Source organism: Falco peregrinus, chromosome 6, assembly GCF_023634155.1.
Source record: "Falco peregrinus isolate bFalPer1 chromosome 6, bFalPer1.pri, whole genome shotgun sequence".
Lineage (NCBI taxonomy): Eukaryota > Metazoa > Chordata > Aves > Falconiformes > Falconidae > Falco > Falco peregrinus.
The window spans coordinates 23,767,651-23,909,226 of NC_073726.1; the positions used below are offsets into that span (position 1 = coordinate 23,767,651).

Consider the following 141,576-nt stretch of genomic DNA (forward strand, 5'->3'; position numbering starts at 1 on the left):
TCTAGAGTAAGAGCAGAACTGCGCTTTGCTGCAGCCCCTTCCACAGAAATTCCCTGACAAGAGCCATGCAGGGAGGCCCCTGTTCACCCCAGTATCTCAAAGCTGTAGCATTCTCTGGGCAAACTGAGCAACCCAAACCCTTATGTGCAAGATGCAGTTACCTAACCATAGTCATCCAGCCCCATCTGAGATATGCCAGACCAGGCAGGGCATCTGTCCTGCCTTGCCTCCCTCCAGTCACTGCTTCAGAAGCAAAGGGAGCTCCACTGGCCACATTGACCAGTCCCCTGCAGGCATCTTTTTATGCTTTTTTTTTTTTGGGGGGTGGGGGGGGTGTTAAGGTATTAAAGGGCACCAGATGTTTAGGACAACTGCATGCTGCCTGATGAGCAGATTCCACAAACCTCTCCCGAGGCTTTGGGATCCCTGCAGCCTGTGAGCGTGGTTTGCAGGAAAGCTCTTCACAAGGGACAAGGCACATCTTAAAGCTCCCAAGGTTTGGGGGCAGGCACAGCTAGAGGTCCAGCACGTAAGGGAAGCAGCCAAAAACTGGCTTTGTGGTAGAAGCCTAAGGAGGTTTTCACACATAAAATCGCAGGCAGGGGATGCCACTCGCCCCCTCCCTCTTTATCTACCCGGTTTGTCAGTGAAAAGGCTCAGCCGGTGGCTTTTTATTGTCAAGGCGCTTTCGAGCACCTAGCCCGTGAGGCAGCACGCACCACAATGCTCAGCCCGCTAGGCGCTTGTTTACTCTCGGTTTGTAAGGCTCGCTTTTTATAATACACCGTATTATTTTTTTTTTCAGGTCGTCAGGCAGCAGAGAAACGAAGATCAAGCCATGAAGGAAGCACGGACGGAGAAAAGGGTTTCTCCTCAGGGCCGGCCGCAGGGGGCCTTTCCCGCCTCCCCAGCACGGAGCAAAGGAATGCGCCGTGCGCCTTGTGGCGCCGCTGCCTCTGCGGCCCCCGCACCGTGCGCTTTGTGGCGCCGCGTCCGGGCGGAAGCGACGGGGGGGACGGGCGGCGGGCCCTTCCGGCGGGCTCGCGGGCTGGCTGCGCCTTGCCCCGCCGCCGCCTCCGCCTCCCCCACTCGCCGCTCGCTGCCGCTCGGCGCCTCCATCCTGGTACTTGGGAGTCTCCATCCTGGTTTCTCAAGTGCCCGGACCCAAAACAGGAAGTAAGTGCGCGGGGGCCTGCGGGCGGACAGGGCCGGGAGCGGCCCGGCAGGGGCGGTGGCGGCGGAGCGCGGCGGGCTGAGGGGATGGGGAGGGGGAGGCGGAGGCGGCCATGTCCGGCCCCACGCCTCAGTCGCGGCCGGACTGGGCCGGGCCGGGTTGGGCCGGCGGCGAAGCTGGCAGCGCTCTCGACCAGCACCGTCGCCCGCTGAGAGGACGGGAAAATGGCGGCGGCGGCGGCCCGGGGACCAAATGGCGGCGCTGGCGGCCGGGGGGCAGTGAGGGGCTGAGGCGGGCCCTGAGGCGCGGAGCCGCCGCCTGCGGGGCGCTGCCCCCGCCCCGGGGGCAGTGCTGGGGGCCGGGGCAGGGCGGGCAGGGCCGCTGCCTCCCGCCGCCTCTCCCCTGGGCCGCGGGCCTGGCCAGCGTGCTGCGTGCTGTCGGGAGCGCTGCGCAGGAAGAAATGTGGACGGGGGCTGGCGGGCGACAAAAGCGAGGAAGGCTGGAAATTAGCAAACCTTGGGTGCCTGGGGCGGGCGGCGTGCGGGATTTTTGGTGGGGTTTTTGTTTTTTTGGTCTTTCTTGATATTTGTGTTTTAAACTCCCTTCTCTGTAATAAAGGGCCATTTGCACTAACGATTTTAGATTCCCGATTTCCCCTTGCAAGGTCTGCGGTTGGGGTATCCTAAGCTTGTGGCTTTTATCTGTTTTGTTTCATAATCTTTTTTTTTTTTTTTTTCTTTTTCCAGCGAGAGTTGTGATTTGAGGTTGCTTGGGGCTCTGTTTTTAAGTGGAGTTTGCCAAGATCAGGGGTTTCATCTAAAAGCAGCAGCAGGCTTTTCTGCTCTAGAGTTATGCTGTCTGTTTTGCCAAAATAAAAGATACCGGTCGGACAAGCCCCTTTTCCCATCCTTTTGGAGTTTTTTCCTTCTATTTGAGGGGTCTTTTTTTCTTAGGTCAGCACTTGGGAACCCTGAAGTGTATTACGCTTATGCTAGCTATCTCTTCAGCTGACAGATAGTATTTGTATGTATTTATTCACAGAGAGTTACCATTGTTTGGCTCCATCTGGCCATTGTAAGTTATGAGTTGAAGTAATCTAGAAAATGCCTTTTGTTTGCCAGTGCTGCTCTGGCCATAGACTTAAGTTGGCTTCTTGACAGCATAGTTAAAATCCCTCTGCAAAACCAGGAGATGTAGACTTTGCAATGAGATGGACACATGTCATTTAGATTCTCATTTTCATCAGTCCACATTAATATAATAATGTCAACAGCTTCATGCTTGTTTTCCGGACGCTTACTGAAACTTTCTGGATGATGTTTTATGACTTTACTAAAAGATTAAACATCAATTAAAACTGTTTAAATAGAATGCCTAAAAATGCTGATTTTTGGCTTAACCACTCAAAATTATAAAGTGTATACCCGCATACAAGAGACAAAGACCTCCATGTGTCCATACTGTATTTTATATACTGAAATAGTCTCTTATTTGTAAGTGTAATTGTCTGGCCATCAGGAGGTTACAGAGCTGTGGCTTTGCTTATCAGTCTTATACCTTGTGCAGTTAGGATAACAAATCAGCTTTTCGTATTTTATTGCATGCTAAATTTCTGTCTGTTGTATATAAAGGTGAAGAAGTTAACTGTGTGCTTAGGATAAAACTGCATTTACATGAAGGAGAAAGAGTATTTATTTTAGTACATATCATACTTACCAAGATTTTTATCCATAGCCATAGAGTTGTGCCTGAGAGCCATTTTCTGTTATTGAAAATGTGCAACTTCCTGTATTTTTTCTTCTGAAAAAGCTAAGAATTAGCTTGTTTGTTTGTTTGTTTGTTTTCCCCTGTGTAACATTTAAAGCATGCTCAGTGCCTTTTATTAAAATATCGATGGATAGGCTGGAGCTCATGGAGTTCTGCCAGTTTTGGATCAATGCAAATAACAGTTTGTCCCATTGTGTCACCCATACATTCAGTTTCTGTGATGGCCCACTTCTCAAAATACCACTGACGAATAGAATGTAACTGTTCCTAAAGGACTGTAATCTCATGCTGGTACAGTTTAATAAATCTTTCTATGCCTTGAACTCAGGGTCCTTCTGTTTGATATCTGTTTGGTTTGGTCCCCTCTTAGGTTCTCTGTTGCAGCTGTTAAAGACAGTTTTTGTGTGGTGGAATTTTACATTTCAGCAGAACCCATTTCTTAAATAATAGCATCAGAGAATTGGTACTAGCTGAATAGTAGAAACTCCTGATTATATATTGGAAGTATGACTTGACCGGAGTATACTAAACATTCAGGCTTCCTTAAGTATGAGGTGTATGAGGTCCTGTAATGACTTTGTTTCCTTTGTGTAATTACTCTTAAATGAATGCCTTGACATCCCAGTGCCTTCCATGTGATTGTTCCAGTTAAATGCATCAGTAGCCTCCCTTAATAAACTTTGATGTTGCTTCTTTACAGCATTTAGTGAAATATACTTTTTAATTTTTGCCCAGTGCAGAGAAAACAGCTTTTAATACAATTCCATGCAGAAATTCAAAAAGTTACAACAGTCCACAGACGACTAGATGTAACATTCAGTTAATAACTAGGCATAATGACAAAATTCTGTCTGCAAGGGTAAAAATACTGGTTCTTAGAAGTGCTTAAGTTTTACAGCCCACAGAATAATTGAGCCCGTCTGCCTGATGAAGATGATTAGAATTACAGGAACTTTGTATAAAAAATGTTCATGTTTTTTGTAACTTGGTATAAAATCAGCTTTGTGGGGTTTTTTTTCCTGCCTAAATCTGCTGCATGTTTCCCAGAAAAATAAGAACGGCTGTAGTATGTGGGTTTCGTGGAAAATTTATATTGGAATTCTATATTAAATTACTCTTGTCGGGGAATTATTTTCCTCTGTCTGTTTGGTTGCATGTTGAAACCTATTTAGAATTGTAATGCAACTCTTAAAAATGTTGAGTTTGGTAAATAACTCTCAAAAGTCTTAACAGGGCAAAAAATGCTTATTAAATTTACACTGATTCTAAGGTGCTATCTTAGAAATTTAAGATTATTCTGTCTTCACTGCATTTCGTAATAAGCATCGACACTGTTAGTGTATGTGCTTCCAACAGTGTTCTCTTCCCCCACAAGCTAATGCCCTCCGTCAGAACATAAAATATTAGTGGTAGATTGGTATTTCTATGAAGAATGTGTTTGAATCAAGGATTAAAGAAAAGTCGTGGCTTATGCATTTAAAATTAATGCAAGCTTTTTGTTTTAAATAGAAATCAATGCATTTTGAAAAAGCATACTTAGTGAAGTTAGGAAAGGAAGGTGATATTTTGGAGGTGGCGAGACTACTCATGCTGTAGTTATCACTAATTAAGAAACCTTGGCTGTCATTAACTTTGTATTTAACTTTTTCAAGAGCAGATGTGTAGTGGATGTGCAGGTATCTGTATGGAACAGAATTCACATGGCACATCCTGAAAGACCCCTGTGGTGGTACAGCATTGTTTAGCATGGCTTCAGCTGTCATGCCATGATAAATGAAGGACATCGGGTGAGTACAGTGTCCCTACAGCCAGTATCAAAGAAGCCTGCATCAGAGGGCGTTGTCTCCTGCAGCAGTTGTCTCCTGTGCTTACTCCACTGAGCTTGCTGAAAACTCCCAAGTGGTCCCATTAATGTCATATTTGATGTATCTTCAGCATACATGGTAGTTCTGTCATCATTTAAGTGTAAAGCAGTGTTTTTTATTATAAGGTCTGGAGATTGTTTCCTATTCACCCAGAAGAATCACTGCAGTTACTTAAGATTTTTTTCTCACCTTTTGGTCACTAATTCAAGTCTTCATGGGTTAGCATTCCTGTCCTGGTGTAAATGTGTCTTACAAAACCAAGTTTGTTTCCGTCAGTTTTCTTGTATGTGTACTGTAATGAATAAAAAATAATGTCCAAAATACGCATTTGACTTTGAGTTGGCTCCTTCTGTTTTTTTCAGTCAGTTTTGAGCTGAGGTCCAAGGCTATATCCATTACAGTTGATGGGATTTTTTCAAGTCAAATGAAGGATTTGGCTCTAAAGTTTTTATCAAGGCTTGACTATAATTATTACCTTCACTCAGAAAATTTGAGATAGCTAAATCTCATGTATCTGACACAGAACATTACTGGTTTTTTTCTGGAGAGCCTGCAGTTACTGTTGGAATAAACCATTGTTGGGGGATAGGCAAACAGTTAGAAAACCTTGCGCAGCCCAGGAATTACGTTGAAGAGTCCTTCTTAGGTGATCACAGTTCCTTGAACAACTTGCCGTGCACAGTTCTTGATGCTTTGTTAGGAGTACCTGGGAGCTCAAGCTGACAACTGTAGACGTCTAACTTGATCAGAAGAATCAGTGCTGCTTTTAGATGTGGTGCCTCAGCTATTGTCTGTTTAGTTCTGTTACAACTCTTGTTTGTATGGAAGCGTCAGGGCAGCACCTATTGATGATGGTGTATCATCCTACCCACCTTTGAAAGAAGTGCCAGGTTTGGGTGTATGGACTCCTTTAATGCTGCATCCTTCTCTAACATGGCAAACCAGCAAGGGAGAGAATGCGAATGGGCAAACCTAATTAGTCGGTGGTTTTAATTTGGGAACCTAATCCTATAAACCTATTCTTTGATCCTCAGCAAATCCTGATGAAACAATGACCTAGCTTTGCTCTCTTTGTATTGAGTTTTCAGTGTTCTTTCAATAAAAAAGAAGAAATGGTCTTCTGTATCTTCTGCTGTGGATGGTGCTATAGTTTCTACTGCTTCTAGATCAGCTTTAGGTGAAGTATGTGATAGACACGTTTTATAAAAATAAATTTTATGTCTTTCAAGCCTTTATAGTGGTGAGAAGAAAGATAGGTGCTTTCAGCTGATCCTAGAAAAATAAATGTCATCACTTTCTGTTCACGTAAAATTAAAGGGACAATCCTCCATGGCATTTCAGGTAACTTTGGGAATTTTTACTCCAGCATTCTTTGTAGTAAAAGTTACTCAGAAAGTACATACAAACATGAAAAAGAGAATCTGTCTGTTTCTTTTGGTCCTCCAGAATGATACAATTTGTTCACTCCCCCAAAAAGCTAAATGAATAGCTCAAAACTGGGTTGAAGAGGTCTGCTAATTTAGCTATAACACTTTGGATTTCTTTCTTAATGTTTTAGAGTTAAGGGTGCATTTTTTGGTTCTTAAAAATCGGTTCTATAGCCATGCAGCAAACATCACTTCTAGTAAAGTATAGGGCAGAGGCTGTAGAACTCAGAAGCAGATGAATCCCAAGGAAGTTATTGCCTCCTATGCTTGTATGTGGCAAGGAGCTGCTGTTGATGGTAGATACGAAAGTAAATTTGAGAACCCTCTCATTTGAAATTTCAACAGTATCCGAAATTGACGTGTTCAGAAGGGTAATACCACTTCATTCTAGGAATCGGTCACTACCTGCGCTTAAAGATGGGCCAAATTTCATCAAGCCTGAGAAGTGAAAAGTAATTTTATTGGAAGACTGGCAGTAGTGTTATTCTTCCAAGGAAATGCTGTTCTTGGGAATCTTCAATACCAAAGAACATGTTTTCTGAATAAAAATTACATAATTTCCTGCCAAAGCCATATTGTTAACATTAGACGGGGGATTTAAAATCCAGGTTGTAAATTCCACCTGCGTATGGATACATGGATATTCCTGCTTGGTACATGGAAGCTTTGTAGTGTAATTGTGATTGATTGGGGTTTTTTTAAGCTATGGTCTATGGTTGGGGTTTTTTTAGTAATGTAAGTTAACATTGTTGATAACAGTATTTTGGCTTCAAAATAAAAGTTGCAATTAACTTTTTTCCTGTTGTTGACATGTGAGAAAACACATAAGAAGGACTGAGCTCTTCACGGAGAAATTGAAGATACTTACTTTTTACAAATCTCTGCCAAAGATAGTCACCAAACCCCGGTGTTCAAAACTGATGAAGTGATTGCAAAGCTGGGTATTTTAGATGTGATTTCATGTAGATTCTGCAGCAGAAAAGGCTACGTTTCTTTCTACTTGGTGGATAACACCTTTTTTGTTTTATTTCAAAATTAGTAATAGCACAAGTTTACACTGACGTTCTTACAAGTTTTGGGTTTTTTCATAGTATTTTTATAGTGGAAATGAGATTATCAGAAGCACTTTGTATTGGCCTAGTTCACTGACTAGTGTATACAGCTTACCCTGGATAACTTATTTTCTGCATGGTTTTTTATACTGGTGATTGCTTGCACCCAGTTTTTCTGTTGCTCATGTAGTTTCAATGCTAAAGTAAAAATACAAGCTTCACAATTATTTATGTGCATGGAAGGAGAATAAAACTTTGCAACTTTATGTATAAATAGTGCAGCTATGAGTAGTACAAGATTACAGAAATATTTCTCCATCTTGACTAGCTTAGGTTATGTAATAGTAAAATTATTAAATGAGCAGTGGAACAAATATTAGTGAGAAAAAAAGTAATAGCCTAGGTTTGTATTTAAAAAAAACCAACAACAAACAACAAAAAAATCCCAAACCAAACAGTAGTAGATTACAAATGTCCTGAATAGGGAATTTGGGTACTATTTTAAACTGGAAAAGTAACTGAAGCTATCTGATGTTTCCCTGTGCAACATATAAGTCTACAGGAAAAATAAAGGCAGGTGAATGTCTGAAACTGGAGTTTTTCATGTAAAAGAACATACATACATCCGTCATTCTCTGGGGGAGTTTATGCTGGTTGGTTGAGATAAAGGAAGCAACATTACGATCACAGTGGCAGTCTGACTGCAGAAATGTAACCTGTGTATTGCTCTTTCAGGTTTGAGTATGAGCACAGTCAAAGAAGAGTCTGACACAGTGACAATAGAAACCGTGAACTCTGTGACTTTGACTCAGGACACTGAAGGGAACCTTATACTTCATTGCCCTCAAAATGGTATAGAATTGTACTGCATAGTATTTTTTTTCTTTTTTCACTGGTCCAACCATCATACTTCCCTGTCCCCAAATCCTGTGAGTTACTTGGACTCAACTTACTGTGCTGCAGTTTGTTCTGTTTCAGTTTAAAGAAGGATGAAGTGTCAAATTAGGTGTAAATCACAAAATTCTGTGTGTATGTGCCCAACAGGGATATAACTATCCTGATTTATTTTAGTGGAAGTCAGTTCTTAGAACCGAGCATGTACCCAGAGTTCTCTAGATGTAGGGGACTGGTTTGTGTGTGATGGACTGCATATGGAATGTACAAAGAAAATCTCACAGATAATGTGTGTTGAAGAAAGCATGTGAACTGTTGTTTCCCATAACTCAGACCAGCTTCCTGGTCAGTAGTAAAGCACCGAAGCAACCTATCACATTTGCTTCCGCCTTTTGTTTTGGGCTGCTTTGGTAGCAGAACTTTCTCCGAAACTGTTTTGTTAACAGAAAGTAACCTGTGTATGTTTCTGTTGTTAGAAGCTGATGAAGTAGACTCTGAAGACAGCACTGAACCTCCACACAAGAGGCTTTGCTTATCAGAGGATGATCAAAGCCTTGATGATTCCACTCCATGCATTTCTGTTGTTGCAGTTCCAAGTAAGTTCTTTTATGTACTCTTCTAACAAATGTTTCTGTTGGTAAAGGTTAAAAGTGGACTTTTTGGATCGCGTTACAATATTTTGCATGGTTTATCAATATACTTGGGTATCATCCTTACCTCATAGAGCCTTGAATAGTTTTGCAGCAATTGTTGTCTACACAGTACTGTTAAAGTAAACCTGCCTTACAGATAAAGGCCTGCAGACACAGGTATATTGGATAAGTTGAAGGATAAGCGAATGAACAACAAACTAGATGCTGTCCATCTGCAATTAGGGATTTTTAGTGATCAAACAGCAGCTTTTGCATGTTTTATAATATTGAGACATATGATGTTTTTAAGGCAGAGATTGTTGTACAAAAGATAGGCTGAGGACTGAATTAGTCTTAAGGAAGTTGACTGAATATTGAATAGTTCAATATAATCTCCCAAAGGGAGGCAAAACCAGATCCAGCAAGTTAAAATACCAGTTTACAATACCTAGAGCAGTTGTTTCATGGAACTTAGTAGAAACTCCTTAGAAATAAAGGCATTATCATGTTGAAGTTGAAGGGAAAAAGAATGCAGCCAAAGGATTTGAACATTGGCCTTTAGTAACTGGAAAATACCGAAGATAGGGCTGGAAAGGGAGCATTAGTACAGTTCCAATGTTTGCACCAAATCAAACACTTTGTATTTATACGTTTCACATTGTCTTAATTGTAGTCAAGTATAAAACTGCAGGTTTCAAAACCCATATCTAAATTTTATGAAGAGAAGGAGTTGATAATCATTTTGATGATTATACTGTGTCAACAAATAATTACCAAATAAGGCCTCTTCAAAATTTCCATTGCAAAGGTAGCACTATATAAAACCTGTAGCATGCATAAAAAAATACAGGAGTAAGGTAGGCAATTAACTTATCCATTCTGAAGTTTCAGAAAATGATCAGAGCTTTGAGGTGACCATGACTGCTACCACTGAGGTAGCTGAAGATGAGATTAACGAAGGAACTGTCACTCAGATTCAGGTACAGTAAAACTTCAAAATTGACCTTTTGGTGTACATTTTTATTTAAATGGAAATGAAAAGGGAAACAAATAGCGGAAAGGGGTTATTAAAGTAATAAGGTTATTTTTAGTGTGACATTAATGTATTTGAGCGTAGATCTCGTTTGTAAAATATTGGTCTAGAAAACTGCAATTGAATCGTTTTATATATGACAGAGGTTATTTGTAGCGTAACTTACTGCCCAAAGAGCAATACAGAAAACAGCAATAGATATAACCCTCCACTGATAATTACTTGCTCTGTGGTGGTCCACATATAAAACAATTTTATCTGGTATTTCTGTCATTCTTTGATTATAAATTAAGCTTTATAACAGGCCTAAATACACTTTGTTTTGTCACCAATCCTAACAGTTTCATACGGTTCTCATTGTGGGTGTACCATGTTTACAAGTTCTAGATCAGAGATGGTGGACACAGTGCTCTTTCTGCCAAAGCCAGTGAGACTGTTCCTATTCACTGTACATTAAACAGGATGAAGAATGATATCTAATAAATTCTCACAACATCTGTGTGTTAAGATGCTAAATCTCACTCAGGTGTTTAAGAAAGGTGAATGTACTTTCAATGCAGTATCTAAAAAGTGGCACTTTCTGAGCAGTCAGCAACGTGACTAGGTGTGCTGGTTTAATTGTCCTTCAAGTTATGCCTCCATGTTAAATGCGAGGTGGTAGAAAGCACTGAAGATCTTACAGGATGATATCATATTGGTCTTTTCAAGATTCTTCAGGATGAACAACTGGATGAAATCTCCCCAATGGGCAATGAAGAAGTGTCAGCTGTTAGTCAAGCCTGGTTCACTACTAAAGAGGATAAGGATTCTCTAACAAATAAAGGTAGGACATTTCAAATGCAGTTCTCCCAAGCTGTAAAATGGTAAGCTATTCCAAATGTCTCAGAACATTTTACAGGTTGCGTAAAGTAATCTCTGGTCTGGCTTTTTCAGTGAAGGTAGTTGAGAAGACTGAGTCTAAAAATGCTGCGAGATCCCATGCATTTTCTTCACCATCTCTCTTACATTTTGTATGCAAGAAGGAAGCTGGAATACCAGATACACTTGGAGAGGAAGAGGGACCACGCTTTCAGTGGTGACAGTGGTTCTAGTGGCCGTGGTAGAAAACTGCTGTAGGTAATGTGTCGGCACATGCAGGGCAGACAGTTGTGCATGCTCCGTTTGCACTTCTACTTGGTTAGGAGATGGGAAGCTGCAGTCAGAGAAGGATGGACCAGGAAAAAAAATCAACCTGCACTCAGGTTAATCCATCTTTCCCCAAGCAGAGCTTATTAGTCTGGCTACCATGTTGTGGTTCATATTAAAGTTTCTGGAAGTGAGTTGTTTCAGGGGTGGAGGGGTCATGCAGACCAGATTCTACTGAAATAATCACCACTACTCCACTACTTCTAAAAATGTGCCCCACTGGCATTACTCTCTTTCAAAATGTATCTGCGCAATCATGTAGTAGTTGTTGAACTTCGGAGCTCCCCACCCCACAGCAAATGTCTTTTTAAACCTAGACAAAAAATTTAGTGTCAAATTAAGCCATGTCTCTCCAGTTTCATCTCTCTACTATTTTTCTTACTCTGACTTTACCTCTTTCTAGGGATGAAAAAAAATCCAATCTTTTTCAGTCAGTCCAAAGTAACTCCCTTTTTTATTGGAAAACTTCAGGAAAAAAAGTAATGGTTTTCTCTCCCAGAAGCAAATGATCTCTTACTCAGTGAGCTCTACTCCAGAGACCTGCGTGTACTGCTGAGTCAGTGAGAAAATACGGGGAGGCCTGCAGAACCTGGATGTCGGATATGGAAAATTCAGAAGAGGGGAACTGAGCAACTCTGTCAGTGACCACTTACTGATCCCAAGTGTGCACTGACAGTTGCTTCTAACAGCCAATAAATAATTTCTCCCCATTTTCTTTGTCCTTCTTATTTATTAGATTTATAGGGCTTCAAAAGTCGTTATTCAGTGTTCAGTCCAAGGACTGGGGAAGAGACAGGAAAGCAAAGAGGTTGCTCTGCATCACAGCACTGAGGCAGTTGGGTAGAAGTAGTGAGAAATCCTATTGCTACAGTTCCAGTGCTCTAGGGTGAGAAGCAGCACAGAGATCATGATCTTTACAGTAGTCAGTGGGAAAGGACCTTGGTTGGGAGCAGCTTATTTTCAGCTGTGACTGGAGGAGTATGTACTGGTGATTTGGCAAAGAAAGGAGTGACTGTTCTAATTTGACTTGGTGGCCTCATATTTGATGTGTGCCTTGTTAAATATATTAGAAACTTAATGCCTTCGTAGCTGTCTCACAGGCATATCAACTGACCGTATATCACAGGTAGCATTTATAATTGGGAATGAATGAAGGCATTAAATTTGGTAATTCTAATGAAGAGATTAATAACTCGAAGACATTTCCAATAAAATATGCCAAGAAAAATATTTGAGAATCCATACTAGCAGAACTTTTCTTGGGGTTTCCATGTTTAGTGACAGAGATCAGCTGTGGAGGAAGCCCAGTGCATCTCCTTTTACATTAGCGAGGAGTTTGACATGTGTTGCCTGAGCTAATAATTTTATAGCACTCCACCTAGTAATGCTTTCTTTCAAGACCTGTAGGCAGGTTATAATAATCTTGGCATTGAATATGCAGACACATGAAGTGCAAAATATATGTCATTTTCCTAAAATAGTTAGGTATTAACGGTTAGTCCATGTGAAGAGTATCAGTGTCCCTTCAAGTCAGTTCAGATGCTTGGATAGAGATGTGAATCACAGCTACAGTGGTAGATTATTGTTTTGTCTCTGTAGGTTTGGAAGAAGAGATTGAAGCCATCAGGCACAAGGGAAGAGTTTTCTCGCATCAGTTCCAACAGTATTAGTAATAATGCTTGTACTTTTCATTATAATTGGATTTGAGTAAACAATCTCTTTGGTGCGTTCTGCCTCTCAGCTGTGGTAATTAGCAGGCTGAGAAGGAAGTACCCTGATTTTTCTGACCAGAGATGGGCAGGTAGCCAGCACACACCAGTATGTAAACTGGGTCACCAGTATAATCTTAATTATAAGTGATCATTAATATTAAGTATGGTATGAGCATGAATGGAGAAAAAGAGGAATCTGTATGTAGATTTAGGGTAGGAATGTTTTGATCTTTTATTGATAGACTTGAGGTTTGAAATTTTCTCTGAATAAAATTGATTGGTTTTGCTTTTGAAGCTTAGCTGGCATTGTAGTTACTAAGGGCATAGACAAAGACAAAACATGATGTTTGTTTCTATTGGTTTCCCACTTTTTAATTGGGGAAAAAAAACCACTTGCCTTGAGTCTTCATCTTGACTGTGACCACTGGGCATTATTCCTAATGCATAAAAAGAAGAGAGATATGGACCAGCGTGTCACAATGGACTAGGTAGAGCATTTATCTCTATGAAAAGCACTCACAGTAGGTAGCACCACTCACATGTTGGGAAATGATAAGGCGTATAAGAGAACTCGGTGTTGTTGCCAGGTCCTCAGGTAATACTAGGAGTCACATTTTAAGTCCCAGCTTCTGGAATCACCTGCTTGGAAATTTCAGCTGTCAGTTTAAAGACAGAAATTTTCTGGATGTGGCTGAAGGGAAAGCCTGAAAATGTGACTTGACAGCAAATAGAGGAATGCATGTTCTGTTTTTAAAAAGTGGATGTTTTAGAAGAGGGGTCTGACTGACTCACATTATGTAAACATAAGTTGACAGTTACTAGGGGTTGTTTATCAATTCTGAAAGAACATTGTTTAATTGTAGTTAAAGTAGCTAAAATTACTTTTTTCTTCATTAATTGTAGTGAGGGTCATGTTTTCTGATATTTCTGTTCTTGTTTTGCTGACTTTCACTTCAGTAATTAGTTGGTCATTTCTATTTTCAGGCCATAAGTGGAAGCAAGGGATGTGGTCAAAGGAAGAAATTGACATTTTGATGAGTAACATTGAGCGTTATTTAAAGGTATGTGTTAGCATATGTTATCTGCTAGTTGGTGTGGTGATGCAGCTCCTGTTAGAAACCAGCTTCCCTTAGTACTTCCCAGAATATGCAATAAGCGATTCTGATCAGTTCCCAGTAGAAATGGTCATTGCTCATTTGAAATACATAAGAAAATTGTATCCATATACAGGATTTAAGACTACTTACTGAATATAACATTTTATATTTTTTATATATATATAAAAACATTTTAAAATTTTATATCAGGATGTTTGAGTGGCTTAATCTGTTTCTCTGAATATACATCACTCATGAAAACTTTGGTGAAGACAGAGGAAAAAAATTTAGTAGTAGAGATAATTTTCCTTACAAAGCATTGAATACAACTTCCAGACTTCTTTGATGCCTTATCTGTATTTGTTTACTACACTGCAAGGATGCCTGTATCTGCTGTCTTCCCCTTAATATATTGGTGTCAGAGTGCTGTGTAAAAATAGGCATGCAGTTAAGCTGACAGTGATAATTGCCCGTAAGTCATATTTGTGGTAGGCTTACCACTGAGGATATTTGAGCTGAGCCCTTACAGCTGAAAATTTATAGCTTGGATATTACAGGATCACCATCCTTCATTTGTGGATCAAAAAAAGCCCTGAATTTAGACTTCATTGGTGTAAAAATTCTCAGAATTTGTTGTGGAAAGTGTGCCTGCTTTTACGTGTATTAGAATTTCTGCCACAAAATCATTAAAATAGGTAATACTGTTTTTTAAATCCAGAGAAGCTTTTTTTAAGCTAGCTAAATATCTTTTTTTAGTTACTGGTATCTCACTTGATTAATTATTTTCCCATTTGTCTGCTTTCTTGTACTGCTTCAAATAATTGAAATATAAAGACTTTTAGTTTAAGCTGAAGTTAAACTAAAGCTTTTCTTTTATACTTAACTCCAGTGGTTTTGTATGTAATTTACTTTGAGTTTCCATTAGAACAAGAAGAGTAGTTTAACTGAAAAAAAAAATTGCTTTCAGATAAGGAATATCCAAAATTGTGTAATAAATTGATACAGTACTGTTTGACAACCTTCCCTTGTATGACCCCAGGCTAATTCCACCACAGTGTATTTTCCGTGATGTTCTAAATGATGGTTCAATTTTTGATCTTAAATACACATTGGAGAGATTTTTTTTTTAATGTGGATGAAGGTTAGAGCTTCCATGTCTACCTGGACTCCAGTGTAAAAAAAAAAAAAAAAACCCAAACAAAAACAAAACCAAACAAAAAACCAACCAACCACCAAAACCTAGTATTCAAGGGTTTGTATTTGAGGTAGCTAATTTATAAATACTCCATTTAACTTTTGGACAGTAGTATTTGTGATACATAGAAAGTTGCATAATAGCATACTAGGCTTCAATACTTCAATACTTCGTGTGCTGCTTTTTGATTTCTAGGAGACTTTAAGGTGTTTTGTTTGTGGTTTGTTGTTGTTTGTTGGTTTTTTTTAAATGCTTTCTTCTAGGCCCGTGGAATAAAAGATGCCACTGAAATTATATTTGAAATGTCAAAAGATGAAAGAAAAGACTTTTACAGGACAATAGCTTGGGGTCTGAATCGACCGCTCTTTGCTGTCTATAGAAGAGTTCTTCGCATGTATGATGACAGAAACCATGTTGGAAAGTATGAAAACCTCTAATGCTGCATGGTTTTATTGGTTTAAGTAGGGTCATGTATTTAATGTTTGACATGTTATTTGTGAGTCAGAAGATTCTAACCAAACAGACCTAGCTCTTACTAATCATAAATCACTTCTGCTGAATTCTGGTAGATCAACCATGACAATAGTTGTGTTAATTTGATGGTATCCATGAGTGAAAACCAAAAAAAACCACCAAAAAAACCCAAAATAAGGATGCAGAGAGGATTCTGATATGATTGGAAGACTGACACAAGCATGGATCTGCTGAGGTGTGGTTTCTTTCTAGAGCTGTGACCTTGAGCTAATTGATCTTCATCCCTGTGCCCTTAGTTTTGCCCACTGGTAAAGCAATGGGTAAGGTGCCATCCAGAAGTGCTGAAAAGGATGTTAGATTTTAGCTTTTAAAAGTAGTTGAAAATTACAAATACCATCTTATGCTGATTGTTGGGGGTTTTAATGTAAAATCAGCTTTATGGTGATTCTGAACAGAGACAGGACAGAAAAAATAGCTGTTTAGTTGAGAGACTAATACACAAAGTTCTAATTCTATTCTTAGTAGTCAGATCTCTGAGAATGAGGAATTTTGCTTGCAAATGAGAGGAACGTTAGACCAAATAACCCTAGGAATATGTACCAAGGTGGAACATGGCATTTGTTCTTCAAGTTCTTGAAGCATTTAGTCAGATGGTTTCTTACATCTCAAATTCCTCAATCTCTTGTTGCAACTAAATATGTACTGTGTGGTTAGTAAAACAAAAATATTTATGCCGTATGCTTTGTTTAAAATAATGTATTTTTATTTACCTGTTGCTTAGGTATACTCCTGAGGAAATTGAAAAACTTAAAGAGTAAGTCTTTTTATTAACAAGATCACACTACTTTGTTTATATCTAGTAGCTTGAGAGTTTTTACAGGTTTTGTTTCACGAAATCACTAAAAAGTTACAAGTAAATTTCCTGCTCCAACTGTCAGAAAACAGTGGTCATCAAATTAATCTGAAGAGAAAGGAAACAACATTTGGATTATTTTTTTGTATTTTCTAATGTGTATTCAGGACATAAGCAATATGCAATAAAGTTCTAAAGCAAGCCTTCTGTTTAAACTAGTAATGTTTTGGATTTTTGCAGGCAGTCAACATTTGTTTGTGAAAAACAGAAATTCCCTTTCTTTAGGAAATCTGAGTAAAGATTGTTTCTAAAGAAAGTGGAAGGTCAAGGATAGAATCTCTCTTGTGAAGGTATTAAAAAGGTACATGAATTGTCAGTAAGGCTTTTTGATTTTTGTCCATGAACTTGATAGATCAAAGAAGAGGGGCTGCAGACTTTTATCTTCCCTTGCACCTTTCCAGGTTGAGCAGTTTGAAGAAACCAAGTTGGGCTGAAGGAAAGAAGGGAGTATATTTCATTGTGTTGATGGATATGTTTGGATCAGTTTAGCTGGTTTGTGTCATTCACAAGCTGCCTGTGGTTCAGATGTGTCAGAAGTAGTCATGGCTGAACATGTTAAGCAACCTGTTGTCATGTGTGGGAGGAAAATAATAGTTAAAATTATGAACATGATTTTGCAGTGTTCTGCTTCATTTCAGTTGTAGGATGTCTGGGTTTTTATCAGGCCTTATTTAGATTTCTCAAATGATCTCTATACCACCTGAAAACCCTTGAGGAACATGTGTAGAACAGATGTTGGCTGTTTATCTAAACATTCATACTGTGTTTAACACAGTAATTATGCCTCACAACCTTCCTGCAAGACAGTTAGATATTAAGCATTTTATAAGTGAGTATCCTGTGGTTTAGCTGGCCCAAAAGCTAATAGCTTCTAGAAATACATAGAAAAACTGTCAGTGATGATAGAAAATATGAATATGGTAGTATCAAAGTCAGTCCCCATTCTGTTTTTAAGCCTGTAAACTGCACGTGTGTCCTGGTTTTATTAGAGCATATTTGATATTTTGGTAATCTCATAACTGGATATAGTGCTAATGAGCGTGTTTCTGTTTAGGCTGAGAACAAAGCATGGTAACGATTGGGCCACAATAGGAGCTGCACTGGGGAGAAGTGCTTCATCTGTAAAAGATAGATGTCGATTGATGAAGGATACCTGCAACACAGGTGAGGTAAATGCTGGTGTCGGTAATGGCTGTTCTACTTAAAACTTTGTCATCTTTGCCTTTGTCAGTGGTGTTTTCAGACATGTGTAACTCTGAACCCAGGAACTTAAAATGTGAAATCTGGGACCATTTTTAGAACATCTTTGGTACAGGTTTCTGCAGTTTCACTTCTGAAAGATCAGAACATATGTTTATGCCACAAGAGCATATTTTGTTAAGGTGGATTAAAAAGTACTTTTCCTTATGTTTAATGTTTATAAACATGCATTGTATATTTGGTATCAGTTAAGAGACAGATGTGCTTTAGGAATAAAGTATTGTTTACTTTGTAGTGCATATATTCAAATGGAAGGAAAATGTAGTCACACCTCATGTGATTACTGTATATTGAATTGTTGCATGGTTTATTTGCTTCAACTCATACAATTCAGGTAGCTTAGACCAGTTTGCTCAATATTTTGGTAAGTTCTGTGTGGCTTCATTCATCTGTGTGAAAGGAAGAGAAGAGAAACTTGGTAGCAAAACAATGGAATTACGCATTTGTTACTCAGGAATGGCTGTAATATATATTGTTAGTAAGTAAAAACAGTTAATATTTTCTTCACAGGTCAATATTTACATCTGGAATAAGGTGTTAGGCACTGAAGATAAATGTCTGGTGACATGTTATGGATCAGAACAGAGGGCATCTTCTTTTAGTTAAGTTGGAGGGCTTTTCTTTCTTTCAGGGAAGTGGACAGAGAAAGAAGAAAGAAGACTAGCAGAAGTAGTACATGAGCTAACTAGCACGGAACCGGGTGACATTGTCACACAAGGTGTATCGTGGGCTGCTGTGGCAGAACGGGTTGGGACGCGCTCTGAAAAGCAATGCCGCTCTAAATGGCTCAACTATCTCAACTGGAAACAAAGTGGGGGCACTGAGTGGACCAAGGAAGATGAAATAAATCTGATCTTGAGGTTTGTTATTTTAGTTACTTTTAAAGGTTTGTAATACATGACTCTAGCAGGATTCCATTGGGGTCCATTTTGCTGGTTTCTGAGACACTAAAAACTCTAGAACCCTCCAAAAATCACTACTGTGTTTATAGTTCCCAGAGATTTATTATTGAACATATTTTTTGTTTTTTGTTTTTTTAGTGAATATTAGTGTTCGTGAAAGGTGTCAGATTGAAAACCCTGGAGACTGAAGTCTTCTTTATTCCACAGAAAAGGTACAGCACAGGCAGCGACCGTGCAAGCTTCCCACACGTTGCCCCACCAATGCGCTTTAACCCTTCACTGGAGGGTAGTTCAGTCTCCCTGCCCGTTCAGTCCTTGGCCTCTCTGCAGAGATGACCAACAAGGGTCAAGTGTGGTGGTGGTTTCTGTGATGTGGACATCTTGTCTACAAAGAACTAAACTGAGACTGCAAATTAATTTCATGTAGGCCACCAAACACTGATTGGATATCAGCATCTTTGCATTTGAACTGGCAACCTGGTAGTAACTTTGGAAATGTTTTGCTCTCTCCAGTCCTCCTCCCATTTTGAATGCCTTTACCTCAGGCTTTTTAGCCAGTGGATTTTTATGGTTGATAGTTTTGGGTGAGAATAAAAAGCCTAGACATCTAGGGAATGTGAGCATTATTTACAAAGCAATATTCACTACTAATTTACTGAAGCTCTTTGACATGAACTCAAAATAAGTAACCTGATTCCAGATTGAAGAATGTGCTGGTTATAATTCTTCATATTTCTGTACAAATGGTATCTGTTTTGGTCTGTCCAGATATTCTTAACTCATCCTGCAGGGTTGGTTTTGGTAGGTTTTTTCTTTTTCCTTTTTTTCTTTTTCCCATTTATTTAGCTAGCAAGGATGTTTAGTGCTGTTGCTTGGTTTGTGAAGAGAAATGCTCTTAACTTCCACAAAAATCTTTTCCCCTCTCACTCCCCTCCTTTCTCATATACTCCATGTGTAGATGAGCTGGAGGCAAATCAAAGCTATTTATAGTTTTCAAAACAGATTTTGGTAGAATCCAGTGTGTGTATAACATCTGCAAAAATTATGTGAAGACTGTCCCTTACCTGGAGAGCCTTATGGGACTGATTTATGAGGAACTGCTTAATATTGTGGTTAACTTGATCTGCTTTGGCTAAGAAGCATCTGAGAGGAGGCAAAATTCTGTTAAGGACGGATGAGTGTTATTTAGGAGAAAACAAGTAAATATCATAACATGAAATTAATTAAGTGAAGGTTCAGAGTGAATCTTGGGAAGTATTTCCTGCCTTGGAGATATGTTTGGGGAATGGTTTTCCAAAGAGAAAAGATGCGAGTACCATCATTTGGAATGCTTCACAATAATCTGGTCAAAGTCCTAATGTGTATGTAAATAAGGAGAATAATCCTGCATGGCAAGGAGATGGACTGGATCATCTAACAAGTCTAGTCCATCTTCTGTTGTTTATGATTCTGCTTGACCTCTGGCAGCGTGGAGCCTTGGAAGCCTGTGTCAATTCATGAGCTCTGGTAGGCTATTCATTAGCATGCCGTTTTGCCGCTGTTAATGTGTGACAAGACCGGAGATGTGCAAGACCACTTCCAGTCTGGAGGGTAGTTTCTAACAGGTAAATATTTTCTGTATCCTGCCAGGATAGCGGAACTTGAAGTTTCTGATGAAAATGACATCAATTGGGATTTACTAGCTGAAGGATGGAGTAGTGTACGCTCACCACAGTGGCTCCGGAGTAAATGGTGGACCATTAAAAGACAGATTGCAAACCACAAAGATGTTTCATTCCCTGGTAATGTACTACTTGCACACTTGTCTTCTAACAGCTCCTTTCACAAATGTCAAAGGAATAAGGCTGCATTTTGTTCTCTACTTAAAGCGCTGGTTACCAAAGAGCACGTTGCTCCATTGCTGGAAGTTCCTGGCCCCTTGGATCTGCTGGCTGAATTGCTCCTACAAGCAATCCTTAAGTGTTTTGGTCAAAAAAAGCCAAGCTGATATATGCAACTAAACAGGAGCAGATTTTTCCAACTCCCCTCACTTTGGCTAAAGTGGGAGCATGTATGTAAGCAGCTCAGCTGGTAGATCTCAGATGATGCTGATCTTTGGTATGGAGGGCGGTGACCTCTTCAGGTGGAAGAGTATGTATCACTCTTGTATGCAGCCTAACTGTCACCTCAGGTTAGATCTGTTACCTTTACAATGTTAAAATGTAATCTGTGTTGAGGTGCTGAACCTTAGCTTTACTAGCTGCACAGTGAGGGGGAAGGGAGGAATCGGGGGCATAAAGCTCCCCAGATAAGTCTCTCATAGCACTTTCTCTTTCTTGGCTGGAGAAACTAGTGCCTGGGCCAAACAGTATTTCAGACTCCGTGACCTTCAGTCCTCCTTTTCTCTGTTTTGGGGAGAGGAAAAAAAATTGAGAGATTAGCCATGATGACTAATGAATGTCATAATGAAAGGTGTAATTTAATGGACACTTGCTGTGGTCATCAGTGTGGTTATATATTAGTCATGCCTGGAGGCTGCAGTTGAGAGGGTAGCCCTGTTACACTTACCATACATTAAGAGGCATTCGTTGCATCGAATAATTCATATAATAAATACACTGCTGAATCAACAGGCTCCACTGTCTTTCCCCGAGACAGAATGTCATGCTCTCAGGAGTGGGAAATGTTTAAGCAGTTTGCTGTACTGAATGCTAGAAAAGTAGAGGCCTCAGCTTTTGTCACCTTATTCATGTCAACCACTCCCTCAGTGGGACCAAAGTGATCATAGGGAAGAAAGGTGGGTGGGCTTATTGGTGCGATAGGCCACTTCGTGCACAGACTGAGAATTGTAGTGTAGCCACTGCGAGATTCTCTCTTGCTCCGTATTTCCAGTGACACTTCTGTCAACCTTTTGAACAAGTCCGCTTCCACGTTTTGTAAAATTAGAGCGTTTATTTCTGATAATGGCATTACACAACTAGTGATACTGGCACTTGGTTGTAGCGTGGGTATATACCATACCTGGTTGTAGAGAGGTCTATATTTTTATGAGCTTTTCTTTTTTTTTTTTTATTTTAATTTTTTTTATTCAAGCATTCTAAAATGTCTAGGTTCCTTGAGAAAATCAAGTTCACTCTGATAGTTGACTGTAAATGTATTTTATGTATGTGCTAAATTTCTAGTTGATAAATCTCTATAAATTGTTTAGGTTCCAAATTCAGAAGGATTTTGGTTACTTTTTTCATCTTGGATAAATCTCACATGCAGCGTTTCAGACATGCTTTAGCGTGAGCGTTCTTTCTCTCAGTGCTGATAAAAGGTCTTAAACAACTCCATGAGAACCAGAAAAACAATCCAGGGCACCTGCTTTCGGAGAACAAGTCTGGAAGTGGATTACCAAACACAAACTCCAGTTCGGGGGTTCAGCATGTGCAGATTCGAGTGGCTCGCTTAGAGGAGAACACAGGCAACACACCAAGCCCTATGGCAGCTTTGCAGATTCCAGTCCAGATTACACATGTCTGTAAGTAGCTGAAACAAATGACTCGCTGTCCTCTAATGAAACCTAAAGCTTTCTTATGTTAAGATGGTGAAGGAGGAGTGGGCATGTCTTACATGATCTTGTTAATTCTGCTTTGGTCTTGCCGTAACTTCAGATTAAGGATTTCTGGGTTCCATTTGCCTGTTTCTAACTTCGTTAAGCAAATGTAGGTGTTACTGTGACAACAGTAGCAAGAAGCTGCAACTGGAGCACCTGGACATAGGAGTTGTAGGTGCCTGTCTGTGTGCATGCACACAAGGGTGTGCCATATAACATGTTCTTTGGAAAGGTACACAAACCTCTTAATGAAGGTGCAGCGTGTATGTTCATTCCTTAAGTTTCTGCTAGTAGCTCTTGTCTAAACCAGTATCATGTACAAGATCTTTTGTGAAATATGTACACTGCTGTCCCTAAGTTTGATGAAGGACCCTGACAGGGAAGGTGAGTTTTTTTCTAGCCCTGCTTCTCATTGTGCAGTTATTTCTAGGCGCAAACACTCTAGAAAGTATTAGCTGTCAAGTCACGCTGATGTTAAGCTCATGATCTGCTCTAACCACTCTATTCTTTTTTTAAGTTGGTGCTTCTCATGCTCTTAAGGATCAACTTTGCTCATTTATTACCAGGTCTACTTTGACTGTAGTGCTTATTGCTTGGTTTTGTAACTCATTAAGTAATTCCAGTCACTCCAATCCAGTCACCCCATATGCAGCCAGTCATCTCTGTTGTGTAAGATTTTGCATTGTTTGCCATTTGTGAGTTTTATTAGGGAAGTTTAGTGCCTCAGTCATGCTTACTACAAAATTAATCAGGCTAAGAAATGATTCTTCAGAGTACGACTAGATAGGCATTTGCTAAACAATTTTCTGTTTATAGTTTCATTAGATTAGCCCATCTTAATCTACTTATTAAGTGCCATCTTCATTTTATCTGGTTTATTTTTAATTAGAATGACATGCAACACCAAGCCAAGAACATTTTGTCTGTTGTAATATGTCAGCAGTCTCAGACTTTTAGCCAGGCTTGGTCAAAGCTGTTGGGTTTTGATGAGCAGGCAAGATGCGCTGGTGTTCTGTAACCTTTAGTCCTTTCTGAAATGAATCCTGAAACAGTTATTTTGTGATGTCAGTTGCCCCTGTCTGCCTAACAGGCCTTTTTCCCCATTTTAGTCTTCTTTCCTGAAGAATTTCTGTTTATGTAATCAAAGTGAATTTTGTATTGTGTCTTTCCCAGTCCCATGAGGGCTGAACCTATTAGCCACTCTCAGCTGCATTTGATAGAAGGCTCAAGGTTTCAAAGGGATAATATCTGTAAGCTTTATGAACACAACTGGCTAGGTAACAGAGAGGCCACACTTTGCAGCTGTCTGCTGCTAGGTGCCAGGAAATCTGCAGCAGCAAACCTTGAACGTGCCACTACAACAGTAAAATCTTTAAAACTGGAGCTTCTATCTTCTTCAAAGACCAGAATTACTCTGTTTTGAAGACAGAGAGTCTTGAGATGGCCAGGTTTGGAGCTTGGAGCTCTGCTGTTGTCATGTAGGTCTTTTGGCCTTTCGGTATTTATGGAATTAGTGGGTAATCCCAGGCAGATTACTAATTTGCCTGCAGCTTCCTGGAACTTGTGAGGGTTGTTTTTTTAAGAGTAAGTAAAAATTACAATTATGGTTTTGAATAGGTTTTATGATACTTTACAAAGCTTTCAGTACGAGTTGTTTTGGACCTGGTGATCTTGAAATGTCTGATACGTAAACTTTTTGATGCTTCTCTTTGTGACTTGTGGAATTAATAGAGATAATTGCATAGATAATTACACACTTTGTGATAAGAATACTTACAGCTTTTATACACTGCAGTCATAACACACAAGTTAGGCAAATGTCTTGTGGAGCATCTGATATTTCATCAGTGGTGGACATGGTGGAAGGCAGAAAAGGTTAAAAATACAAAGAAATGGGAAAGACAGCAATATTAAACCTGACACCAGTTTAAAACAAGTAATATATGATCCAAAGGATATCATTACACCAGAACCTCTTAGAAATCTCATTACAAAAAGTAATTATATAATGTTAGATAACTTTATTTTTCTGCTTTTATCCCTGCGCACTAAAACCATACTTGCTTTTGCTTTTTTGGATTGTAGAATGCCCTCTTTAAATAGTATTGTATCTTGGGTAACAATTAGAGAAACTTGATATTAGTTTTCTATTTTTTTATTCAGCAAGTTTTCTTTTTCCTCTTACTGGAATTAACAGTACCCTGCTATATATTAATTGTAGTATGTTATGCTCTCTGCAAGGTTGAAACATTTTGGTTTATATACTTTCTTTCTTTTTTTCCTTCCTTTTGCAGCCTCAACCGATTCCCCTGCTGCTACTGTTGACTCTGAGACAATAACACTAAACAGTGGAACACTACAGACCTTTGAGATTCTTCCAGTAAGTAGCAGAAAACTGGTATTTGTTACTGTTCTTTCTTTTAATTACAGACACTTCTTAGACTATGGAACAGTGTATTTTCAAAAAAAAATAGTTCTCCAGTGGAAAGAGGAAGTTAAGAGATCTAAAACTTAAAAAGTTCAAAGCAAAATATGTTTCTAAAAGTGTAATTCATTAGGGCTGTGGAGTAAAATGTGAATTGCCGTTAAATGCTTTAAATCCGTCTTGATGCCTTACTGCTATGAAGTTTTCCTTTGTGCTTGTTTGGCTTTTTTTGGTTGAAATCTTACGTAACGGAGCCACAGGAAGCTCCCAGCAAGTACAGATTCTCTCAGTTCCATTGTACCGTAATTTATAGCACAGTTTCTCTTTCAACTCAGTGTTAAGAGTAAGTTGAATTTCTTCTTTTCTTAATTGCTGTTGCACAGCATAATACAGTCCTGCTTGACTCTTACTTAGCATTAATACTTGTCCTGGTAGCCTAAGGCAATGTATGAGTTCCTCTCTACTTTTTGAGTGCAGTACAGCAGTCAGCACAGTAGGGTTGGATTTGTTTGTTTGTTTTCCAGGGAAGTTACAGTTAGGGTAGCTGATGTAAATAAACACGCTCTGGGCACAGCCCAGGAAGACAGTGTGTTTGGGTATTAAACTTGGGTTGTCTTTTGTAGTCTTTCCATCTCCAGCCGACTGGAACACCAGGTACATACTTACTGCAGACAAGCTCAAGCCAAGGCCTTCCTTTAACACTGACGACTAGTCCTACCATGACCCTAACGGCTGCTACTGCTCCAGCCTCCCCAGAACAGATCATAGTTCATGCCTTATCGGTATGTATTGTGAGCAGTGAAACGACTGGAGTTTGGGCAGTGGGGGAGGGGAACATCATAATGCAGGCCTCTGTATGTGCATGTTAGATTTGCAAAGCAGTTCTTAAGTTATAACAGTGTTACTTTGCTTAAAACACTGAAGAGTGCAAATTTATTTTGTTTCTTTATTTTTTATTTTTTTTAGCAAGCAACTTCCAAGTTGCTTCAAAACTTAGCTTAGTAAGCAACTTAGTTCTCGCTGTGGCTGAGCATGCTGTCTCCATCTAGTGGCATGTTCCGCAGCACGACAAATACTGCAGTTTCCTGATGTTTTCAGTGACTGACAAATGAATATTGGTGTTCACAAAATTTGTATAGTAGTGACAGTATACTTTTTATTAGAGGGAGGGAAGAGGAAACAAACTGGGGATTGAATAACAAAAGTGATGCAAAACTCGGGGAAAAACTGATCTTTTGAATCTACAGTCACCCTCACGTGAACGGTTGCCTCTTTCACTTTAAGTATTTACTGTATTTGTGACTCAAAGAACAGTTGACACCAAATTCAGTGTACAAATTCATTGTTTAAGGCCAGGAAAGGTTGACAGATGATCTGGGCTGACATACTATATATATAAAACTCTAAATTACACACAGTAATGAGTTCTTTGAATCCTTTTGCTTTTATTTGCTGAAAGATTTGAAGATACTTTGTCTATGAGAATACAGAAGACTTGAAGATACTTTGAGAATACAGAAGTCTCTGACATTTTTTGGTTTTTGTTTGTGTCTCTTTTTGCAAATACTGCTTACAGCCAGAGCATTTGTTAAATACAAGTGACAATGTCACAGTGCAGTGCCACACACCAAGTGTCATAATCCGCACTGTTGCTGCTGAAGATATCTCCTCGTCTGTCACTCAGGCAGAACTTACTGTTGATTCAGACATTCAGTCGGCTGACCTGACAGATCCTGCCAATACCCTAGAAACAAATACTTTCCCAGATGATATCCATCAGTCCAAGTTGAGTGATGAAGAACAGTCAGCCTACAATGAAGATGATGCCTCCAAATTCAGCAGCAATAGCAGTGAACTGATGGATGGAATTATAGTAAGAACTGTGGAGGAGATTTCAGATGCCAGCCTGAAACAGGAGGAGGATTCTCACTCTGATTTACCCAGCACTTACGTTACTGAGGTAAGGGAGTGCATGATAGTCGATATATTCCCCATTTCTGCATGGAGAATAATTTCATTGCATCGTTGACTTTTATGTGAAGGTATTCATATGAAATATGTCAGTGATTTGACATATATTGTAGTTCAGGTTTTGTTCAGATCCTCTATCCTTGAGTTTCGTTAATATGTTACAGGTGTGAAAGTGTAGCGTTTAATTTGGTACTAAGCTTATATTTTACTTCAGCTGGAGCGCTGAATACCTCACTATGGAGTTGCTTCACTACTCAGGGTACTTTTGCATGATGACTATGGAAAGCGGGAATATTAGTGGCACTGAACCACTGAGTTCCCTTCATCTGATTACTATTTGATGCTCTTACTTTAAGATAGACTGTCAATTGTCCAACCCTGCATACTTTACAGGTAGATGACTGCTGAGCAAGGGAGGTGCAGTAGACTATTTAGGTTTTGCTCTATGAATCTAACAACATGCTTTGAGGTGCATCACAGTTTCCATTTTTGAGGACTTCTATTAAACATACTTACAGTTAAGTATCTGTAAAATTGGAATTTGAAGCATTTAAGCTATTTCTGGCCTCAGTTTTACTCAGCTACAACACTTTCGATGCAGAAGTGAGTTTATCCAAATGATTTCAGGCATTTGGATTGTTTATACTCAATTCTTCCATCGTTCAGTTGCTGGAGCCATGATATTGAGTAAGTCAAGGAAAACAGATGCTAAAAAGAAGGTAACTGTCTTCAGTGGGTAGAAAATACCTCTTTCCTTAGAAGCTTGATTAGGTTAGGCTGTGGGAAGAGATGAGTTAGATTCAAATATACCATCCTGTTCTCTGAAACCCTGTGCTGTACTGTAATTCTGCTTTATCAGTCTTGAAAATCCATTGTTGTTAGGCTTTGTCTTTGAAAAAGATCATAACAGACACTGCGTATCCATTATGCTTTCACAAAGAGGATCTTTGTACGTCTCAACAGTCTGCTACTACAGAAGTGTTTGAATACTGAATACATCCAAAGCTGGGGATTACGCTTCCGTTTTCCTCTCTGTTGTCTCATGGTTGACATAGTTGTGATAGGATTCTCACCAGTTCAGACATCTCATCAGCTTTCTACTCAGTTTAAAATTTCAGCTTTTCAAGGTAGAATTAGTAAACTTTCACTATAAACCTAGTTCCTAATTAAACTTCGTAGAAATCACTTATGGCTAGCAGGATATAAAGAGGAACTAAACTTTTTTTTCTATTCAGAAAATGAAACTGATTTTGTAGTTCTAATTTGCCTTACACTTCTAGTCAGACTCAAGTTTCATACGTGTATTTAAATTCTAGGAAATAGTAAACTGTGAGTGATTCTAAGTGAAAAGTTACTCTAGAAAGACATGCTTAAATTTTGCTTTCTTTAAGTCTGTGTTATTTTGATGCACTTGCCAGTATTGTATTGTCACTGTGGGTGTGGGTACTGGGAAGCAGGCAGTCATGCTGCAGGGTTTTATTATTTCTGACTGGGAAAGGTGCCCATTTGCTACAATGGCTGCTTTAATTTTTCACACCTCCCCTTCCTAGTTTCAAGCCTTGCAACATACTGCTTATCGTGGGCAGTTTCAGCTGTGCTCTCTGCGGAAAGCTGCTTTTGCAGGTCAAGCATACTGTGCTTTGCATGGATGGGTACACATTTGGACCAAGTCTTAATTCAGAGCTGCAGCACAGGTAGTCAACTCCTTTTCAGCAACACCAGGGAAGGGGTTTTAAGGCAGTTGCCTTTGCAAAAACACTGTGAAACTATGTAGGGAAACAAGTTTTCGTAAAAAAACTAGATGAAGGAACTTCAGGATTTGCTTGAACAAAGAGGGCTGTAACCTCTCCCACACATTTCATGCTCCCTTCAAAAACCGTGATAAATCCAGGTGCCTTCTGCTAGCAACATTTGCTAGCATTCTGCATCAGTGATTCCTGAAGCTTGAACAAACCTTACACATCACATGCAAAAACTGGAATGCAAGTATTTCTGCTTCTTCTGGCAGTACTATGTAGATGTCTTTTCACTGTGTTTGCAGAACCAGGAGTCCACCGGAGTGTGCTGTGACACTAAACCGGACGTATTACTGCCATTCTAGTACTACAAAAGCCAGGGAAGAGGCAGCAGCAGCAGTTATTACAGGACTGGAAGAGAGCAGGGATATTGATAACTTGTACCTGGAAAGAATCAGTGTGTTTCCAATTTTTTGATACAATGAGGGTCATATACAAAATTTGGATCCAATTTACGGTCAGCAAGTGACAAGGGCAAGCAAGGCACAGAAGTTAAAATAGGTCTTTTGAGCTCTCTGTTCAGTAGTTAAAACTTGACACAGAAGCTGTGAAACTATTAAGTTCAGCTAAAGCTGTTGCATTTGTGGAGCTGGTTAGTACTATAAAGGTATTGCTTCAATTTCTCAGAACATCTAGACAGCAAGTAGTGGAAAAGCTTAATTACTCCTCTTTATAGACAAAACAGTTGACTTAAAAGTGATAAAATGTTCTCATCATCACCAACATTTTATCACCACCGTGCAGCCTCTCCTTTCTTCTCCTCCTGCTCTCATACTGCTCACAGGGTAGAATTCTTCTCATCTTGGTTTTAGATACCTGCACTAGGATGAAACATGCCCTATAAATGCTGGAGTAAACTAGCTCTGATGCTGACATTTCAATTTAATGAGATAAAATTGAATTAAAAACTGCTGAGTCAAGCAGGTTTTGCTGTTTATGCTACCAAGAGTATACTCTCATGTCCTATTCCTTCTGTGTTGTGCAGGAGCTGGGTTCTCCAACAATAGAAGAACAAGTTGACCAGCCTACAATAGATGATGAGACTGTGCTTATTGTTCCTTCCTCCCATGGTTTTATCCAGTCAACAGATGATATAGACAGCGAATCAGTCTTGCCCCTGACAACTCTAACAGGTGTGACAGTCCCTTCATACGGTTGATGCTGGAGCCAGGATCATTAAAGCAGTGTGGCACTTAGGATTCCTGTAAACACCACTTTATAGATCTTTGCATTCTCTTAAATAATTTTCCATGTCATCGTTATGCAAAAGCAGGTTGGTTACCCAGCTGGTATCAGCAGAAGAAAGTCCCACTTAACTTTGTGGGAAAAGCATTAGAACAGCAGCTGCTTCATCACTTGCTGAGCTGTTTCCATCACCCTTGAGCCTTGAATTAGTATGCGTAGGCTAATAAGTAACTCCTCCTTTAGTGTGCATTTCTTCATCCCTGGTACTTGAATGAAATGTCTTTCTTTGAGAGAAGACCAGAGCCATCAGAAATGCACTTAAGGCCTCTCAGGGTGAGGGGCTGGGCTGCTCGGGGCTGTGTTTGCACAGCACTCACCTGGAAGGGCTTGCTAGCTAGTGCCATGCTTCCCCATGCCAAGTCACCTCAGACTTGGAAGCAGCGCAGATACATTCTCCCACTGCTGCACCTAACAAATACTGCTTTCCAGAGGAAGGATCTCCTCACAGAGCCATCAAAGGGTCAGTGCTAGGCCTGGTACAGTAGTACCTGATGAATCCAAACGTGAGTTACACTGGTTGAATCCATATTAGTTGTAGCTTACCTTGAAACTAGAAATTGAGAGCTGCCTAGTTTGAGCAATATTGCTTAAAATCGGTTAAAATTTCAGGCTGCATTTTCTGTCTTCTGTGTATTTTATATCTTGTTATAATGACACAGTAAATAATAGCTATAATGTACTATGCCTCTTGACAGATCCTATCCTACAGCATCATGGAGACGGGTCACACATTATCGGCTCGTCGCTGGGCAGTCCTGAATTGGAAGATTCAAAGGATGTTGAAGATTTAGTGAGCTGTCACTGAGAAGCAGTAATCGTGTCCATTTTCTATTGACCATGTTTGCATTGTGAAATTAGTTACAACCCTGTGCCACATTTCCAAAGAAAGCAGTCAGTCTGTATCTTTAAGCAGAAACTTCCAGTTTGAAATTACTACAGTGCACTTTCTCTGCTCAGGCTATTTACCTCATTTATAAAGGGTTACCGAGCAGCCAGCGAAGCCTGATGTACTGCGTCTCAGCCAGGGTGTTTCGGTGTTTTAAAGAACCTCCGTTGCAGTGCTCACTGCTAGGATCCACGTGGTCAGTTCTGACCTGACTTGTTACTGGTGTGCTGAACTGCACATCTGGAAAACTGGACAGAAGTCAAGGGTTGTGGACTGTAGCCTTTTAGTGCTGCAGCAAGAATTAGTTTGCACATGTTCCATGAAGAATGGGTGAAGATTTCTGCACTTACTGACTCTTGTAATACATGGAGTAAGAGACTGTTACATTTCAGGACGGAATGTATTCCATCAAAGACTTCAGGGAGCGTGGGCAGCATCATGAAGAAATGGTCTATATTCCCATCTCATCTGGCTTGTTAGTACAACTGCAGCATAGGAAGAAGACACAGATGCTTATGGGACTTGCCTGGGTCTGCTTGTTCCTGAGGAGCCCGTTGCTGGCAACGGACAGAGCTCAGAAAGATCACTTGTGGGAAATCTGGGGTTTTTTTACTCGTTTCTTTTCCTTCTTCACTACAGCAAGCTGAATAAAAAGGGAAAGGGCTATAAGAAAGGGAAGCTACTGGGACCCACCAGCCTCCTCCCCCCGCAAGCTTGTAACTTCTTTGAAGATTGTTGTGAGTAGGCTGGAACATTTGTCTCTCTCTCATTGTTTACATGACACTACCAGCCACCTCTCCAGAGGTGATTTATGCAGCAGGTTAGTAGGTGGGGAGTGGCATGGAGGTGGCAAAGCCTTGGAGAAGTAGCTCTGTGAGAATTTGGGCATAGGGCCCTGAGGCAAAGGAAGGCAATTTATTTCTACGCAAGGGTTTGAAACAGGACACTAGGCTGAGCAGCAGCCTGTTAGCTAGGGATAGAGAGAAAAAGCTATAGAAACTAAAGACTCATGTATAAATTATTTTATTTATTTCTGTAATTAGCTCTTCATAATCAAGAGTTGGTCTTTTTCAGTCTGTGGTTTTGTTAATGTGAAAAATAAGTTGTAGTTTCAAATGGTTGCCTAGGGAACAGAAATAATTGTATATTCAGTTTAAAGGAAATAAAGAGTATTTGTCTTACGGAACTGTAAGATGCCATTTATTTATACTGCTACCGATCCTTGCAATGCTGCAGTTTATTTGTACAGTAGTAAAAAAATGCATTTTTTTCCAAAATGAAAAAGCTTGTGCCATTCTGAAACATCAGTACAACTGGAATGTTTAAGTGCAACAGTAGCTCTTCAAAAAAAAGCAGAATGTCACGTCTTACGGCAATAATTCTCCCCAACAAGAGGGACATTACATATACATTTACATGAAAATCATGTACTGATTTATCCTTGCACAACCCACTTCATTCCTCTCAGTCTGACTGTCCTCAGATGTCTCAAGTAGAGCTGAGAGTTGAGCTGAAAGCAGTCTGACACAGTAGCATCACTGCTGTGTATTCCCAATGTCCATCATTTACCCACTTCATGGAAGTACAGGTTGGCACATATACATAACATGACAATAGAAAATAATATATAGTAAATTAGGTTCCTGAATTTAGGTTCCAGGTCTCCTTGTCGATACCAGTAGATCTAGAAGAGAGAAGGAGTTTGTATTACTTTAAAATGCCAGGTACTTCAGAAGAGACGCTGTGGTAACTGAAATGGCAACTTCTGGACCTTTTTATTTTTTCTGTAAAACAACCCAGCTTCATCTGACTAGAGAGGACTAGGTGCAGAGTTCGGATAATTTTCTTAACAATTAAGAAATATCACCTGTTTTCTTAACATGCTATGGTGGAACCCACAAACAAAAAATTTGGCAAGGTGTTTCTCCCCAAAACAAGGCTGTTGGTTTGTGAAGCTTGGGTGCCAGATCAGCTGCAAAGACATGGGTTGTCCTGTCAGCTCTGTTGAAGAGGGTGGGTGGGTTCAGTGGGGGTTTTTAACACTCAGAACTGGCTGTAGCCATCAAACCCTGGTTGATGAGGACAAATGTCCGGTTTCACACTACACAGTCTTTCTTGCGCGGAGTCACAGCTACCAGCTGTAGAACCACAAACTGGTACTGACCAGGCAAACTGGTACTGACCAGATTACCCAGTGGCAAGGGGCAGGGGCCGTGACCGTTCCAGGTCACAGCTGGAAGGAGAACGCTCTCGAATATGACAAGCTACAGCAGAGGCAGGAGCCACTGATGCCCATGGCAGGGGGGCTGGACCAGATGATCTTTGAAGGTCCCTTCCAACCCAAACCGTTACATGAACTCTGACCTGCCAGTTCCCTTTGCTGCTGCTGGAGACCAACTCTCCGGGGATGCCGCATCTGCTGAGTAGAGGAACCTCTGCTACAACCCTGAGGAAATGCCACCCGCTGTAGCTTCCTGCCACTGCAGCTCACCCCCTGTGCCTGAAAGGCCACTGACTTCTGCAGGTGCCTGGCTGGCCCCACCACTTCCAAGTGTTTTACTCCGCCCCTAGTCTTCTGTAGCACAATCCATCTCCAAATTCCCATCTCACTGCTCTGCTCCCAGGTTTCCTTTTTTATGTCTCCACTGGCAGCTACAGATGGCATTGTCACAGAGGTGACAAGTCGTGCATCACAGCTGGTCTGCAGAAGGTGGCTCAGTTCACACACTTGCTCTGCAGTAAATATGAAACTAGTTACCACTCCTTTGTTGTCAACTTGTTTTATGGAGGCTTTAGAAAAGCTTTTCTAGGAGAATGCAAAAAAGAAGGTAGCACCACATAGAGCTGATTTTAGTCAGATTTCATCCTCAGTCATATACTCAAAAGCTTGCACAGCAAATGTCACTGTACTTACAAGTATGCCAGCAGAAATGCAACACAAGGAGATGCAGAAAGCAAAAAATATATTCACAGGTTTTGGAGGTAGTTGCGGGAAGACAAACGCACTGATTAGAGTGACCTGTATGGAGGAAAACAAAGATTAAGTCTTTGCTCTCACCTGCCATCAGAGCTTCCATGAGAAGAGGCTTGCCCTGACAGCTGGCGTACCGCAGCTCGCATCCAGCTCTGCACATCCCTCCCTGCTCTTTAACTCCCACCCTGTGACGAGCTTGAGGGAAATGTAAAATTCTGGAGGAAAATCACTTTGACGCCAACTGCAGACTTAGAGGCGGAAGAAAAAACAACAAATCATGAAAGCTTCACTACTCTGGCTTGTTGCTAGAACCATCCTCCAAGTCCCCACAGAGCCAGCAGGCACAGGCGTGCATGCTGCCTGTGTCGGAGCATCCCCTCAGCCAGGCTTCCCACCAGCTGCCACCGCAGCTCCCCCTCTGCCTCCCTGCACCTGGGCTTTCTACAGTGCTGCCACCACGGACCGCAGAACTGCTGCTCTCCAGTCGCGATGGCGTTGTGTTTGTCTTCAAAGCTTGGGGAAAGCATAGCTGAAGACAAAGTGACACACTTGGGAAAAACTCCTATAAACCATAAATAGAGGGAAATAATAAATAGAAGGAAATAAAGAGAAGTGAACATGTTCTCCTGGGTCATAAGCACTTTGTCACCACACCCAGCCTCATGTTCAGCTGGGATGTACAGTCTGCCCATGGACTTGGGGCTTTTTATTGCGCAGCAAGATCTTAAAACATGGCTTTAAAAAAGGTATTCACCTTCTCCTGTTGTTAGAGTCTCAAAAGACAGAGGTACCCCAAAGTGACTACCTGGGCCCCAAACTACAGTGAAGTTTTGCCTCCCATTTTGGGGAGGAACTCTGGGGTTTCACCCCAGCACCTAACGGAGGCACGAAACATGAGATGGGATGGGAGATACTTACTACAAGCAGCAAGGATGTTAAGCCGCCAACAACTAGATTGATGACTCTGTCCTGAAAAAAAAAGAAGACAGTTACACACATGCCTTGCCAAAAAACCACCCAAACCCCCACGTAAAACAGACTGGTAACCAACAACGTTGAGAGCACCCCATCAGCCAGGACCCACGTTATCCCCAGCAGCACCATCAAGGCTCCCCTGGTCAGCTCTGTCCTGCAGGAGGGTTTCCCTTCCTCTGACTCCATGGACCTCCGGGAGGTTGTACTGGCCAAGTCCTTATGCAGCAGGTTTGCTCACTTGCAACCGGCTTCTTCGCTACATCTGAATCAATTATAGTTATCCAAATGAATTTTAAAAGAAATTTTAAAAGTGAGAATGCACAGACAGAGCTTGTCAGAAAACGTTGTTGAGGCTTGTTTTAGCCTCAGTGCCTGAGAGTAAACACCTTGACAGTGTCTTCGGTGGGAATTTGTGGGCTGCTGGCAGGAAGGCGAAGTGTTCCCTGCACCCCAAATGTTCCTCCCCTAACACCAGCAGACCTGAGGGTGCCTACTTGGAGAGACAGATTTCACACACACAGAGACTTCTTTCTGCTGCTCCCCATAGGTACCAAACACTTAGTGGGAAAAGACAACCTTTTTGCACCTGGGAAGAGGTATCCCTCGGTGTCAGCATTGCGGTCCCACCCCAGATGTCATCAGGGCAGGGACTGGCAGTGACACTGGGTGCTCAGAGGAGCACCCTGGGCAGGACCCCGTACTGACACACTCGCTGGAGCAAGAAATGGCTCGATGCAGAAGGAGAACATTCCCATCCCTGCTGGGAAACCTGCCTCCTACCTTTCTTCATGGTGCTACTCTGAGTACAAACACCTATTGCCGATGTCGGGTTGGGTTGCACACAGACAGGTGTAACGTCCCAGACAGCTGGCTCACCAAATACAACGCTAACACAACAGCTACAGCAGAAAAGACGTGCAGAGAGAAAAAAACGCAAAACTTCAGTTAATTATACTGAGAGTCATTAAATAGGTACAGTTAAAGGAAGGTGAGAAAAGAGATCAAGCAGTGAAAAAGCATCTTGCCTAAGACATCCCAGCTGGCAGGCAGGGCAACCCAGGTTTCCCTGCACCTGGTCTCACACCCTTCTTCCCTTCTAGCATTACATTTTGGAAGATGATTTGTAGAGAGAGAAGCTCCAGGTCATGAAGAAATAACTCATGGCAGCAGTGGGGCAGGAGGAGAAAGCAGAGAGCAAAGAGGTGGTGGCGGAGGGCAAAGCGCACTCTTGCAGAAGACCACCAGCCCTGACCCAAGGCTCAGTGGAGCTTGTGGTTCACTAACAGGCAGATGCTGTGCCCTGGTTGTGCTCATCCCCAAGGGCAAGGGCCACAGCAAGCAGACTCTTTAAAACCTCTTCAATTAGTTGCCAGCTCCTCTACGTAAAACCAGACCATTTATGCTCCTATAGCTCAGAGACCCCAAGCTGTGGGGGCATGGCAGTGGCTGCAGCAGAGGGGAATTACGCACCTCCATAGGCAACTGTCACCACATCCCCTGCACAAGGTCCTCGCCAGCCAGGCACAAACCCCTTCTCCTCACTGGCCTTTCCACATGTGGTGTCAGCGATACAACAGCAGCTTCTGGGAGCGACCTATGAAGTACCCACCACCAACCCCCAAAAATGAGCTAAGAGAAATATCTCCAGACAAGTAACAGCAGCGACAGGTTGAAATGCAACCATGCTGCCTCCGTAAGAACATATCACAACAGCTCAGCTGGGCTCCTTCACCTAAGCTAAAACAAATTCATTAAAGAACTCTAACTTTAACCTGGACGGTATGCGGAGGGTCTTTACCCCCAAAAGCAACTCTGATGCCAGGAGAGGATGGTAGTTTTGCTCTGCCCTTGCCCCGCAGACCCGGTGGAGCCCACCAAGGAGATTTTACGGAGTGGGATCAAAGTTTGTGTTCAGGCTCGGCTCCCCACGGACAAAAGGGGTGGCAGGAGGTGAGCAGCTGGATCCCTTCCCCCTTTGTGCCATGGGGAGATGGGTTTCGATCGGTGGAGGAAGGGGAGGGAAAGCCAAGGGGCCAGCTGCAGAGCAGCCCTCGGTTGCCACCCTTTACAGCTAACCTGGGGGGGAGCGCACAGCCGCAGCCCCCTCTCTGCAGAGGGGCTTGGAGGGCCGGACACATGGTCACATACCTACGGACAGAATACACCATCCAGAAACTCAGCCATTGTTAGGTTTCTCCCCATTAACTGGAGACTTGGAAGTTAGCAATTTTAAGACTGAGAGAATTCAGCTGTTTTGCCAGGACAGAGACTGGTCTGCCAGGAGAAGACCAGGGCGTCAGCCTCAGCAGTGGGACCCGGCACAGGGACCTCTCCTCTCATGCTGCTGAGCAATGGACATTGCGGCAACAGCCGGATCAGGTACGGATGCCATCGGCGGAGTGGCTTTGCCACGTGGCAGCCAGTCCCTGCGGGTCAGGGCATCCCCTTCCCCATGCTTAAACCCACGGTCACTAAAATCTTCCAGTGCACCACTGGCAAAGGAAGGTATTTCAGGATCTGGGGATTAAAGCCACTGATCCTGAAATCCCAGGCTTGGCAGAGCGGCAAGAGGCTGTATTCCCCAGTGCCCGCTGACACCTCAGCCCCAGGCAGCTTAGCACAGCAAAAAGGTTAAAAATACACAAGAGGCCAAGATGGCTAAAGGGATTGGGGATGACAGAGCCTTTCACCTCCGCACAGTGTCTTGAGTGCACAGCCCAGCCCGGGCAGCCACTCGTGGCTACCAGGCACACGGAAACGGGCTGTGACAAGCCATGCGTCCTACAAACCATGTCACCCAACTCTTGCAACCAGCACAGCTGATTCAGGGAGGATTTTTCTCCATGCATCATTATGTATTACGATAGCTGCTAGAGTGAAAATTAAATAAATAAATAAATAAATAAATAAATAAATAAAAGCAGCGTGCGCACCAAAACAGCGAGCGTGCAGGCTGCTGGAGGGCACCTGCACCGGCACAGGGTGCTCACACACGGACGCTGACTTCTGATACAGCCCAACAGTGTGCAGTGCACTCACGGGGATCCCTGTTCAGCCAGCTGGCAGCAGAGACATAGCCAGCTGTTGGCCACAGAGGCAATCAATTCTGTGTTTCAGCACTGTACAAGCTGCATTTCAAAACAGGAGAGTTTCTGCCCTCCTACTCCAGGGAGGGTTGCTGCAGGGGCTGGAGGCACCAGGCTTGTCCCAGGGAGCTGCTGTGGTGCAGAGGTCTCCCTCCAGCTGCCTCTGGGAAAGGGAGACAAGATCAGGAAGCAGGAGGGTGTGATCCAGGATCCTTCAGGACCTGGGTCAGGATTACTTTAAGTAACAGGGAAACTGAGGCAGGACTGAGGATGCACCCACACCACTGTGCCCACCGCACAGTCTTGGACAGAGCGACAGCTTTGCTCTTCACCCCAGTCCAGCTCAGCACTTGCAACCTTCAAGTTAGCAGCTTGCAGGCTAAGCCCACCGGGAACAAGCTCCCGGCAGAGGCCTGGCCAGGCCAAGGAACAGGCTGGTTCCCTGGAGGGTGGGTACATGGTGGCATCTCTGCAGGCGTGATGGAAAAGCCATTTTTATGCCTTACATCAGCAAGTCCAGATGGCCAGCAGCAATTGCAGCCTGTTGCAGCAATAGGGGATACCTTAATCTAGTGCCAGATTAACTATGTGGAAGAGCAGACAACACACGCTATATGTGAGAAAAGCTGTGCTGAGGACCACGCTGGCCACCCTCCCGCTGCAGGACAGGGGGACATGCTCTTGTGCCGTCGCAGGCTCCTCGCTCCCGCCCTGACCTGCTCAGTCTCTTCCTATTGTTTTCTGCTTCCAACCCACAGCAATTAATACCCACCCGCTTATATTTAAATGCTCCCATGACAGAGAAACCCAAGCAGCTTCTACTTTGAACTTCTTCCCCGAGAAGTCCTGCATCTGTAATGCTCGGTCTGCTCTTCACTTGTGCCTTTGCTTTTCATCATCTCGTACCCGCTCACTCCCAGTGCTGAATCCCCACCGAATCCAGCGCACCTGGCATTCATCAGCATCGTGCTGCTACGCTCCCTCGTCTCACCAGTGACTTCTGTGGTACCACCTTGCCCCTCCACTCCACTCGGCTTGGCCGGAGCAGCTGGACCGCAGCAAGGGGAAGGAGGCCAATGCTGCTGCCCAGCTCCCTCGTCCCCATGGAGCAACTTTAGCCCCAAAGCCACCAGGTTGGAGACTGGGAAAGCATAAGAAGAGGGCACCCCCATTTCTACATCCATCTCCAACTGCTGGCAGGGGTGCAAGACCTCTGATGTGGGTGCAGGGCTTCCCGGGGCACAGCACTGCCCCTGCCCCTCCCCATGGCCTCGTGCCCTGCCCAAGCAGGGGGCTCAGGTTTGCCAGCGCACCAGCCATCACTTGCAGAGACACATAAGCAGAGCCAGGACAGGGCAGATACGCTTCTCCCAGCAGACCTGCTCCCATTTTAAGGCAAAGTTTAGCTTCATTTCAGAGACACAACAGCTCCGGACCTCAGCAGCATCTGTCTCTAGGCAACCCCAGCGAACCAGCACGGCGGTCCCGTGTCCTCAGGCACAGGTACAGCAGAGAGAGGCCATCGGCCAGTGCTGGTCCCACGCGACTGGTGCCAAAAACAGCCCCAGAAGATGGGCAGGGGTGCTGTGCAGGGCACTGGATCCCTGTTTGAGCCCAGAAACTGGAATTAGCATCCCATGTTTATTATTTACTGCTCCTCTTTGAGAGCAGAGCCACAGCTGGAAAAAGATGGGGGTCAGGGATCAAAGGCTTGACCTAGGCTGGAAAGTTTGAGGTTTGCCTGCCAGGACCGCTGCCTGGCTTCAATAGCACATCCCAGTCCCCAGAAGTCCCCATCCCCAGAAGCTTCCCAAAAGCTTCCCCCGACCAAGGACCAGCCCACGTGACCCCATGTGTGCTCTGGCAAAGGTCCCCTCACCTCCAGTGCTCTCCATCAGGGCTGGCACCCGTCCCCCCTCACTCCATCCTCCCAGAGGTCCTGCCTGTCCTCCTTCTACCCCACATCATCCTGGTTCCCCCCCCACACACACAAATTTGGCTGGTATAATTTTATTTATATTTTTATGAAAAGTTATCATTTTAGCAGCATTTCCAGTTTCAGCCTGCACCCCTCCACGGACACACGCAGCGACGGGTGACCTCTCCTACCAGGGGACAAACCCCAAGCCACGACCCGCTGGCACCCCACAGGCAGCGGGGCGTGCACACCGCCGGGTACCGCGATTCCCATTGGATCTGGGTGCCGGGCAGCACCCCGGGCCCCCCCCGAAGCAGCGCAGCCCCCCCAAGCAGGCAGCCGAACGCTGCCCGGCTGAGCGGCTTACGGGGATCGGCACCTGAGGAGTCGGCACTGCCGCACGTCAGCCAGCGCCGCTGAAAAAACCGAGTAACGACAACCAGGGGGGGACCGAAACCAGCCCCCCATCCCCAGCAAAGCAAGGACCCCCAAAATTGGGTGAGCTGTAGCTCAGGGGGCTGCAGCCCTAAGCCCTGGTCTGGGGGGCTGCAGGGCCACACGCACCCCAATGAGGCACACAGCCTGGGGGTCCCCCAGCCCCGGGGCTCCTGCGCCCCGAGCCCCTGCTCCCCAGCAGGGCTCGGGGGGCGTTGGGAGGGGATTATCTGGAAGTTTTTTTCTTTATCGGGGGCGTTTGGGGAGTTTCTTTTTTATTTCAGGAGGAGCTCTTGCCTTGGGGGATTGTTTTGCGGACGGTTGGGTTTGTTTTTTTAAATTTGAGAGGGGGGTTGGTTGTTCCGGACATTTTTAACAGATTGGTTTTGCTCGGGGGCACCGATCAGAAGCAGTTTGGTTTGGGTTTATTTCTTTTTTTATTACCATTTTTTTAATTCTACCAATCCAAAGGGTTTCTTTCTTTTGGAATTTGGGGGTCTCCTTTTATGTTTTTCCATGGGGGTGCAGCTTTGTTGTCGCTTTACTGATTTTTGATGCGAGGGGTGGGGCTGAGATATTATTTCTTGTTTTATGTTGGTTTTTTATTTGTTTGCCGGCTCTGGGCAGGCTCCCGGCTCAGGGGCCGGCTGGCCCGGCTCGCTGCGCTGCTCTTCGCGTTTGCGGAGCCCGGGAGCGAGCGGCCGTTATCGGGGGGGGGGGGCAACTGGGGAGGGAGGGCGTTACGGGGGGAGGGGGGGCGCGCTGCTGCTGCATTTCCCTTGCTGGGGTGGGGGGGCTGCTGGGAGCGGGGGGATGGGGGGTGCCCGGGACGGTTTCGGGGTGTTTTTCCCTCCCCTCCCCCCCCCCCCTTACCCTGGCCGAGGTCTCCCCGAAGAGCGGCCGGTTGTCGGGCCCGCCGGTGCCGTAGCCGCGGGCGGCGAAGCCCTCCATGGCGGGGGGCGCGCCCTCATGCTGCGCCTCCGCGCCGCTCCGCGCCCCCCCGCGCCGCCCCGCGCCGCTCCGCGCCCCGCCCCCGCGCCCAGCCCCGCCCCCGCCGCGGGATGGGGAGGGGAGGGGGTGGGATAGGGATGGGGATGGGATAGGGATGGGATAGGGATGGGGGTGGGATAGGGATGGGGGTGGGGATGGGGATGGGGGGGCTGCGGCGGGGCCCCTCGCGGCCTGACACCTGCGGGGGTGGGGGGGATGGGGATGTGCGCGGGTGTACGCGCAGGCTGCGCGTATCTGCAGGCGCAAATGAGCATCGCTGTGCCCGGCATTGCGCGGGCGCGGCTCCGCGGGGCCGCCGCGGCTCTGGCCCGGGTGGGGGGGTAAGGCCACCGGCCTGTTACTCGTTGCCTTTATTATTCAACAAAGTTGCGTTATTTAAGTAAATCTCATTATCGATTACGATATTGTGATTTGGAGAAATTAAGATTTTTTATTATTGTTTAAATTTTATTTTAGTCCATTTTATTTTTATATATATATTCTTGTATCATTTTATAATTTTTTGTTCATTTTATTTTTATTTTATTTTATCTCATTTTCTCTCATTTCATCTCATTTTCTCCTAAACTTTTATTTCATTTTATTTCATTTTATCTCATTTTATTTTTATTTTTAAACATCTGATACTGGCAGAGCTGAAAAATGAACTTACGCAGTGATCCAGGCCACCTGCACACGTTGCCTGCACAAACCCTGCCAAAGGCAGTGATCATTCCTGCAGCTGGGATTGGTGGCAGGGAAATATTTGCGCTCTGTACATGAGCCAGAGTTTTCGCTCAGGTTCACCAGGCGAAACCCCATGCGCTGCCTCGGCTTGGACTGACGGCTGCTGCTGGTGCTTCAGAGCTGAAGACAGGTTTGTGTGTGAGAAAGCCAGGGTGGGGGGTGTAATTTTATTTTTTATATTTTTTGTGTGTGGGTTTTTTATTGTTATTTTTTTCTAACTACATCATTTGGTCATGCAAAGTATCTCCCCTCTTGAATATCCCCAGACCATCATGGCTACAACATTTCTCCAAGTGTATTTTCAGATGAGAAGAAACCCATTAAGATGTATTAGCAATTAAGATGCCATGGCTCCCGGGACAGATTGTTGATTTTTTGTTTAAATTGGCCCTGGCATTTACCCCCACCCCTCTTCTCCCCCACCACACACCTCTCTAGCACTTCCAGGAGGCTTCTTGCTGTGGATGACAAATTCCACTAAACATCAGTGGAATTCAGCAGAAATAACATGGGCATTTCCTTCTTGCTGGACAGAAGATTTAAAAAACAGATTGGTGGGTAAAAAGACCAGAGAGAAAGAAATCAGCTGCAAATATTGTCTGTGCAGCTGTCCTGTCCCCCCACCCCCATCATCCCAGATCCCCCCTCGGGCCCCTGCTCACGGCCCGCAGGAGCTCCCCAGCTCTTGAACAAGAGTCCTGCGAAACCTGTTGCTTTTCTTGCGAAACGTTTCAGACATTTTAGGTGAAAAGGGGCGCCTGGGCTGCCTGAGCAGGGGGGCGTGCTGTGTACACAGGGCTGCGAGTGCAGTCCAACTCCACCCAGCCTCCTGTGGGCAACGCGCTTGGAGACCAAAGCACTGCAACTTCAAAGGTGGAAGGTCTTAAACTCAAGCAAGCCTGGAAAATTATCAAGCTTTCGACAAGCTTGACTTCATCCTGAGCTGAAGTGCTGGGTGGAAAGTTGGAAAGCCCTCCTGTAACCCTCCAGCATTTGTTCCCACGCTCACTGCTTGGGGAAGAAGGGTCTCCAGGACTCAGCGAAAAGCCATGTCACCTCAAGCCACTTGGAAAAAAAAAATCCCATGGGGTGAAGGATGTGGCTTCCTGACACACAAGTGCTCTTAACCTCCCGAAACCTGATGGTTGGTTTTACGCTCGTTTTTCAGCACTTACATTCCTGAGCAGGCTCTGGCTTTGCCCAGATTCAATACTGAGGTTTGCCTGGGGTCTGACTGGGACAGGGGAGCACTGGGGTGCTGGAGGGGAGCGACTGCGGGAGTCCCCTTGCTGCTTGGAGTACTACAGGTTATGCTTGGAGTTACGGCTCAGTGGGACAAATGGACATAACCTTCTTCCCACGTCTATCAGAGTAATTACCAATAGTTAAAAACAAATGCAAAACGAGCAAAAATTGATGAAAAACACAAACTGCTACTTGAATGTAAATATTGTCAATAAATAGTTAATAGATGAGACAAAGATGTCAAACAATGGCACAATAAGTAGTTAATAGATGAGATGAAGATGTCAACCAGTGGCATTCAGAATAGTCTATGGTGGCTGGGCTTTGTAAGACAAATAACTGTTTAGCTGTTATTTCACCAGGGGATTCACTGGTGTAGTTGATTTCAAGACTCCCATTTCTGCCAAGGTGGGGAGGTTGTGCTTATCGCAACCTCTTCAGGATATAAACTGACCAAAACCCTTTCTATTGCTTCCTTCCTTACGCCTCCTCATCAGCACCTCCGACACTTGAAGCTCTAAGATTTTGGTATGAAAGGTACCTCTTAGACCGGTCAGGAGTAAGAAGACCAGACTTCATCCTTAGATACCTAGAACAATATTTTCTGTTATCAAATGTCAATAGGTAATAGCCTTTAGCCTGACCTCCAGCAACCTGTGGTCTTCAGAGGTGGGTCACAGCCCCAGTGAGCTGGTGCCAGGGCAGCACTGAAATCACAGCTGGGCCTCGGCAGTGGTGTGGGACAGCTGTGGCTCCTGGGGATTGTCCTGTGGCCCTGGGACAAGCCAAACACACCTTGAAGGGGACAAGCGCTCAGGTGTCCAAGCTGAGATCAGAACAGGAGGGTTACTCAGCCCACACTTTGCTGTAGTATCTCATTTTTAAATGCTATAGGTCTTCTCCACTTCACCAGTCTGCACCCTCCCACCTGGACCACTTGCTTGTGCATCAAAATGTGTCTCAGGGTGACACGTTCAGCTGGAAGGCAGCAGCTCTAATTTGATGAGGGAGAACCTGAGCCACTCACGTAACAGACCCGACAGGTAATGTAGTGGATTTAGCAGCTGACTCGGCCAAGTGTCTGTTTTTGTGATACACATCGTTTGCTATATTTGCATGGCCTTCCAGTAGATGACAACAGTTGCTCAGGGCAGAGCGTGTCTCACAGAGCTCAGTCATCTTTCTCAACAGGAGACACACTTGGATCATTAGCTGAGAAACATCCTGTGGGAGCCAGTCTGCTCCATCTGAGAGATGATGCTCCCCAGCAGCAAGCATCTCAGCGAGACCGCTGCTTGTGCACGTGGTCCCATCCCCAAGCTTCCTTCTCCCTGTCCATGCACAATGCTGCTGAGTTCCTTCAGAGGCTGGAATGAATAACTCACTGGAGAAGTTGTCCTCAGGGAAGGGAAGAAACAAGCTAAGATTGAAAAGTTTCTCTGAGAGATCATTAATTGGGGATTATACAGGAGTAAGAGCAGGAAGAGGGGTGCAGATGTATCAAGACTCATGGATTGCTTAGGGGCAAGCAGGAATTTCCAACCTGAGCTGGCATTTCCTCCATCAGAAATGGAATAGGAGGAGAAAGCTTTTAGTGTCGGTCGTTTGATATCCATGAACCAACGCAGTATAGCAGCGGTGGAGGCTGATGTGAACACGGGCAAGGAATTTCTACAGGAAAAAGGAGTAACTTCTGCCATGGTACAAGTAAGATCCCACCCGGAGTGTGTTTGTTGTTTTGGCCGCCGAAGCTCAGGAGAGACTGTTTTGTTCCAACATGGGCATGGGAGGAGCTCAGTGGTGGGATGAGCTGCACAAGGACCTGTCTTCCAAGGGAAGGCTGAAAAACTTGGCTTGGTTAGCCCTGCAAAAGGGAGGCCAAGAAAGGATACCGCGGGTTTTATACACAGCGTGGGGAGGAGTAAATGCCAGTGGGTGAGGTAGAATGTTTAAGTTAATGGATTATGTTGGCACAAGAGCAAGTGGCTATGAAGGATGCTCCTGCGGTATCGTGTTCAGGCTGTGGGATTCCAGTCAGCTGAAGGAGAGCAGCTCTACGACAACCTTTCAGGCAGAGTTGTGGGGAGCAGAAAATAACATTGCTTTAAAGATGGAGTTTCATTGATTTGTGAAAAATAGTACAAAGTGGGGGAAGGGGATTGGCATTGGAAACTAGACAACCTTTTCAACCTGAAGTCTTCTTTATACAAGCACAAACTCAGAAAAAAAAAATAATTTGGCAGCAGATCCTGCCCCATCCATGGAAGAGGATGCATTTAGTGTGATGTCTCCTGCAGCCAGAGCTCTGGGAGCACATCCTGCTGCCCTCGAGAGGCTGATACACCTGACTTAGGGTGCAGGATCCACTGAGGTCTCATTTCAAAGCTCATCAGACTTCTGAAATTTCTCTTGGAAAATAAGGCCATGCCTCTAGTCCTGCAAAAAAAAAGGTTAAAGACCTCTCTGCCTTAACATTTATCCTGGTATTCCAAATGCATGTCTCATCCTTAGTGAAAATGCTATCCATCTTCTTCAGGAATATTCCATATCTTACTTGGTCGGGCAGTGATGCAACGTGGGTGTGCAGGGTGTCCCCACTCTGTGTCTGCTGATGCTCACTGATGGGACAGATCACATCACAGAGCTGTTGGGTTTGTGCCATGTTTCAAAGCTCAGGGGATCCTCTTTACTACCCAGTGGAATTGAACAAACGATAAAATTATTTGCTCCATTTGCGTGGCGATTTTTTCTCTTTCTCATACAGACTGTGTTTGGTGGTTTTTTTGGCAAAAACTGAATCAATCTGTATTGTTTGAGAATAAAGACAAGCTGCTAATATCAAGCTCAAAGTAAGCACATCCATGACTGCCACAATTTTGATGCCCCATAACACTGACTCACTTCTTTCTACAATTTAAATAAGTGTATCAATCTTCAGTGAAAAGTACGTAAGCTTCTCAGGTCTGAAATAAAACCCAATCTGCTTTTTAATGGAGGAGAGAATGCAAAAGGAAATCTCAGGTGGTTTAACATTGCAGAGGTTTGCTCTGCTCAGGTTGGACACAATTTGCCTTCCCTTGTTCTTGTTTACTGTGCTTTACGTTTATCACAGCTGACTGCGTCTAAGTGTTAGAGGAATTCCAAGGTTTACATGCTGAGCTTTAGCTCTTCTTTCTCCAAAATAGTCCTGGCACTGCTTCCAAGAAACAGATTTGGCCCATAAATTTCAGAGAGCTTTGGAGTCACTTCAGAACATCAGCACCATAGACTCATAAAAAAATATATGCTCTCTCCTGTCTAATATTTTATGTATTCTAAAGGCCGTCATGTGGTTTTTCCTGTACTCTGGGTGAAGATTTAGTTCAGCACATACATGAAAATTTTAATATATCCCAAGTCTAATTATATATCATTGCCATTGATGCTTCTGCCTCTGTAACTCAGCAGCTGGCTGTTTGAGTCCCAAGGCGGAGGTCAGTAACTCAACTGTGCAGGCAATGCTGTCTTCAGCTCCTCACCGACCCAGCTCCCTGATGCTCTGTGTGTCCTTTCAAGTGATCTAATGTGCCAGGTTTTCTAATGCATCAATTTATTCCATAACTCTTTGTTGGCAGTGGCTTTCTGCTGCAATTTATCTTAGTCACAGCTCCAGCAACAGCAGCCACCGCTCTCCTGTCTCCTTCCCCATAGTGATTTCAGCTTCCCAACACAGCCATTAGTGATTACAGCTTGGTAATTTGGTTTTGCACCATTAAATCAGCCTTCACATCCCAGCACGATGGCCCTTTGACTATTCCATTTGGCATGCTTTATTTTGAAAGGATACGATTTTCTTTGGAGCTTTCCACAACCCAAAATTCCTGGAGAGCCCAGGAGCTGTTTTCACCTGTGTTTTGAAATCCAAAGGGAACCTGATTAACAAACTTGCTTTGTTACAATGGACTTTAAACTCATCTCTGTGAGCCCCCAAGCCCAGGAAGTGCTCTGGAAGAGGGAAAAATGGCCATGATGTTTAGGACACAGAGATCCCTCTCTGTCGTCCCAGAAGAGTTGTGTTTGCCTCCCTCTACAGAACGGGCCAACTGACCCTGGCAGGTCATCAAGGGGAAAACCAGCTCCAGGTCTTCCAGCATTGCTCCTGCACCCCAGATGTTTAAACTGATACCCAGTGGTGTTACAGATAAATTACAACTGAAAAAACCCAAAAGCAATATTCAGCCGAGATTTTTTCTAGCTGTAATCTAGTGATCTAGCCAAAGGTCCCTGCTTGCTCCTTTCATCTTACAGCAAATGTCTTTGAGTCTCTGCCTTACAGCCTTCAGAGATTTTCCTCTTAAACAAGGATACATGCATTATTTCAGTGTTCACGGAGAACTGCAGCGGCAGTGGGACCTAAGGGGCAGATACCCCGCGGGGGAACACGGTGCTGCTGGACTGAGGCACGCTGGCACCACCAGGCTGGGGCTGCTGTGAGCAACCAGCACTGGTACACTACGGTCATTGCTGGGGACACCGGGAGGAACATTAACCAACGGGAGGGGGAAAAACAATCATGGCCTTTTATTGTTTGCAGCCAAGGAGAGGTGCGGGGGAGGCAGTCAGCAGAGGGAAGCATGAGCTTATAGATGCGGTGCGAGCCGTAGCCCGTGGCATCCCTCCGAGCTGGGAAACACAGGCAGCGGGCTTTAAACGGTACTGCAAAACTATTCCATTTTACTTTTTCCGCATTTACATTTAGCTCTTGGAGATCAGGTGAGAGATTGAACAAACGAGGAAGCTGAAACATTCAGAGTCAGGGATGTGTTGTCTGAATTACTCATCATAATCTTCACACTCCTTTGGGTTCTCCAGCCGTTTGAGTTTTCTGAGGACTGTGGATGCTCCCTCTTTTACGTTATGCTATTTAATGTATTACAGACACTTTCCCATCTGCTCCTTCGAGCCCCAAAATCTCAACCGAAAGAACAACAGCATTTGATAGAAGATTTAGAGAAAAAGTATCTTCAAGATTTTTTATTTTTGAGAATAATTATCTTCAAAAAGGGATTTTTTTCTTTTTATATATATATATATGCATGTGGATATAATGAGAATTTCCCTTCTGAGCCTCTGATACACATATCATCAATTTACCAACATCCAGCTCTTTCAGGCTGGTGGCAGACTTTGAGTGAGGCAGCACGTGTGGGCCTGCTTCAAAACATCCCTTTGACAAGCGGAGGAAAGATGCTCAGACCTCGGACCGACACCGGTCATTGCCGTGTTTGGAGCTTATGCACCAGCTGAACGGCGAAACCAGCCCTCTCATCTGCTGCGTCTGCAAATTAGGCTACATCACTTGTCAGCCCAGGGAGAGTGGCAGCAACATCATGGGGAAATCTGGATTGTTACTGTATTTTCAAGAGGGAAAAAATGCTCCTTTTAATCACAAAAGGACATAGCACATCAGTACCACCTCCCAAGTTTGCAGGTTTTCTATCTTGCCTTTTAAGCTTTCTACGGTGGGATGAACAGGAAAGAAAAAGGTCCCCTGCCTTGTCCTTCCTCATTATGTGCATGTGGTCCCCTTGGAACCACCGCATCCTTGAATTAGGGGGTTTTGTGATGCTCTCTGCAGAGATGTGAGATGAAAGACCTTCCTTGCCTGCCGCAAACACACTTTCCTGTGCCAGGAGAGTCGTCCCACCAGCAGTGAGGGTCTGCAGGACTCCCGCATCTTCCCAAGTCACCTCAAAGCTACCTGACACTCACGTGCACCCAGGAGAAGGAGATTTTCTTCAGAAAACTCAATTTTTTGGGAAGGCACACGCTCCATTAAACAGTGGTTAGCCATGGGGTGACTAAAACACCTGCATGAAATCCAAGCTGCCGCCTCCTGTGCTGAAGTGTTTCCAGCTGGCACTGCCAGCAGCCGTGGACTTTCTCCTTTCTGTGGGCTGTGCAATTCAAAAACTGTGGCAGCTACAGCCTCTGAACTGAAAAGCAAGTGATTTAAATACTGTTTGCACAGGGGAACTGTTGGAAGAAGGGTTCGCCGGAATCAAGAAGACGCTCAATATGAGTTACGCATCTTGCTCAACTTTATTAGTTTCTAACACTACTTATATAGAACCGATACACATGCATATTCGTAAAGCAGAAATACAATTGGTTAGTAGTCTCTAAACGCGCGCGGTTCTCACACCCCTAATTATCATGACTAAAATAAGCATTCTATCCATGTAGCTAATTGTGTTGCTGTGCTTCAGCCTTGTAGTTTGTTAGTCCCTATTTTCCCATGCCGGTCCCTATCTTTCTTGGCCCTGCACCTGCTTTCCCAGCAGCTGTATCTTGTTACAGCCACAGCCTGTTGGCACAACATAATTACTTGGTCTCAGGATTCAAGAATAGCTCAAGGCTACCTTTCTTGTTAACTTCAGCACAGCAGCTTCAGTACAATTCTGATTACAGGCCTATTCTAATACCAGGCCTGGATTGTGCAGATCTTCAGAGATTCTAAGGCCACGCTTCTGCAGCCATTCTTCTACAGGGAACTGTCATCTTACTAAAGGTATATGGATTTCATGGAGTCCGAGGGCAGAGGGCTCCATCCCACGTGGGAGGCGTGAACCTCTTGTCTCGGGCTCTCACGCAGCACCAGTCACTGCTTATATTTGGGTAACTCTGGGCTGAGATTGATGATGGTACTTAGAAACTGTGTTAGTCCTCAGGCAGTAAAACAAGATGTTCCAGAAACAAAACCCCCAAAGCACCTATTTCTTCATCTTTTCTGTGCCTGATCACTGATACTTCAAAATCAGAGAAGACGTATCTGATCTGTTGAGCACAAAGGAAAATACTTTTTAACCTCTTTCTTTCTCTACAGAGTCCCAGTGTAACCACTTCATTAATTTAGCCCTGCATCCAGTCTAGTATTGTTCTCTTTTAAGTACCGGGTCACGCTGACCCTCTGTCAGTCCTCTGGCACCTCTCCAGTTTTCCTGAGTTTGCTAAGATATAAAATTCATGAATTAGAGAGTCCTGAACTGGTCTTTAGACTGGGACCGTACATGACCCCAAACTTCTGAACTGGAAGTGCTTATATTTAGCAGGCGTTGCTTACCACTCACCTTGGTTACAGATGGCAAATTATTTCTTCTAATGTAGATGGACCTGCAGCTTTGCTCCGATACAGTAAAGCAGGAATTATGAACATTTGATGTGGTTTTTTCTTCCTATCATCTGATGGATACAAACAGTAAAATTGTAAATAACAGAGAAGCAATTCCTAAACTAAGATTCCCAATGACATTTTAATGTCTTCTTACTGTCGGTAGCATACTTAAGGTTTTTTGTTTCTTCTGTTTCTTTTGCCTTGCATTCTCAATAATCTGCTTACAATATACATACTGCCAGTGAATATCTCTTCAAAGCATCTCTTCTGAACTCAACCTTCAGATACATAAATCTTTCTTCTCTGCTGAAATATTGCTCTGGTCTGGCAAAATATTAATCCAATGACAGTTTAAATAAATCTCTGTCTTTGTAGTTGCCAGTGTAATGATCTTTCTCACTTGTTGAGACTGAAGTTGTAAGCAATAGGCTATCAAAGAAGTATTAGAGGTTTTTAATGAGCATCACCTCAAAACAGTGATATTCCAGCCCTTGGTACACAGACCTCCTCCTATCTGAAGAGTCAATGGAGAGAAGCAGTGTCCCTCTGGGCTGTGGCTCAAGTTCCTTCTGAACAAGAAGAAGATGGATCCGTCAGGGAGGTTAGGATCAGAGTCGGCAGGCTCTACCCACCATGGCCACAGAACAGGGTTACAGAGCAAGAGCTCCGCTGTCTACAGCTTCAGGAGACCAGAGCCACGGGAAGAGGCAGATCTGCAGGGCCACCATGCTCTTTCCCCCAGAAACACTGCCCTGCGCATGCCTGTATCGAGCGTGCCTGGCTCCAGCCCATCTCTCCATGCACAGCATCCCAGCACCCATCTCCTAGCACCCACAGCCCACCTGCTGGCTCTTCCCTGCTCACATCCCAGCATTGGCTGTTCCTCAAGGCCATTATGCATTTGGCACAAGGATGCTGCCCAGGACAGCGCAGAGCGGCTGACATCCTCTAGACACTCTGGGCACATATGAAGAACCTGCCACGTGTCCGAGTCCCCTGCTTTTTGCTCCATCCCCTTTGCAAAACCAAGCAGCTGCCAGCATCTTACCCCCCCAGGCAGGACGCCTTCCCCTTGCCCGAGGCGTTCGGGTGTTCCTGCCAAGGCAGGACGAACATCTGCGCGAGGAGCTGGAACTGCGTCCTGCTCCCCCAGCCGGCAAGAGCCGAGCTTCTGCCAGCAAGGGAGGAGGCTTCTGTGGGTACAAGATTGCTGGCAAAACGCTGATGCATCTGTGTGGTTGAGTCCTTGCACACGCTCGTCCTTCTCTGAACTCGTGCAGTTTTTTTCCCTCCCTCCCCCATCCTCCTCTTGCTTTTAGGCATTCATTCCCTTCCCTTTGTCTCCAGGTCCTTAGAGCTGCCGCCTGCCTGGACATCTGCAGCAGAGGCACCACAGAGCTGCCTCTACACAGCATCATCCTGCCCACTGCAGCCAAGCTGCCTGCCTCGGGGAGGCTGGCGTGAGGACATGGGAAATACAAGAGCATCTGGTTCAGTAAGTTATTTGGTTAAGGACTATTCCATCTCATAGAAATAACAAATAACGAGGAAAATGCTAAATTAAACACGCAGACATGCAAACATCGATGAGCAGGTGATGAGAGAGAGAATAACGGAGGCCAGAGCTCATCAGATGCTGACCGATGGGCCATTAAAAGAGCTACTCTTGCCTTGGAGATAGTCAGCCTCAATTTTGTAACTGATAAGAAAGAGGAAACACAGTGTGAATATTAAGGGATATTTGAGGGGGCTTGGGGGACTGCACAAAACTTACTATGGGATGTGTAGGGGAAGGGCCGAAGCCATGGGAAAGGAAGGATCAGGGGACATGGGTGACAGGGACCACAGGTTGGGGTGTCAGCACCAGAGGGACAGGGATGTACATGCTCATCTGAGGGGTGTCAGTGCCAGCAGCCCTTTTCACAGACTGCAAAAATGACTGTAGCAAACATTCTCACTTACTCTGTCTGTGCCAACAGCAATAATTTGTCACTAAATTTGAGCTGGCTACACAACACATCTATTTTTGTTAATATTTTAAAGGCTTTTTTCATGTCCACTGGAAGACTTCTTTTTTAGGAATCTATGAAGTTAACCTGTCTGTGTTTACATTTCCTTTGTGAATTTAGTCCTGTGTGCTTGTAATTTGCTAGCAAACATCAAGCTGCACTAATTGGTGAGTAGAAGAAAAGACTCAAGGTCTGAGCCAGGGCTGGGAAAGGGAGCAGGGGTACAGGACGTTCGACAGGATTCTCGAGAGATCCATGAGCGTGGGGTGCCTGGGAAGGCAGAGAATATGGAGAAGTACTGAAGAAAAAGAGAGCCACAAAAGCACCAACCAGCAAAGATACGCTGTGCCAACACTGAGACACGTAAGTACACTGGCTGAACAGAGCATCCATAAGAATGGCGATGTTTGTTCAAAGTTACATTGCGGGGGGGGGTTTGTGCCAACCTAGAGCTCTCATGACAGTAGTCATTCACCAGTCACCCTCCCAAATGTTTGTGAGCATGCTGGGCTTCAAGTACATCCAAAGTCTCAACTGCAACAAGAAGGAAAATGTCTTTTATTAAGTAATTACAGCTTGCCAAGAGGTGCTCAGCACAGGCAGGCTACTAAGAAAGCAGCTCCTACAAATAATTATAAATCCAGTGGAACTGGGGTAATGGGAGACAAATTGCAAAGATCACAAGGCGACTCCAAGCTGCCTTCAGGCAGACTTTGCTGGTACCAGACAATGAGAGGAACAGTGGCATCAGCAGCTGTTGAGTTAGAAAGTTGTCTCTAATGAGCTGGAAGCCAGTCAATCATTTTCAACACCTTGAAACAAGGGGCCTGGTGTTTGAAGACCAAAAGGTTGAGGTTCAACTGTCTTCAGAGCTGGAAAGACAACTGTCCACTTGCGTACGAAGGTGGAAATTAAATCAGTTTTACCATCTTGCTGTGTGGTGTTTTCAGCTGCTGCAACTGCAAAGCAATCATAGTAGCACTTTCAGACAATGCCGTTCCACAATGAATTCAAAGGAAGGCTGGAAAGATAGAACACCCGCCTAGAGCACACAAATGCAGCCTTTATTTCCCCAGTGTAACGGGACAAATTCAGAGAGGTCGCACCCTTGCTGTTTCACTTGTAGCTGTCAAACACAAAGCCTGAAAAGTACGTCTTGGAAAAGTTTGCTTTACCTTCTTTTATGAGTTTCAACAGGCACAGAAAGCATTTATTCTTGTCTTGCACAAAGCCGTGAAGTGAATGAGAATTAGACCAAGTACATCAGACTTGGGCAGCTGGTGAGCACTTGCTAACAGGGAGCCCTGCTACCATCCGGTCGTTGGGCTGCTGCAAAATGGCCGCTGAAAGCACTATAGCATTCCCTGGTACGAACAGGGCCAACAGATAACAAAAGTACCTTGGAAAGCATTTTCCCAGAATTACTTTTTATTAAGACTCAGATCAGCAAAACAGCCCGTATTTTCATCTCTAGGCAATAAAATGGAGAGATGTGATTTTATCTGTCTTTAAAGTTAGTAAAGGTCAGAAAAAAAAAGTTTTCGGAATGGCGTTCAGAAATAAGTTATTTATCTTGATATGAACGGTTGCGTCACCCCTAAAATGAAGCACAGCTCCCCCAGATTGCTTACTCCTGATAGTTTTTCATAATTTAGCGACCTTAAATTAAGACACAAGTAAGCTAACAGTTCTCAGTATGCTTAAAACCGAGATGACAGACATTCCAGTTACAGATTTATCGAATAAAATACTGACACATTAAATTCTTCTGACAGCTTTTTTGACTGAAAGAGATACATCCAGCATAACACTAGCACAGGAACACCTGCTAGTACTCAAGCATCACCTTCATGCTCAGCAGGCACGGCCCCGCAGCAGAGTTACTTCAGGAAGACAGGCCGGAGGAGGGAGCCTCTGTGAGCCCCCTGAGGTCCAACAGGGACAAGTGCAGGGTCTGCACCCGGGTTGGGGCAATCCCCAGTACCAGCGTAGGCTGGGGGGTGAAGGGAGGGAGAGCAGTCCTGCAGGGAAGGACCTGCGGGTACTGATCATCTGGCAATTACATGCTCACAGCCCAGAAAGCCAACTGTGCCCTGGGCTGCATCACCAGCAGCATGGGCAGCAGGGCGAGGAGGGGGGCTCTGCCCCTCTGCTCCACTCTTCTGAGACCCCCCTGCAGCGCTGCGTCCAGCTCTGGGGTCCCCAACGTCAAAAGGACACGGACCTGTTGGGGTGAGCCCAGAGGAGGCCGTGGAGATGCTCAGAGGGCTGGAGCCCCTCTGCCGTGAGGCCAGGCTGGGAGAGCTGGGGTGGTTCAGCCTGGAGCAGAGAAGACTCCGGGGAGACCTTACTGCAGCCTTTCAGTACTTGAAGGGGGCTCATGAGAAATATGGAGAGTGACTTTTTACCAGGGCCTGTGATGAAAGATGAAACATTGCACAGGTGAAAGGATGAGGATAAGAAAACCTTAAAAAGGATATCTGTCAAAACAAAATAGGAATTAGTTTCCTTTGAAGAGGAACTTAAAAGAATAGGCCCAGAGATGCCTGAGACTGATGAACCTGTTAGCAGACCATGAAATCTGGCAAGAACTGTTAAAACACTTGGAACTTTAACTGAACCATCCTCATTATACGCTAATTTTAACAGAAAAACACTGCCTCTAGAAGCAGACCATAACCCAGAGAACATGCCTAGTAAAAATTCATTGACTATACCTTTAAACTAAAGCAAAGAAAGTTGTAAACAATATTGAAGGGGACTGGTTGTAACAGGAGTACCAATAGAAATCTAGATGTATAAGTATGGGAACACTGTAAAGACTGGTGTGCTAGCTTTGCCAGTTACCACCTCACACCCTTCTCTGCACAGACTGGTAAACAAACACCTTGGCTCTGGTTGTCATTTGGCTAATGCACACTGGGTAACATCCCCACTTTGGGGACACCACCTGTAGTGACAGGGCAAAGGGCAACGGTTTTAAACTGAAAAAGGGTAGGTTTAAATTTGATGTAGAGAAGAAATCCTTCACTGTGAGGGCAGTGAGGCACTGGCACAGGTTGCCCAGAGCAGCTGTGGGTGCCCCATCCCCGAAGCATTCAAGGTCAGCTGGGATGGGGCTTGGAGCAACCTGGTCTAGTGGAAAGTCTCCCTACTCATGGCAGAGGGTTTGGATGAGATGATCTTCAAAGGGCCCTTCCAACCCAAACCATTCTGTGAATCTTATTAACTCAAGCAAACATGCTTATACTAGATTAAGGCTGTCTTGTGATCACAGACAAACTTGAACTCAGGCAAGAACCCCTGTACCTGTTTCTTTTCAAAGAGAGCAACCCCTTCGGCTTCAGAGCTAAGGCCATTCACACAGCTATGGTCTGTAAATAGAGTGGTTTTAACTAACCTCAGGTTTAGCATGAACTAGAGTGAAATATGGATACGAACTCTTCTGTAACTGTTAAGGACATTATAACTGAAACTGCCGCTGCCAATACAAAACCTGCTGTTCTGCTAATGAAGTGAGTGCACTCCCAACACAGCATTCGTCCTGCCAAAGGCTGTGTCTGTAAACTGGTCTCCAGCACTAATCTCATCTTTTCTTTTCATCCATTAATCTTTGAAATATTACAGAGAGATTCACGGTGAGATTCAACCTTGAATCTCAATGCTGAAAAATGTAAGTAATAAGGTCTAATTAGTTCTCTCGAAGTGAGAAGAGTCTGGCAATTCATACAAAGTCAGCATTTCAGAAGTGGGACATGAATTCCCGTGCTACTTGTCTGAAATTAAAAGAAATCTCCATGGGCTGTATGAAACGCACTCTCATTGTTTTAAAACATAATACAAGAGTGAAAGCATCCAGCAGTATCACAAAAACATTGAGGTGCAGTCAGGTAAAATGAGGGAAGCCTAGAATAATCTTCTATATCTGTTTCAATTTTTAAAAGCCTTTCTTTAAAAAAAGTTAAGATCCAAAACCTTACCTGCAGTTTTACTTCCCACTCGTGAATGCACAACTATGTCCTTTTTACAGACTGAGAAAGCGACTGTAGAAAACTTTCTCACTTACTCTGTCCGTGCTGACAGCAATAATTTCTGTCACTAAATTTGGGCTGGCTACACAACACATCTATTTTTGTTAATATTTTAAAGGCTCTTTTCATATCCACTGGAAGACTTCTTTTTTAGGAATCTATGAAGTTAAAGTGAGATCCACAAGTGACAGAATAGATGGGTTATGCTGGTAACTGTCCTGTTCCCCCTATTTGATTGCAAAGCACGCAAAAAGCTCTCTCTTAAAAAGTACATTCAGAGCAACCCAAATAAAAAAAGAAATCAAAATGAAAATCTGAGTAGCAGTGTTTTATTTGTGTCATTGCAGTTTTACATGCCTTTAAAACCTTGCTGGAATAAAAACACTTCAATGTTGCTTCTGAGTAGTTTTCAGTCATTTCTCTAACAGAGCTCATACAAATTTAAGAAATTTCCATGTAGTCTAAATAAGGTGACTAGTAAGTAAGTTAGGTTACACGATCTCATTTACTTACATATTCTAACAAACAGGTTTGTAAGAAGATACAAACAAATTAGAACAATAAACAAACTAATACACATAAACTTTCACTTTATGGACTTCTCTGTCTTCACATTCTCTTTGCTTATCGTAATAATAGAACGTATTGTCCCTTCTCTGAAGTTTTTTAACAAATCCAGTTTCTGGCCAATGCTCTACCTATGAACAGAATAAAGAGGATATACTTTCACATGAACATGCTCACATCAAATGATGTTTGTGCATTATATTGCAAGGAATATAGGGTATATTTCCATGGGAAAACCTCATTTGCATCTCAACATTACTTTACTATTAATTTGCTTAACCTTAAAAAAAGAAAGATTAAGAACAAGATGTCAGAAAACAGTTTTCTGGTCTAGTATAAAAAAATTATCTGATCAGAAAAATCTAGAGAAAAGGATCTAAGAATATTTGATAGATTATAGAGTATTTTAAAAAGTGGATGAGTCAAAGCTTTTAAAATACTTCATTAAGGAATAAAACATCAATGCTATTCAGTTATTCAACAATCTTGAGAGGCTGAAAGATTCCACTTCTGTAAGAGTGACACATGTAAAGGTTTCTTCAGGATCCTCCTGACTATGAAAAATGTGCTTTTCATTAGCAGTTTCATAAAAATGTAGTGATCTGTATGTATCATAGTCTCAAAAACAGGCAGGAGCAGTCCTGCACGAAACCAGCACCATGCTCTTCAGTGTTCCACAATGTGAAGCTTTAAACTAAAGACTTAGAATCATAGAATTGTTTAGGTTGGGAAAGACCTTTAAGATTATCAAGTCCAAACATTACCCCAGCCCACCACTAAACCATGTCCCTGAGCACCATGTCCACACGTCTTTTAAATACCTCCAGGGATGGTGATTCAACCCTTTCCCTGGGCAGCCTGTTCCAGGGCTTGACAACCATTTTGGTAACAAAATTTTCCATAATAGCCAACCTAAGCCTCCCCTGGTGCAACCTGAAGCCATTTCTTCTCATCCTATTGCTCGTTACTTGGCTTGAGCACTTGTACATTCAACAGCTTTATGGCTTTAGTGGCTATCTGCACCTTGAACACCTACAATCAAACTGAACCTGAAAAATCAGGTAATAAGGATCTTATTTCTCTTCCAGGCAGAGCTGACAACAGGATGTCAAACTACAGCATTCTCTAATTGGAGAGTCCAAGAAGTGGTAGTTTCATCACTTACCTTACTAGTTCACGCATAGAGCTATTTGCATTCTCTGTCTAAACACAGCAGCCTTAATATTTGTTCCACCTACACTAAAATTGCATAATTAATAACAACATTATGGAATTATGCATTATGGAAACATAATATGGAGTAAAGGAGACATTTCAAAATGTGTTGAAAGAGAATCATTGCCAGATCCTAGTAAGTTTGAACAGAGAGCACGCCCATTTTACATTGACTAAGTGGTGTTCTTTAACTTTTACCAGGGTTTAATTGCCTATGGTTATGCCCTGCCATAAATCCCAAACAGACTGATCCTATGGCACTAATTAGAAGATTTCCTTTTGCACAGTTAAAGGAATTTACACCACAGCCTTTACAGTGGTATCCAAGCCCATGACAAAGCAATAAACTGCATCTTGTCATGCACATCAATGTTTTGCTATGTTTTGAGTTAACTGGATGAGGAGTGACTGTCTTAGGACCATTCTGCTCTTTCTTATGTGCGCACAAGATTAAGATCTTTTAAAAATGGATTTTTCATACTATATATGCTGCTTTGGAAGATAAAGTCAAGAAAGCAGATGAGAAGAAAGGTGATCAGCCCCCAGAAGCTGAAAAGCCCAAGATAAAAGTGAAGAAGGAACATGTGTATGAGTTCAGGGACAAGTTGCCTGGACCGTATGAGAAGTTTATTTGTAAAAAGGTTGTGATGATTGTTAAATACATAAGGCATGAAATGTTGAGAAGAAAAAGAAAAGAGTTCAGGGACAAGTTATCCGAACTGTATGAAAAGTTTATTTGTGAAAAGGTTGTGATGATTGTTAAATACATAAGGTATGAAATGTTAAGAAGGAAAAGAAAAAAGAAAAGACAAAAGGGGGGAATTGGAGAGGAATTGCAGAGGAATGAAGGCAGGTTAATTAACATTGATAATATACAGCTGTGGGGTGGCTTCAGGGGGCCCAGAGGTGGATGCAGCAGAGGCAAGAAGTGGGATGGACTGGCCTGAAGAGGATGAAGAAATGGCACAGACAGTAGATGAACTTTTGAAACCATGTGTGAGACTGATGGTATGGGGTGGTAAAAGCCTTGTTGCAGCTGGCTAGTTTTGTTAGTGCTGCCACATAAATTACAGAGCTCTAGTAAAGATAACATGTTGTTTGCTGTATTAACCTCTTGGTTATTTTGAATCTCAAGTAGCTACTGAATATCTAGCTGTTACTCATTAGCTCACTTGATGCACTGGGGAGCATTGCCACCAACTGCAGTGAGCAGAGGACTAAGTCTTTGATGTTCTCAGTAGATGCAAGCCTGTGTCACAACTCCCTTTACTACAGCTGGCATCAAATATTTCTGTTGTGGATAGTTTCAACAGAAGCCAAGTTTTGAGTGTGTGCAAAGTCTGATTATACCACTACAGAATTCAGCTGTAAAACTGAAGTTGGTAGCGATGACACAGGTCTGACTCCCTGGACAATGAATGAATTTCCTATCAGGTCCACTGGCAGAGTAATGGGGAAACATCATAGAGAACTCACTTTGATATATTCCTTTCTTCAAAACTGAATTATTCTTTGAGATAGCAGTTACATCTATTCGAAGAAGTCTATAATGCTGCTAAATGCGTAAGAGGGGCAACAAAAACACAGGCTGGGTAGTGGTTCTGTGAAGTGAATTATTCTGCAGTTAATATCTCCAGAATTCAACTCAGACCTGCAAGAAAAAACCTGTATCAGAAATGAGCTTAAATAAAAGGAAATAAGTAGCACCTCTAATTGTATCCAATCATTTAACATAAGACAAGTTTAAAGTAATAACCCTTGCAGAGCTCTAAATCTTACCATATCAACTTGTTTTACTTGTTTATATTCAACCTCATCTCTGTATCCAGCTTGCTGAAATCTGTGTAAGTTCTCTACATCATCTGACCATTTTTTGGCATAATGCATAGATTTTGGTTTGATGTCAGCTTTAGCCATGACTCCAGAAATTTCAGACTTTCTCCTGAAATTATGTTTTTGAAAATTAAATGGAGGAGATGAAAGCAAGTAGTTTTTAAGGACATATAGAATTGGGTAGAACAAAATTTAAAAATAAAGGAAATAAAGACTGCAATACTATCTTCTTGTCCAAGTCTGAGGTTAACAAAGAGAATTTTATAAGCAGCTGGAATCAAATTAAATGCACTACTTGATCTCAAACAAACCCAACACATCTATACTTTTATATACACCTCTACACCTTGACTTAACCTACATACAATGTATTTGTGCATATTGATGCATTAAAAAAACCCCACCCTAACAGTATTTTTTTTTTTCATTTCACATCTTTGCAGTTGCTATCCCTTGGGGGCAGGCAGCTTGTCAGGGTTTTTCTTTCTTCCTACTGAAGGGACACCAAACTGGGAACCACAAAATGAAGAGCTGGGCTGTTACTGAAAAACAGCCCACAGACAGGATAGAGAAGTGGAAAGGAGAAACGCACTGCCAGTCACACAGCCACGGTGGAGATGACAAAGAAGAGGCCTTAAGAAATACATTGGATAAGAAGGCAAGGCACACAACCTACTAAAATTCATCCTGTTCTACCCTTGCCCAACCAAAATCTGCACTGACTGCCACTGACTTCCTTCTCACACAAAACCCATTTGTTCAATCTGCTGAGAAATAGTATATAGGTTTATCAACTGCTAAACCTGCACAGAGCAGAACTGGGACAAGATGAAACTCAAATTGTAAAAAAAAAGAAAAAAAGAAAAAAGGGAACAAATAAAAGAATAACATAACCAATTAAAAAATAAATTGCAAAGTCAGTGGAAACTCATAGGGATGGATTTGAACTATATTTAAAAAAATGAATCATTTGACTTCTACCTTATATATGAATTTCACTGCATTTGTTTTCTTGAGTGTATCTTATTCTGCTACTAAAACAGAACTTCATGTTTCTTCTGCAAGCAAAACACATGGAACACACCATGCCCAGCAGACACAATCAGAAATGAGTCCCTTTCCCAGTTTTGTGATGTCACCAAGCTTCAGCTTCATAATTGGGAAGGTATCTTCAAAGGAGAAAAAGCTTCTGGATTTTGCAGCGAGAGGATGAACAGTCTCACCCCCTGTGGGCAGTATGCTGCCTCCAAATCCTGCACACACTCCTGCACACATTAATGAAATTAAAATTTCCTTACTTAGCAAGTTCCTATACCAACTGTGAACATGAAAAGTTCAATGCTGTTATCTTAGAAAATGCACAGATGCCATTAGTCTGTTAGAAAGGCAGAAAAGGAGAAAAAAAGGTATTTGCACAACAGCATGGAAATCTTTGGGAAAATTATCTCAAGAATTACCACTATCATAATGTGAAAATAGCAGAAATCTAATCTGCATCTCTGTTGTCTAACTGTATGAGAGCCATTAGCACACAAAGAAAGGGGCTTTCATCTCTTACTGCATACGCTTTATCAAGGATCAATAAGAATACGGACAAGATCTCTTTTCTGGCAATGCTGAACTACTTCTTGCAGTTCAGCACTCCAAACATTCTTTTACCATGCTCTGCAGCATTTTGTAATTGAAGGTAAGCATTTACTTTAAAAAACCAAATAAACAACAACAAAAAAACCACACACAAGAGAAAAGTCATTTCCCCACCCAGTTATGAGTTGTCACATACAAATTAACATGATAAGCATATATCCTTATTCTAAATCTTTAGTGTAGTCTTTGAGACACCTACCCCACCATAATTTTTTTCTCTTTCTTCTTGCAGAGGGCTCTTTTGTAGCCATTACAGAATTTTTTCATGCCCTGTATATGCTCATCAATGTTTGATGAGAACTGTTGTCAGCCTGGGATTTTAGAGTCAATATTATTAGCAGTAACACTAGATCTTAATAAATGCTAAAATGTAATGAACTTCAGTGTCTTACAATAACTTAGGTGTTACTAGTGTCAAGTACTTCTTTATAGGATGTACTGAATTAATGAACATGCTTCTTCAAGACACCTAGATATGTGTGGCACTCCCTGAGTCATCATTAATTCAGATGGCCTGTCCTCAGGCATTCCTGCTCAAAAAATTTGTACAAAGCTCATATACTTAAAGTGCCAGCTTGGTAACTTCAAATAATAAAAGCACCATCCTGGTATTTTTAGACTGCTATTTAAGCCCTTTAAAAATTGTATTCTCTGCCTATTGTAGCACGTCTGAGTTCCAGGCATACAGCTGGTCTCATTGTACAAGAGCACGAGATGAGCTGAACTCCAGACAGCCTCCAGTTCAGGGAAGAGACAAAAGACAGCAGACATACAGAGACAAATAACAGAATGCAAGAGAATGGTAAGAAAATATTCAGCATAACATTAACACTTTTCATTTAAACAGTAAAGTAGACTTTGATAAGACAACAAATGTTTGCCTACTCTTAATTTAGGGGAAAGAGTGAGATTTCATATACCGTTGTTTTGTTTTTGGGAAAGTGGTGGTTTAATGTCAATCGTAGCACAATATCTACAAAATCCTAACTGGCCTGAGCTTGCATATGGTAATTTCCTTAACAAGTTTGAAAGGTATGTGGGAGGAGAATGTCTGCTCCTTTAAGGGCATCTGGTCAAAGGCCTTTTTCAATGCAAGAAGGGAGGAAGCCATAAATCAAGAACATATGGGGACACAAACCTGACCAGTAAATTGTGAGGGAAGCAGTGATCAGAACCAAACATGGTCAGTCACACTAACTGATGGGCCTATGTGGGAGTGTGAGAATGTTTATTCCAGCAAGGTTATCTGATCAGAGCCCTTGTCAATTGGGAAACCCAAGGGAAAAAGGGAAAACCAGACAAATTATACTGAGACACAGACCTGACAAAACAAACATAGAGACCATGACAAGAAACAAACCTCACCACTCACACTAATTGATGGGCTACCAAGAAACTATAGGTACCACTTCCAGGAAGATCAACCTGGACTTTGCAACTGATAAGACTGTAAACCAGGGGGACCCCAGACTCAGAAGTGTACAGGAATTGATTGTTTGGGATTGATATTTTTCCTAAAAACCCAAAACCAAACAACAAATCAATACAGCTGTACAAATCCATGAGGGATGTGCAGGGGAAGGTGGACAGAATAGAACAAAGATGGGAATACACAGGAGTATAAAACAGGCCAGTTGTGTGTAAAACAGGGCCACTCAGCATGCTGGCCTGGCTAAGCCCTGCACCTGAGCATCAGTCTGTCCTTCCTTCTCATGTCTTCTTATTAAATCTTTTCTTAACTGTCTCTCTGTGTAACCTCACTCTGTATCCCACATGTGTGCATGTGCTGCAAAGACTAAGTGCCAGGTACCGTTCAGACCTTTGTGTGTAAATGAAAACTGGTGTCAGCTCCTACAGTCAGACTGGGAGTATGGGTGCCTCTGGCCTGTGATGTCAGCTGCTGGAATGAGGGGGAGCCTGCTTTTCAGCCACTGGAGCTCAAATGGTATGCGTCCTGAAAAATGAGCTACTGAAGAGGGCTGGCATGAGTGAGGGGCTCTATGCCAGCAGCTGGAGCAGGACTGGGAGTCACGGCCTGTGTGTCTGGCACCAGCTGTTGGGGAGGAAGGGTGTCTGTATCTTCCCCAACCTGGTATACGTGGGGTACATATCCACATTCACTAGTTAGCTTGGACTAGTCAGTGAATAGGGAAAAGCCTCAGGTCCAGGCCGGGGTGGTGGTGCCAGTATACCCAAGGGGACTTGTGAATGTGGAGTGTATGAGGGATGAGTGTGTGAGTGCACGTTTGCTAGTGAGCATCAAGCTGGGCTAGTGGTCAAGCACAGGATCCCTGAAGCAGGTAAGGGGCCTGGTATCTGAGCAGGGGTGCTGGGCAGAGGGGCTGTGCTGGCACTCAGGCGATCCACAGACGCGTGTGTGCTTGTGAACCTAGAGAGTGGTGCGTGGGCCTGCACTAGTGAACTTTTACTACTACCAGCTGAACAGGAGGAAAGGGACTGCTCTGTGCTTACATTTTATGCAAATGATGTATATAGGTGCCGTTGGAGGCCGCACCGGCCGTGTCTGTAATACGTGCCCAGCTGTGCTGCCGGTTGAGCCTGCACACGGGAAGTATTTTCCCTCAGCCCAGGCAGGGACCCCCGGCCCTGGGCAGGAGAGGCCCCGGCCCAGAGCGGCGCAGGGAGATGGACCCGCTTCTTAGATCACCTCAAACGAGTCAGCACACACAGGACACCTCTGGAGTCCCCGATGAGTCAGCATGAGATTTTCAATGACTTCCATAGACTTTCTATGACAGCTACGTGTATTTGCTAAGGTACTCAGGCGCCTATGCCCTGGCCTGAGGCACCACCGTGATCACAACCCGCCCCCGCTCCCACCGCCACAGCAACAGCCCGGCCGCCCAGCCCTTCAGACGACCGACGTCAGTGCAAGAGCGTAAAACGGGGGCTCTTCCCAGTTCGGGGGGCGCGGAGCGGTCGCCGCGGCGCGATGGCGACGTACCTCACACAGCGCTCCTCCCCCACCGCTCCGCCTCACAGCACCATCGGTCGCCGCCGACCGCGTTGCTGAGCAACCGCCCGCCATTGCCTCTTTAAGAAACCGCTCTCTGCCCCTTCCCGCCGCGCTTCTGATAGGCCAGCAAGGAGGAGGAGCCTCTCTCACGATTGGCTGAGGGCTGGGGAGGCGGGACGGCGGGGCGGAAGTGGCGCGCTATTCGCCGCCATGAGCCGGTTCGGGGGTCGCGTGCACGAGTACCCGGCCCTGTCCATTGACCGCTTCGACCGCGACAACCTGCGCGCGCGGGCCTACTTCCTGTCGCACTGCCACAAGGGTGAGCCCCGGCCCCGGCCGGCCCCATGGCAGCCGTTCCGCTGTTGTTCCCCTCCCCCCCCCCCCCCCCCCCCCCCCCCCGTGTCCGTCCATCCCCGCACCCCCGGTGACAGCCGTGCCCTGTATCCCCAGATCACATGAAGGGGCTGCGGGCCCCCGCCCTGAAGAGGAGACTGGAGGGCAGGTACGAGCTGGCGGCGGGGCTGCGGGGGAGGGGGCTGCCGGGGGGGGCCGCAGCGTGCGGCGCCGGGGGGCCTGAGAGACAGGCGGCTGGTTCAAAGCGAAGCGCCAGCCAGCCAGTGTAAGGGAGCTGTTGTGGGTCATGGAGGCACAGGAGCAGAACGGGTTTGGGTGGGAAGGGACCGTAAAGGCCATCTGGTTCCACCCCTGCGCCACGGGCAGGGTCACCTCCCACCAGCCCAGGTTGCTCCCAGCCCCGTCCAGCCTGGCCTTGAGCACCCCCGGGGATGGGGCACCCACAGCTGCTCTGGGCAGCCTCTGCCAGCGCCTCACTGCCACCCTCACAGTAAAGAATTTCTTCCCAGTATCCAATCTAAATCTCCCCTCTTTCAGGTTAAAGCCATTCCCCCTTGTCCTGTCGCTGCAGGCCCCTGTAAAACGTCCCTCCCCAGCTTTCTTGTCGGCCCCTTTAGGTACTGGGAGCTGCTCCAAGGTCTCCCCGGAGTCTTCTCTGCTCCAGGCTGAACCACCCCAGCTCTCCCAGCCTGGCCTCACGGCAGAGGGGCTCCAGCCCCCTGAGCATCTCCACGGCCTCCTCTGGGCTCACCCCAACAGGTCCGTGTCCTTTTGACGTTGGGGACCCCAGAGCTGGACGCAGCGCTGCAGGGGGGTCTCACAAGAACTGAGCAGAGGGCAGAATCCCCTCCCTCACCCTGCTGCCCATGCTGCTGGTGATGCAGCCCAGGGTACAGCTGGCTTTCTGGGCTGCACACACACATTACCAGCTCATGTTGAACTTTCCATCCACTAGTATCCCCCAGTCGTTCTCCACAGGGCTACTCTCAATCCATTCATCCCCCAGCCTCTATTGATACTAGGGACTGCTCCAACCCAAGTGCATTTGCCTTGTTGAACTTCATGACACTCATGAACTTCATGAGGATCCCCACCGCTATCCCCTGGAAGCCTGTTGGTGTGTGGAGCCAGCACTGTGACTGCTGTGAAGAAGGCCAGCTGTGCTCTGAGGTATATGAGCAAGTAGGTAGCCATCAGTTTGAGACAGTTATTCCCCTCTGGCCAGTACTTTTGAGGCTTTGCCTGGAGTACTGAGTCCAGTCCTGGGCTCCCCTGCACAAAGAACACCACCACTGTTTCGGAGCATGACCACCAAGCTGGTCTAGGGCTGGGGCATGTGATGTGTGAGGAGAGGCTGACAGCTGGATGTCCTCAGCCTTACGAGCAGGAGACAACCGTGTATTTGCAGGTAGCGGTAGATAAGATGGAGCCAGGCTCTTCTTGGAGGTGCATAATGAAAGGGACAGGGACACCTTTTCTTTTTCACCATGAGGATGGTCAAACATGGGAATGGGCCCAGAGAGGTTGTGGGCCAGTTCCTAGGCACTGTTTAATTGATTAGAGTAGATGTCGTGTTTCCTCAAGTGCAAGCAGAGAATCTGTTTTAGCTTGTCAGGCTTCTTTGTGCACTGTGCAAAAAGCTAGAGCTTTATAGGAAGTATTTGGTGGTCTGCTTAACGCTAACTGCTTGTTCCAGGGGAAGTGCACATCTGAAACAGAGCCTAGTGGGTATAGAAACAACCAAAGATATGTGTATATGTGACCACGCACTTTATTTATGTCTACAGAAAACCACGCAGGCAAGGGCACACATAAGTCTGTCTCTGGGTTTGCTGTGTTAGAGAAAAGCCCGCTCAACAAGGCAGAGTAACTCACCTTTATCCCACTTCAGGCTGGGGGAGAACAGCTCCTGCGGGCTTACTGCTCTGCAGGTCTCTTCAGCTGAGAGAGGGCTTTGAGCGCATGTCTTGAGGTACTAGGTGCCAGGTGGTGATGTGTCATTAGATTGTTCTCTGCCTCTGCTTTAAAAAACACTCACCTGTGTTCTTTGTCTCCTTGCAGCTTGAAAGTTAAATTATACTGCTCACCGGTAACTAAGGAATTGCTGTTGACTAGCTGGAAGTATAAGTTTTGGGAGAATCACATTGTGAGTTTTTGGGTTTCTGTGTTTTTGGTTTTTTTTTTTTTTAATTCACATTTTCCAAGCAGTGATTCTAGGGAAGAGGAAGCTTCCCCTCTGCAGAAATGTCTGAATGTTGGTGTTGATAGTGTTTCAGGGCTTAAGTACTTAACAACAGTTTGTCTTTTCTTCCTGCTTGCTATATGGACTTGGTTTATTGTTGTTTACTGTTTAATTGTATTTTTCCCTCCGCAAAATGTATCCTTTTCTCTCAAGTTTATCTTTCAATGTACAGATGGAAGACATTTATCATTTGTATTGTTCCCTCATTTCCTTACCTTGCTCATGTCTCTTTGCTCCAGTCCGTAATTAATTTCTCTTGCTTCATTTAGTCTTGTGTTGCTCAGAGTATATATAATCTTTTAATTAGCCCATTTTCCAAAAAACAAAAGGAGAATTAATCTCTCTAACATGAAAAAGTTTTAGTGATGTAAAATCACTGAAGAACGTAATTAGTTTACTTGATTTCTGCTGTTTGGAACTAAACTTCAAGTGATTGGTGGTTGTGTACAGGTGTGACTTGTAGTTATTTCCTTCCCTTTACAGATGTGGGCTTTGAAATTGAGCACATTTCTTTTCACATCTTAATGTATGTACCTAACATCATCACATAGTGTTAAGGATTTTGCTGATTCCCCCTAAGCAAGGACAGGAGAGTTTTCTAGTCAAGAAGGACTTCAGACAAGCTGAAACTTGTTTTCTTGGGGGAGTTATGGCTCAGAGTTTCCTTAAATAGGTTGTAAGTGGGGGTCTTAAGCTCCATATCCAAAGAAATTCATGCAAGTGGGACCTAGGAGGTAAGTCTGGGAAAGAGGAAAAAAAAGTAGGGGACTTTTTTGTTCAGGGTCCTAGTTTAAGTATGAAGCTGAGGGAGAAGATAACTAGCTTTATATGAAAGCCTTGGGAAGTGGAAAGATTTAACAACTGGGGAGTGAACTCAGGGCTCTGTAAAAGGGACTCTGAGTATCCCTTAGGCGTGTTTGATGTGTGATGGAGCACAGCATGTATAGGTGACAATTTTTCTAAGCCTGTAATTTTTGGCTAGCAAAAATAAAGCCAGGTAGGTTTGTGGTAGCTTTTTTGTTGGTGTCTTTTTTATTTATTTATTTTTAGTTTTAAAAAAGTGTCCATTTGCTTCTACTGTCCTTTGAGTTTAACCTAGAAGGTTAATCTTCTAGGTTAAACTCTTGAGGAGAGATACCTGTAAGCTGTTAGAACTTTGTAAGAGCAGTAAAAGGGAAGTAGGCAGTGCTGGTCCTGACATTCCTGTTTGGGAAAAACTTCACGTGGGAAGAGATGCCAGAGGTACCTGTGGTACAGTCTAAGATGAAGCACAATTAACACAAACCAACACAATTTTAAAAATACATAGGTGTTTGCAGCTGCTGCTCCCAGGAGTGACTGCTGGTAATGGCATGAGCTGCACAAGCCCTAAATCAGATGGCAGCTGTTAGATGTTCACAAGCTGTCTTACAACAAATAAGCTTTCTACTTGTAGCATGACTGGGAAATGAATTAACAGCTGATTTGATATTCGCTAGACTGAAAAAAGCAATCATGATGTCAGCTTCTGTACAAATGTTTTTATGATTTCCGATCTGACCTTTATTTGCACATATGGCGTAAGAGGATCTTTGAATCTGTTGCTGCCTTTAACATTTAAACTATCAAAGATGAGGGGAGAACTCTGATGGAGATACTATCATTTATGCTTATGAAGCCAAACGGTGGCTGTCAGCGAAGAATTCTTTTGAGCAGTTTAGATCTAAAACTTGATGATTGTTTCACTGCAGTAGGAAATTTGAGAATTACTGAGAAATACTGGGCATGCGGAATTTAGATCAGCTGCTTGAGTTTATTCAGTGTCAGAAATTGTAGGTGATAAAATTGAAGTTAAAAAAAATCAGCTGTTGCTAGTGGCTTGAATTCTTAGTATAAAATACTTTTCGTCACACTTGACACATCTGTGTTTTGGAGCAAGCTCTCGGCTTGATTGGTGTGGTTTCTGGTGGGGAAGCCAAACGTTAACACCTTTGTCTGAGTACCAGCTGAACGGATCTTGTGGAGCTGCCCAGAAGTTTGACGTGGTATCTTGTGCATCCATCTAGTACACTGAAATCCAAGGTGCTGAGGAGACTGCTCAGCTGAGAAGCTAGAGGTTATACTTAAGGAGGGTAGTGACAGGAGATTTTCCTTTCACTTTGGCTTTTTTGGGTAGGAGAATTATATACAAATATTGTCTGAAACAAAGGAAAAAAAACAAAACCCAGAAGGATGAGAGAGGCGCCTGCATAGCAGCGCTAACCTTGCAGATGGCTACAGAGCCCATATAGCACAGCACATGACTCTTAGTAGAGGATATGGCAAAACAGGGAATTAATTGCAGTCTATAGATTAATTATCCCTACACAAACACAGAAATGTGCACTGCATGTGATTTGTGGGCTCTGCTTCTGGTAACAGGGAACAGTGAGGAGAAGTGCTTCAGCACAGAGACCTGTCCTGGCAAGATCCACTGGTGTGCTCTGGGACTGGGATGTCTTGGGCTTTGCAGCCATCCAAAACCAAGGCATATGATCCAGCCAGAGAATGTAGAGCTGTTGCTGTTAGAAGTCCAGTGTGTTCTGACTTTTTAAGGCATACATACCTTGGTTGAGGTATTTCCATTTAACTTTTAAACAACTTTTAGGAAGCTTTTTTTTTCCTGCTGGAAATGGAAATTTGTGACTTGCTATGGGAAAATAAGCTTCATTTTACAGGTTTAGCGTTAGCCACAGTGGGTGCTAAAGATGCCTACGTAATGAATGCTTAGCCATAAGCATGAAACAGAATATTCAATAAACCCTGTAATGCATTTATTCATTTTGTTACAGGTTGCACTGGAAGTTGAAACTCCAACTCAGATTTCTTTAGTAGATGAAACATCTGGTGAGGTAAGTTACAGGAAAAAAGAGATTAATATATTTTTAATGGGCAGTAATAACTGTTTAAATGAGCATGGGAAATGGATCTTAGCTGTAACATCTGACAAGCTATTTTTAAAATGTCTGTTCCCTTTCTTTCTAAGACATGCAGCCACATGAATTCTTCTTCCTGGTTTTGTTCTTCGTATCATGCCATTTTTTGGTAATGTCTTTCCAGGCTATTGAGTGATCTCCAACTTACCTATTATGATTCTTTCACTTTGTAATTCCTGGCTTATTTTAACAAGCTTTAAGTGCAGGACTTAAAGTTCTGGTAGAGCATCTCCAGGCAAAGTGTATCCCAAGATATTTCCATGATGCTGGTGAATGTATGGTGAATGAAAAGCTGGACATGAGTCAGCAATGTGGATTCACATCTCAGAAGGCCAACTGTATCCTGGGCTGTGTCAAAAAAAGTGTGGGCAGCAGATTGAGGGAGGGGATTCTGCCTCTGGTCCACTCTTGTGAGACCCCACCTGCAGTGCTGTGCCCAGCTCTAGGTTCCCCAGTACAGACATGGACCTGCTGGAGCGGGTCCAGAGAAGGCCATGAAAATGATCAGAGCCTGGAACACCTCTCCTGTGAGGAAAGGCTGAGAGAGTTGGGGTTGTTCAGCCTGGAGCTGAGAAGGCTCTGGGGAGAACTTATTGCAGCCTTTCAGTACTTAAAGGCAGCTCTAAGAAAGATGTGGATAAATTTTTTAGCAGGGCCAGTAGCAATAGGACAAGAGTAATGGTTTTAAACTAAAGGAGAGTAGATTTAGATTAGATATAAGGAAGAAATTCTGTAGGATGAGGGTGGTGAAGCACTGGCAGAGGCTTCCCAGAGAGGTGGTAGATGCCCCATCCCTGGAAACATTCAAGGCCAGGTTGGACGGGGCTCTGAGCAGCCTGGTCTAGTTGAAGATGTCTCTGCTCACTGCAGGGGGCTTGGGCTAGATGAGCTTTAAAGGTCCCTGCCAACCCAAACTGTTCTATGATTCTGTGCTGTCTGGCTGACTTGCTTCATCTCTTCTGGCATGACAGGATGGTTGTTCCTCTTCAGGGCTTGTTGGAATGTGGAGACTGTCTTTTCTTTCAAAAGCAATGCTTAATGCTGCAAGAGGCTGTGGGGAGTAGTAACGTATTGCTTTCACTGTATCAGTGAAAGTACTGGTAGGATTTATTATGCTGTGAAAATAATGCTAACTCGTCTCTTCCAGAAAGAAGATATAGAGGTGACACTTCTCCCAGCCGGTCACTGTCCAGGATCAGTCATGTGCGTCCTTTAATACTCCAGATGTCTCTGCTGAGAAAATTGTCCTGTGGAGTTCTCACTAAGCACTGGGATTTATCTAACTAGAAAAATTTAAAACTTTTACTTGGAGATGGTACTGTTGTGGCAGGGCCCACCAGCTTTGGCCAGGGTTGGAAAATCACTGTACTGTCTGGGATCTGTCCAGACAAAGTGTTACCTTGGTGGGGCAGATTACTTTTCCCCATGCCTATTAATAACAACTCTTTTGATTTCAACTGCACTTAAAAATGGTGTAAAAACCTGATAAAAATTTTCCATTTCTTAAGGATGCCTTAAAAAGAAGGTGCTCAGCTTCCTGGTACTGGTGTCTGGTAGATTCCTTTGGCTGCAACAGACAGTTGGGCTACCCTCACAGAATCTGTGAGGCTTTTGTCTTCAACTCTGACTGGCCTAGGCACAGATTATTTTCCAGACATGCTGAATCTGAATTATTTGGTTTATCTGAAATTACTCTAGGACCAAAGTGAGCCAGATATTTCTGTGACATCATACATTAGTCACATAAACCATCCTAAGCAAGATAACAAATCGACACGTGGCATATAGTGCTTTATATTGTTGAGTTTGACCAAAGTGTTTCTGTTTGTAGGTTTTTGTTTGAAGGTGAAAATGGCACAGTGCTGTATACAGGGGATTTCAGGCTCGCAAAAGGAGAAGCAGCCAGAATGGGGCTTTTGCATTCGGGGACAAGGTGAGACTTCAGCTATTGTCATTTAGAAAGAGTAAAAGATCACAGAGGATTTGTGTGGACAGGATACTGTCCAGGTATGGACAAGTCAGGAATAACGTATTCTCTTTTTTCCCCCCGCTGTTTTTTATTCTGGATTAAATATATTTGTGGTCAGGCAATACTGCAGTTACAAGCCCCTTTTTACTAGCTCTTTGTAATAAAGAGGAAGAATTGCCTCCTTTTGAAGAGAGAGGAAGTGGTATGTCTTAGTTCTGTGGGGCAGTGCTCATTCTGATACCACGTTTCTCTCTTTCAGAGTAAAAGACATACAGAGTGTGTATTTGGATACTACTTTTTGCGATCCCAAATTTTATCAGATCCCAAGCCGGGTAAGTCTAAGTTGTGAGAGGAAAGGTCTTTAAGGCTGCTAATTAATTAACCACCCCTTTGTTAGGTAAGTCTCACAAGGCAATGACATTTTGCATTACCAAATCACAGGACTTCGGAAGTATCTTCAAAGATGATTCACAACATTTTCTAAACTTTTCAGGAGGAATGTTTAAATGGGATCTTAGAGTTAGTGCGAAGCTGGACCTCACTGACTCGTTATCACGTTGTGTGGCTGAACTGCAAAGCTGCTTACGGATATGAGTATTTATTCGTAAATCTCAGTGAGGAACTTGGAATTAAGGTAACGTTTCTATAATTGTTGCTGACAAACAACTTAAAAAGCTACAGTTGTGCTCAAAATGAGTTAATTGGTTGATTTCAGTCTGCAACATCTGGGTTCTCCAGGGAGAAGTTAATCCCCAGTTTTCAAGCTCAATGTTTACCTTTCTCCCTTTTATCTTCTGAATGGTAAAAGTCTTCTCATTAACATATGATGTTAATAGCTAGCAGATATATTCTGACTTTCTTTGGTGAATATTAATCCCTCTTCAGCATAGAAGGTATGTTCTGCTTGTTCTAGATGTCCTAGTTACTTCTGGCTAACACTTCTCTGCTTGGACATTATTCATGGGCAGTAATTGTTTGAATGCCTACCAGCACTTGTTGAGAGCAGAACCACATCTGTATAGTTGCTTCAGCTGCAGCCTGGAAAACACATGGAGCTAATTAAGTGTGCACTCTGCCTTTCTCTAGGTGCATGTAAACAAACTTGATATGTTCAGAAAAATGCCAGATATCCTCTACCATGTTACTACAGATCGACACACTCAGATTCATGCCTGTCGACATCCTCGGGTGTGTATCATCTTCCAAAGCCTCTGCTAACATTACCGTAAAAGACTGGCTATAGGTGCTAATATTTTGGTCCTGTTGTGGTAATGAAGACTTGGGCCAAATAGTGGCTTAATGTAAAGTAGAGAAAGAACTTTAGTTAGTGGATTGACATTTTTAAAAGAAAAAGAAAAAAAAGGAAAAAACACATTTAGCTGCTGCTAGAAATAGTTTAATTGTACTTGAAACTTGTATTTTTAAATCAGGTAAGAGAAGCAGCAGATTAGATCAGTCGGGTATTATACATTTCAGTGTATCAAAGGCAGCTCAGGTGATGCCTCTTGCAGCGACATACTGTGTGTTTGTAGTGTATGGCCCTCCCTTCCCAGGATGTCTGTCAAGCTGAAGGCTCCAGTCTGGAGGACTGGAGGTTGAACTGGAGCTGGTTTGTTGGGGCATCGGTCTCTATGCTTGATTTGCTTTGTCAGCTGCACTGTAAAAGCAAGATACCACAACCAAGAATGTTTCAAAGGGGGTTGGAAGTGAGGCGAAAACTAGGTCTGGCTAGATACTCTGTTGCTCAATTTCTGGGGGAAAAAAGGTCAGGATTGCCCTTAATTTTATATTGCACTTGGCAGGATGATGACTGCTTTCAATGGAACAGACTGCCCTGTGGGATGACTTGCCAAAATGGAACTCCCTTGCACATCATCAGCATCAAACCCTCCACTATGTGGTTTGGAGAGAAGATCAAGAAAACCAGTGTAATAGTGAGGTGAGCACTGGGGCCGTGCAGAAACCCTTTGTTTCAGGTGTGTACCTTGCCTGATGCTTGTATAATGGAATTTCAAAATTGTTTAAGAGTAGGTTATGCTTGCCTCCTGACTGAGGATGGAGGATGAAGAGCAGCTGCCTAATTTTTATGCCTCTTTTTTTTTTTTATAAGGACTGGAGAGCGTACATACAGAGCGTGTTTCTCTTTCCACTCTTCATACAGCGAGGTTTGTATATTTGTAGTACTGAGTATACACTGATTAAAAAAAATTAAAGGAGTTTTGATTATTTGATATTGATATATTCACATATCATATGATTTTATATAATACTGATACAGAGTGGATGATATGACTTGTTACAATAAAACTTTTCAGTAATAAGACATAAGGGGATAGAAAGTTCTGGATGCTGAAGGCAGAGAAGTTTGTTTTAATACAGCTGCAGAAGAGCATCTTAAGGTAGGGCAGGATTATAAGCTTTTTTTTTTGTTGCTCTCCTCAAAGCATAGGTCAACTTTTTGGACTACGTTTCTTTTTTAGTGTAATTATGCAAGGCTTAAAGCTTGGGATTTTGGTTTTCAATACATCGTTTATCTCCTGTGACTCAGTTTTGAGGAGGGTTTAACTTCTTTTCCCCACCCCCACATTTAAACACAATTTTCTCACATTGTAGCTGCCGCTGTTACTCCTCTTTCTGTGTTAAAGACTAACAGGAAAGAAAACTGGTCATGGCAACATCCTCTCTAGAACCACACGCTTCCATTTAATATGGCTCAATCCAGTTCTTAAAATACTTCTCCTAAGAAACTGAACCGAAACAGGATCAGTGCTAACAAAATACCTGCCACAAAGCCTTCCCCATTCAAAATGGGTATTATTCAAAGCCCTAGCAAGACAGTCCTGTTTTTAAGTTCCTGGCTAAATTTTAATTTGCTATGCTGTGTGGAATTTTTAATGGAGGTACAAGTGTTGTACATACAATGTGGCAGCATTGCTAGCAGAACATGGCGGGTAGTGTATTGTAACAGGCTTGTATCTCCACATGCAAAAATAGGTGGGTCCTACCGGTCTGTGTAGATAGGGGTGTAATCTGCAACCTTGCAAGTGTTTTCAGTGCTCAGCACTGATAAAACCTCAGCTGGAGTGGAGTGTCCCAAACCAGACCCAATTAATCTGTAATCTTACAAGTACAATCTTACAGAATTTCTTCTATAAGAAATTTACAGTCTGGAGAGCAGAGCATCTAGAAGATGACAGAGTAAGTTCTGGAAAAAGTGACTTGTTTTGTGACGGTGGGCTTTTATCATGGATGGAAGTGAGACTTTAGGAAAAGTGGGGAAGAGAATGCCTGATCTGCACAGCTAGGGCCTTGAAGTCCTGTAAGAAAAATGAAGTCTGAAAAGATCTACAGCAGTAAGGACAGGGAGGTGCTGCATCACATTCCCTAGGTGCAGCTCTGTCTAGCCTTTTCTTTCGGAGATAGTGATGGTCTGTGTAGTCGGTAATAGCTGCGATGTGGCTAGGTGAGGCTGAGTTCTTAGCATCCTTTCAGACCTGTTTTCCTTTTACGAAGCTATCTGCTTTCATCGTTTGGCTTATGGGTCCTGCTGGTCTTTACGTGAGACAACTACTTGTTGTGCATGTGCTTTGATCAGTGCTGCTGATGTAATTTGTTAAACGGCTCTTTCTTAATTTAGATTAAGGATTTCCTGAGCTATATCCGCCCTGTGAATGTATATCCGAATGTACTGCCAGTGGGTGGGACAGAAGACAAAGTTATGGAAATGTAAGTTACAAGTGGCTGCTGAATGGATGTGATCTAGCCTCTGGTTTTGCAAGGACAACTCCCCTCCTGAATCCCAGCCTCTCAAGCAGGCCACTGCCTTTTGCTTTGTCTGATAATTCAGATTTTTTTTTTTTAATTTATATATATTTTTTTCTATAATTAGTCCTGTGAACTTCAGCTTTCTCAACACTTGTGTTATGCCTGGACTCAGCACTTGTATTCCACACACTACTTATATGCATAGAGGTTTTTCTGTTGTTACTGGAATCTGAAGACATACTCATCTCACTGTTCTGTGACTGATTCTGTTTGTCATTGCTACTTCTCAGAAGTTTCTTTTAAAGAGGGTTTATCTGGGGATTTGAACTCCTGCCCTCTGTGTAGCATCACAGAGGCCTGTTGTCTTGTGCTGCTACAGATGTTGGCAGCTTAGAAAGCACTCTTACGGAGCAGTGGTGTCAGTCTGAACAAAATGAGGACTTGTTTCTTTGTTCCTTTTTCTTCTCCTTAATAAGAAAGGAGATACTTTACCATTACTGAATAAAACTGCAGGTGGCTTTTGAACCCTGTCATCTTGTCTTCTCTAAGCAAGGGACTAAAGCATAGTTTCCAAATAGTGTGTTAAGGCAGATATATAGACATGACAGATATTTACCTTTAAGCTGCCTAAGTTCACCGATGAATTAAGAACTTTTCCCTAGCTATTGCTGCTTTTGCTGTAACGCTTCTGCTGCAGTACCCGTGAGAGATGTAAAGCAGCATACTTAGATCAAGTTAAAAGATTAACTTCTGCTCCTGAAAGTATCTGGTGAGTTCTAAATATTAATTGCTTTTCTCATTCACCTCAGATTAAAGCCATTATGCAGGTTGTACAAGAGAAACATGGAACCCAGGTACAAGCCCTTAGGAATGCTGAAGAGAGTCCAGAAGAGAGACTTGTCTGATACAGGTAAAGGTTCTGCTGGTGCAACACCGCGTTGAACCAAAGTCTGGGACTAAGCAGAGGTGCCAAAAGCCATGGTGTTCGCTGCAGTCTGTGTTCAAAGCAACAGTTAGAAAGGAAAAGTAAAATTAAATTAGGTTTTAGGAGGATGAGAGAGCACTGTGTAAAAGCACGTTTGTCTGCAATCTTAAAATGTACTTGATGTACACTTAAAATGTACAGCTACGGTTTCTGGGCGAGTTCCTTGCCACAGTCCTAGAGCATCCCTAGTAAAGCTTTTTCTAACTTGGATCACCTCCCGTGTTATGGAGGACAGAGTGGTGTATCACTGGTATTGCTCCTCTTCATTATCTTGCACTGCTGGCTTTTTAGCACCTCGTAGCTGTTTTAACTTATGATGGTAAACGGATGCTGTACATAGCCCCTGGAAAAGCCACTGGGGTACTGAAAGACAGCTTCAGGCCTGCTGCATTCTCTTCGGCTGTTTCTTAAGTGTCAAGTATGTGAGGGTGACATGGTCCTGGCAGAAGATGTCAGGAGGCCTGAATTAATGTGTCTACTAGGCCTACATCTGATTTGGCAGCTTTCCGTGTAAGGCACTGTGCTAGACAAGGTGAATACAGTCAGTAACGTCCTGCCAAGTCTCTGTTGGGGTTAAACTTTTTCCTGTCTTCATACTAAATTAATTTTTATTAAAACTGCTGTCAGTTTTAATTTTTTTGACAAAAAAACACCTGTTTAGCAGAGCTGTGGACTTCCTTCAAGTGGTTCCCTGCCCCCCCCCCCATATTTTCTTGACAGATGAAGATGATCTCTTTGATTCAGAATTAACTTCTGCAAGGCGCAAGATTCCAAAACAGCAGATTGAGGAGAGCAGGCCCTCCAGTACAGTACAACCTGAAAACGCTGAACGAAACATTGAGAGCACAGAAAGTTACAAAGCAACCACAACTTACACCTCCGTCAAGGTAGACTTCGTGGACTGTGAGGAATCAAATGATGATGATGAAGATGACGAAGAAGAATCTGAAAAAAATACAGTTCAGGTTCTTTCCTGTGAGCCAGATGCCACTTCCACATCAACTTTCAATGGATTAACTAGTGATCAACAGGAGTCTAATGCTGATGTCCCTCGCTGGGATGCATTTTTCAAATGTAACAAACCAGATGAAGGCTCTGAGAACGAGGACAACTTCCCATCTTTAGCAGATGCCGGTGGCTCCCAGTCACTCATTAGTGATTCAGATGGAATAAGCGACTCTACACACATCTCCTCCCAAAATTCTTCTCAGTCAACACACATATCAGAGCAGGGGAGCCAGGGCTGGGATAGCCAAATGGACACAGTACTCATCACCTCCCAAGAGAGAAACGCCTCGGACTTCAGCTCCTTAAGCAAAGGTGGGAGCAGAGCAGTTGTTTCTGTGCCACGGGAGGCGGCCAAAGACAGTCAGCCTGACAGCAGTAGGTGGAAGCCACTGGGACAAAACAGATCTTGTGCCTGTGACGTTGCCTGTAACTTGAAAAGCAAAGGCACTGAGAAAGATGCAGAAGCTGGCACTGCTGATGTTGGAGATGCACTAGTGGAAGTAACTGATAGCCCCAGGACTCCCGATTTGGAACTGAGGCGGGACTCTCAGAGCTCCTCTGACTTTGAAATTCCCTCGACTCCTGATGCTGAAGTGCCTCAGCCAGACAAACTGCAGTGCTTATATAAGAAGCTAGCAGCAGGTGAAAACATAGTGAGAAAAAAAGTCTCTTAAAGACACATATAACTGATTACAGCATGATAATAATGAAATTTGTTTATTAAAACCCCGTATTATTTTTCTCTTTAGTACTAATTACTAACTGCAGCTATGCCAATTTAGGCAATTTTGTCAAAAATAGCTTACTGTCAGAACTAGGAATTTGCAGCATGTGTAACTTGACTGTTCCTTCCATGAAATACTGACAGGGATGTATTCCTAGGAGGGATGGTAGAAGCCTTCTGTTGCCTAGGTTCACTTCTCCAGGACTGCGACAAAAAATGGACCAGACAAAACGAAGGGTAGAACACCAAATGAAATTTAGTGTTTCTCTTTATCAGGAGCTCTAAGAGTTTGCCTTTGATTATATATGTGATCTCAGGTTTTAATGAAATAGTGTGCTGCTTGTGTTCCTCCCCACAGTTGCATCTTCCAGAAATGACCATGCAAACAATGCAATAGTTGCACTTTGACTTTAATCCCAAGTTTTCACTGCAGTTATTCTTAATAACAATGGTAGAACAGATGAGAGAACTACTGAGAAGTTTGGTTGTGTTTTTGTTTTTTTTTTTTTAAATAATTGTTCATTTCAGGTCTCTTTTTACACCAAGCAAGTGGTGGTGTCCCATTGTAACTCCTGAATGAGGCACCGTACACCATCAAATGGTTTAAATTCAACTCACTGCAACCAACTTGCCATTGGTTCCTCTGTGCCTTGGTTTCTTCTGTTTTTTTCAGAATGACTTAAAAATGAAATCCTGTGGCCAGCAGCAGTAGCCTGCTCTGGATGCTAATGCACAGCAGCAGAAGCTAGCCTGTTACCCTGGGCAGGTGGCTATGTCACTCAAGGCTCTTACAGTGCCAGATTTCACCTCCTCTATACCATTCTGTTGACTTCACTGAATTCAGACATGTTTCAGATTTTTTTTTTTTTAAATCAAGACAATACATTCTCTGTGCACATGTGCCATCACAGTTAAGTCTTTGCCAAAATTTTCTGCTTCTAAAACAGAAATGTAATTCAGGTCTTTGTTAAATGGCAGTGCCTTCAAAAATGCATAAACAGCAGAAGTCATCTAAAATATGAGGCCTTAAGTCACAAAGAATTAAACAAACTTGTAGTGTGACAGCTCTCCCCTCTGAGTGTGCCCTCAGTCTTTCTGCCATCTTCAGCAATATGTGGATGTTAAACCAGCCAGCATTCTGCTGTCAGGAACAGTGGAAGGATGGGGTGGGGGGAAGAACAATTGCTATTGTCTGTGTATGGTTTAAGGATATTCACAGCCATATATCTCTCCACTGTTGCCTTACCTGCTCTGTTCCTAGGGTTTGTTAGCATAATTTTCCAGATGTGGGTTTTTTTTTTTTTTTAGCAAGCTTGCAAGTGAGTTAAACTGTTACCAGAACTACCTCTGTGAATAAAGTCATGCAGAGCAGAATTTCTTCTATTGGCTTGTTTCCCTACCTGTATGGCACATGTCAGTTACAGGCTGCTGAAGTATACAGGAACCCAGACTGCTTTAGACAAGTCAACAGTATAAATTTATAACAGTTTGTATCAGCCATAAACTGAACAGGAAACATGACTTCCTCACAATTGCGCTACTAGTCCTTGCAGTGCTAGAAAACTTGGGTAGAGAACAGGAATTAAGAGGTTGCAATCTTAAAGCAAATCCTATGGCTACAGTTATTTTGGCAGACTAAGGTTGTTTGTGTTTTTTTTTTTAAGAATGACAACAAGAGAAAAACTAAATTTAATTTATTTTATCAAAAACTATAGGAAGATAGCAATACTAGAGATCACACATTATGAAAAGAAAATGTTCCTGAGCTTACAAACTGCATATTCTAATGTACACGGTCCTAAAACATACATTAGAAATAACCAAAAGATTGACTTGAATTTGAGATTGAAATAAATAGATAATAGTTTTTCTTATGGGTAATCTTGCAGTTTTAGTTTTACTACCAAAAAAACCCAAACATTTAAACCCAACAAAAAAGAACAGCTAGAGGACAGATCACAGGTAATCAGTCTCTAAGAAGTACATACTCACAACTGAACCTGGTGGCCATGATGCTGCTGACAAACCATAAACCAAAGCAAAGGCAGAAGCTAGGCTGGTTTAGGCTCCTTAAAAATTGAAAATAGCTTTTTCTCCTTTTCCAATTTGGAAATTTTCCCCCAAACTCATAAAACCAGCAAAAGGAGTTTCAAAAGTGACACAGCGTCCCATTAAGCAATCCAAATGCACTGTGAATATGGAAATATAAAATACTGTTCAAGACTCTAAACTGGAAACTGCATACATGGGTTTACTTCAAATAAATACAAAATACTGTTACCTCCCAGAACATAAATTAACAGTCCTTTATTTATCATACAAGAGGTAACACACATATCCTTAAAGAACAGCAGTGTGGTTCCAGTGCTGGTGGTAACATATACTGCCTTGGGAAAGAGGCAGACACTGAACTCAAGTACAACTACTAATACTTTTTAAGTTTTAAAAGGCATTTACTGCAGTATTTAAATCAAATTGGGTGTGAGCATAGGTGAAGAATAAGGGTGTCAAACTGGCCCTGTGTCACCTGCCACAGGGAGGCCAGAGAAACCGATTTGGTACAGAATCCGTTTCTTGCTGCAAGCCACTCTTGCCATCCTGTAGCGACAGGGAAAGCTGCAGACTGCAGCACATTAAGGAGCTGGAGACTGCAGATCCCATCCATGTGGAATGCACTGCTGCATCGGGCTACATGCAAGAGAAAATGCTGATGAACTCCAAATGATACAAAGATCATCTAGAGTTTCCAAACATTAAAGCTCCACATTCCACTTAAACATTATATTAAAAAAAAAATAAATTATAGCGATTTAACATGATAAAAAATGACCAGATTCAGCATCTATCCAAGTGTGCAGGTACAGGTGAGCCTGGTAATGTCAAATACTTTTAAATCTAAGCAAACTTTCTCCTATTCATTAAACAATATAAAGTTATCTATTTCAACGTGTATCTCTTCATATTGTAATTACAAAACTTACACAGCACTTCCAATGGCCCATACTCTTCACCCCAACTGGGAAACTGATTTTGGCTAGTAGCATATTAAATTTCACTTTCTGCCAAAGAGCCGGTAGCTTCAGTGCAAATGCAACTGTACTGCTTAATGAACAACCAACCTGTATTATCCTTTGAAACACTCTCTTTGGAGTGCTAGTAATTAACATGAAGTTTAAGGCATTTTCTAACAAATTAAGTAAACTATTATATGCTGGATACTTGACTTCATTCACCTGAGCCAACAGCTCTGCACCTTATAAAGGCAACTAGCTGACCTATGATACATAGCTAGCATCCATTTATGGAGCGTCCATTTACTAAGCAACATTATTCTGCCTGACCCTATCAACATTTACATGATTTGTAAGCAATTTGCAAATTTTACAAGCTTTTTAATCCATGAGAATAAAGCACTTGGATCATCCCTGGAGCATGGATCTTGGCTGTAACCCCACTCAATCTAACTCAACTGCTCTTCAGTGTTGTTGAAGCCAAGCAAAACTTAGCGTGCATCACAAATATATCAAGACAACTTTTAAGATGATCGGGGGGGGGGGGGGGCAGGGGGAAGGACAAGCAGCTGAAGAACAATACATTTCTCAGCCTTTACATTCAATAAAATCTTACAAATGTCTACAGCAAATGAGTAAACACACCCCTAGTCTAACTTTACTGAAGTTTAACATTTTTGCAACAAGAAAAAACAGTCCTAGTATCTGAAAAGTCTGTCATGGGATTAAAAAAAAGTCACAGTATGTAAAAACTTAATCAAAACCAACTGTGAATAGAAATCAATTCCCAGGGTATTTTTGCACCTAACAGATAACTGAGCATATCACTGTAATGCATCAGCTTTGTTAGACAACAGGCTGCTCTCCCTATTCTTTTGTTATCCATTTCCAAACTATAGCCAGTAATTTGTTTCAGCAATGCCTTCCAAATTTCTGCAATGAAAACAGTGTGTGTTACTACCAATAATCCACTATTTACAAATTCTCTGTAGAACTGCAGACTTCCTACAGCATCCTAACTAAACATCAGAACGTAACAAGTGAAAAAACTTCTATATGTAAAACTCCCAAGTAACATAACATCAGCTAAAGAAGTTGAAGACCTTGACCTTGCACCTGAAATGTGCCAACACCAATTACTTGCACAGAGTTCAACTGATATTTTACAATTTGCTCTGATGACTGTCCTTAATCCTTCACCCCAGTGCCATAAATGTTATTGCTAATCTCTTGAAGCTTTTCTTTATACAGGGAAAAAAAAAAAGAAAAAAGAAAATGAACCATCAGCTGTGATTCAGATTTCAAATCAAACGTCTCGATACTTTATAAGGTCCAGAAAACACATAACATTACTTCATCCCACTGAAATTAGCTCCTAAAAGGCCTATGGCTGTAAGCTCACTCTTGAACATTCAAATCATGGTACATTTAAAAGTTTTCTTAGCATACATTTTACTGCTTCCTAAATAATGGTTCTAGAAAAAAGCATTTTTAATCCCCATTGTCGGTTTTGTATTCGCCTGAAACACTACATCTCTTTCTTTGGCCAAGGCCATTTCAATTACAAATGTAATGCCTTGTGTTTTCACTATACTTATTTACATTAGATGTAAGAATACTTGAATATATTTATGAAAGAAGAGTCATATTAAAACACATTTAAAAAGGGAACGAAGTATTATTTGTGACTTTGGATACCCAAACTCAGTTGAGGTAACCTCTGCAACACACAGCTCCGCATTTACACACAGTTCTGATCCTCTTTCTGGATGGGCTAAGACCATCAGCAGAGTCTGAAGTCAGATCTATTGAACCTGTGACAGATAAACAGAAATAAGGAAGTTTTAAAAGACAGACCGAAACTGCTAGGTATTCAAACGGCTCCTGAAAGCCTCCTACCACCGCAGCTCTTAAGAACTGTGCACAAAGCTGTACTCATGTTCTACTGACACCCAGGTTACAACTACTTAACACACCACTGATCATATGTATCAGAATCCAAAGCTCAACACATTTGAGCCTTGTACCCTTAGGTCTGTATCCGTACTCATCTGCTGAGAGCACAGCCTGCCTCAGACGTCAGTGTCACTGACACCACAAAAAAGAGGAGCTTTAAGGATTCAAGTAAGATCAATTTGTCAGTACTTAACGAGAAATTCTACAAGAATGAGGTACAGGTCCACAGTGCAAAGATGCTTCTCTGAAAACAAAACAGCAGGGCAAACAATACATTGCTGTTGTGGGTAACTGGTTTGTGTGCAAAGGCTGATACACAACACCCCTGCCAGCAAACCTCAAAAATTTTTTACTGTACTGGAAAAAAATTGATAGAACAGTCTGGGCTGGAAGGGATCTTTAAAGATCATGTAGCCCACCCACCCTGCCATAGGCAGGGACATCTTGCACTAGATCAGGCTGCTCAAAGCCCCGTCCAGCCTAGCCTTGAACACTGAAGGGAAGGTGAGTTATCAAAGAATCACAGAACAACCCAGGCTGGATGGGACCTCCAAGCATCACCTGGTCCAAACTTTCGTGGGAAAGGGAGTCTAGATGAAATTATCCAGCACCCTGTCCAATTGCATCTTGAAAACCACCAGTGACATGGACTCACCATGTCCCTGGAGAGCTTGTTCCAGTGAATGATGGTCCTCACTGCAGCAAAACTTTATAACCAAAGAGCTGATAGTATTTCATGAAGAACTTTGTTTCCTCAAGTCTCTGCATAAACATCAGTGTACCCACCACCCCAGTAAAACAGCAGTAAACATTGGACCGTCCTTCTATCCTGAACACCTGTACCATAGGACCCACATCCACAACTGAGGCCTACAGACAACAGAATCCAGAGACAAACCTATGCTGCCTTAGACCACTCAGCTGTTAAAAACTGTCTTTTTAAGTATCACTAGCAGATTACTTAGAAAGTAGTTTACTGGAAATGCCAATTTGAGTAAAGGAAAACTTTTTTTTTTTCCTTTTAAGAGTAGCCTGATCATTACTTTGAGCATTCCTGTGAGAAATCTTCAAAATTATTTGCCTCATTAGACATTCCAACCACAATCCCTTGCTGTGAGCTAGGAGTGCCAACAGAAGTAATGCACTAGAGGTGCACAGAAAAGTTTCTGGGTGCCATCCTGTCTGCACTAAAAGTCAACGAGCGATGACTGTTCTACAATCCACAGAGCTGGGTTAGGGAGATGTAGTGCCCCACCTAAAACACTATCTAATCAGTCAAGCTGCAACAAAACCCACCAGTCCCCCAAACCTCTCACAGAAACAGTGTTAAAATCTGCAGACCTTTCATCTGATAGTCAAAGGTTAGCTCTTCTCCAGCCTTGATGGTTCGTGTAGAAAACAGCGCTATTCGAGGAAGACGCAAGTCGAGGTTATCAATAAACACATTGAAGACTTGAAGATTTGGATCACACTGTAAGCAAAAATTAATGTAGTTCACGTTAAAAATGCACGCAAGTTTCACTGAAGTGTTTAAGCAAACCAAGGTCCCAGGAAAGGAAGGACTGGTTCTTCTCTCAGTGACAGAAGTCTGAAATTAAGTTATCTTCTGAAATCAACAAATGATGTTCTTGAAATAGTGTTAAAGGAGAACATTCATAGCTTAGAGTTAAGTCCTTTCAAGAAGGCAACCTTTACACAGTATGTACAACTACAATAATATGCAAGAGCCTATAAAAAAATAAAAATGGTACCTTCAAAAGATGACAACACAAAAAGATGACAAACAAAGCAATTAAAGTTACCTTCAGAAGTATGTACCTACAAAACCCACAAAAAGCATTAGAAGTCGAAAAGAAAAAAAACACCCTAGCATTTCAAGCCACACACACTTGCTATTCTGCATTTAAGTTTAAGCACTGCTCCCCAGGTCAGAAATATCATTTTCATACTATACATAAATTTCTATTTTCAATTGCTAATCTGCTTGGCTTCTGAATTATCTGCTGTGGGCTGGGTGGCAGGACAAGGGTCAAGGACACCAAACAGGAACTAGAAACTGCTTTATCATTTTCTCTGGATTAAATGTCAGAAGTCAGTAGTCACTGAGACTGACTGCTAAACTCTGCAAGCTTTTTTTTTTTTTTTTTTTGTCAACAGTAAAATATAACCCACGTTAAAGAATAAGAAGTGAAATTAAGACATTTAACTTTACGCTGAAGAGGGAAAAAATACTTCACTCCCATTTCTGAAAGTGAAGAGCAGTTGCCTGTATCTAAAACTCTTCATCCTTCTCCCTGGCAAGCTCGCATGAAATACAAACATCTCAGCTCACAAACCTGAAGACATGAATTTACTGTAGTTGTTAAATAGTAACTGCATACCTCACAAACATTACATCAGTAAGAAATAATAATTTTTAGTTCAGGAATCTTTATAAATGCAGTTCAACCTTCTCTTTAAGTACTTCAGCTGAACAGGAAATAACACTACAAAAGTTTCCTTTTAAAAATTTACTTTCAAGTTCTCTGGCAAGTTTAGATTTAGGAAGGAAAAAGGTATCTACAGGGGAGAATTATCAAAGAAAACATAGGAATTTTTTTTCTTCTACCAGTGCTTGAGGGATGAAAATTGGCACAATCCCCTATCCTGTCCTGCAACAAAACAATGCATCGATTCCTATAGTCTTTGACTCTTCACTGATTTTACTAAGTACTTCTCTTGTGTTAGGTCTTTCAATTACCTGGAAAACCCCACACCAACCCTATTTCGGTTATCTAGAACCAACAGATTCAGTGACAAACCCAGCCCTACCAGATACGCACTTTAGGCACCCTCTCATTCCCAGATTTTTGTAGGTAGTCTTACTCCAAGTAAGGCTAAACATTCTGTTCTATTTATTATGTCATCTAACTGACTGGAGTGTGCTGGCATGAAACAAACTACTCCAGAAAAACTGTGAATACAGTAAGAAAATGTTTACAGTAGAAGGTATTTCTGCCACAATTAAGAGTAATTCTCCAAATTCTTAGTATACAAAACAAAGTCTTACACTGTGATTCACAAAGTGGGACACATTTCCATATCGAGCTGCATCTACTGTAAATTCATCTGAGTCATAGTCCAAATCAAACAAGTATGTATTTCCCTGGTTATCATACAGCTGGCCTCGTCTCTCTGCTTCCTCACTTGTAATCACCTAAAAAAAAAAAAAAAGAAAAAAAAAAAAAGAAACCTGCATCTTATTAACTATTACTAAATTAAAACAAAAATAACAATTGAATTTGGAAGAAAACTTCACTTAGTAAAAAATATCACATTCGCTTTTTGATGTTGAAATAGCATTCCATCTCTAATGAATAAAGAATACATACATACAGCTAAACTCATTAGTAACTGAGGCTTCTCTGGATGTAATTTGTCTACAGCTGATGTGCAGCACTACCTTGTCTCAGGAGGAAAAAAAAAAAAAGTATCAGCACTTTCTATTAAGAGTTTTGATGACAGATTCAATCAACTGTTTCTACTTGAAGTTTCCATCCGCACAATTTTTTCATTAGACCCAGAAAGCCTTGTTTACTTCACATAAAAAAGTTGCAACTTTCTCCCTTTGCAAAAAGATCAACAGGTATCAGTCTTTACAACCTAGTCATGTTTGCAGCTCAGTATTCGCCTCCTTACTCCCTAGAAGCATCTCTTCCTGCTATCCTTGACTGCAGTGAAAGATCCTATTCATGACAACTTAAGACAGCTACATCACTTCACAAAGCTGAACTTATGCTATTAAGCTTGCACATACTAGCACAAGGTAGAAATCCAGAAACTCCTTAAAGGAAGAGAACTACAGTCACTTTTGACAGAAGTAAAGCTTAAACAGTTTCATCTGCAGCCTGTTACGTTAAATGTATTCTGTTGTGCACACTCAGCAAAGAAATCACAATTTGGCAGCAAGACAGATAGGTAATATGGTTGAATTGGACAAAAAAACCCCTCTAAAATCTTTCTGACAGATCAGATTTGAGAACTTACTCAGCAGTAGGGCCTAAGCAGATTCAGGTGAAAGGGTAAACACCACCTCCTTCCCTTTAAGCAGCAAAATTACATAATCATCTTTCTGCACTGACCCCTCAACAGAATGATTTCTCTCTTGTATATGTACAAGAAAGCTATGAACATTTATGGCCGGACTTGATGACCTCAAAGGTCTTTTCCAACCTAAATGATTCTATGAGAAGTTAGAAGATCTGGTGCAGGAAGCATGGACAAAATATAATTAAGATCATAAACACCTGTACAGAGGGTCAAAAGGAGTTATTTTGAGTCAACTTAGCAGCAAGGCACAACAGACTGGATCAAAGAGGCTGCCAGGAGCTACTGATGCAGAGAGCCCTGAGGCTCAATAAGACTGAACCAGATAAACACAGGGCCATAAAAAATTTTCAACAGTTACTTGAGGTCTGTATTTTATAACATGGAAGTTGTCTGAAATAGTATATGAGATTGAGTAAACAGATAATACTACATACTACAAGTCTTATTCTTGCTGATAATCAAAGTAATAAATATGTCTGGAAATACTGCCTTAGAAGTTCAGACAAAACAGAAAACGGACTGACGGACTGGGTGGGGAGTTTGGTAATGACCATGCCTGGGGAATGGCAAAAAACTGCAGTCATAATCAGTGAAGAATGAAGAATACAACTGCCACGAAAGAAAAGAAGGACTTGCTTTTTAAAATGCTATTAGGGCACATATTTAAAATAATTCTTTAGCAACATACAGTGTAAGTAGTCTCTTTACATTCAATCTTTTACAATTGCTCTGGAATGGAGAAATATTCTGGACAATACAGTTTTGCTGTCATCTTGAATGACTATTTACTGCATTGCTCTAACTCAAAAGCAGACAGATTCTATCATAGTAGAAGTCAAGGAGTGTTAGAACTGAGAGAAAGCTCATCAGGATTTTCTCTAATATTTCCCTTATGGTAAATTATTCATCTATGTGAGATAAATACATACCTCTCCGACATACTCCATCACAAAACTGTTGGTTTTAATTTTCTGGAGTGTTTTTACTCCCCAACCACGGCCATTGTTAGTTCTGAAGATGCAAAGAGAATATGGTGTACCTTTCTGTACTATCCTATTAGGGCAATCAGGCCCACACCTACAAAACGAATTGCATTCATAGATGGGCAAGCCAGGCTGGATTTTCAACTTCTTATGTTTATTGTAAGCCAAAATAAATCCAGCCTCCTTTGGACAGCACTTCTCAGCAGGGCAGTCCATGCATTCACAGCCAGTTGTTATTCCATTTATTACATTTATTCCTGGAGCAGGTTTATACTCGTTAATGTAGTAGAAGTCTAAAGGGGGGCCTTCAAGATCCACAGTGTTTTCTACCAGAATCATTGCTTTATGATTCTTCTTCCTGTTGAGATCTTCTTTCCATCTCTGCAGAGCTATTCTTTGCTTAGCCTTCTTTACAATGTACTCTGCAACTGCAGGTTTCAAAACTTTACCATGGTTTCTCACTTTCAGTCCTTTGCCTTCTCTCACCCGAGACAAGTACTCATTTTTGTCACTAAGAAAGTTTTGAAGAAGCACTGGGCATTTCAGATTTTTCTGGGGTTCCCAAGTATTTGAAGATTCCGGCCACCCTTTCCATTTCACAAGATAGTATTCTGTGCCCTTGAAATACAGAAACAGATACAGATTTAGCCCTATTTCGTGTTGCTGAAATCCAGCATCACAAGAGTACACAGACAGACATAAGAGCTCTGAAGTTAAGAAACAGCAATACGGTGCAGAAGGTCTTGATGTCCTCATAACAATTAGAATTGGTGAGGAAGAGAAAAACCAAGTTTTCTATTTGCAAATTAACTTACAGCACAACTTTGCATATCATCTCTAGGGGCAAATAAATAAACAGGTGGGATGAACTCTAATCACTAGCAGTATACTTGGAAGAGACTAGTTTTTTAAGGTAGTTATGTAAGCTATGCTAACGACCTGTATGCACAAGCAGAAGGTAGTCGTAATCACATATGGAACAAAAAAAAAATATTCTAAACTTAGCAAAAAAATCTCTAAAAACCACTATTTGTCACATCAACCACCCCCCACCCCCCAAAAAAGTGTAATCCATTCAAAACATGTAATATTGTATTTATAATCAAGAAGCATACATTTTGTACTTATTTTAAAAAGGCCAAATAACTGTAACAAGGCCAAATCCTGAGACTGAATTTCACTGGCACGATCAAGCCATAGGAATCCAGTTGCAGCACATGGCCCTAACTCTTCATCAAATAGACTACAACAGTCAAGAAAGAAATACAGATTGTAACCTGCAAATAAACGAGAAGCATCACAATACATACCAGGCTGCAACCTAAGAGCATCAGCATTTTGCTTAACTTCTAGATACACAAGGGTGAAATATTTTGTATTCTAACATCTCTGTAATTTCAGGAAAAGACCTTCCTTCGACATACCGAAAGCAGCAGCTATACCGCTTCCTGCTTACAGTTCAAAGTTGAAAAGATACTTCACTTGATGTCAGCAAGAACTTTGTCCTCACAGCCTGCTACTTTACATTATGCGCAAAACTACCTTTGGCTTGCTTCCAAATTTCAGCTGAAAAGAGTGATCAAATTGGTCTGTGTTTCTCTTACCTCTTCTACCTTGTAGTCACACAAATATTCCACCTCATAACTCTTTAGACTCCTGTTGGTGATTCCAATGGATTTACATCTGAGATTTTCCTTCCTACATAATTCTTGGAGGGTCTCAAGTGAAGCTAGACATGGCACATACCAAGCTACAATAAGAAAATTGGTAAAGAATCCTATTTTAATGTCTCGGCTAAATTGAAATCATTATGCCTCATCCCAGAGTCCCCACATTACCATTTGTGATAGCAGTCTACAAGCCTCTTGTACACCTACAGCATCTCATAGAGCCAAACTCAACCCTTCTCTAACAGGTGAAGTGAAACACGTCAGCAATTCCCTCACTGCACCTTTATTCCATAGAGTACGTACATTTATAAAGAAGAACAAATATTCTGGAGGGCAGAGGCTTCCACAGGTGCAACCTGCACTGAGAACCGAATCATTTTCCTACAATTACAGCATCCCATAACCGAACTATGAGGAAACCTCCGTTCTTTTATGAGAACGCCAAATATCTGTCGTTAGTCAAGTGGAACCGTGCACTCGCGATGCAACCATGGTAACTGGACGAGGAAAGCAACATCCACAGTGCTCTTCCAGAGGAATCACGGGTGTCCTGCCAGCTCGGCGGGTGTGAAGGGACACGAGGCTGCGCACCGGGTCCGGGGCGCCAGCTCCCCGTCAGCGCCGACGAGTGCCGCCGGGGCGGGCCGGGGCGCGGGGCCGCAGCCGCGCGTTGCCAGGCGGCCAGGCCTGCGCCCCACTCCCCGCTCCGCCGGCCGGGGCTCCGCGCGGCTCTCCCGCCTCAGCGGCCGCCGGCAGCGCCCAGGGCCCCCCCGCCCCGGCCGGGAAAGGGCGGCCCCCAGAGGCGTTCACCTCCGGGGCGCACCGCCACAAGTTCGCGAAGGCGGGCTGGAGGGCGGCAGCTGCCTTTCCCGCAGCCGCCCCGCGCCCCTCGCTGCCCTCCCAATCTCCGTATTTACCTCAGGCGCCTCCCCGCAGGCTTCCCCCGGCCAAGGGGGAAAGCCCCCGCCACGCAAGCGGGCAGAGCCCCCTGCCCTCCCCACCAGGCCCCGCCGCCGGGCCCGGGTCGCTGCGAGCGGCGGCAGCGGGGCCGAGCGAAGCTGGGCGAGAGGGGCCGGCGGCTGCTCCCCGCCGCCGCGGGCACACACAGCAGCGGCACACAAAGCAGGCCTTCCCGCGCCCGCCCGACGCACGGAGGAGAAAGGCAAAGCTCAAGCGTAGAGCCCCGGGGCGGCCCAGCTCCCCCAACCCCCGCGTCCCCCTCACTGCCGCTACCTCACCTCCTCGCCAGCCCTCCATCTTGAGGAGGCCGCGCTCCCGCTGCAGGCGCCGGCGGCGGGTCGAGGCACGCGCAGCTCCGCCCCGGAAGGGAACTGGGCTGTGTGTGCTGCGCCGCCGCTCGCAGGCAGCCCCGCCCCCGCAGCACTCGAACGGCTTTGGCGGGAATCGCCTCAGCGCGGTTCCGCGCCGCGATGGGGGGGAGGGAAAAGGGCCCTGCGGGCGGAAGAATAAAAAAAACCGAAGCAAAATCCAAAGCGAGGGCTGTTTTGTTACTATAGAGCACTACCTGAGGCGGGGGAAACGCAAGGCAGCGGGTGGGCTTCCATCGGGCCCTTTAGCGAGCTCTGGTAGCTACAGAGCTGAAAGAACGAGAAAGGTAAGGCCTCAGACACTTAAAAAAATAGTAAACAATAAATTTGTTTTTTATTTAGTAGTTATGCTGTCGTCAAAGCACACTTCTCAGAAGAGGAGTCTCCTGTTAATGTAGTTTTCAGGTTAGCCCCATAAACCCCACAGTGTGGTACCCATCACACACAACATCTCTTAAACACACCATTACTTGGTGCTTAAATGTCTCCCTACTTACATTTGTAACAGCACTGTCCCGACAGAACAGGACTTCGGGTTTTCCAAGACCCCTTCCACAAGTTTTCACACAGGCACTGGTGAACTACTTATTTTCCAGCTATCCAGGGATTTTCCACTCAGGGGAAGCCTTGCAAATTCAAACCCCATGGTTACCAGAATTACCATGCTGGTAAGCCAGGCAGTACAGACTTGTTTGGAATGAATGCAGTAAGACTTATACCTGGGTTATGCAGTATTTCTTGCTTTTGTGAGGCAGGAAGAAGCACACATTCTGCAAACAGAAGACAATTTGGGAAACCTGTAGTAAAACAGGTACACACATCTAGTAAAACATGGAACAAACATCTCTTCAAATGCAGACAGGCAGCCCTTCCTCTAGTTCATCTCTGATTTTGAGGCTCTACTATGTTACTTCAAGTATCTTCACAGAAAGGTCAAGGTTGGAATGGACCTCTGGAGACCATCTAGTCCAACCCTAGCTAAAGCAGATTCTCCCAGAGCAGGCTGCACAGTCACATCTAGGTGGATTTGAATGTCTCCAGGGAAGGAGACCCCACAGCCTCTCTGGGAAGCCTGTCCCAGTGCTCTGCCACCCTCAAGGCAGACAAGTTTTTCCTCGTATTCAGATGGAACTTTTTGTGTCACAGTTTGTGCCCGTTGCCCCTTGTTCTATCACTGGGCACCACTGAAAAAAGCCTGGCCCCATCCCCTTGGCACTTGCCCTTAAGATATTTGTATGCATTGATAAGATCCCCTCTCAGCCTTATCCAGGCTGAACAGCCCCAGCTCTCTCAGCCTCTCCCCACCAGGGAGGTGCTCCAGTCCCCTCATCTCTGCAGCCTTCTACTGGACCCACTCCAGCAGTTCCGTGTCTCTCTGGAACTGGGGTACCCAGAACTGGACACAGCACTGCCTTGCCAGGGCAGAGCAGAGGCAGAGAATCATCTCCCTTTCACAGGCCCTCAGGGCTGAACTGTTGCCCCTTAAGTGCATATAAGGCTGAGACCCTCAAACACTGTAACTACACTTGCCTGCTTGATCTTCCTCATTACTCCCTTACCTAAAACAAAAAAGCCACCAGCTTATATCCAAACAAATACATGACACAGATTAGAACAGTGCCAGAGTGGAGGATGCCAGGATCTGCATAAAAGTATTTTATTAATAACAAACAAATAAGCACATATAACCCTTACACATATTTTTCAGGTAACACCACAAAACCATCTTGCATTAACTCCGAAAAAAAAAAAATTCCTGCTCAAAAGGCCATCACCTCCAGAGTTTCAGGCAACATCAAGACCACACAGTTTCCGTACAATTTGGTATTTTCAGTCTAGCTCTCGCTGGTTCAATGTTACACTCCTGAAGCCACAGATACAGTGGCTGAACGGGTACATGACCCGATCAGTCCAAAACAATCTTTATAGATTATATAATATGCTTGTTGCTGAACCACAGGCATGAGGATTCATCCTTTGCATTTTTTATCAGGTGTTGATAATTCAGTGACCTGCTGTCTGTATGTCTTGATTAATATCTTGCACCACACTTCCATCCAAACAGAGTCAGTGGCAAATTAATGTTTTTCTTAGAGGACTGTAATAAACTGAAGTATGATTAAAGACATCTCAGAAAGTCACCACTTTGGCAGAAAAGCCAGTAAGAGATAAAAATCAGCTTAGAAAAATGCTGCCTTTCAGAAGGGGCTATGATGCCACTTCAACAGTGATGATTTCACATTTTCCAGTATCTTGATCTGTGCAGGTAACATGCAAGGACCCATCCCTAGATAAAAGAGATACCTTTAGGACTGTTTCAGCACAACACTTAGAATGTTACTGTATGTTCCAGAGACTATGAACAGTCTTCATGCAGAGATTAGAAGATTAGCATCAAAATATCCAGGGAAGAACATGCTTCAACACAGATGAAACTGATCTATGAAATGAAGTTAAGTTTATTTAATATTTAAGATATCCACTTGTCCTCCATTAAAGCATGTACCTTCTCTAAATGTGTTGGAGCAGATTCAGGAATGTGTTTAAATATTGTAACCAAGTTTATTTACTACAGGTTTGTGACTGGAGTATGCAGTAATATTAACTCAAAACACTCATCTTGAACTCTGAGTTAACAGCAACAACAGATAAGCATGTCTTCTCAAAGCATGAGAACTTGATTTTTAAAAAGTAGTAGTCTAAATAGCAAGAATCTCCTTCAACAAGGAAAATGTTTTTCAAAATCCAAGAATTAAGAGACAATATTGAATCCTATTTCATCTAGACCGTCACGCAATGTTTAGATAGAAATAGATGTGCTCTAGGGAACTTTCTGTATCTTTTTCACCTAAATGAACATCATCAGGAGGAAGTATTAGCAAAATAAGAGAAGAAATAAAAGCTGGAAGAAAAAGAGGAAGAGGAGGAGGAAAAGGGAAAAAAGGAGCAGGAGAATGAGAAGGAGGAAGAACAGGAAGACTGGGAGAACTGAAGTGGTTCGACTCAATCTTAAGGGTTTTTTCCAACCTAAACAATTATATGATTCTAAGTATTACTAAACCCCCCTTTAAAATAATGCAGGTTTTCTGCACTACACAGTTGCATATATAATCCCCAAGATGTTTTTCATATCAATGCTGAATGCAAATCTCTGTACGACTAACAAGGTATTTTAAGTTGTCTGTTAATAAAGCACCTGATAGTTAACGCAAGTAAGTATTTTGAACTCAAATAGCAAGTAGGTTTTAGTTTTTAGCAACATCTAGACAACTTTCATATTCTTTAGAAAAGCAATATGAACTTCATGACAGGCCTTAGAAGACAAACATGTTTTGACTACTTGGAATTCTACCTTCTGATATCTTTTTAAACTATTTGGACTATCTTAAATGAGCCCAAGCACTCCCATTAGGGCCTAAGAAGGTAAGAGAAATTTCTTCAATATCGCATCATCCCTATTCCCTCACCTGCCATAAGATACTTTATATTTTCCCATCATAAATAGGCAATTCTGTAAGTCTGGTTTCCTGTGGCATTGTTTCTCATGCTTAACAACTCCATCTCTGAAAGGACAGAACCACAGGTTTTCCTCACAAACACTGCATATGAGAAGGCCTTCATAAATTCCTTCCCAACTAATAAAGACATATTCTACCTCAGTCATTACCAAGAGTGCAGGCATTCAGCAGAACTACCTGTCCCCCTTCCACAGGAAATCTGAGACCATGACAGCTCTCAAGCATGGTTAAACTGATCAACAGTCCACAAGTTGCTAAAACTTAACATAATTGTGCAGATGCTTTTTATTTCTTTAGGATTCAAACAACGAAAGCACATGAAGTACTGCATAAAAAACACATTACAACAGAATTCACCCCTGCAAGCAATGAATTGCTGGAATTTCTCAACATAAAATTAAACATCCTGCAACAGGAGACAAGACTGCTTATCAGAAGTATGACATATCAAGTTAAATAGCAGAACAATAAATATTTTGGGTACCTTTTCATAGTGAGAACAGTTAGTATATCATGTAGGCCATCCTCCTTTTTATCTAAATCCTGGAGTATAATCTATTAAAAAATAAAAATTGTGATCATAGTCAAGTTCTCTAAATCCTTGCACAGCAGTTTAGTGGAAGTGACACAATAGCTAAGGTGAGCAAATCATTGTTTAGTAACTCATCTAATAATTAAACATCAAAACATGATGTGGGCTTCATCTGCAGTGCAAATCTACATATTTTTAGCAATTTATTCTACTGCTTCAGTGGTTTTGTTCCAGGATCTATCACCAAGATAGCTGGAGTACCTACAACTCCCACAGACTACAGTAAGAGCTGAGCACGTTCCTTTACTTAGGACCAGTTCTGTAATTATTAACTAAGGGGATGAGGAAAGGATGTTAAAGATCTTTGAGCAGGACTAAGGTGGAACAACAATTTTCTCAAGTATTCCATCCATTTCAGCCACATCTGCCCCCTCCTTGATGCCAAGGGTACGGAAGCCATGGTAAGCACACCATCACTGTTTAAAACAAGCTGTGTTCTCTCAACAGATTAACTCCTGAGAAACATATCAGGTGAGGATTTAATCATTATCATCTTACCACTGTGAAAAATTAAATGTGGTATTTAATACCAAGATCCTGTCTAATCTAGGAAGATCAAGAAGCAACCAACAGTACACACACTCGCTACATCACAGCCTCCAGCGGTTTTATTTCTAAAACGTTAGAGATCTGTGTACTACTGGAATGACGGGTTATGATCTCTCATCCCAGGTGCGCTTAACTACAGTAGTGCCAAACATCAAATCCAGCCAGCTGATTAGAAATTCAAAAGGGAAACTTCAATTTCTTTAAAAAGTACTTAAATACTTCATAACACATTCACAGAAGAATGCTTAAAGACTGTTTCCAAGGAGATGCATATCATTCTGATTTTGTAACAAAAAGTCTTAGTAGTCTAGGTGGGATTTGCTTTGGTTTTTTTCAGACTCATTTGATTTCCAAGTGGTTGATATTAAAGGCGCATACAAATATGTATATACTTACCTGTGCAAATTTACCTTCTTCATTCATGGGACTTTTCCCCAATGACTCGTATAGCTCAAGGCACACAGAAGAAGTGTTTCCAGGAGCATGCAGGGTGTGCTGCCTTCGTGCTGGTAATGGTGTCCCTGATGGAAATAGCACTGTGAATTTGTCAGCCCCCGACTCGTCTACTCCCTTTAAAAAGAAAAAAAAAGTTCACACCTTTCTCTTAAGTACTTTACTGAGCTGGAAACATTACAACAGTGCTCCATGAAAAAAGAAATGCAAGATTCATTCTCTCTGCCACATTACCATCACAGCAAGTAAAAACAAAACAAACCCACAACAAAACCTGTTTCTATAAATAAATGAAAAAGTCCAACTATTAAAACGTAGCAAAGGCACAATCCGTCTCCCCTTAAATATCAAGCAGATTATTCCTGTCTTTTTTGTTGATAAACCTAAATTAACACTTAGTGTTGACCTATCACCAATCTGTAGAACTGATAATAAACAATACTGTTTCTCTAACATCATCCATTAAGTAGTGCTGTATATTCACTGCAGCAGTAAAGTTAAGTAATTTTAGCCTTACCTTAAGAAGAATATCTTTGGCAGAACACTCAATAAATGCTTCTTCTTCTAACAAGGTATTCTCTTTCCCTAGCAGAATTCCTGCCTCTATGGCTGCACCAATGGGAATCACTTCATCTGGAGGAATTGAATTCAGTAATTCCACAGTTGGGAAAATGTCTTTGATCAGCTGCTGTAGCTTTGGGATTCGAGCAGACCCACCACACAGAACTACCTGGAAAACATGCCTTAATGATTTCAAATCTTTCTTCTGACACATAAAACAGACAAGCTGCAACCTGCAATACAGAAATGCAAACTGCTCTGGAATATTTTATCATCTGTAGCTGTTAAAAGAAAAAAATATGCCAGCTCTGCTTGACTTTTGTTACTTTTGTGTTTGAAATTAAAGTAGCTTGCACACTTGAAATGGTGTCTTGGAAAAGTGTTTATTATAGTAAGCATCAGCTAGATGAGGTACCATTTGAAAAACTGATAAATTAATCATAAAATAACATCAGGCTGGAAGCTATCTCCAGGTCACCTACTCCAACCTCCTGCCCAGAACAGGCCCAGTTATAACAGGCTGCTCAGGACCTGATCTCCATGGACAGGGATTCTACACTCTATGGGCACTTACATCAGTGTTTGATGACCCTCACATGGCAGCATTTTTTCTCGCTAAGTTTCCCCATGTTGTAGCTTGTAGCTGCCTGCCACTCACCCTTCATGCACCTATAGGAAGTGCTCCATCATGCTCTTGTCATGCACGTATAGGAAGGAGTAAGTTTAGGTTGTTTCAGGTATGCTTTACCAATAGGTAACTGTAGGCAGCACCAGTCTCCCCTGTGCCTCTTCTTACAGGTGAGCAAACCCAGCTCTCTCGGCCCAAACCACCATGGTAGCCCTCCAACTGGACTGGCTCCAGTATGTCAGAACCTCTTGTAATTTTTTGGCTTCACAGAAGATGATTGTATCTGGACACTCTGTCCAAGTACCAAAGAGGCAAAAGAAACACCCACTTTCCTGTACCTGTGGCTACACTCTTGCTATTACAGCCCAGCATGCAACCAGCTTGCTTGCTGCAGAGGCACACTGCCAACTGCTATTAAACTTACTGCCTGTTACAACTCCCATGCCTCTCCCTGCACAGCTGCTTTCAGCAACCACCAGCCTGTCCTGCTGGCACAGGATCATTCCATCCCACACTCTACATTTGCCTCTGTTGTCCATCATGATCATCTTTTTCATTGGACTGGATGATCACCGTGGGTCCCTTCCAACTGAAATATTCTATTATATATATTTCTCTTGCCTTTTTCAACCCCTCTGAACAGCAGCCTTGACCTACAGTGGTATTGATTGCTCCCCTCATTGTGGTACTGTCTGCAAACTTGCTGAGCACATGCTAGCCCATCATCCACACTATTAATAGGGACATTAAACTGTATTAGCCCCAGTATCAAACCCTGAGGGCCATCACTGAGAACCAGCTATCACTTACTGATCTTGTGGAAGAAAAAAACCCCCTTAAAACCCTTCTCTTACTACAGTAACTCAGTTGAGATTGACCAGATCTGGGAACAAAGCTAATTCCTACTATTCTTCATTTACAACTCTTAAGTTATGTTTTACATTTAATGTAAAAATAAATGAACATAAAGTGGGCCCCCAACACATTCAGGCCTGAGAGAACAGCACATTGGACAACCTAAAAAATACCGCCACCAGAAAAAACCCGACTTTTTTTTATATATATATATATAAAATTAAATATGGCCTGGGATATTTCATTATCCTAGCAGCGAAACTCAGATGTGACACAGCAGACACTAATTAAGAGTCTGAAAATGCATGAAGTATCATTAAAAGTGTCAGCTAACTCTTGCTGCAGAATTTACATGCCAATTCCATCATTCCATCAGCAACAAATGCAGCACTATTTGCTACGCACAGGTGCGACAGAGGTTGAGATGAAGTTACTCTCTTACACCAAAGCAAAAAAAAGACATTTTAATGAAATTAATAATGTTTGCTACTTACCACCTCTGGTATTAAAGCACTCTGTGGTTTAGCATCTAATGTGTTTTTAGGTTTAAGCTAACAAGGAGGAACATAGGCACCAAGTAGACACTAAGCAGTTTGTTCAACTCCTAAGACACAAGCTGAAACTTGGGCTTTCTTCAGATGCTTCAAAGCCCATCCAAAGCTCAGTGATGGTAGAGGAAAGGCTATATACTAAACTTAAAGGTATTCCTCAGCTCTACCAAGAGTTACAGAAACACACCAAACTGAGACAAATCCTCTTCCATTTACTCAATATGCAGCAGTAAAACCACTTAACTCTGACTGTACCTTACACTTAACTTCAAGCAATCAAACTCAAAACAAAGATAGGAGTGCTAGAGATAGTCTACATACTTCACTGGATCTGAGCCAAAAATGCTTAAACACATAATGAAATAATCTCAGACTGCAAGGAAAACAGGCCCCACAAATATTCTTCCTGTGGAGTTACAAAGTATACTACAGACAAGTGATTTCTATTATTACCTTATTAATATCATCTGCTGTAAATCCAACTTGCTGCAAGAGCTTTTTAATTGCTTCTACACATTTATTAAAAAGTGAAGAACAGATAAGTTCAAACCTGGCCCTAGAAGGAAAAAACAAACAAAACCAACACATTCAAGAAGAGTCACTGCATACATTAGAGACAAATATCTGAAATGCAGAAATAATCATTTTCAGAGTATACTTTTGTTCTCTAGCTGTATCTGGTACTAAAGGGATTTTTGGTTTTTTTGTTTTTTAAAATCTCATTTCCAAATTATTAAGCTGGAAGATTCCATCATTAACACCTACATGGACTGCACATTCACTCTTGTGTACTCAGAAGAAAAAACAGTATTGCTGTCTTGGATCATATGTGAAAAGAAGCAAAAAACCTTGGAACTGCTTCATCATCTTTAAAACTGAGACACAAATATGCAAATGTGCCTCTTGAATTTTCAGAGACAAATGGAGCCGTGTCCTTATTTGCAAGCAGGGAGTAGGTTAGCAGATTGAAAAAACCCTTGTGCTTACTTCAGGCTCTTTCGAGGCTGAATAGGAAGTTTTACAAACAGAAGTCATATTCTGCAACACTAGTCCACAGGACTAGCATCCTTATCCAAAAATGAGCCAAAACAAGTTACAGAGAATAGCTTCTCACACCTGCAAAACATACTGCGCTGTATTTTACCAGATCCAACTGCTGCAGTGGTAGATGCATAGCTCTGGAATTGATAAGTCTTATTTCATTTTGCTAAAGCTGCTGCTGACTGAAAGAGCAATCAAAATTAGCCAAATGTCTCAATAAGATTATCCCAAGAAAGAAGAAACTTATGACAGCAGTATGAACAAAAAGAAAACAGCTTTCTACTCCAGCTGTCAAAAAGAGGCAACGTCAAAACTTCCATGACTCCTATCATCTTTTAGGTGAGAGTCCAAAAGTAGTCTTTAAGGAAAATCCAACAAAAATAGTAATTAGGGGATACACACACATACATGACATCACCTTGAGTAATTATAGTATCTATTCCCCTTTCCATCAACAACCAGCCTCCAAGTATGAGGTGTCCTTGCACCTTATTGTCTAGCCATTAGGACAACATTGTTACTGTTACTACCCTAACTACTACAGATTGCATCATAGCAGAACCAATTAATATGAAAATAGAGCTGAAAAAGCAAGCTGGTCTTCTTTTACTTCTACTCCTGAAATTAATGTTACCAAAAATATCAAAGCTTACTGAACATCCTAAGTACTATCTAGAATTTCAAGCATAGTTTTATATAAAAGCAGTAGCTTCAAGATCTGCTTTACCTGGACACATTACAATCAAAATCTAATCCATCATACAATGAATCTACAAAACAGTTTGCACTCCCCAGGGTTGATAAAGAGTGCTTCGCAATATCAGCGCTGTTCATTAACTTCATCATGGCTCTGGGATTTTCTCTAATATCATGTTTACATGACCTACATTTAAAAAAAAGAAGAAATATCAGTTCAGAGAGACAGGCATTTGAGTGATAACACTATTTTTCTAAAAGGAGAAACAGGTTAGAGCTATTGAACTTCTTTGCTGTAGACATTTTAGTACTATCTACAATGACACTATTGAAAGCTCTCAAAGAAGTGTCTATTTCAATTTCAACCAAAGAACATTGTGTAGAAGCACCCTGAACTCAGGCATTAATGTTCATCATACAGATGTTTTTCAGAACAGTTTCTCAGCTGAACAAGTCCTGTAGAAGCTGCAAGGAACAGCAAGAAAAGGTCTGCAAGTTAACCAATTTTAGCCACGTATCAGTAAGAAACAGAACACTAAACATCAGACATGTTGTCAACAAAATATGTTTCATTCAAAAAGTCTCCTTCTGTATATAGTATGCAACTGAACACTTCAAGATCATTAGAGCCAATGGTAATGCAACTGTTCATTTTGGTTCATCATAGGATGACATGCCATAGAGACTTCAGTCTGATGACCCAAGCCCCTCCACCATCCTTCATGCCAACTAGAAAATCAAAACCAAACCCACACAGGTGAATTCCCTGCCACCCCAAAAGTTGTGACTGAAAGGATGTAAACAGCCTGTAGTGACATACAACACTCAAAACACAGAACAGTTCATAGTCGAGCCCTTATAGTTCAACACCGACTTCAGGCAACAACTACCCAAAGCCAGGTGTTCACCGGTCTTCCTCCTTGGCACCCAACAACTGACTGTTCCTTTAGTATCTTTACTGGAGCCATTTTGCTTGCAGTCTGCCTGATCCGAAAACTGAGTAAGAATTTATACTTTTTTTGAAAGCAAGCACCAGATAACGAAGTTCCTGTCTTTAGGGCAACACGCTTGAAATTCAAAACCTACCTCTGAAATTCAGAAGCCAAGTGCTGTGCTAGAGCTTCAGTGAAGCAAACTCCACCAATGCCATCATCTGTGTTTGTAGCAAGCACACGATATATTCCACTGTTCACTTCTATGACTGTGATAGAAAGTGACGTTCCACCAAGTTTATAAACCAACACATTGCTGCCACATTAAAAAAAAGATAATAATTGGAAGTAGCATTAATAAGCCACGTAAAATTGTGTTAACTTTAATACACCATCTAAAAAAAATACTACCTTATAAGGTATGGCAGGTTTTAATCAGTTTTGTCAAGAGAATTTGATCTGGGGTGTTTGTATTTAATGCATCTCAGTACTTCTGACTATTTGACAATGTTCCCTAAAGAACAAAATTAGTCTCTTTCGTACAGTGAGAACAGCCAATATTTCTCCTACAACACAACTGAGAAAAGAATTCTAAAAAAATAAAACCCCAAACACAGGAATTTAAAACACTACAGATTTACAGCTTCTGAATTGGTTTTGGTTTTATTAAGAACCCCCCCCCCAAAAAAACCCAAAAACAAGCCTCAAATAATTAACTTTGTATTGACTGCTAAGGCAACACAGCATTCCCTCGTTTAAGATTCCTCAGGATTTAAGTACAGCAGCTTAAATTTAAGAAGTAAAATATTAGGATTTTACCTTTTCCCAGTGGGTGAGTCTTGGCCAATTCCATACGCCAGGAGAGCTGCAGACGGCTCATGAATTAATCTCAGAACATTAAATCCAGCGGCTGCAGCTGCTTCCCTGTGATAAGGCATAACAGCATTTCATTTTACTTTCATAACTTCACTGAAGTCACATGCTATTAAGATTTCATCTGAACTACTTATGCTACCAACTCAGAACTTGGTTACAGCATGGTATTAACAAAGCGAAGTGACTGGAACAGAAAGGTATCAAGAAGTTCAGTTGCTGCTGTGTTCTTCAGGTAGTTAGATCTGCCCTGTGTTCATTGCGAAAGAAAACACAGATGTACCCGTCCACATACCCCATAAAACCAGCAAAAACTGCACCCTCAATCAAACTTGGTAACTTCTCTTCAGGTGTCATATTAAAAGTTTTTGGCACATTATTTCAACACGTATGCTAAGAAAATTGGTTTTACTTCCAAATCAAGTTACTGCACCTCACTTACATTTTCTTTGCATGTTTTCTTGAAACTTCAGTAACACTGGGACTGCCCTGCAAGTTGTTTCCTCCCTTTGAAGTCATTTTGTAACTGGTATACCAAAGCAATAGAATGTTTCATTATACATACTGCAAACACTCAGCTCACTAATGTTTTAAGTGTGCTTTAAGCATTTCATGATAGTCATAAGGGCTTCTACATATCAGAAAGTAGAAATAGATGCTGCCAATTACGCACAGCTTTAAGTCTACCTATGTTTTCATATTGAGTAACTTATACCACAGAACTTTTTCCAAACAGAACTTCGAAGTAGAATACTGGTGTGGGATTCCGTATCTGCTCTCTGACATAACAGTCCTCAATAAAGTCACATAACACAGCTTGGATTGGCAAGTGTCGTATAAATGGAGGAGGGCTGAGAAATTATTTGCATTTCAAAGGGGACACTGAAAATCCACATCTGAAATGACATTCTATCATTGATGATACCAAAATTCCCTCTCACTTTAATTCAATCAGAATTTCATTTTTGTTCCAACAGTGAATTCCATGAAAAGTTTCCAAAGTCATGATGTAATCTGCTTTTGTATTTTCCCAATTCAAGTAGCTCCCAGTGTCCTGACTGACTGTTGCAAGCTAAAGTCCAGCAGAATTCCCATTGCTGATCTGCCAGTCTGCTTTAGGCACGTTAAATAACAAAAAGAAATATCTTTATCTTCTTACCCAAGGGCATTTTTCTGATTCTCTCCAAAATCAAATGGTACAGTGATAACAACGTCATTTACATCTGAACCCAACGCAGACTGAGCAGTTTCTGTTTATGAACATAGGCAGAACATATTTATTACAAGCAAAAAAACCAATACACCACATCTTAAAAATATGAGAACAGCTTAAAAACTAAAATCTTTTATGGTTTTATTTATACCTTTCATTTTACTGAAAATTAGTTTTGCCACATCTTCTGGGTTAATAAGTTTATTATCTATTTCATACTGAATTTTTCCATTCTTCTCAATTATCTGTAAGCAAAACCAACATACCTTTGTTAGATATGTAATATGGTTATTAACAGAAAGTAATGTTTAATTTAGTTTCTGTTCAAAGTAAAAAGCACTAGACTGCATAAATACCTTCTGCATTAGCACTCAACTACAAGAGAGTAAGTGCTTCCAAGATGCTTATCAAAGGTCACAAAAAATTTGCATTATCCAACAGACATGACAGTGACACATGTGGACTTAAAGACTCCAGACTTCCTTTTTCTATAAAAAGTTTTCCTTAGTATAAAAGCAATGTTTAGAACAGAAATACTTGCCTGCTTGTATTAGTTAAGAAAAAAAACCAACTCTATATAAGCATGTCAATACAGTCAAAAACCAGAGACAAACTCATTCCTTCTTCAGCCATGTATTTTCCAGGATAATTTTTCTCTTGTTTTGTAAAAAGTTTTCTAGTAACAAGCACAGTATTATCCAAATTAAATACCCAGATTAAATCAAGGAAACAAGCATTTTTATCACAAGATGCTGCAAGCTGAGCATGTACCAGCACTAAGAAACACCACAATGCTATTACCCAAATATATTAAGACAACTCCCTTTTGAGAATGGCCAATATAGATATATAATTTTTCTGCTGGACTAACACGTTATGACGGCAGAGCTCAGAACACAGTTAAATGTCTTATAATACTTTCTCCTTTATAAAAAGGAGAAACGTTCCACATCGTAGCAGATGGACCTCATATAATGAGCTGATCACTACAGAACACAAATGTGGTGTGGCATAAACAGTAAGAAACATAAAAATGATACAAGTTATTCTGGGAACAACAAAAAACCTATAGGTCATACTCACTGAACATTTGCTTTCTGCAATATATTTTGCTGCCTGTGGGTCACCCGAGCTGTCCAGACAAATTCAAAATAACAAAGTAAATCATATGCTCAAGGGTAATTGCACAAATTCATCCTGTTATTCTTTGTAAAGTCTACAGCATATGAAGCTATACTTCAACCAAAATTCCCGTTTCCACTCTATAAATACCTTTGAACACTTTCGATACCTTTTGGAGAAGAAAAGCCAACAGTTCTGACTGCTGGTATCTTTCAACCTCCTTTCCAAAGACTAATGACTGAAAAAATGCCTACTAGCTGGTGAAAAGAGAAAACAAACCCCAACATATCATTTTAAACTGCTATCCCAAATAATAATTATGAAAAATTTCAGCAGCACCTTTGCTGCATTGACTGAAATAACATGACAACAATAAGCTGACTATCCTTAATCCTCTACTAACCATGCAAAGTTATGCATCTGAAAAGTGTTGATAAATACATCAGAATGGATATAATTTTGTTAACACCTTTCAATGAAAGGCCTGTAACACACAGCTAGGCTATCACTGAAAAATCTTCTTGCATCTCTGAGGTTAGAGCTAAACCAAGTTTAGTTTTAGCAACATTGTAACCACCAGCCCAAATCTTCACAGTTCCACCAACTGCAGAATCACAACAGGCATTATTACATCAGTCCATTTCCCAACTAATGAAAGCAACACAAAGTGTCATGCAGGTAAAACCACAGGAAAACATCCTGGTAACAAGACATTTTAGTTAAGAAACTTAAGTACATATCAAAAACATTTATGCAACTCTTTACTAAATTCCACAATTTTATTTTCACAGATAGATTCAGATCTAAACCACTATGCACCTCTTTACTCCTGGAACGAAATGTAGGGCATGTTCATAATATAACAATAACATAATATCAGTGCTGAAACTACCGACCAGCTTTAATAGGGAAAATTAAACTTCTCACCTTCCCTTTCACACCTGTTCTCTTACCTTCGCCCAAGGATCTTCTTTACTTTCACTACCGTGTTTGAAATATTTCTTATTCTACTTTGCTTTGCAGCTAAGCCAACAACCTGTATAAAAAATTAGGGGGAGAAAAAAAAAAAACCCAAAATGAGCAACAGGCAGAGCTCCCCTCCTCTCCCAACCACCGCCACAGAGGGAGGCCTCACCTCCTCACTTTCCGAGAAAGCAACGACGGCAGGAGTGACTCTGTCCCCGGCGTCGTTGGCGACCACGTCGGCGCGGCCATCCTGCGGACAGAAGCACCACCCGTGACCGCCCCGCCAGGACCCCGCGCCCCCTCAGGCCTTCATTCGCCGCCTGAGCCTGCAGCGCCGTGAGGGACCAGAGACCACCGCGGCCCAACCTCTCCTCCCGGCAAGGACCCCGGGCGCAGCCCCCCACCTTATAGACGGCGGCGCAGGCACAGGTAGCGCCCAGGTGGACACCGATGGCCGCCATGAACCCCTCCCACTCCCCACGCGCCCGCCGCCCCACAATGCGCTGCACGCCCCGCCCCGCCCCCGCTTCCAACCAATCCCTCTCCACTCGGCTCACCGGCCGCCAGTCAGAGCCCGCGCCGCGGTGTCTCGCGAACCGGAGGGGAGCGCTTGGCAGGCTGTCATCGGCGGAGCAGCCAATGACAAAACCGGAGCGGTGACGTCATCGAGCATGGCAACGGGGCAGGCTGCGGGCGCTGGGCGCGGGCGGGCGAGCGGGCGCCGAGCGGCCGCTGGGGGGAGGTCGCCAGGCGGGGCCCGGGCCGGCTGTTTGTTTAACCCCAGAAGACCCAACCATTACGGAAACGGAGATTAAGACGGAGAAAGGCGAGGGAAGCTGTTTGGTGCGTGCTGGGGTGTGTGTGTCAGTGGCATCTCTCATGTTTTAATTGCAGGCAATGAAGCACGCGGAGGCGGTGTAAATATTTTTTTTTATGCAAGTGCTGTAGTTACTAGCAAATCAGTCAAGCTGAAGCACCGATTATCTAACCAGGCATGAGTGATGTCTGAAGGCAAAGCTCAGTGTCCTGTTACGTTGCACTTCTATTGCAGAAATCCGCATTGGCATTACCACACACACACAAAAAAAAGGAAATTATTTCTAATCAATCCTGGGGGAACTGAACATCATCCGCACAGAGTTCACTTCGCCCTGCCCAGAGCTGTCTCCACACTGAAAGCTCCTGAGGTTTGGTGTGGCCCTTCGATGTGGGCAGCCAGATTCTCTGTGGCCGTCACAGGGCGCCAGGCACCGTGTGCCTGCGGCCCCCGGCTGCAGAGGTGGTGGTGCTCCTGGAGGTTTGGATGCTCCTTTGCCTCTAATTTCAATAGGGAGCCCAAATGCCCTGCAGTACCATCTCACTGCATCATTCTGAATTAAATATGGTCCTTGTCGTGCTTTATATATGATACATCGAAGGTTAAAGGAATTCATCAAGGTCACATAGAGGTGAAAGGAGTTACCTAGAGTCACAAAGGGGTTTTGCGTCCCAAAACTGATCCCTGGGCTTCTTCAGTCATGGGACAATCTTCCTTTCAGTAACTGAGCCAGCTGACCAAAGGCTGGAGCTCAGCTTGCCAGAAGTCCGTGCCTGGGAGATGATCACAGTGTTGATAAAGGCAAAACTTATACAGCTGACAACAATACCTTTGAATTTTGTCCAAATTGTAGCTCCTTTTGGTCTGCTCTTGTGCACAGAGGAATGAAAGGAGAAGGGTAGAGGTGAGCAGGAGAGACCTGTGGGGACTGGAGAAAGGTGTTGTAGAAGAAAACAATGATAGAAGTGGTGCTTTTGGCAAAAGAAAAAATGGAGGAAGTCTGGAAAGAGACACTGAAGATAGAAGGGTAAAAGAGAACAGAAGCCCCTAGTGCAGAAATCAAGAATACTTTCCTGTGCTTTCCCCCAAATCCTAATACCAGTTGCGCCATTTGTGGCAATACACTGTTAATTAGAACCTAAACCAGTACGTGTAACCTGTGCATCAAAAAGTGCTTGTGGCCACCCTGCTAACATCTCCTATACAACTAAGCACATTCACGATTATTTTCCAGTTGTTTTTTCATGAATGCGTCAAGATGGACACACAGAAGTTCTGCTTATCTTAACTAAAGCAGTTAATTTTCCTTCCAGGTGTAAGCAAATCTGAGTGGAAGCAGGCAAGAATGCCTTGGCAGAGGTTTGTGGTGGCCAGTAGGGTTTGCTGCAGAGTAAAAAGCCCTTCTCTGTGGCCTTCCTATTTTTTTGGACAGTGCTTTTAGCTAATGGAGAAGCATAGAGGTTACACTGAGCTCGAGTACACTGAGAGATGGGGTGAACAGCCCACTTACAAAGTGGAAGATGCTGCCCTGCTTGCTATGGCAGTTCTGTAAGTGAAACCCTTAATATGCTTGTTGTTCATTAAAGGTGTGGTTGAGGAGGCGGACACTGATCTGAGCAGCAGCCTGGACTCAGGATGGAAGAGAATTTAATCTTTCATGCCTCCAGGAGAGCTATCCCTCTGAGTCAGAAGGAGAAAAGTCCAGCCCCAGTCTGATGGGAGTCCTTCACATCTCCAGGTACCTACAACAAACAAACAAACCAGCCCACTGTGCTCCCCCTGCTACAAACTCACCTCTGATTTAGCCAGGTACTCTGATGAAACTTCTTAATATTATTTCCCAGGTGACAAAAGCAGTGGCACAAACCTTCACAGCATCAGAGCTGCCTGCCCCTTCTCTCCCAGTCTGTGGCACATCTCTCAGCCATCCAAAGACCAGACAAGCCACCGTCAGACTAGCTGTTAGCACAGTATGATGTAAGCTCACCCAAGCTTCTTCTGTACTGAGAGCTCACAGGCAGCCTGAGGAGCTTGAATGCAAAAATGGATCCCCAGCACTGTCTGTAGCCAGCTGTCTGTAGGAAAACCACAGAGATTATGACAAAAGGGCAGTAACATCTGCCGAGTTATTTAAAATGGAAGCAAGTATCTCTATTGAACAACAAACTGTTTTGCGGCTGGTAAATAGTATATACTCTAAAATGTCCCTTGGGGTGAGGAAGGAAGGATGAGAGAACTTTTAATTATCTTGTACATGTTCTGACTTAATTCTCAGGAAATTAAGCTCCAAGGAGGCTAGAGATGGCAGATGCAAGACCATTGTCTGTGATCGTCTCTGGCCTGGGGATGTCAACAGAGCCAATGGAGTTGATTCCCAGAAGAGCTGTGGAAACACCCGTCTGTGGGGGGACCTGGGCAGTTGTCCTCCAGGTGGCATTTCCCCCCGACTTTGAAAATAACCTCTTCCTCAAGACACCAGCATGATACTGGATAGTCCTGCTGGAGATGCTGACACCTCTGTTGGAAAACTTTCATCCCCATCACTTGCCTTCATGAAAGCATCCATGAGATATTTTTTTTTTGTCATAAAAAGAAGCTCTTCAAATTCGTTGCCTAAATCTCTTGAAGTAATTGCACCGTACTTATCCATGGCATTGCTGATTTTGGGCACAGGAGTACATGCTGTTGGGACGTCTATCTGTATATCACCCCCAAAGTTGCTGGGTTTCGATGAAGGCTGCAGGCTATTTCTGGGTTCTCTGTAACACTTGCCACCCATTATTACAAAAGGCCCTTGCTGAAGTTGATTTCAGTATCCTCATTGCTTCATAGTCACAGTACCTAAGTGATAGCGAAGAGGCAAGTTCACTTAGTGGATCAGACTAATTAAGTACTTGTGTTAATTTTTAATAAGTGGAACAGAATGTTTTTATGGGTTGAAGGTTGAGGCTGACTGCTATGGAGTTTTCTCACAGCAGTCAAAAAAGTTTGGCAGGCAAACCTGTTGAAAAGCTGGTATTAATGCCTGTAGGTGGCATAAATGCAGCATGTAATTGCAACGCTACAACTCATCTGCAGCATTTAGTCTGTTTGGCAGCTCAGTAGGTTTGCAGTAAGGTTGAAGCCAGATTATTTTTCTGTACTTAGACCAGAGTACTTATTAGAGAATATCCTAAGATTTTTTTATAGTTTAGATGACATAAAGCATATTAAACATCTATTTGGTTTTGCTTGGAAGTGACAAATGTTAGTTTTCTTCCTCTCTTTTCTTGAAAAACTTTTGAGTGCCAGCAAAATAAATCAACCTTTATTGCACTCCCTATCACAAACTTGAGTCACAAAGTAGGAAAAATCCATTTTTCTTACAACCCAACCCAACCAAACCTTCAACTTGTACCTGGGGCGTTGATCAGCATCCACTGGATGAGCTGCTGACCCACACTGAAGTATCCCAAGAGTATCGGCAAATGACTCCAGCTGATGCAGTTTGTCTGAAAGCGACATTGTCCTGAAGATACGAACCTCTTCCAAGGTATTCCAGGACAGTTCTTTTCTGCTGCCATTCAGTCAGTTGTGGATTATTCGTGACAGGAGTAAGGAGGCACTAAAGACTAATCAAACAGCGCACATTTTTCATAGCTAGAACACAGAACCAGCACAAGTCACCTTTGACAAGGCTTTGTTGCCTATTACGAAAATCAAATACATAGGATTTTCTTTAGAGTAAGAATAAGCGCATCCACAGATAACTGCATGTACAGTCTGTGTTAATAAAACAAGAAAAAATGTAATATGCTCATTGCTGTTTGGAGAATTGCTGTAGACTGTATCAGGCACTATCATCTCTAGGCACAGCTATAATGGTCGTGGTTGCCTGAACAACTTTATTACTCTTGTCATGTCTAAGAACTTTTAAGCACACATACAAATGATTATTTTTTTTTTCCCAAAGAAAATAATAGAAAAATCTTCACATTATGTCTTTTTACATTTTTGGCCTGTTTCCTCTCCATGTCCCGGTTTTGCCATCTCCTAAATAATGTCAAACTTGCTTTGCAGGAATGTTGAAAGGTTTTAATAATAGATAGGAAGCTTGTTGAGATCCTTGGCTGGAGGATACTCTGTAAATATGAAATGTTACGGTTAATAATGCAGATCTAAGTTATGACATGAATTACAAAGGTGCCATGAGGCAATCCCAGAGCTTTCCAAACAGGCTCTGTGGTATAAAATATGCCTGAAATTTATTTTTGTGCTCTGGGTACAAAACCTTGTGTTCATTGAGCACTGGCATGAAGTTTATACGCTGCAGGGCAAGTTCAATACAAAACCGAGTGATCTTTAAACTAGCAGTTTAGGAAGAGCTGACTACTGAAACAGGTTGTGATCAGCTTCAATTAGTAAGTGACAGATGTCTTCGTTTTAGGCAAAGAACTGATTTAGGCATGAGAGTGCCAGCTTGAAACACAAAGTCCCTTCTGTGCACTGTCAAAGATTTACTAGTCACCTTGAGGAAGTCATTTAATTTTACTGTTTTTTGAGTTCTTATTCTGAAGAGAAAAACCAACCATGAGTTGGAAAAGAGGATTTTCCCTTCTTCCCAAGGGTGTTATGAGGATAACCACATTAATTAGTTGCCTGCTTAGAGGTGAGTGTAATAGGATGGAGTAGCTAGAACATAGCTCTTCCTTATCTCTGCTAACCAGTCCTGGTCAGTATCATGTCAACTAAATTGATTTTTACAGAAGGTGATTAAACACAATTAAATGTCTATGTTAAAACCAATGCTAAGATTAGCTTTATTGAACTGAGATCAAAATGGTGATAGATTCTGAGGTCCTTTTATTAAAAAGGTGTTAATAGGATACATGCAGAGATGACAGAACAATTTCCTTTCCCACAAACCGACCATTATCTGTAAAGCTAAAAGATTAGAGCTCTTTTTTAAAGTACAAAGCAGTCTTTTTTTTTTTTTTTTAAAGTGTTAATGATCCCTGTCTTTAGCTAACTTGTTAACATTCCTTTAGCAGCTTTACCAGTTTCTGCTGTTCAGCTTAAGGTTTTTATTTTCTTGTTGCAGTATGTAAAGAATTTTTGGACAGATTTTACAATTCGCTTAAAAGAAATTCAGATCTTGCTGTGGACACCATAGCTGGTCAGCAGCTGTGGAGATGCAAAAGGAAAAGAACAGCATCTGGAACCATTCTCCTTTGTTTTAAGTTCTGAGAAAGTCCTAGTTAAATGACAGAATTTGTGTTCAATAAAAATCTCTGTCCATCTGCACTCATGGGCATTAATTCAAATCCAGTAATGACAATAATAATGATAATTATGAGTAACAGAGGACAGTCCTGTGGCCTGTGTGAAGTGAATTTGTAAGATCTGTGTTTTATTTTTGGCGTATATGGCTGCATGTTGCTGGACTGCTATTGAAATCTGTGGGACTCTTTCCAGCAGCTTCCCTGGTCATTGGCTGAGGCCCTAAACTGCCTGTTAAAACAGGGGAAAATTAACATAATTGTTGGCAGCTCATCAGCTGATGACTGAATAGATACACTGAAATCCCCTTCCACCTTTCCAGACCAAAACTGGGAAAGGCCAGGGGTGCAGAGGAGGGAGGATGCGGTGGTGCTTGCAAACTACACTGTTCTTCTAAGTCTTAGTGACCCCTTGAGGGCTTCAGACGTGTTTTAGGCGCCCAGTATTTTTTACTGTGTGATGCTCTGTTTTTCCTGGGAGCCGGTATCTCTCTCTAAAAGAATATCTCTCATTTCTGTGGAAAGCTACACATGTTTACGGAGACTCAAAGACTTCTCGTTCAGGGCAGACCTGGGGTCCCGGCAGTTGGGGCACATCATATTGACTGATCCTACCACAGGAACTTTGTGCAGATAGGCAGTTTGCATTGTAAAGTCTCTCCACGCTGTGATGTTAAACAGTCATGCTGGAGGAACTCCTCACATCTTTGGAAGCAGGAGGGGAATCCTTGAGGTCTTCACAGGAGGGGAATCCCTGAGGTATTCGCAGAAGGGTTGCTGCAGAAGACACATTGTTTTCTGGTAGCTCATAAGGGACAAGTCCCACTCCACCAAGAAGCAGGTTTTAGGCCAAATTCAGCAGACTCATCTGCAGTGCTGATCTCTTCCATGGGCCTACCCTTTGAAGAAAAGCATACACTGGATTTTCAGCTCTGGATTTTCCCAGGTTATCATTTGGGGATTTCCCTGGCCTGTTCTCATGCCTTGAGCTTATTTCTCTGAGTGCTGTTCAACCACAGAGCAAAAAGACAAGATCTGCTCAAAGAACTTATAGTCATAATAAAAATGAGAAGTGAAGAAATGAGCCAAACCAACAGGAATTCCCTGGGGTGCGTAGAAACAGTGAATCAACCTGGTCAGAAGATATGCAGAGGTTTCAGCAGATCAGCATCCTCTCCCTGTGCTGAAGACTGCTTATCCACCGTGAGTCCTGGTGGGACAGGTCAGATGGGTAGAGGTGGAAGACTCTCATCCTGGATTTAGAACCAGGGGTGGTCTGTTTGCCTTCTCTACACTGTAGAAGTAGTAGTTTCTATACACTAGAAAAGCTAGTAGGAAAACCCACTGCTTTCAATGGATGCATTCTACCATGAAGAGAAGTGCTTCATTGGTGTATCACCTTACTCATTAATTAGTTTAATTGTACATTCATTATATTTATTCATGTGACAGACCAACACAATCCAAGGCTTACCTTCAGGATTTATTATAGGTACAGAATTAAACAGAACATTGCCAAATAGTAATAACATAATTCAGTATCACCTGGAAAGTCCATTAGTTGCACATTATCAACATCCTTTATGAGCGTATCTGACACTGCAGTGCCCTCTGCTCTGCCATGTGTTTTACCCCATGGAAGAAGGAGTCCCATGATCTTGGCAAGTGGCTTGTGGCAGTCAGCTTCTCTGACTTTTGGGTGCCTTCTACTCCCATGGGCTTCTAGGAGTGTGAAAACATTCCTGACTTTGCAGCATTCCCTCTCTGTTGTTGTGTCATTAACTCCCTGTCCTGTGTTTTTTCAGTTCTGCTACTGTGGAGCCACCACTAACATACCCACAAAAATCGTTGCTGGACTCAGTTGCACTGTGGGTGCCCACATGCCACTGCCAAAGATCGGTGAAAAGTTGAAGGTGACAGTTATTAGTGAGTTTAGATAGGTATGTCGAGGTTTTAAAGCAAATTGCTGGGCTTTGGGGGTCTCACATCTATCCTTCTGTGTCCCTGCCTGCAGAGCCTTTCCATCCTTTAGCCTTTCGAAACCCAAGGGGAAAGGGAAAGAAATAGTTCTGTACTCACTCACTCACTCTTCTCATCTCCTTACAGCTTAGGCTAGGAAAAGTAAAGAGTTTGGGTCTTTCTTCCTAGCCAGAGCGGTCTTTGTTGGAGGCCTGTCCGGATGACTCACGCGTGTGGATGGGCACTTTCCCAGCTCTGCAGTGAAGGAGGAGCAGTGTTGACTCCTTCAGAGAGAGGTTGCTTGTTCAAGTTGAGCAGCTGTTAACAAAGACTGCAGAGTTTTAAATAACCCGAATAAATGAAATCTTTTCTCCCTCTTCAGTTAATCAGGCCTTGCTTTCTCTGTATGTCAAAAAACTGTTTGCTTTCCTCTTGCACAGACATTTTTTCACGGCAGATGAAAGCTGAATGTAGGACATAAACAGCCAGTCCATGGACTGAATGAAGCCTCATTTAGCAGTGGCTTCATGTCTTGTGGATCTGCCGCTTTTGTCCTGGTAAAGTGCAAGGGTTGGCATAAGCTTTTCTCATGGCTGGACAGTTCTCGTGATTCATTCTCCTGTGTGATTTCTCTGGCGTCTAGTAAGATTTATTCTACAGCCTTTCTCTTGGAGAGGGGAAGGCTTGGACAACCCAAACCATGGGGACAGAATTGAGACCGAGGAGCTGCTACCGTCATCTCTAGAGATGTCATGGACTGTCAAAGCCCTGGTCCTTGGCTTCAAATACTTGGAGCTGCAGACAGGTCACTGAAGGGCACGGGACTGCAAGCCCATGTCATTTGGGGTGCAGCAACTGCTCTCCCTGACCCTGCCACCCCTGTGTTACAGCAGTCGCTCCGCAGCATTTGCATGAACTGGGTGTTTTTTTTCCTCTCCGGCAGCACAGAGAAGTTAAGGACAATGTGAAATTTTATGTGCTCTTTAAAGCATCTCTCACATTCTTTCCTCTTGCAGAAGGGAAACTGGACTTAAAATACATGGAGCTTTCCAGGAGGATGAGAGAGACTGAGCTCTGGAAGTACTGACAGGCTGGGGGAAAGTGAGCAGGGCCTGTATGGAGAAAGCAGAGCTTGTGAGCCTGATTAAGGGGGCTGGTCCCAAAGTGTACATGTGGAAACCTCACTTCAGACCTTTGGTTGACACCAGTACCAACTCCATATTGATCACAGACACTGTCTAAAGGCACGGTTGGGGTTTTTACTAGGAATTGCTTTTGTAGCATCCTAGCAGTGCAAGACATTTTTCAAGCACCTTCAGAAAAGGTTATTAACAGACATACACTCATTAATTATTTACCTTGCAATAGGTGAGCAGAGGTCCTAGTATGCCAAGACCTATACATATGCGCACTGGATGGACACATGCACACAGAGAAGCTGGTTTGCTACGTTATTCTCTGAAGACACAGTGTAAATAAAGCCACAGAGGAAACCTGTGAAGAAATAAAAGTGCTCTGCCCTATTACCAGTGAAGTCAAGGGTCTCTCGCTGATGTTACTGAAAGAAGAATTAGCCATAGGGTATTCCTGCAGCATGTGGTACTATGGAATGGAGACAGGGAAGGAGGGAAGTGCCAAAACACAATGGAGGTGAAACTCGTGTGCCCTGTCTTAGCTGCCTGAAGCACAGGGTCCAGGTCTGAGCTAGTTCACATATGGCAGAAACAGGCATCTCAAGAGGCGCTTTCAAGCCCATCAGTTTTCAGAGTGCTGGCCAGTCCCTCACTCACCAAGATCTCACCTTCACACATGTAGTCTAGCACAGATGGATCCTATCCTACGTTCTCTGTTGCTTTTTCTCTCTCTTTCAGCACAGGTAAGCAAGTGAGTAGCAGTACAGATAAAAATCGCAGCTATTAGTCAGAAAGTGCTAACCAAAACGAACCAGCCTAAAGCCTGTGTTGCTAGGAAACAATCTGCCTCTTACTATGCATGGCTACCGTTTGTGTGCATCCACTCTTCCGATTTTCTTTAAGTAAGAAATTTCCACTACAAGTTGGCACAGAATCCAGTCCTCTCCAGGTCCCATGATAGTTTAATTTAACCTCAGGCTGCTGGTCCAAGTGGCTTCAGTTACTTGGTTTTAGTGTGCCAGAAAACTGGCAGAATTCACATGCCTGTTTTGGAAATGCACATGGGCATATGCAAACAGGGACAGCTGAGCTCAGCAGGACATAGTGGTGGGTGCTGCCTTCTGGCTTTTCAGCCTCTCCTGGAGGTTTCCTCCCTTCAGTGATGCTGTTGCTTCTAACCTGCCTGCTTGTGACTATCTGACCAGATCCAGAGGCAAACCCAGGCAAAAAAAATTATTCCTGCTAAAACTATTTTTCTCAGGATGAGCTACACTGATAGAACTACCTTCAACCTGCGTTTTAAGTCAGTGCTAGGGAACTCTATTGATTTACTATATTTGAATTTAAGTCAGTGTAGCTAAATCAATAACCAACCAGAGCAGAGATTAGGTTCCCCATTGATTTTAAGTGAGCCTGACACCGGTAGAGTTTGTAATTTACAAGCACAAGATAACTTGATGTGACGCAGCTTTAAATCTCTCTGGCCACATTACATGAGCTGCACCTGAGCTCTGCAAAGATTTAGGCTGGGACTTGGAGGAGGGTTTCCAATGATGCATTCCTAGTCTGCTGATGGTTGCTGATATGTGAGGTCTCCTGACAAAACCCAGTGTGTGACTGCTTCCCAACGTGATTCTATCAGAAAACTGAAATTGAGCAAAAATCATGGGTGTTGCTTTTTTTTTTTTTTTGGGGGGGGGGTGTGTGTGTGGGTGGGGTGTATTATTTAAAGCATGTCATTATGCTTATCAGGGTTAGGAAAGGGCTCTGCCTGCAGTGCCATCAGCAGTATGGGAGTGCCATAATCTTGGTTCAGGCAGGGAAAGGAGAGCATTAACCAGCAGAAGTCGCAGTCTAAGCACTAGCTGCTAACACTGATCAGCAGGAGCCAGAAATCACATCACCTTATAATCTCATATGGAGGTGTTTGGCATCAGCTGCAAATTCCACAGGCAGCTCCTTGGCCATAAATCCATCTTGGCTTTCCTGAAGGCTCTTGCCTTTCATCTTAGCAGTGAAGGAAGGAGGCAGGGTCCCAGCGGATAACTCTGTCCATTACACATTACTGAATAAGGCAGAATCCTGGAAAAAACAGACATGAGAGAGTGTTTTTCAAAAATCTGAATGTAGGGCACAACAACGGACAGAATTAAAGTGTTTCACCTTGTACTTGTAATCTTATAATGGATGGGAGAGCGAGTCAGTATGGCACAAATCATAGAAACGTAGAATGGTTGGTGTGGGAAGGGGTCTTAAAGGCCATCTGGTTCCACCCCTGTGCCATGGACAGGGACACCTCCCACCAGCCCAGGTTGCTCCCAGCCCCGTCCAGCCTGGCCTTGAGCACCCCCAGGGATGGGGCACCCACAGCTGCTCTGGGCAGCCTCTGCCAGCGCCTCGCCGCCCTCACGGTAAAGAATTTCTTCCCCCTATCCAATCTAAATCTCCCCTCTTTCAGGTTAAAGCCATTCCCCCTTGTCCTGTCGCTGCAGGCCCCTGTAAAACGTCCCTCCCCAGCTTTCTTGTCGGCCCCTTTAGGTACTGGGAGCTGCTCCAAGGTCTCCCCGGAGCCTTCTCTGCTCCAGGCTGAACCACCCCAGCTCTCCCAGCCTGGCCTCACGGCAGAGGGGCTCCAGCCCTCTGAGCATCTCCACGGCCTCCTCTGGGCTCACCCCAACAGGTCCGTGTCCTTTTGACGTTGGGGACCCCAGAGCTGGACGCAGCGCTGCAGGGGGGTCTCACAAGAACGGAACAGAGGGCAGAATCCCCTCTCTCGCCCTGCTGGTCACATGTATTTACATGTCCCCTTGTGGGGATTATACCAAAATCCATAGATCTTTGCTGTTTGGGAATAAATCTTAAACAAGCCTGCATTTGCCTTTGCTTGCTGTCTTTGTAGCAATTTGCCACATATATGCAGCCTAGTGCAACTGAAATAAAAACTTGTTATAAATAAAAATATAAGCTTTCAGCCTTTAGACCTACTCTAGGCCTACTCTAAGTGCATCTCTTCCCACCTTGGTATATTATACTTTGCCAAAATTTATAGATCTCCAAGGGCTTTACTACCTCCTTTTACTCTGCTAAACTGATGTTTTAGGAATATTTCAATAGAATTTGAGCTCTTCACTCTCTTATTGTTGCTGTGGCATTCTTTAAATCCCTTGAAATCAGGGATTTATACAACGGATGGCAACACAACCAGAAAATCTCACTACTCCAGGACATTCTGCACATTTAAAGGAATTATCTGCCGTCTATACAGTTAATGCCTGTGAGCTTAATTTTAAGTACTGAAAAGGAAGGCACAGGAAGATCAGCAGAAGGCTGTGGTACAACTCATAAAAGGAAAGCAGAGGGCTGTTTTTTTTGTGTTTCTACCCCAAAAAAGCCCCCGTCTCCTCGTGGGAGTGAGCAGAATCCCTTCTAATCCCACCAGAAAGGAACGTGCCATCTCCCATCATGGGTTGCACTGCCCAGGCATCCTCATACTGGAAAAGGTGTGGGTGACAGCAAGGCAGGTTATGACACACTGAGTCCTGAGGGAACAGCTTCAGCCTTGACAGGCAGAATCTGAGCTGGTCCCAAAGCCTGAGACTGGCAGCAGACCCCTTAAAGGCAGGAAGGAACCTTTCTCTGGTAACTTGACCCATCCTGGAAAAAGAGACCTACTTTCTACTAGCTGGAGAAGCAAAATAAAACAAGATGCAGTACTTGGGGGGAAAAAAGGTAGTTCACTCATTGGATGCTCTTGAAATACACCGTTCTTTCTGTACCTCAGTGCCACATCAAACACCAGTAGAAAAAGAACCCAGATAGCTTAAATATAATGGTAAAAATGGTAAAAAGCAAACCTTTGGTTTTTGTTACAAATGAATAAATGCCTGAAAGTTCACGTCTGAACCTTGGCAGCCTTGTCTTGTCTGGAAAACCTGGTCTTGAATCACTTGACTGAGCACACATCTCTAGTTCAGTCGTTTGGGATGCCCAGCTGGGCTGTGGATGTGCACCTCCTGGAGGTCCTGTCTCATATTTGCCCACACTGGGTGTCTCAGCCGAGAGAGTTTGAAATGGCTCTTAGTCTATGTGTTGAAGTCACCAAATCAAACCTGTCTTGTTTGGTTTTGCAGTGAATTTTCAGTATTTCCTGTCACAAACATAGGTAGACAGATAGATGGATGGATAACTGTATATACATACACACACATATATATATGTAAGTTAATTGGGTACATCTGCTTTAAAAAAGGGAGTGGTGAATGACATGAAAATTAATCTGTCAAATGTGGTTGAAATGCTCTGATGAGCAGGTAAAGACTTTTGATAGATTTTGCACTAATGCACTATATTTTTACTACAAACCAGTTGGATTATCCTTATTGAAGGGCTTGAATCCACCTGCCCACCAGTGCAGTCCTTGTACAAGGTGGCATTCTTAGGGAAAATACTCTGGTCTTACAGAAGGGAGAGGAAGTTCCTGGATATCAGGAAATAAGTTATTGTAGGCCATTAGAAAATCAAGACCCTTGAAACTATAGTCTCTGTTGATGTAATTCAGTTGACTTCAGCAGCAACTCATTTGTCTTTTGGTTTTATTGAATTCACTTGTAGCTCAGCAATCGAAATCTCCGTAAGATTGTTCTTCCAGTTAGGGGTCTTCTAGTCTTTTCAGGTCTCCCAAGCTTATGTGGGCCTAGAAAAGATCACAACTCTGTTGAACTGAAAAGAACTTAAAAATGCAGCTTTCTCCTCTCTGAGAAAGGGACTATGGAAGCAATCTTTCACGTAACATAAAACTTTCATTTCGAGGTATTCTCAAGAGAAACAAAGTGAGAGCTAGAACCACCAAGAGGCACCAGGTTTCTTCTATTTATTCACTGATTACCAGTTATTAATTCATCTACCTTCCTGATGAGATCTTCCTCCACCTTCAGATGAGGTGGCTGGATCTCAGAGCTGAGATCTCCGTTTCACAGCAGGCCATATGCTGGTGGCCAGGCCAGCTCTGGAGGAGGTGTGCCAAATCAGGTCCTGAGGTGGTGCTCAACCAGCTACTACATCAGCGATCTGCTGCTTGCCTCCTCCATGAAAATGGCAGCACAACCCCATGACAATACTCCTAATATCCATGTTTTAGAGGGGGTGGGGTAGAAATTATCAACCAAACCATGTAATTCAGTCTTCATGCTGGTAAAGACAGTCTGGGAGAGGAATGGTTCCTTCTGCATCAGAAATGAACCAAGAACCTGCCTTAGTATTAACGTTGCTTGTCTTTCAGATGTGCTCTGTCGCAGAAGTTGAGCTGTGTCCTTCATCCCTTCCACCTTGGTAAGATTTTCTGGCACTTCATAAAAGCATGGAGTATCAACTCTCGGGATGTGGCCAAACACACCTTACTTGAAACCTTCCTGTCTACCCTCAGTTTCCTCCCAGGTACATCTGGATAGGATATTCTGCATTTCCTGTCCAAAACTACCATATTATTTTGCAGTGAGGTCTACAACTATGTACAGAATACACAGATTTGTATTTCATTGCCAAAGCACTCCAATAAATGGATTAAGCTATGTTGCCTAAAGTTGGAAAAGTACTAGAGTTTTCCTTGTGGCCAAGACTCTTTCTCTGTTTAACATATATGTACACATATAAATATATATATATTTAGATCCTGGTTCAAGACCTCTTGTCTGCTCAGCTCTGACTTATTTGCCTGTGGAGTGACCCATGGAGCCAGGTGTGCAGGTAAGGATAGACTCGTGATTGCCATGAGTCAAATGAGCTCAGCAGAGCCTGAACAATTTCCATCATCCCGTGGCTTGGTGGGGGTTCCTATGCAAAACTACTTAGAGGGAGAGGCACTCAAGTCACATCAATGCCTAAGTAGCTATTTTAAAATTAGGAAGGAAAATACTCTGAACAAAACATGGGAGTGGAAATGTTTTGTGTACCAAGCAGGAGTCCTGCACCCGATTAACTGATGCAGAAATTGCTGCTATCAGCCCACAGTGTACTGGAACTGTCTTGTTCTGTAAGTCGACATTTGCTGATGCCAGCAAACTCAGCAGCCCAAAAAAGCTATTTTTTCCCTACTGCTGAGACCACCATGTCATAAGCTCTGGCAGAAGAGGTGCCTTCTGTCTCCCAACATCACATGCCAAGAGAAAGCCTTTTGTCCACCTACAATAGAGCTAGTGGCAGAGAAGGAAGTTGTGAAACACTAGTTAGTGTTGCTGGCAAGTGAGTCGTAAAGGAGGCTTCTGCCAAAAGGACACAGGCTGGGATCTGACCTCCCTTTCTGTGCTCATAGCTAGTGTGTATAGGTGAAGCTGTCTCTTGTAGGGAGCACTGGAGGTGGGCTGCGTGCTGAGCTGAGCCAAGAACTCCTTGGAAGTGAACAGCATTGTCAGTGCTGGGGCAGAGATCCGGGTCTGCGTTGGAAACACGGACAATGCTTCCCCTCAGTCTTTCCACTGAGGGATTTCTGCCACATGGGCAATTGCCATGCATCTCAGAATGCAGCTATGAAATTGGTACAGCCATCCCAAATTAAATAATAACCTGGAGGAGAGGGGCAAGAGTGGGAGGGTGGGACTGAGCAGCTTTCGGGCTGGCCAAATTTGGCATAATTTTTATTTGCTAAAATCTACCTTCTTAATAGTCCTTGCTTGTGCCTGCCCTCTCTTTCTAAGCAACATCGGCTCCAGAGTGTCAGAGCAGCAGGATGAGGTGCCTCTGGATGTTGGATATGTGTTGTATTGGTCCCCTCCGAAGCCCAGCAGCTCCTCTCCCCCACCATTGCCCATGCTCAATGCATCTAGATCTGGCGGGACACCAGTGAGGTGGTCCTCGGTGTCTGCTATGAGAGGTGCAAGGCAGAAGAGGGTGCAGTGGGATATTGCCTGATAGCACAGTGTGTGCGGACATGAAGGACCTGCTCCCTCCCTGCTAAGGGGCACTCGCTGTTTCCTCCCTGCTAGAAGCTGCGCAGGGCCATAGGCACATGTCAGAGCAGTACTGATTACTCTCAGGGTGAATCTTCAGACCCTTATTTACAAGCCCAAGGGCTCAGCAACATATTTTTAAAGTGGAATCTGCAATTTTGGCATTTCCACGTGCCTCTGGGAACCAGGAATTTTAACTGCAGCAGTGCCAACTCCATCCAGCCTTAAACAACCCTACAACTGCTTGACTCAGCTCTTTTCACACCTAAATCACACTCTCGTTGTTGGCTCTCATCCTCAGAAGACATTTCACTGCAATAGCATTTTCAAAGATGCTCCTTGAATTTGGCTGTTAATTTCGCATTTGTGGCATGTGAATTAAATGGCCGGATTCTGCAAGCCTGAAGCAACTTGAATGTGCCCATGACTCTTGTTCTTGCCAAATATTTGTTCTTGAAGTCAAATAAACCTTCCTGTCTACCCTCAGTTTCCTCCCAGGTACATCTGGATAGGATATTCTGCATTTCCTGTCCAAAACTACCATATTATTTTGCAGTGAGGTCTACAACTATGTACAGAATACACAGATTTGTATTTCATTGCCAAAGCACTCCAATAAATGGATTAAGCTATGTTGCCTAAAGTTGGAAAAGTACTAGAGTTTTCCTTGTGGCCAAGACTCTTTCTCTGTTTAACATATATGTACACATATAAATATATATATATTTAGATCCTGGTTCAAGACCTCTTGTCTGCTCAGCTCTGACTTATTTGCCTGTGGAGTGACCCATGGAGCCAGGTGTGCTTGAGTCAAACACACCCATGCTGTGGTTGATCATGACCTGATTATGTTGCTGTGAAGTCAAAGGGTGGCTGTGAGGGGAAAGCAGCCCTTTAAAACCATTTTCATCAAATTCCGAGCAGTCTTTGGGAGCGAGACAGCTGTTAGATGCATTGTGGGCACTGAGATGGGAATTCCTGCCTGTTTAATCAGGCAGCCATCTGCAGCGGGCAAAACCGACCCCAGCAAGTCAAGCAGTGGAAAGCTGCACCTGCAAGCTGTGTGTGCACCTGTTGTGTGGTTGGGAAGAAAAAACCCACACGTTTAAAGTCTCACTCAAACAAATGAAACCTGAAGTATGGAACCTGTATGGAGGTTAAACAGCAACAGCTCCATTGTGGACCATCTTGCGCACTCAGCTGAGAGAGAAATCCGTGCATTGTGGTGAGGAGCCATCTGCGCTTAGGAAAATTTCTGAATGTCGGTAAAAATGACAACTCTCTGTTAAAAGTTCTGTAGCTGGGTTATCATGCTCACTGCTTGAAGTTCTGGACTATTAGCTTGAAGGATATTACAGCGATGCCTTTGGATTATTGCCTGTGAGGGTTCAGCAGGGAGCTGAGGCAGTGAAGTGCCCACAGAGCCCTGGTGAAGAAGCAGTAGCGAACCCCACCATCTGTGTTTAGCTCAGGCACTGTAAGCAAACATTAAACAAGTGCTTTGCATCAATACACACACGTATTTCAGCCTGCCGGTTGGAAACAGCCTGTATTGCACATGCGGGCAGGCAGGCAGCATGACGTTGAAGGGCAGCCCCCTCCACCAGCTGCCCGCACCAATTCGCATCAGGCAGTTGATGCCCAGCTTTTACTGTCAGACCTGAGCCTATCCACCTGACAGTTGATTGCTGTCATTCCAGGACTCGATGAATAAAGTTTAAGTCACCCACTTCTGCTCGAGATGGATTTTATGCAGTCATAAACTGGATGACACCAAACTGGTATGCCGAAGGATCATACTGCCACCCAGATCTTGACAGGCTGGAGAAATGGGCCAACAGGAACCTCATGAAGTTCAGCAGGAAGTGCAAAGTCTGCACATAGGCAGGAACAACACCAGGCACCAGTATATGCTGGGGGCCACCCATCTGGAAAGCAGCTTGGCAGAAGAGGACCTTGATGGACACCAAATTGAACGTGAGCCAGCACAGTGCCCTTGCAGCAAAGAAGGCAAGTGGTCTCCTGCGCTGCCTTAGGCAAATTGTTACCAGCAGGCTGAGGGCGGTGATCCTTCCCCTCTACTCTGTTTTTGTGAGACCCCATCTGGAATACTTTGTCCAGTTTTGGGCTCTCCAGTACAAGAGAGATGTGGACATACTGCAGAGATCCTGTGAAAGACCATGAACATCATTAAGGATATGGACCATCTCTCCTATGAGTAAAGTCTGAGAGAGCTGGGACTGTTCAGCCTGGAGAAGAGAGGGCTCGGGGGGATCTTATCAGTGTATATAAATACCTAAAGCGAGAGTGCAAAAAGGATGGAGCAAGGCTCTTTTCAGTGGTGCCCAGTGACAGGACCAGAGGCAATGGGTACAAACTGCATCATGGGAGGTTCCCTGTGAACATCAGGAAACACTTTTCAAATGTGAAGAAGACTGAGCGCTGGGACGGGTTGCCCAAGGAGGTTGTGGAGTCTCTATCCTTGAAGGTATTAAAAAGCTGTCTGGACACAGTCCTGGGCAATTGGTTCTCGGTGGCCCTGCTTGAGCAGGGGGCTGGACCAGATGAGCTCCAGAGCTCCCTTCCAATCTCAGCCTTTCTGCTATTCTGAGATATTGTTTCTTGATTAAATACAGGATCTTGGCTACAGGCACGACTATCCATTTTCCCAAGCGTCAAGCAAGAATGTTGCAAAGTAAACAAAGCCAAATGGTGTGCAGACATAGCCAAAATTAAATTAAAAGTAACAAAATGATTGAGGACCCTCTTTGGATTAATCACCTACCTCTGGTCAAGGCCATCGCAAGTGCAGGTTTTATTTAGAGCTTTTAAAAATAGGGTAGCAAAAAAGAAAGTTCATTTACCAAAGTAATCATTCTGTGAGATGATAATTGCTTTGGTAGGTTTTTTTGTTTTCCATTAAAAATATTCTTAGAAAGAAAGATGACTTCTTTATACAGAGAAAAAGGTAGTTTTTCTTCATGTAAATGAAAGATTAACATTTTTGAAGGGTTTCTACAACCCACCCAAAGTTTTGCAGGGAAATACAAACCAAAATGCAATTATACGTATTTAAAATACCTCACTATGTTGCCCTCTTAAATTGATTCTTGTTTTACTACTTACAAATCACAGCTGTGTTGAGATAAAGACCAGGTTTTTTTCAGCAGGCATACAGAACGCAAAGAGCAATATATGGCTGAAATCCTATACGATGATGCATTTTCAAGCCTCTGTGAGGAGAGAAGGAAATACAAGTCCTCCTTCCTGCATCAGAAATGTCAGAGTGAGATTTCATGGCCTGTATGTGACACAGGGTGCCTGGCACCGTTCCTCATGGCTCTCAGATCTGCAGATCCCTCTGTTCACCACAGACACGTGGTCAGTTAAGGACTCACAGAGTCAAAGGAATTGGGCAAGTTCATACTAAGAAGTAATTGTCACTTTGTAATTAGCATAGCCAAGCAGCAAAAGGCAATTTTAAGGGTAAGAGGTAATCATGGTGCCTTGAAGTTAAATAGCACTAACAATATTGTTTAGATAGATATGGGGAGAGTTCAAAGAAGTGATCAGTGGGAATGAAAAGAACCTGGAAGCCCACCTTTCCTGCTCCCAGACATCGCTACCTTATTTTGCATGTCCCATTTCTCTACTCTCTCTGTGCTCAAAACCAGATTCCTGGTCCCAGAGTCCAGGGCTGTGCCATAGCTTAGATGCTGTGCTGTCCTCTGGCTGCAATGTACAGGCTCCCTCCGTTTGCCTCCATTTCCATGCTGTAAAGGCAGAATTACACAGGGATGGATCTCATCTGCATAACGAAGAGCTCATTCCCAGCACAGAAGGCCACAGAGCAGATTTCCTCTCTCCATGATCCTAATTTGCCATCTGTGGTGTGCAGCTGGAAGGGGGCTTGGCTTAGCCAGCGGAGCGGGAAAGGGGCAGCCAGAGAATGATTCCCCCAATCTAGGCTTGATGGCATTTCTGTTCACATCAGAGCAGAGCCTGCCCGCTGCTGCGGGTTCCAGTAACGCAGCTGCAGACCAGCGACAGGAAGGCTGAGACCCTCCCTTTCCCATGCGGGTTATGCAGAAGATGGAAAAATCAGAGTTGTTTGAGAAAATCCCCTCTGGAGAAGTGGCCTTTGGCTCATCCGTTACCTAAAGGGCATCCGGCAATCTGCTGCATCTGCGTGGCAACCTGTGCAAGCAGAGCAGTCACCTCGCAACTGGCCGGGGGGTGGAGGATGGCTCTGGGGCACCGGATCAGGCCATGAGGGTCCAGAGATGCGCCTGCTGCATCTAAGATATGTTTCCAGTCTGAAGAAGTGTGGCCAGCAGGTCAGAGAGGTGATTCTGCCCCTCTGCTCTGCTCTGATGAGACTCCCCCTGCAGCACTGCATCCAGCTCTGGGGTCCCCAGTGCAAGACATGGACCTGTTGGAGTGAGTCCAGAGGAGGCCACAAAAATGGTCAGAGGCCTGGAGCACCTCTCCTGTGAGGAAAGGCTGGGAGAGTTGGGATTGTTCAGCCTGGGGAAGAGAAGGCTCCAGGGAGAACTTATTGTGGCCTTCCAATAAGGCCCATTCAAACATCCCCCTTCAAGGGGGGTTATAAGAAAGATCACAGAATCATTTAGGTTGGAAAATGATTTAAGGCCATCGAGTCCAACCATTAACCCAGCACTGCCAAGCCCACCACTAAACCATGTCCCCAAGCACCACATCTACGTGTCTTTTAAACACCCTCAGGGATGGTGACTCCACCACCTCCCTGGGAAGCCTTTCTAGATGGGGACAAACTTTTTAGCAGGACCTGTAGCCATAGGACAAGGAGTAACGGCCATGAACTAAAAGACAGTAGATTTAGACTAGATATAAGGAAGAAATTCTTTTAGGATGGGAGTGGTGAAACACTGGCACAGGTTACCTGCCCAGAGAGGTGGTAGATGCCCCATCCCTGGAAACATTCAAGGCCAGGTTGGACGGGGCTCTGAGCAACCTGGTGTAGTTGAAGATGTCCCTGCTTAATGCAGGGGGCTTGGGCTAGATGAGCTTTAAAGGTCCCTGCCAACCCAAACTGTTCTATGATTCTAAGTTAGAAATGAGATTACAAAGCCCTTTCTTTCATTCCTTGAAGGTGACCTGCCTTTTGGGGTGATTGCTAAAAATCAGCCATCAGGCAGGTCTGTGTTATTTTAAAAGGGCTACAGGGAGGCTACAGTGCTTATTTGTAAATTCAAAAGAAATCTTTCTGTGACATAAAATCATTGAAGCTAAAGAGATATTTTGTCATTGCTCTTTTGTTTTACATAATGCTTGCAGTCATGCGATGTTAACATCACTGGGTGAGGGTAAAAAGTGGAAAACTGCTCTAAGTGTATAAAGTTGTGAAGGCTGGTTGTGTAACTGAGAACAGATGAGAAAGTAAATGAAGCTGATCAGTTATGTGTCCATTATATCGAAATGTTTTTCTGGCTCAGAAGCTTCAAGTATCATTAGTGAATGAAAGGACATTCTAGAACAAGTATAGTTTTTAATCTTGAATACTTTATACTACAATCAGAAGAGATTCTACTCTTGTCTCAAGGACAACTTGTGCTAAGACAGAAGTTTTATTTCAATTGCTGCTAAGCCAGCTATAAGAACAAGGCTCTAAATCCACTGCAGAAACTAGTAGCACTCGTTATGAAAGAACTAATTTCTTAAGTGGTCTTCAGATTTTCCCAGCTTTCAGTGATGGAAGCAACCTGCCCAGCCGGGAGATAACTGAGTAAGCGTCGTCATCCCTGTTGTAGCCATGTCAGCAGCAGAATCGTGACTTGGTTTACAATAGTCTCTGTCTCCTGGGCCCAGGACTTTGGTTTGATATGAATACTATTTGCACAGCCAAAAATAGAAAACCTGAACAATGGCTTTCTTTAACATTAAAAGTGCATGCATGCATTCATCCAGTCTTGGGAGCCATCCTGGTTTTCATTCTGCAGTAGGACGGCACAATTTGTTGAAAAGGGCTTTACTTTAGCCCTTCATTTCCAGCCTTCAGTAATCTCAGTGGCTGGGTTTACTTTTTGCCTGTTTTTTTCCCCAGCTACTCAGTGGCCAGCAGGAATCTGTAAGCGGATGAGCATTTCACAGCCCCCCAGATGACAACCCTTCCTGGGAAGACAGAGAGGGGTGTGCTCAGTGTCTGCCTCCGGCCGATGATCGTTGTTGGGTTTTAGCTGTTCCAAGGCCTCCTGGGAGCAAGATTTTGGAGCTCACTGAACAGGCCCACTCAAGACCTTCAAAATTCAGATTTCTAATGGAATGTTTTGGGGGTTTTTTTTGGACAAAAGAGGGCATCTTTTTTTGTTGAATACTTGAACTGTAGAATTAGCTGGAATTCTTCAAGCACCAGAATTGTGATTAAGTCTTAAAAGCATCAAAACATTTAAAAAATTCAGAAAATAAGTAAAAAAAAAAAGACTCTCAAAAAGTTTTCTGTGCATTTTTTCAAACTGGTTTACTATCAAGTAAATTATTTTGCTAATCAATCTAATATTTTTCTCTCCAGAAACACAAGCTCTGCCATAACTGGATGAGAGTAATGATTCCTCTGACCCAGCCACCTACCATCAGTGATGACTAACAGCAGGTACAACAAAGGATGAAAGAAACTCTGAAGTTATTAAGGAACATTTTGACTACCATAATCAGCTTCTTTTTTAACCTCAGTCCCTATGCCTCTCAGATAAACACAGACAATCTTATCATATTGTTTATCTTACTGGTTTCTTGTTGCATGTCCAGCTGAGCTCTTTAAGCCTTCCCTTGGGAGCTGGTCCCTCTGCCATCGGCACTGCTGTTCTCTGAACTGTCTTCTGTTAAGCTCCACCTAAGTAGTGCCAATTTGCTTCTAGCTGTATTTCATAGTTTAGGTACACTCTCTTAACACCCTACTCTGTTTTTTCTACAGACTGTATATATTTTGTGTATATAGAAAGTCTATATGAAGGAGGGGAAGCCAGAAGCTCAGCTGGTTTTCAGCTAAAGTTTGGACAGTTTGAAAGGAGATAGAAGAGACAGCGGGAAACTGGACTCAATTCCTCTGATCACCCTTTCAGACCCCTATAATTTGAAAGCAGTGCAGTTCTACTGATCATCACCAGCTCAGATTGAACATGTTCCTTCCGCAGGCAGGATAGAGGCAGCAGGCGCAGGCAGGGCTTACGGCAGGATGGGGAAGAGGAAATTCTGGGGAACGCCACGCTACAGCCAACACCTACCAGGCAGACGTGGGTTTGGGCAATGTTTAGAGAATCGGTGCTACCATAGGGGCACCATGATGAGGAAAGAAGGGATAACACAGAAGCACAAAAGCAGGGTGACATGCTGTAAGGCTGGCTCCTGCAAAGTAAGGTAACCAGCTAGGCATAGTGCCTGCTGTAAGCATGGGGTGCCTGAGCTACATCTGACCCCATGCCTCCTGCTGAGAAGAGAGTATAATAGCAACCACGTGAAGGAAAAATTTCTCTTGAAAGAATAATACCGAAGACAGGTCAAAAGTTGGCTGAAATTCACCTTCTCCATTTACTCGACATGTCCAGCTTGCTGAGGCATTAAGACAGTACATTTCAGCTCATCATTGATTTATGAGCAAATTCAGGAAGAATAAAGTGAGTCTTGTCAGTTGTCCTAATAATATCTCATTGTGCATAAAAATAAAAATGTGATTAGCATGCTTGGTTGACAGGTGCAAGGAGATCTGCTTGAATGAAATAAACGTGGAATTGTGTCTTTAGAGTCAGCTGGAGTGATGGGCTTAAGCCAAAACCAAATAGCTCCGAGTTGTGAGGAGGCTGGGCCCAGGTCTGACTGCTGGGGCTCATGGTTGTCACCTCTTACATACTACCACCAGTTCATTCTGGGAGTTCTTGGCTTATGAAGATTTCTTATGTTGTCTTCAAACTCAGGACAAGACTCATGGGTTAATTACCTTTGTCCTGATCGCTTTTCTTACAGTTGCAATGGAGCATTTAGCCCATTTTGTTGTCTGAAAAAGCATTTCTGTGGCTCTCACAGCAAGCGGGCACTGAATGTTCGCCCTCCTCAGAGGTAACACAAGCAGACATCTGATTTTTTAGAACAATGCCTCTTCACACAGGCATACATCTGTGCTGCATGGTGGCTTGAAGTGATCATGACTCGCTCGTGCAGCTAGACTTCATGTAGACTAGCATCTCTATAAGCCCACAAGGTTCTCAGAAAGAGCTGAAGAAAGGATGGCATGGCCGGCTGGAGGCCTGGAAAAAATTGAATGTAGGTTGTTGGCTGACTGACTAGCTGAAGCTAGTTTTTTTAATTCCAAGGACACTTTACTGTGTAATTAAAGATGTGTCAGATCGCTCGAAGTCTTAGTTGTGCATCACTTTGAAATTACTGTTCCCACCTGAACACCAAATAGTGTTCCCAGAAAAAAAGCAGTTTTTCTTTGGTTGGCCAGCCCTGCCTCGCAGTCTGACCGCTCGCAGCCATGAAAGCTGTTTGGTGTGTGCCCAGTGCCATCTATTCTGCTCAGCTGGACCCTGTGCCTGGGTCTGTACCTAGCCTGGTGTCTAGTCACAAGTGGAGTCTCAGTCGCTGTGGTCTACAAAGCCTTTTTGCAACCAATATCCAGGATTTTCTGGACATGCTGAGAGCCCCTGAGCTCCCTTGTTTAGTATAGTCATGGTGAAATAACTACCAATAATATCATGTGCTAAGACATCAAGTACCCAAGTGGTATCATACCTAGCCCAATCACAGGTAATACATAACCACTCAGAAATGCACAGCTAAGTTTAGAGGATAACACAGAAAAACCTTCTAGAGGATTTTACTAGTTTCTCTCAGGCATTTTTATGAAGCCTAAGGATTAGTAAAGGGAAATGCACTTAGAGGGGACTTGCTCTGCAAGAAATAAGATAGTCTCTAAACTTCTGTTTATGTCTAGACTCAAACTGATCTTCCAAGGATCTGAATATTTCAGTAGTTTCTTGAAAACATTTTGCCTGTTGTCCTGCCAGGGCCCAGGACTGAATAGAGGCAGCAGAAATCCCATGGGAAAGCTTGTTGCTGTGACACAAGGTCCAGCCTCACAGCTTAATGGGTCTGTAAAACTCAAATAGGCACCCAGGCTTGTGGGTACTCCCACCACTTCTGAATTTCCCCGATCTGAGAGACTGAACCTGTCAGGCTTCAGCTTACAGTGTTTAGCATCCATGAGACAGAGAAGTACTATTCTATCAGAAACCGAGGGAAAGAAGCATCCAAAGTCAGATGCAGTAAAGAACTGAAGTGATTTAAAAGTTCAGAGGAAAAAAATTCCACCTGAACTTTTATCTCCCTGCTCCCCAGAGCAGAGCCCAAAACTTTCAGGCAGGCACCCACAGTGCTGTGCAGAAGAGCAGGGAATCCGGGTGGGTGCAAAATGGATCTGTCTGCAACGGATCCACTTTCAGAGGGATCCATGTCTACCCTGATGGGTGCAAAGGAAGAGGAAGGTGCTGCATGTCAGCGCCGCCAGTCTCTTGTCTCCTGGCACTTGTTGAAGTGGAATACAGATTGGTGCTGATCCTTTCGCCTCACAAGTGAAGAAAGATGGACCCCAAACCAAAATCATCCTCTTCCATGACTATAATATACGTAATACACTTCACTGAAATAATTTCCAGTTTTGCAGCACATTTCCTCACTGTGAGTCTGGTTTCTGTACTGTCAGACTGCCTCCTAACATTTTTCAAGCTTTTTTGGGTCACCAAGTGCATCTTTCTCACTCCAGGAGCTGTATGGTCTTCACTCCACCCTGGTAGTATTTACAAAACAGGGAGCGATACAGGACAGCATGAACCCCTGTTTCTCAAAATGCATTGTGACTGAAGCTGGAGGCTACTTTGGACCTTTCTAAAACCCAACACCAGCCACTGAGACAAGCTGATGTACAATTTGTGCTGGTTAGGAAGGAGTACAAAGAGAACTGCGAGGTTCATGGGAGATGAGGGACCCAAGGTTGTTTTGCTGTTGGCACAATGGGAATTTAACCCTCAACCTTCTGCACTCTGGTTCCTGATGAGCTGCTAGAAACGTGAGTTTCTCTTAATATATCACATTTTTGCTGAGTGTCAAGCCTGACAGTAAGATGAAAGGCACAGTTACAGGGAGGGTATGACAAGTGTCTAACAACACTTAATGACAAACCAGGCTAGAAGGGTAAACGGAAGAGTATGGGTTTGTTGGGAAAGACTGAACCCCCAAATTTCTCAAATTTCTCTTTGGATGCTGTTAGCAGTTAGATGCCATGTTTGTCTTTGGAAGTCTTTTGTACCAGCAGCTTAAAAGCAAAGAAGAGCAAGCCACTGCCCTCAAGAGTTTAGAACCTTTTATAAAGAGACAGGATATGTACAGTGGGTGGAAAAAAAGAAGTGATTACTCTCCTCCTTTTTACAGATGGAGACAGAGATCAAATAACGTCTCCACTATCACACAGGAAGCCTGTGGCAGCACAAAAAAGAAGGAACTGGGATTTTCTGGGGGCAGATGCTCTAACCACAGACTCTCCCTCCTTCCCTCACTTCCCATACATTTTTGTTTTAACAGCCAGCATTGAGTCACTGCACATTGAGAAAGGAAGCGCCTCCCCTTACTCCTGCCCGATGGCAGATGAGTTGTAGTAGGATGCTCCCCTGGATTTCCCTGGGGGACGGAGGGGTCCAGGTGGAGCAGTGGGTGCCTTTGATAAGAGCTGGGAAAGGAGATGCTGCACAGCCGCGAGTGGCATGGCTGGAGAGGGAGCTGCGGGGACAGAACCTACCTGTGCTGGGGGAGTGTGTGCTGGGCAGGACGTGGGGTGCCCACACAACACCCCATCTTCTCCTCCCTCACCAAAGCAACACGCATTTTTCCTTCTTAATGATGAACAGACCAGCCAGAGCCTGAAAGTACATTTTTGATCTGAGTCAGCGATAAATGAATGATTTGGGGTTTTATCGCTGACAAATATCTGAGCAGTGTAATGGGAGCCAATTATGCTATTGTTATGATGACACTGATACACGTGTGGATGCTGTTATGGCTGGGGAGCTCGGGCTACATTATCTTTTTGCCTCTTTCGCCAGGTAACTTGAGGCCGCAGCAGTATTGATTGAGGACCGCCTGGTGCTGTAGTGTCCGCTCCTGTAACCATAGCCTGCCGGGGTTATGGGGCTGTTGTGAGGGCTTTGTTTAGCTGCTGACAGCTCCCAGAAAGAGCATGCAAGGGTTGCAAACGTTTTTATTGTGTCTGCACTTCTTTGCTTTGCAGATAATAGGAGTGGGCGGTGGCGAGGAGATAGTGGGCTGACCATGGTGGAGGCCAGAGGAGGAGGTGTCGTACCCCACTTCTGAATGCTCCTGACAGCAGAAAAGGGGGTGCTGTCACTGGGGAAGGCTGGAATGACATTATTCCTGGGCTTTCATTTTGGGTGCTCTTCTGGATGTGAATGCAGCCTGTTGATTATGCGGATGTGGAAAGCAGGCTAAACGGATCCGATAACCTGTCATCCAAGATGCATCCTTTCCCTTGCTCAGCCCTGCTCACCTGCTTTGGAAATGCACACGAAAACATTCCGTTTGACCAGCCCAACACAAACCCTCTAGCCATGGAGGAGGAAAGGACAGAGGTGACCTCAGCAGTGTGCCTGCAGCCATCTGCCGTAGCAGCCAGCAGCATCAAGAACAGAGAAGAGAAGGATAGTGAGGAGATGTTCAAAGCCAGCAGATGCTCTGAAAAACACAGCCGCGCTAGCAGGCATTCTAGCAATCATATTGCTGCTCAGTCAGTGTCTGCTACCAAGCAATCATCAGCATTTGCTGCTAATGAGCTAAGCCATGATGTTATTGCACTCTGTACTCACATCCCCAGACCATCCATCATCCATGTGCCAAAGGTGAGTGCTCTAGAAGTCACTGTGCAGCAAGGTAAGAGATTTGGCTCACTTCAATAAAGTGTAAAAAGGGAGGGAAAAGATCCATAGGAGCGTTTATCTGGCATTAGTTGGTGTGCAGTCAAGAAAGGGCGAATGGCTGTTCTTACTAAAATAATACAATATACAGCCACAGCTTTCCTGCACTATTTTCAGAAGACTTTAGGGGATGCTTGTAAAAATACTGGGCACTTTTGCAGTACATTTCATTCACCTGTCTTTTTATCTTTTGGTGATCCTCGCCTATTTTGGACCTGATCCAAATCCCTTGAAACAAGCAGGCTTTTTCCCCCCCCCCCCCCCCCGCTGACTTGATTGAATGCTGCATTTTTGCCGCCTCAGCCAGGTGCCTCAAGACTGCAGTGCCAGTGACTGTGGAATCCTTTGTCTGTATTATTTTTGGCTTGTGTGTGCTTGGAGGCAACAGTAAAGTTTTGGAGTACAGTTCTGGTGAATTCAATTTGTTCTTGCCTAAATTAGAAGATCACAAAGTTGGGTATTTTGCTGCTGGTACTACTAAAATAATGAATAATGGGCAAATAGCGCTGTTCTCATTTTCTCTTGGTTAGGTAACTGGAGATCACATGCTTTCCCCCTCCCTCACTGATAAACGCTGAGGAATAGAAGCCACATGTGTGACAACTTTTTTGTACCACAGCTTTTATTTAGTAGTCCATTCCTCTCCCTATTTCCCTGTGAAATCACACATATTCAAAGCGCCTTTCCTCGATTCTCCTTCATAGTCAGGTAATAATTGTGTTTGGCAAAGATACCAGTCCTTGTAGACAAGGTGTTAGAAATAGGTTTAATATGAGATATATCTGCTGTATTTAAGAAAATCATCAGAATCAGGGTTTCCAGATGGATTACGCTGCTATTACCAGAGCTGGGAGCTCTGTAGACCACTGTTTCATTCCTGTTGCCATCAACCACAGCCCCTATGTAGAATATAAGGAACGACTGGAGCTGCCTGAGAGCAATAATTTGCTTCAGTGTAAAAGGCAGGGCTGGCTATGGAGGTGCTGGGATCTCTCTTCTGCATGAGATTTTGAAGAAGAGATAGCTGACTGTTATCTATACATATAGTATGTATATTTAGTCGAGCTGTCATTCAAGGAGCCAAACCAGATGCTGTTACGATCTCCCTCACCAACACATTTCTGTGGTGTCACTTGTTTTGTTTTTAAATTTTTTTTTGCCTGGAAGGTTCAGGACGGATGTCAGGAAAGGCTTTCTCACCCGGAGGGTAGTGCAACATGGGGAGACGTCACCTAGAAATGATGGGGGTGCTGTGCTTGGAGGATTTCAAGACTTTTCTGGGCAAAACCCTGGCTGACCTGATGTAGTGTTGGCAGCAGTCTTGCTTTGAGCAGAAGGTTGGGCAAGAGACCTCAAGAGGCTCCTTCCAATCAGTGTTTCTGTCACTGTGTGACGTATAGACTTTGATGCATGTGTGCTGCTTATAAGCATGAGGAAACGGGATCAGACTGAGGCATCTCTTTGCTGTCATTGAGATGGCAATGCAGCCGGTGGTGTTCTTGGCTTTACAACGCTTTTGTGACAATTTTACCCCTCTTTTTGCTCCTACCTGCTCCCTTCCAACCACGTCACCCTGCCTTTGCTCATCTGCTGCTCTTCTCTGTGCTACCAAAGCCACTCCTAGTACCTATCTCCTGCCGTGAGTGTTCACTGTAGCAGAAAAGATTCCCCACATCGGGCACAGACATCTCCAGCCTCCACAGGTCAGTGGTGTTGGAGCAGGCAACACTAAAGGGCTGACACTGTACTGATCCAAAGATGCTTCCATGCCTTTGCAGTGGTGGAGCAGGGATTCTGCTGACTGACCTGCACCAGGCGTTTCTCTAGAAGTACCCATGGTCAAATTTAGGAGTACAAATGTGTAGCAGTCTGCAATCAGAGGAGCAGTCAGGAGTGGGCCCACTGCTCTTGACAATCTGGGTGATTCAAATTATGCAGTCATCCAAATCACCATATCAAATCATCCATCAGTGTTTTGTTGTTTTTTTTTTAAGAACGAGCTACAAAATAATCCATCAGGATGTTGTGTGGTGCTGCCCTGAAGTCCCTGCTGAACATCTTCTTCTAAGTGCCTTGATGTTCTGCTGTCACTGGGGAGACCTGTGAATAAACTCCTCGTCACAGCTAGGAATTGGGCTTTCTGCTGCCCCTCAGCATTGAGACCTTCCTGCTGAGCTCTCTGAGGTCTTGTGGGTGATACTCTTGCAGTCCCACACACACAAGGAACACTTATGTCTCCATGACACACACTGCTCAGGTGTTGCATCTGATCAGTCCCAGGCTGTCAGGGCACTCTGCCATCAGTGGCCTGAGCTAAGCCACTTTTGGTGGCAGGTTGGAGAGGAACAGGAGACCCACAGAGGTCTTGGTGTCTGAGTATCCACATCCAGCTTTTCTGAGGGTCTGAGCATCAGAGACTTGTTTAGCAGCGGCTCTCAGTGCCTTACTGTGTAACAGTGTCCTTGCTGCCAGCTCTGCCGATCAGCACAACTTTTTTTAAAATGTTGGTACCCTCGATGGTTGCCTTTCCAGCCAAAAAGAAAATAAATAATTGGAGCAAAATAAGAAGATGAGGCTATTCACAGAGGCTCTGTGGTTGGAAGTAGAAGTGCAGTGGGGGGAAGGCAGCATGCAGAATGCATACCGACTGATGGGATGAGAATGCAAACGTGGCATATGGAGATGCTAGGGGATTTGGATTCAGCCACCATAGGGGAAGAGACATGATAAATACAGAGAGGAAGAAGAGGGTCCCAGCAATGGGACTGCAGAAGACCCTTATGATGAAGAGAGAGGGAGGTTACGGTCATGGCATGTGATGGGCTGGGGACCACACACACACAGAGCTACTGGCATGAGAGGGAGGGAGAAGATAGAAAGAAAAGGTGGTGGGAGGAACACAGGACATCTGGTATACATCTAAGGGAAGAGGCTGGAACACAGGGCTGAGGGAAAATAAGGGCCACAAGGAAAGAAAGAGGAGCGCAGGGTCTCCGTGAGCAGGATGTGGGTGGCCTTGGTGGGAGGACGCAGAGGAAGGGAGAGGAGGAAGCACAGGGCTGCCTGAGAACAGAAGCCAGAGGCATTTCAGTCTCCGAGGCAAACCTCATGCCTGTCCTGAAATAGTAATACCCAGGCATTGCTAAAGGAGCCAGTGAGGCCCAATGCAGCAGACACAAATTTCCATCCTCCTTGGCATATCTGAACATCCCTCTGTATCTCAGTTTCTCCAGCTGTAAACCAGCCAGAATTTGTCCTCTTTTCTATGCAATCATGCTGAAAGCTATAAACTAAAATAACATATACCTGCCAAGTGGCAAGAGGTGAACATGGTATGTCAGCATGGAAAGCTCACAGTCCTGTTCAGGAGACTTTTAATTCATGTTCTTGCATGAAATTCTTCACAAAAGCTGAAGTAATGTCAGGAAACATGCTCATATTCTTTTGTCTTATTTTCAAAATGACATCAGCAAGGGACTAATGACAAATATGCTGAGAACTTCCAGCACCAAAGGACCTGCTGTCTACCTGTCAGCATAATCCTTTACAAGCAGAGGATCAGTCCATTTTTCACTAATAGCAGCATAAAATTCTTATGTGAGCACATAATATACTAATTAACGAGAACTTCCAGCTGACCCTCCCCACTGGGACATGTAGGCATGTATTTTGGATTACAATGGAGTTGCAAGCGTGTAACCAAGTCCAGAATTTGATCAATTATTCCTTTTATGAGAAGGCTGCATCTGCTCCAGATGGAGCCAATCTTAAATGTGATATAAACATGATCCCAACAAAAATTAGATTTGAATATAATCACCAGTTAGACTTGTTTGGTCACAAATTACTGTGGCAGCAGTGTGCTTGTAAATAACTGACTGTCATTTAATATTTAAAGATTGCCTCAGTAATAAAGCATGATTAAATGCCAATGAAGTTCTCCACGTCTAGCATCTTTGTCCCGATTCTGACATGTAAAGAATTAATTATTTTCATTTTGTATGCTGTCTGGAAGGTCTTTATGAGACTTTACAAAGCCATAAATCAAAGCTGCCTGAACTACACATTGAAACTTGCTTGCTTAGTCTTTCAGCCTCAGCTACAACACAAATTTTTTTCCCATCTTTTCTTTCCAAGTCCAGTTTTACCGACTGATAAACTCTGGGGTGGAAACTTAGGAGAAAGCCTTTTTGTTCTGAACCAACAACTGTGCTGTGACTCCAATAAATGTTTCATGTTGACAAAAGCATATTAGTGACCCTTTCCACTAGCAATATCATTTACCTGACTTGAACTCTGTTGACCTTCAGAGTTCAGTTTGAGGGTTTTTTCATCCAGAACAAAAGCAACCCGAACATCATCTAATACATCATGGAATAATTTCTTCCCTTTCAAGCTGTTTGAGGCACCAGAAAATCATAAGCTGACACCTTAAATGAGAGATCCTGGGAATAATATGCCTGATGAAGTAACCTGTGCTTCCCCCTGCACCTGGGGAACCTCATTGAAATCAAGTCTCACCTGTGATTTCCTATAGATAGTGTCAGTCATACCTTTAGGGTACATAGACCTCTTTAGAGAACCTCATAGCTACTTTCAAACCTTGAATATGTGACTTTGTCTCTTTTTCACCTGTGCCTTTTTGATACCTAGATTAGTTGTTTGGCTAGAGAAGCTAGAGCGGATTTGACCCAGTGAGGCTCATTTTCAAGTCTCTGGATGCCAACAGACGGGCTGTTGGTACTGTGTTGATTTGCAGTGACTTTACCAGACTTTGGGCCAGAACTGATAGGAGTGGCAAGAGAACGATGACAGACTTCCAAATTCGAAAGCATAATTTCAGCTGTCTGGGAAATGGAAAAGAAACCTCATGATTACCCTTCCCCACACAGAGGATAAATACCTACAATCATCCCATTTTTTTCTTGGGCTCCTTCTCTGGCTGGTTTGTAGGTACGGTTTATTTCTCAGGGGTTCAAGCAACACATTGCATCAAGGACTTGAGAGCTTGGTCCTTCCTGGCTTGATGCTTCGCACACTTGTTTATACCCACGCAGATCCACTGGAAAACAAAGCCTAATCGTGACTTGCCACACATTTACAGGAGGGAAAAGTGGTGTTTGAATGGAGATACAGAACTGCAAGACATAAAGATAGTTGAGATGGAAGAAACAGCACAACAAGCAAAAACTACTTTTTTTTTTTTTTTTTTTCTTCAAACTTGCTCTGGTGCAAATTTGCTTTAATTTAAGGAAATTAAATCCAGAGGGTAAAATCCATCCCTTCAAAGTGCTCAAGCTGGGCACTCAGCTATGTGCTGTGTTTGCCAGAGAAACATTAACACCCTTGGCTCCTCCAGCATTTGCAGGGGCTTAGCACCTCAAATAAAATGTTGTCATTTATTTAAATTACATTTACATTTTAACACTTTGGCAAATACAGCTGGGAGATTATGGTCTTGGTGACTTGACCAGAGAGAGCCCTCCAAGAAACTTGAGCACATCCTTGGGCAGGATTCTTCTTTCTCTCGCTCTCTTTTTTTTTTTTTTTTTTTTTCTAATTCTGCTTGCTTGCGCTTTACCACCAAAACTTCTCTTAGTAGCACATGCTACTGTAATTTTTCTCTTTGTCTCTTCCTCTTAATCTTGACTCTGTAGCTGGCACCTGTCTGGGGAGAGTATGTGTGGGCTGGGAGTTCTTGACTCTCAATATAAACAGCACCTAAGTGAAACCAGACTTTCTCATTACATTTTTCCTTTGCTTTCCACTCCTACATAAACACAGAGGTAATGGCACTGCGCGGCGCAGAGCCTTTCATCCTGGCCAACGCACAACTCATTTACTTCCGTGGCCCACATATATGCAAAATAAAATCCATCCTAGCAAAGAAGCAGCAAGCTCTGATCAAAGAGACCTGGCGTCCTGTCCCGGGCTGGTGCTCACCAGCTTTGCTAGTGCTAGGCTGGCAGGTCCCTGCACAGGCCGACGAGCACCACCACCCCTCTCCTGCCCACAGGATTCCCCATCCAGCAACCTTCCCTTTCATCTTTCAGGTGGCACTGCTTTGGTCGATACACAACTACTCCAGACGTGGTCTAGACCAAAATTGTGCAGTTTCCTCTATCTGACAAGAAGTTCTTTCTTCTTTTTCTAAACCTACCCCTACCCTCTTAATTTCTCAGCTTGCCTCAACTGGTGTATTTTTTTTTTTTTTTTTTTTTTTTGCAGAGAGGTCATGCAGCTTTTAGCTGTTGTTCTGCAACAGCTCCTGCACAGTGGAGTGATGAGGGACAGCCTAAGTGCTTCCTTCATACCCTCTCTCACCCTGAAACCTATTCCAAACAGCTCCTGGTAGTAATGAACTTCCTGTGTGCCAACAATAATAATAGAAATAGTAAAGGTTTCACGGAGTTCTTGGAACTCACGAGACCCTCATTTAAAGGGGACTAAGGAGGAGAATTTGTAGAGTTTCATGAAAGATACTTCTGAAAACAAGATATTGTAACAAGAGCACTTTGAAACCTCTGCTAGGAAACTGGAGACCGCATGAAACTTGACAGGTTTTGGGTTTCATCACCAACACAGAACAGCCCTGGGTCACTGAACAGTTCATACCCCTCATACCCTGAGGGCAAACACCAGGGTCCTGGGATGCTGCTATATCAGCAAACACTGGCACCCATTAGCATTCAGCTTTTTGCTTTTGCTGACTTGAGCACCTGCAGAACTGGTACTGTTCAACCTTTGTAGGCTTTCATGTGCCATTTGCATGTTCTCCATAGACTTGCTCAGAACACAGCGTGGATGTTATGTTAGCATTCTCCTTCCTTCTGCCTTTCAGTAAATTAAAGGTTGCTCGCAGCTCTCGGGGGGAGATAAGATGCAGTTTGAGTCAATGGAGTAATTACAGAAGAATATGATACTAATGGAGCTGATTTGAATGCGTATCTAAGGATGAATGCTATGGCTCCATGCCCAGACGGTGCACACTTTCCTCACGATGAGTTATTTATGACTTGACACATTGTGGCTCTGCTGTTTTGTGGCTCGGCAGCAGTCATGTTGTTGATAAAGCAAACTCTGTCAATATTGTGTGTTCTTACTGATCCAGGCCTGGCTGCTGAGCAGTCTTTCCATCTGATATAGCCTTGTCCACCCCCTCCCCAGCAGTAAAAGCAGAAGAGAAAGGTTGATACGGCTTCACCAAGAGCAAATTGTGCCTAACTAAGTGGTTATAGAAGTGGCCTTCTTTGATGGAGTGACTGCATCAGTGGACAAGAGAAGAGCTACTGATGTTATCTACCTGGAATCATAGAATGCCTTTTATATTGTCCCCCACAACATTCTTGCCTCTAAATGGGAGAGATAGGGATTTGATGGATGGACTATTAGGTATATAAGTAATTGTCTACATGGCAAAATCCAAAGTTACAGTCAGCATCTCAACGTCCAAGTGGAAACCAGCAATGAGTGGTGTCTCTCAAGGGTCCATAATGGGACAATACTATTTGATATCTTAACTAATGACACAGTGGGATTGAGTGTGCCCTCAGTCTGAAGATGACACCAAGCTGAGTGCTGC

General features: G+C 43.2%; 6 protein-coding genes and 3 long non-coding RNA genes across 13 annotated transcripts; 3 read left to right on the forward strand and 6 right to left on the reverse strand.

Annotated features, from left to right (window-relative positions):
* The first annotated feature begins 994 nt into the window (after positions 1-994).
* DMTF1 (cyclin D binding myb like transcription factor 1) lies at positions 995-31,663 on the forward strand. Of its 2 annotated transcripts, XM_055807478.1 has the most exons (17): positions 995-1,176; positions 8,021-8,137; positions 8,656-8,775; positions 9,697-9,791; positions 10,553-10,667; positions 13,726-13,802; positions 15,297-15,454; positions 16,289-16,321; positions 17,475-17,584; positions 18,312-18,540; positions 20,212-20,363; positions 21,869-22,084; positions 24,454-24,539; positions 25,208-25,366; positions 26,161-26,544; positions 29,337-29,484; positions 30,292-31,663. In XM_055807478.1, exons 2-17 carry the CDS (start codon positions 8,029-8,031, stop codon positions 30,399-30,401), a joined length of 2,301 nt encoding a protein of 766 aa, XP_055663453.1. In that variant the 5' UTR covers positions 995-1,176; positions 8,021-8,028; the 3' UTR covers positions 30,402-31,663. The 2 variants fall into 2 exon arrangements, with proteins under 2 accessions (XP_055663453.1, XP_013156812.1); XM_013301358.3 differs by lacking the exons at positions 995-1,176; positions 8,021-8,137; positions 8,656-8,775; positions 9,697-9,791; positions 10,553-10,667 and adding an exon at positions 10,829-10,960.
* Positions 31,664-31,665: 2 nt separating this feature from the next.
* Positions 31,666-40,916, reverse strand: TMEM243 (transmembrane protein 243). The gene is made up of 4 exons (XM_055807479.1): positions 40,744-40,916; positions 34,375-34,425; positions 33,397-33,501; positions 31,666-32,166 (listed from the first exon to the last, which is right to left on the reverse strand). The coding sequence occupies exons 1-4, from the start codon at positions 40,819-40,821 to the stop codon at positions 32,044-32,046; spliced, it is 357 nt and encodes a 118-aa protein (XP_055663454.1). The 5' UTR covers positions 40,822-40,916; the 3' UTR covers positions 31,666-32,043.
* Positions 40,917-48,910: 7,994 nt separating this feature from the next.
* Positions 48,911-54,211, reverse strand: LOC114012879 (uncharacterized). Its single transcript, XR_003555603.2, has 2 exons — positions 49,962-54,211; positions 48,911-49,668 (listed from the first exon to the last, which is right to left on the reverse strand). It is a non-coding gene; the product is annotated as an uncharacterized LOC114012879 (long non-coding RNA).
* A 2,224-nt stretch (positions 54,212-56,435) lies between these two features.
* MEIG1 (meiosis/spermiogenesis associated 1) lies at positions 56,436-62,784 on the reverse strand. The gene is given in 4 exon segments (XM_005240168.4): positions 56,436-56,743; positions 59,607-59,762; positions 61,700-61,751; positions 61,753-62,784. Coding segments are annotated over 4 exon segments (420 nt in total). The 5' UTR covers positions 61,836-62,784; the 3' UTR covers positions 56,436-56,614.
* Positions 62,785-64,469: 1,685 nt separating this feature from the next.
* Positions 64,470-78,790, forward strand: DCLRE1C (DNA cross-link repair 1C). Of its 2 annotated transcripts, XM_055807074.1 has the most exons (14): positions 64,470-64,603; positions 64,735-64,786; positions 66,700-66,784; positions 69,691-69,750; positions 70,982-71,037; positions 71,666-71,767; positions 72,063-72,135; positions 72,297-72,437; positions 72,890-72,991; positions 73,606-73,742; positions 73,914-73,968; positions 75,441-75,529; positions 76,378-76,478; positions 77,274-78,790. In XM_055807074.1, exons 1-14 carry the CDS (start codon positions 64,495-64,497, stop codon positions 78,233-78,235), a joined length of 2,124 nt encoding a protein of 707 aa, XP_055663049.1. In that variant the 5' UTR covers positions 64,470-64,494; the 3' UTR covers positions 78,236-78,790. The 2 variants fall into 2 exon arrangements, with proteins under 2 accessions (XP_055663049.1, XP_055663050.1); XM_055807075.1 differs by lacking the exon at positions 66,700-66,784 and having other exon boundaries at positions 64,538-64,603.
* Positions 73,154-76,379, reverse strand: LOC114012880 (uncharacterized). The gene is made up of 2 exons (XR_003555604.2): positions 76,185-76,379; positions 73,154-73,460 (listed from the first exon to the last, which is right to left on the reverse strand). It is a non-coding gene; the product is annotated as an uncharacterized LOC114012880 (long non-coding RNA).
* On the reverse strand, positions 77,871-91,368 carry SUV39H2 (SUV39H2 histone lysine methyltransferase). Of its 3 annotated transcripts, none has more exons than XM_027790569.2 (7): positions 91,233-91,368; positions 89,929-90,074; positions 88,271-88,942; positions 86,302-86,448; positions 84,594-84,723; positions 82,995-83,110; positions 77,871-77,991 (listed from the first exon to the last, which is right to left on the reverse strand). In XM_027790569.2, the coding sequence occupies exons 1-6, from the start codon at positions 91,249-91,251 to the stop codon at positions 83,001-83,003; spliced, it is 1,224 nt and encodes a 407-aa protein (XP_027646370.1). In that variant the 5' UTR covers positions 91,252-91,368; the 3' UTR covers positions 77,871-77,991; positions 82,995-83,000. The 3 variants fall into 3 exon arrangements, with proteins under 3 accessions (XP_027646370.1, XP_005240224.1, XP_055663053.1); XM_005240167.4 differs by lacking the exon at positions 77,871-77,991 and adding an exon at positions 79,964-80,973; XM_055807078.1 differs by lacking the exon at positions 77,871-77,991 and having other exon boundaries at positions 79,964-83,110.
* A 265-nt stretch (positions 91,369-91,633) lies between these two features.
* HSPA14 (heat shock protein family A (Hsp70) member 14) lies at positions 91,634-106,385 on the reverse strand. The gene is made up of 14 exons (XM_055807077.1): positions 106,277-106,385; positions 106,042-106,122; positions 105,860-105,942; positions 104,868-104,916; positions 103,936-104,029; positions 103,731-103,821; positions 102,518-102,622; positions 101,853-102,014; positions 100,798-100,953; positions 99,483-99,585; positions 96,952-97,164; positions 96,378-96,551; positions 95,325-95,395; positions 91,634-93,609 (listed from the first exon to the last, which is right to left on the reverse strand). Exons 1-14 carry the CDS (start codon positions 106,331-106,333, stop codon positions 93,531-93,533), a joined length of 1,518 nt encoding a protein of 505 aa, XP_055663052.1. The 5' UTR covers positions 106,334-106,385; the 3' UTR covers positions 91,634-93,530.
* Positions 106,386-106,459: 74 nt separating this feature from the next.
* On the forward strand, positions 106,460-110,845 carry LOC114012873 (uncharacterized). Its single transcript, XR_003555598.2, has 3 exons — positions 106,460-106,715; positions 108,276-108,427; positions 108,965-110,845. It is a non-coding gene; the product is annotated as an uncharacterized LOC114012873 (long non-coding RNA).
* The last annotated feature ends 30,731 nt before the right edge of the window (positions 110,846-141,576 follow it).

Excerpts from the sequence above, each read along its gene's own strand:
- SUV39H2 (XM_027790569.2), bottom strand. Across the intron at positions 86,449-88,270 it reads TGATGGAGTATGTCGGAGAG|GTGATTACAAGTGAGGAAGC; the intron begins GTATGTATTTAT and ends TTTTTTTTTTAG. Across the intron at positions 83,111-84,593 it reads CTTTGACTATCAGATGAAAG|GTTCAATAGATCTGACTTCA; the intron begins GTCTGCAGATTT and ends TATCTGTCACAG.
- TMEM243 (XM_055807479.1), bottom strand. The coding sequence starts at position 40,821 with ATGGAGGGCTTCGCCGCCCGCGGCTACGGCACCGGCGGGCCCGACAAC. Across the intron at positions 34,426-40,743 it reads TCGGGGAGACCTCGGCCAGG|GACAGAGTCATCAATCTAGT; the intron begins GTAAGGGGGGGG and ends TTTTTTTTTCAG. Across the intron at positions 33,502-34,374 it reads TAACATCCTTGCTGCTTGTA|GTCACTCTAATCAGTGCGTT; the intron begins GTAAGTATCTCC and ends TCCTCCATACAG.
- DMTF1 (XM_055807478.1), top strand. The coding sequence starts at position 8,029 with ATGAGCACAGTCAAAGAAGAGTCTGACACAGTGACAATAGAAACCGTG. Across the intron at positions 17,585-18,311 it reads GAAGGATACCTGCAACACAG|GGAAGTGGACAGAGAAAGAA; the intron begins GTGAGGTAAATG and ends TCTTTCTTTCAG. Across the intron at positions 26,545-29,336 it reads CCAGCACTTACGTTACTGAG|GAGCTGGGTTCTCCAACAAT; the intron begins GTAAGGGAGTGC and ends TGTGTTGTGCAG.
- DCLRE1C (XM_055807074.1), top strand. The coding sequence starts at position 64,495 with ATGAGCCGGTTCGGGGGTCGCGTGCACGAGTACCCGGCCCTGTCCATT. Across the intron at positions 64,787-66,699 it reads AAGAGGAGACTGGAGGGCAG|CTTGAAAGTTAAATTATACT; the intron begins GTACGAGCTGGC and ends GTCTCCTTGCAG. Across the intron at positions 72,992-73,605 it reads ATGCCTGTCGACATCCTCGG|GATGATGACTGCTTTCAATG; the intron begins GTGTGTATCATC and ends TGCACTTGGCAG.
- HSPA14 (XM_055807077.1), bottom strand. The coding sequence starts at position 106,333 with ATGGCGGCCATCGGTGTCCACCTGGGCGCTACCTGTGCCTGCGCCGCC. Across the intron at positions 105,943-106,041 it reads CTTTCTCGGAAAGTGAGGAG|GTTGTTGGCTTAGCTGCAAA; the intron begins GTGAGGCCTCCC and ends TTTTTTATACAG. Across the intron at positions 97,165-99,482 it reads CAGCAGATGATATTAATAAG|GTAGTTCTGTGTGGTGGGTC; the intron begins GTAATAATAGAA and ends CATGTTTTCCAG.